This window comes from Saccoglossus kowalevskii, chromosome 22 (genome assembly GCF_978046115.1).
Source record: "Saccoglossus kowalevskii chromosome 22, keSacKowa6.1, whole genome shotgun sequence".
Taxonomy (NCBI): Eukaryota; Metazoa; Hemichordata; class Enteropneusta; family Harrimaniidae; genus Saccoglossus; species Saccoglossus kowalevskii.
In genome coordinates this window covers 8,216,820-8,338,715 of record NC_140662.1, presented here as the reverse complement: position 1 = coordinate 8,338,715, position 121,896 = coordinate 8,216,820, and the positions used below count along the sequence as shown (strand labels likewise).

The 121,896-nt window shown below is 35.9% G+C and overlaps 6 protein-coding genes and 2 pseudogenes across 8 annotated transcripts; 1 reads left to right on the top strand and 7 right to left on the bottom strand.

Annotated features, from left to right (window-relative positions):
- Positions 1–273: 273 nt before the first annotated feature.
- Positions 274–5,510, top strand: LOC100371996 (uncharacterized). Its single transcript, XM_002741493.4, has 4 exons — positions 274–762; positions 1,008–1,189; positions 3,418–3,499; positions 3,794–5,510. The coding sequence occupies exons 1-4, from the start codon at positions 327–329 to the stop codon at positions 4,015–4,017; spliced, it is 924 nt and encodes a 307-aa protein (XP_002741539.2). The 5' UTR covers positions 274–326; the 3' UTR covers positions 4,018–5,510.
- LOC100371848 (peptidoglycan-recognition protein SC2-like) lies at positions 5,315–17,473 on the bottom strand. Of its 2 annotated transcripts, none has more exons than XM_085495509.1 (6): positions 17,289–17,473; positions 10,328–10,524; positions 9,311–9,446; positions 8,110–8,200; positions 7,434–7,545; positions 5,315–6,296 (listed from the first exon to the last, which is right to left on the bottom strand). In XM_085495509.1, exons 1-6 carry the CDS (start codon positions 17,458–17,460, stop codon positions 6,264–6,266), a joined length of 741 nt encoding a protein of 246 aa, XP_085351635.1. In that variant the 5' UTR covers positions 17,461–17,473; the 3' UTR covers positions 5,315–6,263. The 2 variants fall into 2 exon arrangements, with proteins under 2 accessions (XP_085351635.1, XP_006825027.1); XM_006824964.3 differs by lacking the exon at positions 17,289–17,473 and adding an exon at positions 16,124–16,368.
- A 14,293-nt stretch (positions 17,474–31,766) lies between these two features.
- LOC146728656 (UDP-galactose:fucoside alpha-3-galactosyltransferase-like) lies at positions 31,767–32,642 on the bottom strand. Its single transcript, XM_085495712.1, has one exon. It carries the CDS (start codon positions 32,640–32,642, stop codon positions 31,767–31,769), a length of 876 nt encoding a protein of 291 aa, XP_085351838.1.
- A 1,841-nt stretch (positions 32,643–34,483) lies between these two features.
- On the bottom strand, positions 34,484–40,442 carry LOC146728655 (uncharacterized; annotated as a pseudogene).
- A 17,008-nt stretch (positions 40,443–57,450) lies between these two features.
- On the bottom strand, positions 57,451–58,326 carry LOC146728654 (UDP-galactose:fucoside alpha-3-galactosyltransferase-like). Its single transcript, XM_085495711.1, has one exon. It carries the CDS (start codon positions 58,324–58,326, stop codon positions 57,451–57,453), a length of 876 nt encoding a protein of 291 aa, XP_085351837.1.
- Positions 58,327–60,130: 1,804 nt separating this feature from the next.
- On the bottom strand, positions 60,131–66,118 carry LOC146728653 (uncharacterized; annotated as a pseudogene).
- Positions 66,119–94,260: 28,142 nt separating this feature from the next.
- LOC100378660 (uncharacterized) lies at positions 94,261–99,271 on the bottom strand. The gene is made up of 7 exons (XM_085496053.1): positions 99,202–99,271; positions 96,127–96,234; positions 95,983–96,046; positions 95,654–95,776; positions 95,230–95,364; positions 94,772–94,918; positions 94,261–94,455 (listed from the first exon to the last, which is right to left on the bottom strand). Exons 2-7 carry the CDS (start codon positions 96,208–96,210, stop codon positions 94,448–94,450), a joined length of 561 nt encoding a protein of 186 aa, XP_085352179.1. The 5' UTR covers positions 96,211–96,234; positions 99,202–99,271; the 3' UTR covers positions 94,261–94,447.
- Positions 99,272–104,221: 4,950 nt separating this feature from the next.
- LOC146728652 (uncharacterized) lies at positions 104,222–114,956 on the bottom strand. Of its 2 annotated transcripts, none has more exons than XM_085496081.1 (2): positions 112,386–114,956; positions 104,222–107,618 (listed from the first exon to the last, which is right to left on the bottom strand). In XM_085496081.1, the coding sequence occupies exons 1-2, from the start codon at positions 112,536–112,538 to the stop codon at positions 106,554–106,556; spliced, it is 1,218 nt and encodes a 405-aa protein (XP_085352207.1). In that variant the 5' UTR covers positions 112,539–114,956; the 3' UTR covers positions 104,222–106,553. The 2 variants fall into 2 exon arrangements, with proteins under 2 accessions (XP_085352207.1, XP_085352208.1); XM_085496082.1 differs by lacking the exon at positions 112,386–114,956 and adding an exon at positions 107,727–107,859.
- Positions 114,957–121,896: the final 6,940 nt, after the last annotated feature.

The window sequence follows — 121,896 nt, the reverse complement described above, 5'->3', positions numbered from 1 at the left end:
CAACAAATGTAGTCATTTCTATCTCAGGCAACAAAAGTGTCGTAAAATAACCGCTCACAATTTATCGTAAATCCTGTCGCACTTAACATATTCTCTGATAGGAACTAGTAATAGTGAAAAGAAAACGATCATTAATAATATAAATCTTTGTATTCGAATAGAGCTTTACAAATTATCACAATTTCACAACACAACATTTTGCGACATTATATTTAGTCCCTCTAACTACAAGGTCGAAGGTCATACAAACATTCACACACGTGATAACTAGGTCGACCGATGTTGTGATCAATTTTCCGTAGTTTCACGTCTTCTTCGGGTCCACCATGTCGTTGTTACCTACTCTGCATCTTAGATATCTTCGTAAGTTGACATTTATCGCCACGCCTGCTGTTAACGGATATATCCAGCCATGCAGTGTACGTTGCCACCCATCGCCTGTTTCTGCCTTCAAGCAATTTGCCTCAACCTCAACTTCAAAATGTAAAAACATTTCGGATCCTAGTCCGCGGACACTATTCTACGCCAAGCGTCTTTTTACACATGCAATTCGAACCATACACTCGACAACACATTCTTTTTCAAATGAAAATGTTGTTAAAGACGGAGTTTCTCAAGTGCCAGAAATCAAAGACTCTCTCCACACTGAATCTGTTCAAACAGACGAGGAATTGAAGAAGTTATTGAAAAAAATGGCGTCTGATTTTGGTCACCATAGTGACGAGGAGAATAATTGGAAACTTGAATCTTTTGGCAAGCGAGGTAATTACTTGAGGTATTCTACTATTATTTAATTCTTCGGCTGGGATGGGGGCTCAAGCAAATGTACTTTAGTTGTCCTTCCCCCTTATTATTATTGGATTTTGTTTTATTCTGCTGGTAAAAGTGGCAAGTAAATTGTAAAACAGTTTGGAATTCCGCAATTCTTGAATAAGTGGAACCTTATTTAAGGTAAATTGCCAGCAATCTTATTGTAAAAACATACTCACATACTTTTTATCTGACAGATCATACAACACATTATGTTTTCAATATTGATGAATTGGTTGAGATTTTGAGAGAAGAAAATACGCAAGATATTTGTGTTATCGAAGTGCCAAAACACAAACAGTATGTTGACTACTTTGTCATCGTTAGCTGTCGATCGGTGCGTCATCTACAGGCAACTACTCAGTATATTAACCAGATGGTGAGTTGGAATACTGTATTTGCTCTATTAGTAGTGCACCTGCTTTAGTGAGGTTCACTCGATTTCAAACAAAGACCGACAATTCATAGACAATAGAAAAAAGTTGCCTTAATAATAAATACAAGCCGGTAGGCTGGTTGGCGATCCGCTCCGCTCAAAAACAAGCAACATGTTTTTTGGCTGTTTCCATGGTGACATAACGTGAAGCTGACGTTGGTTTATAACTAATACGAAGTTCGCAAACACCATTCAGTCTTTAGAAGTCACTTAGTTTAGTACTAGGACCACAGTTACTCTCTCCTAGTAGAGTGACTGTGCTAGGATGTATTCTGCTGTTACATTTATTATTTCCAACCGTTTTGCGATAGCATTTTTTAGAATGAAAAGTTTCCCGGAAATGCTGGAAAGCGAAATAATGAAATAACGAAATGGTAAATATTTACCTAAATTGCACTGTTTCCATGGTGACATAACGTGAAGCTGACGTCGGTTTATAACTAATACGAAGTTCGCAAACACCATTCAGTCTTTAGAAGTCACTTAGTTTAGTACTAGGACCACAGTTACTCTCTCCTAGTAGAGTGACTGTGCTAGGACGTATTCTGCTGTTACATTTATTATTTCCAACCGTTTTGCGATAGCATTTTTTAGAATGAAAAGTTTCCCGGAAATGCTGGAAAGCGAAATAATGAAATAACGAAATGGTAAATATTTACCTAAATTGCAGTGTGTTGACCTTCATAACAATATACTTCATAATGCAAAACACTAGTCACAGTGAGTAATTTAAATATACGACTCCTAATCGAAAAATATGACCACAGTCCAGAATTTCAGACGGATATTAAGCAACCTAAGAGCATATCAGAAGCATTTACTCTAAAATATAAAAAAAGAACTGCAGTCAAAAGTCAAGAATGCCAGCAAATAAAGGACTCTGTCCCACAATCCTTTGTGCGCGTTATTACGGACACGCGCAAAAAACTGTACCACGCTTGTCAAATCTGGGTCAAATATACAGTACGCTACTATCTTGCCACAGATTGTTTAGTAGTGGAGTGTTCGGTGACCATTGAATTAGCCCGTGATTCATATTTTATGTGTATTAATTTATTCATCAATTTTCGTGACTGACAGTACTGCCCAAATTTTAGTCAAAAAACGCAACTGGTGAAACAGAAGAGCATCGCCAGGCGATGGACGCAGGGCTCTTTGGCAACGACCGCATAGAGGTCAAAATACGCGTTCTATTTTTACGCGTTAAATTTGGCTCTTCCCTTTCGCCCCCTCCGGAATGTTCTACTTTTGCAGCCTAATAGCAGGTTTTTCGAAAAACGTCTAAAAAACACAAGAATTAGTAGAAATGTTCCTGTTTTGGGCGGATTATTGATAGAGAATAATGTATTTATTACAAAAATGCTGAAAAACCGTGAGTTGTTGCCTTAGTTATTTTTTTATTGGCGAAAAACTGCGAACTCGGCAAATTTGGTTGCACAACTTCCCTTTATCATATACACCCAGCGACACCGATGCCAGCTGACTGTGTACAAAACTGGTAGGAGGTAATACATTTGGGGCGAAAGTATTCAAAAATCAGTTTTTGGATGTTGCAATGGCAGTGGTGGGCCAGGATTTTTTTCCAATTAGTGACGGCACGACCTACCTGTGAAGTATGAACAAAACCAGCCGAGCCGTTGCTGGTGAAAAGTTACCCCAACTTTGGGGTCAAATTTCTCGGTAATGAAAACAGATATCAAAAATTCAAATGGTAACTTTGTGCCCACACTCAAGCTGAGTAGAATGAGCTATGTTTGAAGTATTTTATCCCAAATTTGTAGGAGGAGATACATTTGGCGCGAAGCTATCCAAAAATCAGTTTTTTGGCTGTTGCTATGGCAACAGTGGGCCAAAAAAATTTTCCAGATTTTTCCTTATAACTAGGGTTAAGGTGTGACCTACCTGCCAAGTTTGAACAAAATCGGCCAAGCCAAAAAAATCACAGAAGAAATAATACGTGAACACTGGAACACTGGAAATGTACACACACAGACACACACACACACAAAACGACAAAAGTGATTATAAGGGCAATCCTAGCAGAGCGGATCGCCAATACCTTTTTTGGAGAAACCATTTCTGTTTGACAGATTGTTATTCAGCCTGCTTTGGAAATGCATATTTATGAATCTGTGCTGCTTGGATTAATTTTAAATGTCTTGTTTTTAAAGTATAAACAGAAAAAAAGACCTGAAGATCCATTCGTGAAAGTGGAGGGAAAACATACAGAAGATTGGATGTGTATTGATTTAGGTAATGCTTGTCCAGCTGATTTGTTTAGTTGGTATGCCCTTTAGTTAAGTTGAATTGATTCAAAATGGCCACCCGGCAACCAGGTTGGTTTTATTTTCATGAGTCCTCAACCGTTTGTTGGATACGTCAGGACCATTTTGTTCAAAGTTTGTACGAAGACAAGACATAATGACATAGATACGCACATTCATTTTTGGGTTTTTTTGTTTTGTTCAACTGTTTTGCTGACAAATAACCATTTTTTTTTACAAAATTTCATTGATGGTTGATTTGGATTGATGGTTTTATTCACAGGTAATATTGTTTTACATCTATTTCTCACACCAACAAGAGAACTGTATGAATTAGAAAAACTCTGGACGTTAGGTGCAAAATATGATGACCAACTTCGATATATGATGGAGCAGGCAAAGCAGTCCTTTGTATTAGAGGATGAGGAGATCTCAGAAGATAATAGCGATGATAAGACACAGAGTGAAGAAAAGCACAATCAAGATACAAAACCTAGGCTTTCATAATTGATGTTGAAATGGATCCAAAGAGTGTTGATGTGGAATCTCCATGTTTTGTATACCGTTTTACAGATAAGAGACCATGCAAATCTTGCTTACAACACATCCTAAAATGCACAAGGTCTAAGCCGATGCGTTCTAGGTTTCGTCTTCACGCCTCTCAGATGTAAATGCGAAAATAACATGCATTCATTTTGTCTTGAAATTGTACTATCATAAAATAACTAGAAATTAATTAGTGTTTGTTTGGGGAATGGTGTACATACACTGTACATCCATTTTTGGTGCAGGAATGTGTTTGAAACGCATGTTAATTTGATGCCTCAGCGTGATGCTGTGTACGTTTTTATGACGCAAATGCCTATTTTTAAGTTTTGATTTTATAATTGTTTAGGCCTGGATACATATTTTTGTTTTAACCCAATATCTGACTGATGTTTGCTTTCAGAGCTTTCTAGAATAACAGCAATACTTTCAAATAATATACCTTCACTTTTGCCATTCTAACATGAACTTCAATTACAACTGTAACTGTATTCATTAATAATGATAATGAAGTTGTCTGACTTTGAGCGTGAAAGTCATGTGATCGATGACAAATGTGCTTTGAATACATATATACTGTTGCTGCAAGAGGGAGCACTGCAATTCAGCGGCACCACCAAGCGGGGGAGATAGGGTTCTCCCTACCAGGATGTGGAGTTTTTGATAATTCTAACTTAAAATGGAGCATTCTGTTTTCCTTAGGGCCAAAATTACTATCAGACAGGTCATAGTTGAAGACTGTGGCCATATGTGATCCCCAGTCAATCAGAATTTTATGATTGTCAGAAGATCTGCTCCCGAAGGTAAGGGGGTGTATGACCATGGAATGAGGGCGCTGCGCCCCTGGTCCCCTGCTGTTAAGTCAATACGAGTCACACCAATATACCAGTACTATTTGGAATATTTTCAATTGCTGTACATGTTTCATATTAAGTTGCTATTGTTCATAACCAAACATACATACAATGCATACAATGAAGAAATATTGACACGCTGAACTATACCTCTATTGAATTTAACTATATTGCATGGTTCATAAAAGTTATCAAAATATTTTTACAATCTACAAGCATGTCAAAAGCATTTCCATATTATATGTTATAAGACACAATTTTGGGCGCATCTCTAGAATTGAAATAATATCCTAAGTATTAAGATTTTTGAGCTTCTGTAATGTGAGACAGTTGACAATACTGACAAGGTTTGTGTTTTGCTTACATGCACATAGAGATGTGTTTTAAACACAGAAAATATAGTGTTACTTTTGCTTTTTGTAATTTTTATTTAGTAAAATTCATAATTGAGAAAGAAAAAATGGAAGGATAGACAGTGTTGAAGTTTCATGTATAAAATTTATGTCTTGTCAGAAGGACGTGAACAAATTGCTTCTACATAAAGTTTACATGTACAAGATATTTTTTTTTTCAAAAAATTAAATATACCAATATATGTAGCATGCTTTGGAGATCTATTCACAAAAAATTTGAAAAGTGCCCAAAAAACTATCCTGTTACCTTAGTTATCAGTGTAGTGGTGACTGGAATTTTCACTAGCATTCTTCACAGACTTTATAAACCGAGAGTTTAATAGAGTCGGGCCTGGAATTAAATTTTTCACACAAATTGGGAATTTTTAGTCTTGTATGAGCAGCAGGCATGTTTTTCTCACATCACCTCAAAATACATTATTGAACTGAAAAAAACAAGCTCGATGTGTTTAGTGTTGAAAGACAGCTCAATTTAGTGGATGTATTATTTAGCATCACAAAACTCCATCATTGGCTGAAAATTAGTACCAAACATATAATTCAGATAACAAAATATTTTGAGCCTCACTGTATACAAACTACATGTATCGGTAGTATGAATATAGTTACAAACACACACACAAAAAAACATTTACATACTAACATGCAAGATATTGTACAGTGACACTGGATTGTTTTTCCTTTAAAAACATGATTGCAAAATGATGGTGTACACTTGTAATCCCTGACTAGTTCAATCTGCAGGAGAGCTATAAAAAATATAAATTCAACCAATATGAGTTCCAATCAATCTGAGACAACACAGTGTTGATCCTTTATGACAAGGTGCACAGACCAGCAGAAAAAAATATACACCACTAGAGGGCGCTACCAATGCAATAAACATCTATGCACACATTTCTTGAATATAAAATGTTCACCGTTTTCACCAAATTTGTTATCATTTGGTTGGAGGAAAGTGTTGTCCCGGCACCTATTGACAAATCATACAATATACTAACAGTTAAATATCATTGTATTCATAGGTGAAGGTAGTACATTTGATATACTAGTAGTTTTCGCTCTATAAATCTACCTATAGAGGGCACTATACAATAGGATGGCTTTATGTAGGTTGTAACCCTTTGAATGCCAGACAACTTGTCACCTTTCAAGAATTTAACCTATACAATTTTGTTAATATTTTCTCAAGACTTGTAGACCATTTTGTCTAAATTTAACTAAGAAAATGTATAAAAAGGCATACAAATGTGCAAAATGTTAGCAGGAATAATGCCATGGTTCATGATAGGTATCACAAAAACAAATTCTCTGTCAAATTATTCTTTTTCAAAAATTAGGCAGTTACTAGAATTATTTTTGAGAGTCGACTGAAATATTTGATTGTGCACAAATTTGTTGGGCTTAATCAATTTGTCAACAGAGGGTGTTGTGCATTGAAAAAATAAGTGAAAAAACAATTCTGCCTGCACTTTTTTGGGGTTGTGTTTATGTTGACCAAAAAGATATTTGTTTCAAATGATTTTATGGTTGTAATTTGCAGTTTCCCAAATCATCAATTCTAACAGAATATATATTGCATGGATGTGAGACTGACGCTCAAGGGTGATTTTCTCCTACTCAATATTTTTTGCCTGCCTTTGCATTCTTCTATAGATTTGAATTATAATTTAACCCATCATCATCATTGTTAATGGTGGAGTTCCATGATAACGATAACAGCACTGACTCAAATAACAGTAGCTATCGATAATGACAATGTAAAGCAAAAAGTAGAAATGTTGACTGGTAAATTAGAATGAAAATGTAAATGGTTTAAATAAATTATATGATGCAAATTTTGAAATAAATGTGATAAGAAACAACCAGTTTTTGAAGTAATTTGAGTTGAGATTAAAATATAACAATATTTGATTCATAACTGTAGCCAATGAAAACGATCGCTGTATGACCCATAATTAACAAATAAATTTAAAAAAAAAAGTTACCACAAACTAAGAAAAAAGCATCACTAGCTATCTAGAAAACCTTTTACAATGTCCATCATTAGTGTATCCATGGTAACACCATAGATGCACCACAGATGCACAAGGTAACACTGAAAACTCACCCAATGTGGCCAGGTCTTTACACGGTCAAAGAATGTATCACCGGGGCATGTTGTACCTTCACGACGTACTTGTCGATGACCGTATAGTATATAGTCGTCTATCACTTTGTTACTAGAACGTAAAATTATAGAAAGCAGTTTATCATGTGAACAAGCGTACACCTACCTAAAATATCAAATCAATTGAGCTGTAGTTTTCACAAAGTTGAAAATAACATTTTTTACCAAAAATGACAAAAATATTTTCCATAATTGGAGAATTGAAGATATCATCACAAAATTACAAAAATCTGACAGAGGTCCACCCAAGGTACCTTATGCCAAGCATAAAAGCAATTGAGCTGTTGAAAATAGGATTTTTTACCAAAAATGACAAAAATATTCATCGAAATTAGAGAATTGAAGATATCATCACAAAATGAATAAATCTGAGATAGATCGACCCAAGGTACCTTATACTGGTACATGCCAAACATAAAAGCAATTGAGCTGGTAGTTTTCAAGAAGTTGAAAATAGGATTTTCATAATTGCCAAATAACACTGGTTTTGATGATAGCACAAAATAGGTTTTCTTTTCTTGTGGGGATGGCGGTGACTGTATCTTGCTTAGTGTCATCATGATTCCCTTTCCTTTGGGCCAATATAGTCAGCATGGTGGATTTAAATGCCTCTTACTTTTCAACACAGTACTTGATAAGTGACTGCACTGTTTTCATTGCGGCATCCGATGGTAAAGTGTCAGTAAAATCACCCATAACACAGATACCTAATATGAAAATATAAAAATCACTAAGGTAGTTTGCTACCATTAAAAAAAAAATATTTGGAAATCCTCGAAATCCAGCAAGTTGGGTTGGGTCACTGTAAGGTTAAAATTTCTGACCTCGGGAAATTGATCAACATTGCAACAGTTTACCATTGGTTCCTATGGCAGAAACATTCAATCATATCTCAAAATTGTGTTCAGGGACATATGCTGAAAAATGATATGTAGTGTTACGAGGGCTAAATATGACTGTCACAAAAAATGGGAGAATTTTGAATATTAGTTATCCATGGAATAATTGTACATGGAATCCTATGGAAAATGTTCCAAAATTATCACTTTTAGCTTATTTTGCATATGTTGTCTTGGAAACAGCCTTTTTTCCCCATAAAAACGTTAAATATGAATGACTTGGATGTGTGTGAATCATCACAAAACAATCTTTGTATGATTTACTGTGATCAATTGTTTTCAGGTTTTAACCTTTTCACCACCAGACTTTCTCGCCAAATTGTTCTGCACGTTTTTTTATAATCTTCAATATTTCTGGAAATGAATCCTAATTTTGTAGCCAACAGACAAAAGTTGGGTAAATTTTCAGTTTTGACTGGTTTTGACTGTTTTTGTCCCAATCTTCTGAAAAAAATGCAGACTATAAATGGGATTATTTTATGAATTTGTGATGAAAGAGGGAACTGGTGTTAAAAAGGTTTATGATTGTGAACTATGATTAAAACAAATGATTGGATTTCCTTTATGTTTACACAGTGGTTTTATTTTATGCTGTTAATCACAAAACCCAGATAAAAATATATGATTACCAATAAAAATACTTTTCGCACAAAACACAGGTCAAACATCCATGAAAATGGTGATTTTGGGCTATTTACCATTGGGTAAATAAAGTTTTCATATCTCCAAATTTTGTTGGATATGTAGTTATTAAGTAGATGGTTGTCAAGAAATATTAGGATAATCTGATGATTACTAATTTATTTTATGAAATGTTGTTTTAACATGGTTTCTCATAAAAATTATTCTCATGTATATTTTGTTACTTTAAGGCGTTAAAAAGCGATCAATCAACACAAATAGGCATGTACTATTTACCTATGGAGTAATTGTTATACCACGTAGCATGAGCGCCTACCGTATCCCAACCACGTCCTTCATAAACATTACCATCATCACCAACACAAAAATTATACCCTATATCATTCCATTTGCGTACATCCATGTGAAAATTCTAAAATGGAACAAGAATTAAGTACATCAGGCGTGACATACTTTCAGTGTAACTGATATGAGGGGGAGGGGCAAAATTAGATGCATGCCTATGAAGTTCATGATTTCAACATTGATAGAAATGCATTTTTATGGAATGTGTAGTGCATGGTCAAGTTGAGTTTGCACACATCATATAGAAATGGTATTATCTAAATTCAAGGACAGTGGTCATTGCAGTCATTGTGTTTGAATATATTCAATATTTATGCAAATGATGTCATGCTTCAGTGGAAAACAAGAGCCAATATAAAAATGGGAATGATGATAAAATGCATTTTATTTTAAAATGTGTCTACTATGAATATGAACTAGGAAGTTTATTTAAAAAATGTGACATTAACATGTTCAAATGTCAAACGAGACAATAATCATTAATATTAAAAATAGAGAAATTCAGCTAGTATTTAAAAAACACAATATAAAGAAAGGTGAGAAAATTTAGGATAAATTGTATTTTCTTGTCATTTATTTCGAACTTGTAGTTATGGTGCTATGTAATTCTTGTTGTTATGCTATACAATACTTCTGATGGGATAGTTGTGTAATCAAGATTATCAATTTTTGCTGAAAAGGCTTTTTGGGAGTTTTGTATGGAATTTATTTTCACTGATTTGTGATGAGTTTAATGTAAAATATAGGAAAAAAAAGTATATTCCCTGGATTTTATTTTCACGGAATCATCCCTTCAGCGGAAATGGCCAAAATAAAGTATTCTACAGTATTAATAATTGGGGCATTGTTATCTTTAAATAAATGTGTGGAATGAGATGATCCAACAGAAGCATTGAGTGAATGGAGGAAGTATTAGTTCTTCATATTTGGTGATAAACTATTCAATACCTGAATAGCCCTCATTTGTGCTTTGCATTCCTCCATGGTGTAGCAGCGATTCATTGCGGTGTGGTGAACAATAACGTACTGCACAGGCGTATCCAAGTTGGTTCTACTGACGGGATCACGTGCCCCCCATTCTGAGCGATCAATGAACTTGAATGTGGGAACTTCGGTCATCTCGTCATCTATCTGCACTGGATCATCTAAGAGAAAGTAAGTTTTTAAGTTTAAAGTACAGCACCTCAGTCATCCCACAGTCTGCATTAAAACTGTATTGACTAGCTGTGACGATATTTCAATATTTGATCTTGTAGAAATGTATTTTTGAGTTTATATAAATTTAATCACTAGTCATTGTTCTTTCTTAAGTTCATCTGATTTGCATATGCAATGACAGTTTGAACCATATTATGATATTTGCTACACTTAGGGAGCTCTCTGAGTATAAATAGAGCAGTCATGTTGTTTTAAGTTCAGTACTGGACGGTTTGGGGCGTGGTCGGGCACTCCGTGGCGATTGATTGCACCTGTTTCAAGATACTTTCATATCTTTGCCTTCTACCTGTCCGAAATTCAACTGGCTTTCTGCACAATATCCAGTTAGTAGTACATGTGTATGTACAATAGATATCTGTTAATTATATATGTGCATAATCAATTAGGTCACATGACCGGCTAATGGTTTCTCCAATTCGCTTCATCCATGTACACAATACCCAGTTAGTAGTACATGTGTATGTACAATAGATATCTGTGAATTATATATGTGCATAATCAATTTGGTCACATGACCGGCTAATGGTTTCTCCAATTCGCTTCATCCATGTACACAATACCCAGTTAGTAGTACATGTGTACGTACAATAGATATCTGTGAATTAGATATGTGCATAAACAATAAGGTCACATGACTGGCTAATGATTTATCCAATTCTCTTAATCCATGTGCACAATATCTAGTTAGTAGTACATGTGTATGTACAATAGATACAGTATCTGTAAATTAGATATGTGCATAAACAATTAGGTCACATGACTGGCTAATGATTTATCCAATTCTCTTAATCCATGTGCACAATACTCAGTTAGTACATGTGTATGTACAATAGATATCTGTGAATTAGATATGTGCACAATCACTTACGTCACATGACGGCTAATAGTTTATCCAATTATCTTAATCCATGTGCACAATACTCAGTTAGTACATGTGTATGTACAATAGATATCTGTAAATTAGATATGTGCATAATCAATTAGGTCACATGACTGGCTAATGGTTTCTCAAATTCTCATCATCCATGTGTACAATACCCAGTTAGTACATGTGTATGCACAATAGATATCTGTGAATTAGATATGTGCATAAACAATTAGGTCACATGACCGGATAATAGTTTATCCAATTTTCTTCTTTCATGTACACAATAACCAGTTAGTAGTACATGTGTACGTACAATAAATACCTGTGAATTAGATATTTGCATAAACAATTAGGTCACATGACCAGCTAATAGTTTATCCAATTTTCTTCTTCCATGTGCACAGTGCCTAGTTAGTAGTACATGTGTACGTACAATAGATATATGTGAATTAGATATGTGCATAATCAATTAAGTCACATGACTGGCTAATAGTTTATCCAATTCTCTTAATCCATGTGCACAATATCTAGTTAGTAGTACATGTGTATGTACAATAGATATCTGTGAATTAGATATGTGCATAAACAATTAGGTCACATGACTGGCTAATGGTTTCCCCAATTCTCATCATCCATGTGTACAATACCCAGTTAGTACATGTGTATGTAAAATAGATATCTGTGAATTAGATATGTGCATAAACAATTAGGTCACATGACCGGATAATAGTTTGTCCAATTCTCTTCTTTCATGTACACAATACCCAGTTAGTAGTACATGTGTACGCACAATAGATATCTGTGAATTAGATATGTGCATAAACAATTATGTCACATGACCAGCTAATAGTTCATCCAATTCTCTTCTTCCATGTGCACAGTGCCTAGTTAGTAGTACATGTGTACGTACATTATATATCTGTGAATTAGATATGTACATAATCAATTAGGTCACATGACTGGATAATAGTTTATCCAATTCTCTTCTTCCATGTGCACAGTGCCTAGTTAGTAGTACATGTGTACGTACATTATATATCTGTGAATTAGATATGTACATAATCAATTAGGTCACATGACCGGATAATAGTTTATCCAATTCTCTTCTTTCATGTACACAATACCCAGTTAGTAGTACATGTGTACGTAAAATAGATATCTGTGAATTAGATATGTACATAATCAATTAGGTCACATGACTGGATAATAGTTTATCCAATTCTCTTCTTCCATGTGCACAGTGCCTTGTTAGTAGTACATGTGTACGTACAATAGATATATGTAAATTAGATATGTGCATAAACAATTAGGTCACATGACTGGCTAATGGTTTCTCCAATTCGCTTTATCCATGTACACAATACCCAGTAGTAGTACATGTGTACGTACAATAGATATCTGTGAATTAGATATGTGCATAAACAATTAGGTCACATGACCAGCTAATAGTTTATCCAATTCTCTTCTTCCATGTGCACAGTGCCTAGTTAGTAGTACATGTGTACGTACAATATATATATGTGAATTAGATATGTGCATAATCAATTAGGTCACATGACCGGATAATAGTTTATCCAATTCACTTCTTCTATGTGCACAGTGCCTAGTTAGTAGTACATGTGTACGTACAATAGATATCTGTGAATTAGATATGTGCATAAACAATTAGGTCACATGACCAGCTAATAGTTTATCCAATTCTTTTCTTCCATGTGCACAATATCTAGTTAGTTGTACATATGTATGTACAATAGATATCTGTGAATTAAATATGTGCATAATCAATTAAGTCACATGACTGGCTAATAGTTTATCCAATTCTCTTAATCCATGTGCACAATACTCAGTTAGTACATGTGTATGTACAATAGATAGCTGTAAACTAGATATGTGCATAATCAATTAGGTCACATGAGTTGCTAATAGTTTATCCAATTCTCTTAATCCATGTGCACAATACTCAGTTAGTACATGTGTATGTACAATAGATATCTGTAAATTAGATATGTGCATAAACAATTAGGTCACATGACTGGCTAATGGTTTATCTAATTCTCTTCTTCCATGTGCACAGTGCCTAGTTAGTAGTACATGTGTACGTACAATAGATATCTGTGAATTAGATATGTGCATAAACAATTAGGTCACATGACCAGCTAATAGTTTATCCAATTCTCTTCTTCCATGTGCACAATATCTAGTTAGTTGTACATATGTATGTACAATAGATATCTGTGAATTAAATATGTGCATAATCAATTAAGTCACATGACTGGCTAATAGTTTATCCAATTCTCTTAATCCATGTGCACAATACTCAGTTAGTACATGTGTATGTACAATAGATAGCTGTAAACTAGATATGTGCATAATCAATTAGGTCACATGAGTTGCTAATAGTTTATCCAATTCTCTTAATCCATGTGCACAATACTCAGTTAGTACATGTGTATGTACAATAGATATCTGTAAATTAGATATGTGCATAAACAATTAGGTCACATGACTGGCTAATGGTTTATCCAATTCTCTTCTTCCATGTGCACAGTGCCTAGTTAGTAGTACATGTGTATGTACAATAGATATCTGTGAATTAGATATGTGCATAAACAATTAGGTCACATGACTGGCTAATGGTTTCCCCAATTCTCATCATCCATGTGTACAATACCCAGTTAGTACATGTGTATGCACAATAGATATCTGTGAATTAGATATGTGCATAAACAATTAGGTCACATGACCGGATAATAGTTTATCCAATTCTCTTCTTTCATGTACACAATACCCAGTTAGTAGTACATGTGTACGTACAATAGATATCTGTGAATTAGATATGTGCATAAACAATTATGTCACATGACCAGCTAATAGTTCATCCAATTCTCTTCTTCCATGTGCACAGTGCCTAGTTAGTAGTACATGTGTACGTACATTATATATCTGTGAATTAGATATGTACATAATCAATTAGGTCACTTGACCAGCTAATAGTTTATCCAATTCTCTTCTTCCATGTGCACAGTGCCTAGTTAGTAGTACATGTGTACGTACATTATATATCTGTGAATTAGATATGTGCATAATCAATTAGGTCACATGACTGGCTAATAGTTTATCCAATTCTCTTAATCCATGTGCACAATACTCAGTTAGTACATGTGTACGTACAATAGATATCTGTGAATTAGATATGTGCATAAACAATTAGGTCACATGACCAGCTAATAGTTTATCCAATTCTCTTCTTCCATGTGCACAATGCCTTGTTAGTAGTACATGTGTACGTACAATAGATATCTGTGAATTAGATATGTGCATAATCAATTAGGTCACATGACTGGCTAATGGTTTATCCAATTCGCTTAATCCATGTACACAATACCCAGTTAGTAGTACATGTGTACGTACAATAGATATTTGTGAATTGGATATGTGCACAATCAATTACGTCACATGACTGCTAATAGTTTATCCAATTTTCTTAATCCATGTGCACAATACCCAGTTAGTACATGTGTATGTACAATAGATATCTGTGAATTAGATATGTGCATAAACAGTTAGGTCACATGACCAGCTAATAGTTTATCCAATTCTCTTCTTCCATGTGCACAGTGCCGAGTTAGTAGTACTTGTGTACGTACAATATATATCTGTGAATTAGATATGAGCAGAAACAATTAGGTCACATGACCAGCTAATAGTTTATCCAATTCTCTTCTTCCATGTGCACAATACCCAGTTAGTAGTACATGTGTACGTACAATAGATATTTGTGAATTGGATATGTGCACAATCAATTACGTCACATGACTGGCTAATAGTTTATCCAATTTTCTTAATCCATGTGCACAATACCCAGTTAGTACATGTGTATGTACAATAGATATCTGTGAATTAGATATGTGCATAAACAGTTAGGTCACATGACCAGCTAATAGTTTATCCAATTCTCTTCTTCCATGTGCACAGTGCCGAGTTAGTAGTACTTGTGTACGTACAATATATATCTGTGAATTAGATATGAGCAGAAACAATTAGGTCACATGACCAGCTAATAGTTTATCCAATTCTCTTCTTCCATGTGCACAATACCCAGTTAGTAGTACATGTGTACGTACAATAGATATCTGGACATTATATATATATTTTTGGTTTTTTGTTTAACGTTGTATGTTGCTCGAAATTCGGTTAACTGTTAATTAAAATTCAATTCACTTAATTTGAACGTTAAACAAAACAAATCTATTAGTTAACTATTAATTAAACATGAGTTACAATTGACACAAAAAATAACTTTTAGTGTCATGTGCGATCACGCCAGAAGCGGGAGATCCCCTGAAAAGTCATTCTCGGGTTTAGTGTAGCTGTAGTTCAATACGTGTTGGTTTCGCCGTAATTCGCAGTACTTCCAAGCTAACTAACTGCAGCTACGACTCAGTATAACGACTTCACACTACTCCATACAAACGAAACAGAAAGTAAAAGTGACAAATAATTAACGTCAAATACGACTGCAAATCTCTGTGGGCTTGACACAAATTCTAGTTCAACAATGAACATGAACTTCGTCACACAGTAAGGTGACTGGTCTTTATGTGTTGTGTGTGTGTTTGTACGTACCCCGTAAGACTTGCAATATCGTCGGTTCTTACCTACACCCATTTCTCGCTCCATGTCTACATTAAAAACAATGACAACAGTTGTTACCCCTGTCATGATGACAAGTACTGATATCACACTCACAGTGACGAGTATCTGCATTCTATGGTCAAGCTTCTGCTTTTTGATTTCGATAGCTTCGTTATTAACGTCTTCCATTTTGTACCGACTTCCGGGTACTCCTAGTATCCGAGTATATATTCCGTTCGGTTCGGTCACATGTATTACATTATTATACTTTCCGTATGGCGTATCTTAGCTTATTTGAATAAAGACGCCCTAACTCGCCACAATTTGTGCTAGATCGAATGCAAAGCAGCATAACCACAAACAAGGGAGAAAATATAAATTAAAGGTGGGCGATCGATTCGTTCCAAATCAAGTTGATTCGTACCAAAAATTTATTTGTCGAGTCGTAGCAAAGTTGATCCGTCCGATATATTAGTTAGTTCGACACTAACTCGTCCAATGACCGCAACAACAACGACAAACTTTATCTCATCGTAGTCACGGAATCATCTTCCATAAGTTAGCACTCTGAAGACTGAACCCCAGCCGTGTATTGTATCACACTTTGCATTACGTTAATCCGTTAATAGTCAAATCAAGTTATTCATATTTCATAATTATAGCATAATTAACTAATGTGACGGAGTGTTGGTAAACATTGTAAACGTTGTTTATTTCTGATTATCGGAAAATAAAAAAATATTGCTTTCCGATTGTATTTTACATGTATCAAGCTTGATTGTCTCTGAACAAAGGCAATGGACCGAAAGTGTATAGTGTAAGTGTTCTTTTCTTGTTGTTGTTGACTTGTATGTTACTTTTTACGCCGTTTCAAAGGCTAATACAATTATTATTATACTTCCAAGCTAACTAACTGCAGCTACGACTCAGTCTAACGACTTCACACTACTCCATACAAATGAAACAGAAAGTAAAAGTGGCAAAAAACTGACTTCAAATACGACTGCAAATCTCTGTGGGCTTGACACAAATTCTAGTTCGGTTAAATCGGACAACAATAAACATGAACTTCGTCACAATTAAAACACAGTAAGGTGACTGGTCTTTAGGTGTGTGTTTGTGCGGCGTACATACCCTGTATTGCAAGTTTGTAAATAATTTAAGACTTTAAATATCGTTGGTTCTTACCTACATCCATTTCTCGCTCCATGTCTACATTAAAAATAATGGCAACAGTTATTACCATCGTTATGATCAAGATGACAACTACTGATATCACACTCTCAATGACGAGTTTGTGCATTCTGTGGTCACGCTTCTGCTTTTTGACTTTGATAGCTTCATTATTAACGTCTTCCATTTTTACGACTTCCGGGTACTACTAGTATCTGAGTATATATTACGTTTCGGTCACATGTATTACGGTATTATACTTTCCGTATGACGTATCTTAGTTTATTTGAATAAAGACACCTTAACTCGCCACAATTTGTGCTAGATCGAATGTAAAGCAGCGTAACCATAAACAAGGTAGACAATATAAATTAAAGGGGCGATCGATTCGTCCCAAATCACATTCGTCCTACAGGTTGATTCGTCCCACAAATTTATTTGTCGATTCGTAGCAAAGTTGATCCGTCCGATATATTAGTTAGTTCGACACTAACTCGTCCAATGTCCGCAACAAGAACGACAAACTTTATCTAATCGTAGTCACGGACTCATCTTGCATAAGTCAGCACCCTGAAGACTGAACCCCAGTCGTTTATTGTATCACACTTTGCATTACGTTAATCCGTTAATAATCAAATCAAGTTATTCATATTTCATAATTAATTAATGTGTCGAAGTGTTGATAAACATTGTAAAAGTTGTTTATTTCTGAATATCGGGAAATAAACAAATATTGTTGTAAAGGCTTTCCGATTGTATTTTATATGTATCAAGCTTGATTGTCTCTGAACAAAGGCAATGTATCGAAAGTGTATTGGGACAAGTGTGAATTGGGACGAATCATAGAGGGTCTATGGACGAATCGAGTTGGGGATGACGAGGTTGCGTGAGTTGCCCCTCCACGGTGCTCCAAACCCATGTCTGATGCCGTTCGGCCAGCGAGGACCTACTCACGCCTACATGTCAGGCAAACTTAGGGAACGAATGTGAATTGGAACGAATTGACCGTGAATCAAATTAAAGCCCAACGATCGATGTTCAAACGTGGGTTCTAGTGACGTATACAACACGTGTTAAACATATTGTTTGTTCATACAACATTCGAACAGACACTGCGTTGTGGCTGTCGACCATTTCACAGGCACCCACGTGTTGGACAGGTTGGTCTACAAACTGCCCACGCGAGATGAATATGCGAGAAGTGAGAACAAATATTGAACAAAAATGGAATATGCAACGTCCACAACGCGTGTACGACATCGCGGCGCTTACGTCATCAACAGAATTTACGTTTTGTACGAGGTAAACTTTACAATGTCTAAATACCTTAAGTTTAGTAAAATGTCAGCGGAGAATATTTGCGCAGTCAACCCGGGATGAGAGATAAAGAGAATATTTTTAGAAATAGTAATTTGTAAGTGTTATTAAACGTTCTATTAATTGTGAGATTGAACATGATTTTCCAGACAAAGTCGCTTTTTTGAAAAATTGGATTACGTTGCTATAAATATAGAAAGACACTCAGGGCCACTATTTTTTAAAAGTTGGTGACCCTGGTGTCTACCACATTATTTGTGGGGATTTATAACACTGACCTTAATATGATTTCGGAAAAAGCATGAACTGAGGCTGTTTCATGTTGTAACCACCTCATGCCGCAAAAGAGGCTACATGTTTTACGACAATGCAGGGGTTTTGTCATAACCACAGCTATACGAAAGATTAGTTAGCGCCGACCTTATGTAAATATACGAATTCAAATCAACATGGAGTATGTGTCGCTATGGCAACGACATTTCAACTCTTCACGAATTGACTATGAATGATATCATTTATCGTGTAACCTGGTTTCTTTGGGATCCTGGCAGGAATTGTAATGGGATGTACTTGGTTATGTTTCACTCGCTTGGCAGTACTTTCGGAGACTACTTTCACCCATGACGCAATATGTCATGTATATTCCTCGGACTTACGGCGCTGTAGGCGTTCACAGAGTTAAGTTAACCTCATGCCCCGTATCAAAAATAGATTTATATAGATAACGATGCTAACTTTAGCAGATTTAAATATGAAAATCTTTAAAAAAAATCGACAACTCGGCTTCGAATATCCTGACAAGTTTGCGTGAGTTACGCCCTTTGCGGTGCTCCAAACCCAACAGTGAGGTTCGGCAGGCGAAGGCGCCAGTCACGCCGACATGACATTAATCAACCACATGAAAGAAACGCACATATTGTTTCGCTCAAACTTTGACAAAATTGACACCTACTGTAATCTAGAGAAATCACTTGAAAAATATTAAGATTAGATCACGCAGATGCACACATAATAAATCTTCGGGTGAACGACCGCTGAACAGACACGTTTGCTCCAACTTTGACCCAAGTTATGTACGCCCTCAAACGGCACTCAGCGGAAAACATTGCCTTGATTGGTCCATTCGTTTATTTAAATCTGGATATTCCGTTGTACGATGTGTGATAAGGGTAAATATTATGTGACCTTACACCTTGATACAATTGTAATTGTCATGTGAACGCCCTCTTCAAACAGTGGTGCACCCTACTTTACACAGAGCAGCACCCATGGGAAATGGTATTATTTACAAAAAAGTAATTAATATTTGTTGGGAGTAAAAATATTTTGTCATTTAATTCGGTTTCTTTGTGTTAGTCACCAATATCATATATGACCTGATCATTTAAATATAATGACCACGCACACACGTACACGTCTTACCATCGTTGTGACGACATGCGCCGGATTAACTTTTAATATAGTGACGTTATATTTTGAGTAAAACGCGAATGTATATATGGTTGCGATTTGATTGGAATTGAATTAAACTCAATTACTTTGCAATTCAATATAGAATAGCATTTTAGTTCAAGTTTAATTAAATAAAAACGCAACAAAGTAGGAATAACATCATACATCCTGCGACTTGACATAGCAATGTTTGCGAAGCTTGGTGTTAGTATAGTGGGCATGGTACAGTTATATTAATATAAAGTGTACCATACCCTTTACTAAACCTAAACTACGCGAAATTGACTTAAATTTCATTTAATATAATTTATGTAAAATAGTGAGGGTCGTTACTTGGTAGGTTTGATGTTAAATCCCGGTGGTTGTCGCGCAGCGCGTGTTTGAATTTCATGAAAATAAACAATGTATTTTACTCGACGCGTTGTATACGTCGCTATGAGTCCCATATCGAACAGAACGCGGTAAATTGATGTCGTCACAACGTTGATTAGACAAACGCACACACACTCAATTTAATCTCGAAAAACTCCAACATCCCAATTAAAACTCTGAAATGATTTGTGAGTCATAGACTCTAAATACCTAATTAGAAAAAACAAAACCATCAGTGCTTTGAAGTGAAATGCTTGAGGAAATTGTGTCTACTACCTTGTGCTGTTTAATCTGAATTGCACAATTTAGAACATTTTTAAAGGGCGGTAGTCGTCGCGATTTCCCCACAATCTAATGCGCTCTTCTAATTGAAATCATAAGTATGAATTTTGACCTGGACGCGACTTTCGATACCCCCAATCACCTGAAAATACCTAATTAAAGCTTGGTCACGTATCAGTTTGTCTTCGTCGATCTGTGCAACAGTCAAAATCGCCATCTTTGTTCATTTGAGACCCATAATCTCGCGCATGCGTGGCGCGACGACTACCGCCCTTTAAAATTAGAGGTTCGAGTCAGATGTCTATGTGGTTAGTCATTAGTTACCCACCCAAATATGGCTTAGCTAAATAAAAAGGTCTACCCATTTTTATGTAATACATAAAATACTATATTTATCGTGAAAATTAAAGCTATGTAAAGCTGAAGAAGAAATGAAAGTATCCTGCTTTTCTTGATTACAACGATTTCTTACCTTGTGACAGAATTTCATGGTGGACCAATTTTGTTTACACCAATGTTGAATTAGTCGAACAACATTTGCTGCGCAAATTTTCCTTTCAAGGTCACTAAACCACCATAGTTCATCTTTCAGCTTCTTTGGTCGTTCATCAAAAGAATTTGGCCTTCTACTTATGATCGTTTTTGAAAATGTGATCGTTTACCCTTCTTGTTCATACCAGGTATTATTTCCCTATTTAGGCAATATTGCATGAACAAATAATTACTAATTTAAATAAATGTTTTGTCAAGATTTATCAATGCTGTGGATGATATTTGTCTATAATTCCTTTTCTTCTTCTTCCTAAATGACACACTTATTTGATATGCCTTTAATCGCCTTTGTTTTCGTTCAATTATATATGCTGAAACACAGTGGCGGATCCAGAAGGGGGCCAGGGGGCCATAGTCCCCCCCCCCAAACGCATGACGATTCATATAATCTGGATTACGCATAGCTTCTCTGCGATTTACGCTCCGTAATTTCGAGCGAAGCTTGCCCCCAATGCATTTCGCTGGATCCGCCACTGCTGAAACATGTTTCTCTGAAATAACTCCTGTATGTGAATAATCGTTATCTGATGGTCAGTACACACATTTTGTGTGGTCTGGGAAGTGTATTTTTGTGCAGCCACAGTTATCTCTAGAAGATTGTTTCCATTATAAATACACGAGACGTTACATCAACAACAACTTCATAGATTCATGTTGATTATCGGCGTTTCGCTGCTACTGTAATGGTTGTTTACACTCTACCACACTGACACACCACGCACACAGTAGTGGCGATCTTACATAGAATAGTAAAACTTCGATCCCTGTAAGCGGCGCACAAGCCATGTAAAAAAAAAAAACAGAAATAAAAACTCGAATAATGACGGAACTAAAAAGTTCTGGAAATTTGCACCCACCACATGCTCGAATCACAGTCAGCTGGCGCACACGTGATAATAACATAAATACGATATTTACTATATGGGGGCCGCCATCTTGAATGACGCATAAAACTAAATAAGAGACAAGTTGTGAAACGCGTTTTTCAGATTCCTACAAATCAGGACAAAAATACCAATCTTTCACAAAAATACGGTCCGTTGGGGTTACTAGTATATTAAGCCAACCGATAACAAAATTCGGCCGAATTCGTCGTTTTTGTGTGGAAAAATTCCTTGCATACGAACACCTAATTACGCGGAGAACCTAGAACACTAAGCCGGGGTATTTGAAACTAAAAATTGGCATTCCAGCACAGCAGCCAATCAGCGACGGCCTAACGCTTAGATAACAATTTCGGTAATCTTTTAGGTGACTTGATCATATAGAAATATTAATTAGTGAGACGAATACCTGATTGGTTAACAATACATTGTTGACTAATTTTACGAATATGAATTAGTTCATGAGATTTGGCAAGAAAAGAAATGCAAAACTGTAATAATGAAGTAATTTCAATTGAATCAATAAATTTACTGAAAAGTACACAAATGAGCCTAATCGCAGGTTTTTCGAAAAACGTCAAAAACACAAGAATTAGTAGAAATGTTCCTGTTTTCGGCGGAATATTCAAGTTGATAGAGAATAATGTCTTTATTACAAAAATGCTGAAAAACCGTGAGTTTTTGCCTTAGTTTTTTATTTATTGGCGAAAAACTGTGAACTCGATAAATTTGGTTGCACAACTTCCCTTTATTATATACACCTAGCGACACCGATGCCAGCTGACTGTGTACAAAACTGGTAGGAGGTAATACATTTGGGGTGAAAGTATTCAAAAATCAGTTTTTTGGTGTTTGCAATGGCAGTAGTGGGCCAGGATTTTTTTACAGTTAGTGACGGCACACACACACAAAACGACTATTATTATTATAAGGGCAATCCTAGCGGAGCGGATCGCCAACACACACACACACATACACACACAAAACAACAAAAGTGATCATAAGGGCAATCCTAGCGGAGCGGATCGCCAATACCTAATATTTGCAAATATTTTTTCCACATTGTTTTTTATGTATAAACCATTGGACACACAATTTAAATTAGTCAATTAAATCGTAGTACAATTAAAAAAAACAGTGTTTTAAATTTATGTCATGTCATTTACGAAGATTTAATGCATTATTTGTAAATAAGTACAAATACACCTATTAAATATTCATTTTATATAGAGAATGAATGACGATACGCTGTCTATTATTGCGTGTTACGAATCCCCACTATCAGAATAACAGGATTTTACATATTCACACGATAATGTCCGAGCCGAGGGTGTTATCACGCGACAGTGGACAAGGCAGAGTTTGTTATTTCAATTACAATAGTCCGGACTGTCGTAGTATTGATAAACGTGGTGCGTTGAGCATTCATAAATGGACGTTGTAGGCGCTTGTATGTCAGTTGCTCAAAGAACGTCCACTTAATTTGAAACACATAATGTGATATATTATACTTAATTGGTGAGAGCCAATATTACATATGCAGAACTTCGGATCGCTAAAATTGTATGTTCAGAGATATTCGCTATAATAATACAAATGTTCACCAAATAGCGATGAACATACATTTTAGTGAGCCTCAGATTACATTGTGAATTTCGCTGTGTTGACAATTATACTTGTTGTGTACTCGTTACCGACAAACATGGGGAGTCCCAACATTCTTAAATCAAGATTACAGATATTAAATGATAGGTCTCCATCTCAAGATTAACGTTTTTATTTTAAAGTATCGATAATTTACACAGAAGGCAAGATTTATGCATAACTAGAACTTTTAAAATAATTATTTGCAAATAGTGAAATCAATGTTTGTAAAATGTCAATGACAGTTACTAGAGTCATGCTTTTCCTCTCAACGATATGTGCAATGAAGCCGAATATTCTTGTATATACATATCTATCCTTATTTCAATTTGTCATGTAATTACTGTTTATCATCATGTAGGTATTTTATAATATGTGAGAGATCACTATCAGTATTCTCTACTCTATTCTCTGATGAATTTAATTGTTTAACACATTTACCTTACTTTTTTTTATTAACAGATAATATAAAAGTACATCACAAACTATAGTGGTAGGTGGCAAAGTATTGGTATTTTTAAATATGCAATGAATGTACGGGCTTATAATAATAGATTAAGAATTACAGCTCACAATGAAGTAAATTCTTGGTATTTGCCAGCAGTTTGTGCTTGCCTTTTTTTACTAGAATCTTATTTTTCAATTCTCGTAAGAAGCCATTAAAACCAATATGAAAAGAACGGTTTCTGAAATATTTTTGCTTGTATATGTAAAATACAGTAATTCATATTGAAATTATCTCTATTAAGTGGTATTAATTCAAACATTACATCTTTACAAGATAATGGTAAATAATCAGATATAACTACTTCATACCAGCGTGTTATATCAATGCAAAAACAGTTTAATATATTACACTGGAATAGGAAGTGACATAATGTGTCGACCTTGTCACAATCATTACATAAATCAGTATCTATTATACCCTATTTATGTAACCTAGTGTTACATGGAAAGATTCTATGGAGTATTTTATATTGAAAAGCCTGAAGTTTAGTTTCACTGGTAATATTGAATGACATATTAAAATATTGTACCCACTGATCATTTTGAATGTCCTCAAAGATTGCTGACCATTTCTTAACTGCAATTATACCTGGCACTTCAAGATTATTCATAAATGGATTGTAATATTGTTTGCAAGATAGTACATTACAAGTTATTGTATTGCAGGTACGTGACCTCTGACCTTCATGCAATATTTTCTTCCATCGAGATGGGATGGCCGCCTTTATTGTTAAATAATTTAAAAATTTGAATGATCTTATATTGAATTTATTTAATAACATATCTATATTTCAAAAACATTTTTCATTAAAGATGTCTTTTACGTTAAGAATGCGTGCTCTAAACTAATTTCTACAAAATAAAGTATTTTTTCCACTTGTAACATGGATATTATACCACAGTGATTGGTTCAGAATGTCATGCTTTGTCATTGGATCTTCAGCAGGTAACTTTGAGTAACATTCAATTTTTTTTTATAAAATTGGGGGTATTGTGGTTGGAATGGCAGATGAATGAAACTTTCCAAGAAAAAACTCACATATAGAATATACATTAAAATAACTTTCTGGAATTAATCTCCAACTGGCTACAGTTGGATTAATAAATTGTTAATCCAGTTACATTTCAAGAAATTCATATAACACCAAGTATGCAGCATGTTTAGACACCACACTCTATCTTTCTCGTGATCACATTTCTTTTTATTTTACCATTTTTTCCAGACCAAATAATTTTAAATTAGTGTCTGCATTTGGTTAATGACCCAATCTGGTGTATAAAGAACCGAACTAATGTAAGAGATCTGAAAAATGGCGAGAGATTTGATAATGGTTATTTTACCAAATAAAGATAGATCCCGTTGCTGCCAGATATTTAAGATACTTTTCAGACTGGTGACTGCGTTCATTTTAAGTGAAATGTTTTTTTTCCAGGAAGCAATACTGTCCTAACTGTCCTGTTTTGTCATAGTTAATTTTTAGACCAGCAGCAAAGTAAAAACATGTGAGCGCCTTCACTGTGTTTTGAATTGAAATAGCATCGCGTATATAGAGTGTGGTGTCGTCTGGTAGCTGTGAAATCTTCACAGCTGTATCAAAATTGTTTAAGCCCGCAATTGAAGTATTGCCTCTAATATAAATTGCTAGACGCTCCACTGAAATAATAAACAGCAGAGCAGAGATGGGACATCCTTGTCTAATACCCCTCTCTAGTTTAAAAAAGGGGTCGAAAACTCACTATTACTGACACAGCTCTCTATATTACTATAGAGTACCTTGACCCAGTGGCAGAAAATTGATCCAAAATTGAACGCACTCATAGCACGTAACAGGAAGCACCAGCGAATAGAGTCGAAGGCCTTTAAGAAATCAATGAATATGAGAGCACCTGTGGCATTACTCAAATAACTTTCATGTAATACATCAAGACATCACATTTACCTTACTTATTAATTATTGTGTTAGTGAATTTACACTGCTTTGTTAGAAACTATCACTGACTAGGTTTAATTGTTTATGTAAATACGGCAGTTTTTGGTTCATTTTTTCACCTTAGTATTAATAGAATTACCAATTTCGAAAATACTCACCTGAACTGTTGATGATGGTTCATGAGCTGGTATGGCTTATTCAAGTGTTTAATTCATTTAACACAAAATCGATCTTACATCTCCAAAATTAGTCTTAGTACCCCTAGAAATTGTTCACACCAATCCCTATTTGATTTTCAGGAAAATATACCAAATGCTTCTGCTTGTTTTGTTTAGCTATGTATTCTTTGTATGGTCAATCATTCCATTATTACATTTTGCGATATTCGTTTCATGACATTGCTTGTGAGTTGATGAGAAGCAAGTCAACAATTTATTATTTATCCCTACACAAAAAAGTCCAAATTGATAATAATTGACATGCCAAAATGACATAGAATACTGTGAGAACGACATTCAGTTCTGGTCACCAACCGAGTGTCCCATCGTATGCAGCTTGATCAGTAGTAATTGGCGGTTGTTAAAACAGTCCCGTGTTAAATTGCGGGTGGAAATTAAGCACAAAATCACCGTCATACTTCAGCTGTCCCGTCTGGTTTTTTTTCGCCTCTCTACCGAAGATACATTCTATTACCTCACTGATCAGATAATCTTGAGCGCTCATTAAAAAACGATCACGTATTTAGATGTTGTCTGCTGTACTCCCTGCATTGACCACAATCACTGTCCCATTACAATGAAATAAAAGAGTTGGGCGTTGTATTGATCGACCAACAACAACGCCGAATGAGCAACTTATGATACAATAATAATCAACCATCTCGTGTTTACCTCGTTCAGCGTGACTGCACTCTAAGTTAGTCTGTCAAGCAGTTGCCTACAAGGCTAGAATCTTACCTTATTCATGAACGAATCATCAAATATCCTAGAGCACAGTGATACTAATAAATTATATCGAGAGGAACGCTCGAATAAACATCATGTGTGTCATTGTAAACGTATTCATTGGACACCATTATTAAAGACCAAACAAGCTTATAAAGCAATGTACGTGTTTGAATAATGCCCTTAGTAAAATAGGAATGAATAAACCCAAACAATTGTAGTAAATAATTATTCTCCTCCCTTTTGTTCGTTTGGACAATGGAGTGTTTGAGTACACTACAGTTATACTGCAGTGTTAAAAAAATGTATTACGTGCAATTCCATGTATGTCTAGGTATGTCAGTCAAGGTTAAAATGTATACTAATTGTGTCAGTTTTTCGAACGGTCGTACAAGCAGATAATATCCGAATGAAATTGAAGTTGAAAAATGTTTGACAGCACTAAACGTCCAGCACCAAAGAACATACGTACTGATTACTGCTGTAGGTACTGTGTATTGCTGCATTGACAAACAAAGGTGGTGTACCATCGCACCATGTTCTCTCTATAACGATGCCATAAGTAACCAGTGAAAATTAAAAAAAAAAGATCACTTACTTATTTTGTTCGCACCAGCGTTTCATATATATGTGAAGTAAATAATTGTGTCATTGATAATTTGCAAAATAGTTCCGAGCCGCAAATAAGCATTTCTGTGCTAACCATATTATTCTCTCATTTGTATACTCTTCAATTCATTTATGTTTTTACACATTTTATTTATTTAATGTTCCCAACACAGATTATAAAATTGTAGACTACAAAATGAAAAATCCGCTATGGCAGAAAGATTGTGATTATAGAATAATAGAACAGCAAAATTAAAAAGAAATTAAAACAGACACATTTTAATACAAACAACACGAGATATCAGGTAAAACATAATTCTTGGTGTTTCCTCCCAAACATGTAGTTGAAATATTAAAAAGTCAGAATATAGTTGTAAAGGAATTTCGAAACGATCTATTGCTATGTCATGTGACTTTAAAATTAAAGATAGGACGAGAATACCATTTACAGATTTAAAAATACTAAATTAAAATAAATACGTCGATGGGAAAGTTAATGAAGAGTGTAATTCAGTACAGTGTAAGCATCATATTTACGCTAATTAAGATCTTTCACGCAATTTGTCTGGACCGATTCAAATCTTTCCCAAATTAATTTACAGTTGTTGTTATAATTACCCGGAAAATATTGCAACAACGCCCTCAACGTGCGTGATGAAAGTCTTTTTCTATTTAATTACTCTTCTTACACAGAATGTTAGTTAACCAGTCTTACGTTTTATTGATATACACATTTTATACTATAAAGTAATAAAATACACAAATGATGACTTTTCTTATATGTTATTTGGAGCAATACACTAACTACAGATAAATGTGTACTAATTATTATATTTGTTTAATACCTAATAATTGCAAATAATTGTTTTTATGTATAAACCATTGGACATACAATTTAAATTATTCAATTCAATTGTAGTAGAATTAAAAAAAAACAGTGTTTATATTTTTGTCCTAACATTGTTGAATACATATTCGGAGATTTAATGCATTATTTGTAAATAAATACAGAAAGGTAAATAATCATTGAGGCTTTTGTTGTTTAAATTACCAGTACAAAACAAGGGAAACATGAGACATAGGCGAGGTACACATATTCACATATTCGTGTATTGAACTTAAACACTGATCAGTTAACGTCTGATAACAGGGCTGCACGTGGTGCCGATTAACCAATGAGAAAGTGTTATATTGCAAATAATTAGAAACATATAATATGGTATATTATCCTTTTTTGGTGACAGTCGATACTACATATGCGTAACTGCACATCGTTAATATTATATACATCAGTATATGAACATTCGACACGGTACTGTAATGCTCTGACTCTCATATTCATGTCACTAAATGTTCGAGTTATTCACTAACTTTAACAGTAAAACCAGTATCGAACATTTCTGCCTATTTCTTCTGACTGGGTTTTCTAGATTTTGACATTACTTTTTTTAAGAAGTCGCCCTCGACATTGCTTCAGTAGAGAATGAGCTCTTCAAATTGCTGAAACTGTACGCCAGAGATATTCGGTATAATAATACAAATGTTCACCAAATAGCGGTGGCCATACATTTTAGTGAGAGTCAGAGCACATTGTCAACTTCGTCATGTTGACAATTAAACTTGTTGTGTATTCGTTACCGACAAAACTGGGAAGTCCCCTCTAATTTCTGAAGTCGAGATTACAGATATTAAATGATACGTCCCCATCTCAAGATTAACGCTTGTATTCAATGTATTTTACATAGAAGACGAGATTTATGCAAATCTAGAATGCTCAAGTGATTACTTGCAATAATGAAATCAATGTTTCACTATGATATGTGCAATGAGGTCGAATGTTCGGGTATTTGTACATGTCTATAATTATTTCAATTTGTGATGTAAATGCTGTTGATCATCATGTAATTATTTTATAATATGTGAGAGATCACAGCAGTATTCTCTGCTTTTGATGAATTTAATTGTTTAACACATTTACTTATTTATTTACACTGCTTTGTTAGAAACTGGCGCTCAATGGGTTTAATTGATAATAATTAACATGCCAAAATGACATAGAATTTTCTGTTACTAATTCTATAACGACGACATTCAGTTCTGATCGCCAACCGAGTATCCCATCGTATGCAGCTTGGTCAGTAGTAATTGGCGGCTGTTAAAACAGCCCGTGTTAAATTGCAGGTGGAAATTAAGCACAAAATCATTGTCATACTTCAGCTGCCTCGTCTGTTTTCTTCGCCTCTCTACCAAGGATACGTACTACACGCACTGTTCAGATAATCATGAGCGCTCATTAAAAAAAACGATTGCGTAATCAGGTGTTGTCGTCTGCTGTACTCTGGTGCTCCCTGCATTGGCCACAATCACTCCCATTGTTGTGTGATAAAAGGGTTGGGCGTTGTATTGATCGAACAGCAACAACGCCGAATGAGCAACTTACGGTACAATAATAATCAACAATCTCGTGTTTACCTCGTCGAGCGTGACTGCACTCTAAATTAGTCTGCCAAGTAGTTTTAAATTGTAAACAAGTTGTGATAATTGCCTCAAAGGTTAGAATCTTACCTTGTTCATGAACGAATCATCAAATATCCTAGAAACATATATAATTAGAAACATATGGTATATTATCCTTATTTGGTGACAGCCGATACTACATATGCGTAACTGCACATCGTTAATATTATATACATCAGTATATGAACATTCAACACGGTACTGTAATGCTCTGACTCTCATATTCATGTCATCACAAATTGCTCGAGTTATTCACTAACTTTAACAGTAAAACCAGCATCGAACATTTCTGCGTATTTCTTCTGACATAGTTATTTTATAATATATGAGAGATCACATCAGTATTTCCTACTTTTGATGAATTTAATTGTTTACCACATCATTTACTTGTTTATTTTTAATTATTGTGTGAGTGAATTTACACTGCTTTGTTAGAAACTGGCACTTAATGGGTTTAATTGTTTATGTAAAGACGGTTCATTTCTGTACCACATAATCAATATAATTATCAATACTGTCCTGATCTGTTGATGATGATTAGTGAGCTTGTATTTATTCCTTTTTATTCCCAAAACGAGCACATCTTCTTCTACATCTTCGAAAAGAGTCTTAGTTTCCCCTGGAAATTTCAACACCAGTCCCTATCTGATTTTCCCGAAATGTACCAAATGCTTCTGCTTGTTTTATTCATGCATTCCTTGTATTTCATTCTATTAATTGTATCCTTGTCTTTCCATAATTACACGACATTTTGCGATATTCGTTTTAGGTAATTGGCTGTGGGTTGACGAGAAACAAGTCTACCTGCAGTGGCGAGACGTTTGCCGTGATCACGAGTTCCAATCCTCATTTGCCTGTACATGTAATTCAAATTGCACACAGTGACTGTCTCTGCTTGTTAACAGAGTTGTCCCTCGGGAACATTCTTAACTGTGTAAGGTCGTATTAAACCATGAATTATAGGTTTATTTGTATACAATCCATGGTTAGCTAATTTCCAAATTGAAACAAATTACACAGCATTTGGAGATTCGAATTCTTCAACGTTTGTGGTGTTACAGTGTAACTTGCTTCAATGTTTGTTCATATCAAAAAATGAACGTTTACACCATTTAACGTATATTTAACATGTTGTGCCCAACTTGAACAGAATACCAAATACCAATCATCCCACTACATACAAGTATGATAATGAGGGTTAGACTGATGCGCATTTGATTAGTGGCCCTAAAAAACATCAAGCATTTTTATATCAGAAAATAAGGACGTCCTTATTAATTCAGTTGCATGATATCGGTGATAACAACTTTATTGTATACAGTGGGTAGCATTTACAAGTTACCTTGCCTTGTTTAAGCTTGGTATACTTGGTAATTATCTTAAGAAATATATGATTAGAAACGTATATTGTTTGTCAGTATAGTATGTAGAACGCTTTTCGCAAAAATGGAATAACAAATTACACATTATATATACTAACAATCATAGTAATTTAGAATTTAAGCGTTGACATGCATCAGGTAAACACTGTGTTGTGTTTTTTGACAAAAACCAGTGTCCCCACTTCTGGGCTCTTCTTATTTTGTTCTCATTACCAGTAACATAGTTGTTTTGCAAAACAACTGGACTGATGTTTTTCTGCATATCTTCACTATGGTACCACTGCCCACTGACAAATCTGTCTCTGGAAAGATAAGTCAATCTGATGGGGTCCTCACGAATAGCAATGTTGGATAACATTACTTGTTCTGAACCTCGAAAATGAATGTTTTCTTGTCCTTGTTTGAACTTGCTCATACGTTTACCTAGCCTTGTGGATAGTGTATTCCAGACTCGTTGTGTTGCCCTTGTTGCATTGAGGTACAGAAAACCAGCACAGAATTCTGATTCATCGACGTAATTTGCGACATTTACGTACATATCTGAGGGAGTTGGCTTTTCACGAAAGAGATGAAGTGGGTTTTTAAACCACACAGCGTCACCTTCGGTTATTAATATGCTAATATTACTTGTCAACAACCTGTTAATCATCCTTACACGGAACAGTCCAAATTGATAATAATTGACACGCCCATATGACATAGGATCTTTTGTTCCGAATTCTATAAGCCTGACATTCAGCTCAGGTCGCCAATCAAGTAATCCATCGTATGCAGCTCGGTCAGTAGTAATAAACACCGTTTGCTCTAATACGTCATCAAAACAATCCACGTTGCAAATCCAACTTTTTGTCATATTCAAGTAAGCATGGTTCAAAAACTGCAGAGCGACAAAACCATAACGTTTCTGTATATCTGAGCTTATTCTAACTAAATCTGTTTTCATCACACTTGATCCAGCCTGTACGGATATATTCATGTTTGTGAATGTATCACTATTTGAATAATGTTCCTGGACTCGCGCGTGCATATTTGGCACCAGACTATCCAAACCAGATGCACTCTTAAAACGATTGTTAAATATCCAATCCCTGTTATAGTTTCTCATTGAGAAAATGATCAATGCTACGATGGCTGCAACACACAGACAGCGCGATATTATTTTCAGTGCGTTTTGGGACACCATATTGCAATGTATAATTAATACAGCTTCAGCCTTATAATATCCACCATATGGTGCATTTAATGAAACTATGTGAAACGTATAATAAATTCAATAATAAATGAATGAAAAAATTGTTTAAATATTATTTTCCTTAATGAACAAAATGGAGAACAAGCAAAATAAATTATTTTATATAATTACATATTTTAGTAAAACATCAAGTACCATAACCATAACCAATACATATGCAACGTTTTACGAGTGATCATTCCCTTACAAATTATATTTGAACTAATTAAATCAATCTGATTTACACCCGAAAATGGAGTAGAATTTTGTTAGTGAATATATCTAACTGTCATTGGCAACCATTTAATATATATATATATATTTTCATTTAAAATTGATACTTAATTTAATTTGATGGCTCATTATCAAAGCGACAGCTGGGGTGAGGCTGTTGTAATTTGTTTGTGTGCAAACATATTACTAACAGCAAATAATGGTATTATCAGCTTTCAACTGTTCCATATTCTAATCCAAGTAAAGAGCCGGTTGCACAGGTGGAGGGTCAATTCTACATCGTTTTTATATTCGCATTAGAACATTCTTTCCTGGCTGTACTGTTTTACCAGTAAGCCTGTGAGATGTTTCTGTACTATAGTTCTGTTGGTATTATACACTATAGTAAACTACACATTGCAGTGTCCATACGATTGTGGCTCTGTCAGCATCCGCCTTGTATGCAAATTACGTTCGTCTGACGCATTACAAAACAAACGTCGAGATTGTGGTGGAACAAGACACGACTCACATTGGTTCCATTTACTAAAGCTGGCCCAGGCTTATACTAGAGATATAGCTAATTCTCTCGCGCCCCATATAAAAAGTAAAACCTGGCTCGTCACAAGAGCCCAGCAAGAGGTTGGCTGAGAACAACCTTCCAGGACTGTGTTCTGAGTGAGACTAACTTGAATTTGCTTTCAGTGCTCATTACGAGGAAACAGAAACACGGGAATTTGAATAATAACAGCACAGCTGGGCGACCTGTCCTCAATTTAACCCCTGTCATACCTAACTTGTTCTTTGTTTAAAACAATATCATCTAAGGCAGTGTGCACTGCAGGTATCTTATTGCGCATACTAGTTTATAATGTGACGTGCAACATTAATTAAGCAACATTCTTAACTATATGGCAAGAATAGTTATACACTCAAGGGTTTGCAAAAACAACAACAATACAATTGAAAAATATGTTATTTCAAATATTTATAGATTATTTATAATTGTGGCCATCTTGAATTTGCAATGTCAACGAAACAATGTTATTTTAATGACATGATATTCAAACTGAGACAACAGGACAACAATTGTAATTGTGGATCCCCATCTTTTAAGTGAGTTTGAAAAACTGACGAAGCAATGGTTTATCAAACGAGTGCATTTAAATTTTACTAAAATTTCTGGTCTATAAATGTAAGTGATCGGGCTCTTTGACTATAGTGAATTGAAATCAAAGATGTTACTCGCTGGTTGCCTTTATTTCATTCAGGCATCTAGTATTTTTACGAATGCTTTTGACATAGCAATTAGGTGTGAAAAAAATCGCGGCATATTTATTGTGACAGATGGTAACAGGTAATATTTGATAACATTAAGGTGACACATGGTAGACATTTCCGTTGCTTTATTCAGTTTTAACAGACACATATCTTTTAAATTTATGTTGTTTTTCCGAGCAACATTTTCGGGCATTGAAGATTCCGCTGTCTCTCCATAAGTATATATAGCTTTTGATGGTAATGCGTTTCTTAAATAGATTAAAATTGTTCTTTCAAATTCTCGCAAGACGGTCATGTGCCTTATTCCTCAGAACTTGTCTCAAACTGTTATGTAGGTCACGAGACAATAAACGTACACTTGTCAGTTATACTTTTATTAGAAGAAACCCACAAATGGTGTGTTCTAATACAAGGCTCATACAATGTTGTGGAGTGTGGACTTTTAAACTGTATGATATTTCGAGATTAACTTGATTAGGTTGTGCATATATTTCAGTATGCAAATCCTAGGAGATCTATGTATTCTAAAAACTCAAAACTTGTGCACATGTGTACTGCATGTTCGCAATGCGTAATAAATGTCCAATATTTTTTATAGGATATTGCATTGATAAATGGGGGCATTGAACCCCTTTTACTTTTCGCATGTCGTACACAATTGGTGGTAGGACTCGCCTATTGCCTTTAAAAGTATCACAATTTCCCCAAATATCACATATATATTGGCTTTCTCAGCAGTGTAGTTTCAGTCAGATAATAATAACCTTGTATTTCGACACATCTGCGTATCTGCATCTTCCCCGCGATAAATTGTCTCTAAATCAAACCTAAAAACCCTAATATGAGGGGATTACACAACGCTCAGACACAGACCTCTGATATAGTTGCAATACGATGTCTCAAAACATGTTAAAGATATCAACTCGTTTTGTATTATGTCTGTGTATTACATTTCTGACGTTGGCTGGGTTCCTGTATGGATACTTCTCTTGGTGGAACATTCGTCTACCTACGATAGACTCGTTTCATCCGAGAACGTGGTTGTACCTGATGTGGACGGAGTCAATACAAGTGCCGAGAAATTACTTGAAATCACTACGGCTATACAGAAACGTTATGGCTTTATCGTTGTGCAGTTTTTGAACCATGCTTACTTGGATATGGCAAAGAGTTGGATTTGCAACGTGGATTGTTTTGATGACGTATTAGAGCAAACTGTGTTTATTACTACTGACCAAGCTGCATATGATGGATTACTTGATTGGCGGACAGAATTGAATGTGTTGCTTATAGAATTTGGACATACGGACATGTCAATTATTATCAATATGGACTATTCCGTGTAAAGACAAATGGTATGTTGTTGACAAGAAATATTAGTGTAATAATAACTGAATTGGACGCTGTGTGGTTTGAAAACCCTCTTCAATATTTTCGTAGACTGACACCTCCATCAGATATGCACGTCAATGTCGCAAATTACGGTAAAGGAGATGTTTTTTGTGCTGGTTTCTTGTTTCTCAATGCAACGATACAACGAGGGTGGAATACACTCTTCATAAGACTAAGTAAACATATTGGCACGTTTAAAGACGGACAACAGAAAATTGGTACTAATAAAGGTTCGGAACAAGTAATGTTATCGCACATCGCAATTCGTTAGGATCCAATAAGACTGAACTATCTACCCAAAGACAAATTTGTCAGTGGCAATGGTATCTAAAGGTAAAAATGCAACACAACCTCACTCCAGTTGTTATTGGCAACGAAAACAAAATCAGAAGAGCTCAAATCGGGGGCACTGTTTTTTATCACGTGATACGGTGCATTGTATCGCCAACGCCTGTCAAAATTTAACCTTGAAATAGCATTAAATATGGAGATGAAATCATTGTAATTGTGTTTGTATTGTAAATATGGTAATTTAGTTATTGTGATTGTGTTCCCATGTATGTTCGATATCTAAAAACCACTACGCATGGATGATTGTGGCATAGACAACATCACACGAGTGAATGAATACGACGAAGCAGGCGGTAATAGTGTTTATAATAATTTTAATATACAAGGCATATGAACGTCTCCAATAAATGATTCGATTTTGTCTCATATAAAGTGGCGCACACGTTTGGCTGTGCATCGCCCTACAAAGGATTTCGTTATGACAATCCATTTACTTCATAAATTGTGATGTAGTATATTTGTTCAAGATTTAGTGATATCCTCGGAAATAACTTTTTTTTGACAATGATTCAACGGACAGTCAAATGCATGTTTTCAGCAAGGATTCAAAAATATCATTTTTCACCATAACACCAAGTATCAAAGCATTCAGGCTTGTGGTGTTCAAGAAGAGGTGAAAAAAGTAAAACGTTGACACAGACGACGGACGACACATGACGACGGACAATCACTCATACGATAAGCTCCGCTCGACAAAGTTGACAGCGGAGTTAAAGATATGAAAAGCAATTGAAAAGTGGGTGGGTTGGCATATATATTTGACCTAAGTCATTGCATATTGACGCCGCAGTTAAATTTAGAGAAATGTATGTAAAAATTTTGGAAAAAGCCCCACTTATCAGACGAATATACCACTATTAAAGAGTATAATGATGAAAAAACTGCTTACAAAGTTGTGAAAAGTGATTGCAAAGTTAGCAAATTTACATGGAAATGTGACCTATGTTGTCATACAATCGAGATCCATCGTTAAAAGTTCGCAAAAGTGAATAAATATGTCGTAAATAGCCGTTCTATTGTTAAGATCTATCGAGCGTCGATAGTACTTGCATGGGAGACAATCTGAGCAATTACACACGCCACCACAGTACGCGTGGAGCGCCCTCTAGGGACCATGTAAACTCCCATTTGCGTACCGAAGGAAATGTCATTATCTCAATGCTGGAAAGGAAAGAAGTGAAAATGAATGGATAGATGGATAGGAAGATAGTGTTATTCAAGTGTGATTTTCGAGTTTTTTTAGTGTTATTCTTGAATGGTCTATGCTTCAGCAATTTAATGAAGACATTAAATAGTATACTTTGTTGCTATGACTATCTTACACAATGTGACCAATCAAGTTAACAGGTAGTACTGTGACCGCCGCAGGTCATGTAGGCTCTGATTAGGTGTATATAATGCTATATGGTTCGTTGTTTAGCCGGTACCACTACTGCGACAGCCCGGCGCGACGATATGTCTGAACACAAACATGGGCGATTTCAAACCTGATTTTTAGTTTTTTTTTTAATATTCTGACTTTTACTTGGTTGTATTTTGTATATATCAGTCAGACTCTGACAACAAGTAAGTAAACGGGCCGGGACTCTGAAGACCCCCGAGAAAGCGTCATCGTACAACATTTAATGAACGAAATTTATAACCTCATGCTTCCGAACAATCCGATATTGATAATGGATAACAAAGTATACAAGTACTGTCTACGATATACTGCAAAGTGGAAACAATATACTTATTTAACCGTTGTCGATTTTTGTACAAAATTCCAAGAACACAAAACAAACAACTGACAACAATCGATAAAAAAAAAATAAAAAAAAAACTGCCGAGTACATTACACAGTCACTGTAGTCACACCAGTAAGAAAAAGATACTGTGGAACTCATGGCAAATGTAAATACATAATAAACGTCAGTCATTATACTATTTATTTAAAAAAAATGCTATTATTGCTGTTATTAACAGAAGCGTTTATCCACCAATAACTGAAATACATCCACTATGTTATGACTAGCATCACATGGCTAGCATAACATGCGAGAACAAGTATGTCTTACACCTCTTTTAAAGTCATGTTTGATTTTCAGGAAGTTAAATAGAATTACCCCAATTGATAATATTATAGTGTAATTCCATATAATAACGCGGCCAATATATTATAATAGTTGGTGCTTCTGTTGTGAGATGCGTCACTGATTTCACGTTACACATATACCTGACTTCATTGGTACATATAATGTAACTAGGATACTCGATTACTGTACCATTTATTTGTTGTGGCCTTGTTTTGATACTTTTCTATTTTTTATTATTTAAACTCATCCATATAATGAATAGAAATATTTTCAAGTTGAAATACAATTTAATAAAAAATAATAATTATACCACAGTGTATCAAATAGGCATTCCGAAAAGCTTTCTATGTTTATACAATTTTTAATCAAACAAGTGTTTGCTTTTTTGTTTTAAAGTAATTCTCTTTTTGTTCTCGGTAAATTTTCTTTGCATCTTCATAAAGCTTCAAGTCCCATTTATTCCGTGTACGTAGTTCATTCAATTCGTACTCTGTAAGGATTTCACTGTGGGTATTAGCGTTGATATGAACAGTGTCATTTTGCTGTGCTATACCAAATATATGACTGAGCATTTCTTGAGAGGTTTTAAAGTCCTCTGTCAGGCCAATGAACGCCATATTGGTTTCCATGTTTCTCTTAGCAACAAGATAGTGTTTCTCTTCTATATCAGGTATTTCATATGCTTCAGATAAATGCACTGCTCCATGTCCGTCTTCAAATGTATCATCAATTGTGGGATTATCACCAAACTGTAAAAGTCGTACCATATTATTACTCATATCTTGTAAATGCACTCTTTTACTACGTTTTAAGAAATCTGTAAGTGAAGAAGTTCTCTGCAAGAACTTTGTACAAATTGGATGGGTACGTCCGCAATGCGTTTTCTTCAGATAATAGTAGCTTGAAACAAGCTTCGCAATTGGCTCACGAAACCATGTGACATATGCAACTGGTCTGTATTTGAACACGTAGTCATGGATACCATATGTACGTTTCGAATAGTAAACAGTTTGTGAAGAATCATTCCTAGAGTTAACACCCTCATTGTATAGTTCACTGCAATGACCAACTAAACTTTTTCTCAGAACCCCCTCCTTCGGTGTGATTTGCAATAGTATCTTCTCAACTGATGTTCCACCAGCTTTTGGCAGATGCGTAAAAATAACATTTGCTTCACGATATTGACTGTGTGCTGATTCATTATAACTCAAATAGAAATTTGGAAGAGGTTTTCTACCGGCATCAGAAGTATTGTAGATATCTCGAAGTTCTTTATTCAGCCTCTTGCACACACCCTTATCACCTGTCACTAATAATTTCATTGACGTCGAGGTGTGTCTATGTGACTGGCCTGTGGTTATTGATTCATTGGCATAGTGACTGGTAATATTGGAGACCTTAACTGTGTGATTTGATAATTGTTTATCAGTATTCTGAATGTTCATGATTGGGAAGACTGCCGTACTGTGTACTTCATATGCCGTCTGTACTTGAGTGGACTTAACTGTAACATACCAATATACCATGGATAAACATGCTATTATATTACATAGCAACATACTGTACATAATTCTGGCAGATTTCATGATGAATGTCACAGAGATACCTGTTTGTGAAACACAAACATATAATATTAATACTCGACATACTCTACGAGAAATTGTTTTAAATTGAAATGTATTAATGGTTCATGGTGAAAAACAATGTAACTATTTTGTTACAAAAGTTCAAAACCAATTTTTACTTTGCAATATAATATTCGAAACCTTTGCTGGACATTCCGTCTACTCTGATATGTGACCTCTGGGTATATAACAATGTAAGTAGATTATTACAGAAATCAGATATAGCGTTGAAGAAGCATTAATGATAATAACTTAGGTTGTGATATTTTATCATTTTGTTTTAATGTTTTAGTCTACCTAAACTTATTAAACTTACCCCTTATTAAAGCGGGGTGTCGTCACTTACGCATGCGCCAGGTGGCCATAGCGTGTCATTGTTTACAAACAAGCGTCTACCCATGAGCCTTTGCGTTCTTAGCGTGTGTTGTTATCATTGCCTGGGACTCAATTCCCGCGCGTGCGCAGGTGACCACCCTCCTGCGTTACGCTTAGCTTAGTGTTGTTTCACTTTGCTATGTTTTGCTTAGCGTTGCTTTGCTTTATATCACCTAACTTTGCCTCAATGCATCTTTTCCTGACTTTGTGTTACCCACTGGCAAGAAACTCATTTTGGAACAATATATATCAATGACTGAAACGGAAAAAAATATGATTATTCAAGGCCAGGAAAGCGCAATAACTCACCACCCCCCAGTAATATACGTTCCAATTCATAGATCTAAGTCCAGTCAGGCCTTCCAAGATCAATCAATTTTAGTCGGCAAGGTTCATCCACATTAGTTACACCCCAAGTAAATAGTGAACTGACATCAAAGCACTCAATTATAGGGATTGGTCTCGGTGAGCTAGCTTCTCTCACTACAGCAAGTATACAACTATAGTGTTATGTATTCCGTGGCTCGACCCTTATGGCAGTTTGCGTAGACAGATTGTGTTAATGTCCTTTCATAACATGCATTATGTCACATGATCTGTTGCAATGAACACACTTTACATTTTAATATGCAATGTATTGATGACTGACAACAGCTGGAAGTCACATCATATACAGTGAGAATAGTTACAATGCATTATCGAATGACATGTTTAACACACCCCGTAGTTTAACAAAGAATGGTTTCAAGTCATGCAATACATTCACCGGTACTCGACGTCTACTAATGACCTTATTGCGTTATATCTACTATTTATAAACCTTAAATCAAATAATTGTTGTCCATGAATTCAATCAAAACTCTATTGTTGAATATAATATTGGCTAAAGTGAATATAAGAATATGTGTTTTTTCAGCTGCTGACGTCATTTAATTTTTGTTGTATCAAGAATTTATTTTCAATTCACCATAGTTTTTGTAATATACGTTTTTTTTTTATTATTTTTTGCACGTTGTTTGAGTATGGAAGATTTTCTTAAATGAATAACCATATAAGTCATGTGATTATTTTGTTTGGAGTGGACGAGTTTATTTTATCATCGTAAAATTACAAGTAAACCATGCTTTGTAAATGTTCTATGACTAAGTGTTTACAATCAAACACAATGCTGAATAGTTTACGTGCTCCAAAACCATTTACCACTTATTTATTAACATTAAAAATAGAAAAGTAGTGTTTAATATTTCTATGAGAAACATACCCTGTATTTTATCCTAATGTAATTTTAATGTGAATACAATTTTAGTAAGAATTGCTATGTATTACTAATATTTGTTTATTTACGAACTTTAATCTACAGTATTGACCCAGCTAGAAACATGCTCGGGCAATCGAACAGAATGACAAACAAATGGTGCATTCTGCACGTTGTATTTTAGGGCAATATAATGTTGTTAACGACATATATACAGAGGGGTGCTTTTATTTATGCCCTATCTATTTAGGTCATCTTCAACGTAACACGTTGTTCATGGCCCCTATACAGACAAAACATGTTCTAACCCGCATCTGAACAGCCCATATTTCTATTCGCGGAGTACACATTTTTAACCATAGTAGTCGGATTGTTGGACAGGGCGTTATCCATTTCATAGAAATAGACAAACTTATATATGAAAAAAAATAAATGGAGAGTTTTAGGTCTTCCACTTCCACGAGACTATTGTAAATAGCAACTGTTTTACATTGCATTCATGAAAAAGCGCTGGTACCACGGAGGAGTCGACGAGGCTGTGTTCTGATGATACGGCGTATGGCTGTGTAGACATGTCGGTCTAGTTTGTGTGTGACTATATCGATGACATGTTGCGATGACCAGCAAAGTTCCAACTATTGACAAACATATTTTTTGCTGCAACACAGACACAACGATTTGCAATTATGCAGTAATGCATTTGAGTAACAATGATATTTTGCATCAAGACGGGCTGCTCCGTCTGTTTTCTTTGCTTCTTTTCCGAGGATACGTCGTTAGTAACCATTATACTGTACGCACGGATACGATAATCGTGAGCGCTCATTGAAAAAAACGATCACGTAATCAGGTGTTGTCGTCTGCTGAGCAGCTTAAAGGGAAACCGCTCAATCCCTTGGATTGCACCAAAGAATCATGGGACACTATTGTTTATGTTGTTTACAATGTTAATCTATCTTTTGTTATCCATTGTTATTTTAATCCAGAAAGCAAATTTGTTGTAAAATTAATCTTAACTGGAAGGTGCCCCTTTAATAAGCAGCTTATAATACAATACTACGAGGTTATTACGAGGAAACCTCAAAGTATGCACGAAGACAGTACAGCGGACGTCGTACTGTCTGCGTGCATACTTTGAGGTATACTCGTAATAAAATTATTATTATACATCTTATCCTTCCAAGGATACATCATGGGAATGCCGAAATCCAAAAAGTTTAGAACAGAATCAGCGAACTTCATTGTGTGGAGTCCGTTCAAACTCTGGCGGCAGCCATGTTTGTTATTATTATTATAGGACGCTTAATCATTCCATATTTGGAATTCGCATTTCCTTATACGGTAGGACGAAAATACCCGTAAATTACCACAAAATAACTTATGGCATTACGGTGACAGAACCTCGTTCAGCGAGACTGCACTCAAAGTCTGCCAAGTGGTTTTAATTTTTTTAACAAGGTAAAATAATTAATGTACTGGGTATTTTCATGATACCAAATTAGGAAATTCCAAATATAGAACGATTACGCCCATAAGCGTCCTCTAATAATAAAAATCAAACATGGCAGCCCCAAGCGTTTGACAGGACTCCAAACAAAGAAGTTCGCCCAATCTGTTCTTATTGTATTTCGGCATTCCCACGATGTATCCTTGGAACTAGGAACGCTGTGCGTTGGTCGATATTCTCGCTGTACTGTCTTTGTACATACTTTAGGAATCCTCGTAACAATGTCATAGTATTTGAAATAAATTTTCCACATTGTTTTTTTTATATATAAACCATTGAACATACAATTCAAATTATTCAATTTTAGAACATTGAAAAAAGTGTTTATATTTTTGTCATAATACTATTGAATACATATTCAGAGATTTAATGCATTATTACACAGGCTGCTTGAATATAAGCTTATATCGCCATTATTCTCTTCCAGCAAATAAATTATACATAGTATAGATATATTGTCAAAATACACAAAATATGTAACAAACTCAAACGCGAGTTGGCTCAATTTGCAGCAAGTTCTACTAACAATCACACGAAATCGCTGCAAAATTCTAGTGCAGCGTGTTACGTGCATTCTATTACATACCCCTCAGGCTGTGATGTGGAATATGGAATATTTTACATATTTTCTTAGCAACATGGCGGCTATTTTTGTAGCGCTATGTATATGATCATGTTGCCGTTCGCTGGTTATATTTATAGAACAGTAAAATAGATAACGAGGTATAGTTTGAAGCCTTAGATTGTGAAGCCCTAGGTTTGTCTGATACCTGTGACGCAACATATTTTGATAAGACACAGACATTTTAAAGCACCTCTAACGACTTATCAATTGCCCTGTTCACTAGCAGTGACAATAACCATAAATAATTAATATATAACAGGCACACGAACATAGATTAATTACAAGACCTACAAACTATAAGTAAACAATATTACGTATGTTGACGAGAATCAACACTTCATGTCCACTGGCTGTATTGTATCAACACTAGCCAACAAAATGTTAGAAAGTCTCGCTTATAACTTGTATTTCCATTGCTGCAAAATCCTTTTTTCTATCTATCCTAGAACCCTGAAACAACTTAGATCCATGACAATTAACCATGCACATTCCATATTGAAACAATATAAGCTGCACCCACCACAGGCAGAAATATTAAAAGGATGTTGCTGTTCCGATTGTTTGAGACCTGATAGTCAGATTAAGATGGGTTAGCCAGCCAGTGAGAATGAACATGCGTGGATGTCATAGCAATTCTAATTTGCCTGAGAAGCCGTGGCCCAACCTGTCTGGCAGTTTGCGTAGACAGTTAATGTCTTTTCATAACATGCATTGTATCACATGAGCTGTGGCAATGAATACGCAATGAAGAGGCGAAATGACGTCAGGCAAAGCGGGCGTTTGTCGTCTACTTCACAGCCTGTTTTATATCCGATATTTAGGGCATTTCGCAGCACATACACGTTTTTTTTTATCGACAGAATTCATTCATAGATCTCAAATTTCATGTACAGAGTGTCAAAAGCCAGACCTCTGCTCCACTTTTATTTTAATATGCAATGTATTGATGACTGACAACAGCTGGAAGTCACATTATATATAGTGAGAATAGTTACAATGCATTATGGAATGATATGTTTAACACACCCCGTAGTTTAACAAAGAATGGTTTCAAGTCATGTACTACATTCACCACTACTCGACGTCTACTAATGACCTTATTACGTCAAATTGAAAATAAAGCACGAAAACCCGATAGTTTCCGAAAGGTAAAACTAGATCATTTTTAATTCAAGAACGGACCTATTTACTTTGGTACGAGTCAGAATTTGCATCAGAGAGGGGTCCTGGTGCAAAATTATATCCTGTCTTTTGTTTAAGGCCTGAACAGATATGTAACCCGCAATCCACCTGCTAACATTCTCAGGTTTCTTTCAGCTAAAGTGTTTACTTACAATACATGCACTACCACTTATCAACCTGAAATAATTGTTGTCACTGAATCCAATGAAATCTAATTCGTTGAATATAATATTTGCTAAAGTGAATAAAGAAAATGTTCCAACTGCTGACGTCATTTAATTACTTTTGTATCAAGAAGCTATTTTCAATTGATCATAGTTTTCCACGAGAATATTGTAAATAGTAAGTAAGCATTCAGGCAAAATACGAGGCCACGTTCTAATGATATGGCGTCTTGCTGTGTGAACTAAAAATTAACTTAATTAACCAGTCTGATGAAGTTGTTTACGCTGCCTTTATTGATATGAACATCAAGACGCATTTTATATCATTTAACCAGAAGTAGTGAAATACACAAATGATGACGAAAATACTTTGCGGTATGCTCGTAATAACCTTATTACCAGGAATACATCCTTTCCTCCCAGGAATACATCAGGGGAATGCCAAAATACAAAACATTTAGAACAGATTGGGCAGACTTCCTTGTGTGAAGTCCGGTCAAATCCTAGGGGTCATATTTGGAATTCGTATGGACAATGCAAAGTTTGTTATTTCAATTACAATAGTCCGGACTGTCTTAGTATTGAATAAACGTGGTGTGTTGAGTATTCATAAATGGTCGTTGTTGGCGCTTGTATGTCAGTTGCGCAAAGATCGCTCACCAGCAATCACCTATAGATAATTATTAGATAAAAATAACCTCAAAATAATCATTATGGGTTTTGTTGTTTAAATAGTCCGTACAAAACTGGGGAAACGTAAAACATAACCAAGTTACACATATGCATATTCGTGCATTCAACTCAATCACTGATAAGTTAACGTCTGATAACTGGGCTGCACGTGGTGCTGATCAACCAATGAAAAGGCATTATATTGCAATTAATTTGAAACACATAAGATGGTATATTATACTTATTTGGTGACAGCCAATATTAGATATGCAGAACTTCGGTTTGCTAAAATTGTTTGCTCAGAGATATTCGCTATAATAATACAAATGTTCACCAAATAGCGATAAACATACATTTTAGTGAGCCTCAGATCATTGTGAACTTCGCTGAGTTGACAATTATACTTGTTGTGTACTTGCTGGGAAGTCCCCAAATTCTTAAATCAAGATTACAGATATTAAATGATAAGTATCCATCTCAATATTAACGTTTTTATTGTAAAGTATCGATATTTTACATAGAAGGCGAGATTTATGCATATCTAGAATATTTAAAGTAATTCTTTGCAAATAGTGAAATCAATGTTTTTTTTATTGGGCTTCACATTAAAGGTGACATAAGTATGAATTACATTATTACCTGGACTACATCATGTAATATACGGTATCAGGGAAGACCATTTTTGTAATGATTCACTTCTTTATTGTTTTGTTTAGCAATGTAACTTTCAATGTGGTATATTCTTTTCAGAAGTTGAATAAACTGTGTAAAGTTTGGCAATTTGTTTTGCATTTTAGCATAGTAAACATGTTTTCTTACCAGGAGGCAGATAAAATTGATTTGCCAGCTGAATTCTGGATCGCCGAGGATCATACACGGTTTACTAGATGGTGCTTTCAGTTTCAAAGGTCTTCCCAGTGTAAAAAGTAAATCTCTCCAGAGAGCTACGACAAAATTACAGTTACTAAAAAGATGTGCATAATCTTCTATAATTGTTTTCACAAAAAGTGCAGTTGGAAGTAGGACATTTTTGTAGTTCATATTGTGTAAACGCTGGTTTGTGTATAGTATATTGTGCAGTAGCTTGAAGTGGAATTCCCTAGACCTAGTTTCGATAGATAGTTTTATGATCATTTTATACATTTTATTCCATTCTAGTACAACGTTTAAATTCTGTTCTATAGTACTGTCGCTCCTAGGTCTTAAAAGAAATCGACTCACCAGCTCCCGCTTCAGATCCTTCTTTGTCACATTGCTTATTTCCACATCTGTATTTTGTATTTGTACATTTACTTCTACCTGGTCCACATGTGGATTGTGTTTCAGACCCTCCGGAATTGCCTGAATTATTCCTATCCATTTGAGTTTATCTATCGTTGTCATGCCTTTCTGTTCATAGTCTACCCATGGTTTTAATCTTCCATTTTTATACAAGTCTGATATGTATTTAATTCCAATTGCGTTAAATCTTTGCCGATAGAAGGATTTTTCTCCTATTTTAATATTGTGGTTATTCCAGAGAATCTGATCCACCCCATCATATGTTTTACTGTTCACTTCAACCCACACATCAAGACAGTCTGTTATATATTCTGAGAAGTTAACTGGGAGCAGTCTGGTCCTAAAGTTGCAGTTGAAGAGAATCTCTCCTTCTACTTGTTGTAATTTTTTTTGGACAAACCATTTCCAGGGGTGATTGATTTCTTCATTTAGAAGACGTTTAATCCACAGAACTCTTTGTGTTTTCCTAGTAATATACAAATCTGTCATGGATAGCCCTCAACTGCCCACCCCGCCTATCATAGTCTTCCTTGTAATTTTGTCCCTCCCTTCCCATATGAAGTTGTATACAATTGTGTGCACTTCTTTAATTTTGTTTAGAGGTACAAATGTATGGTTCATGATATATATGAAAACTGTGACAGACCTAAAGTTTTAACCACCTGAATTTTTCCCAATAGTGTCAGTTTTCTACATTTCCATAAGTTGAGTATTTTTTTCAAATTTTCAATCGGTTTGGTTATATTTTTCAGGTAAGTATTTTTTTGTTGTACGAAAAGTGTACACCAACTATTTTGATAGGCGTGGTGGGCCATTTCACCCCAAACATATTTTGTTCTCTGTCTTTCTATTTCCGCAACCAGACTGCCTTCGTTTTGTCTACATTGACTTTTAATTGTGAACCCAGCCGGATTAGCTCCAGCAAATCGAAAAGCCTCCCAACCGATTCATAGTTAGATAAGAAGCAGGTCATGTCATCTGCAAATGCTGATTCTTTAATATTTTTCCCCCTGTATGGTGACTCCAGCAATATCTTCATTATCCCGAATTGAAATAAGCAGGGTCTCAAGGACCATAATGAATAAGGCAGGTGATACTGGGTCCCCCTGTCTGACGCCTCTTCGTATTTTGAAATATCCCGTACGATATCCATTGTTCATGACACTACTTTCAATAGTATACAAGGCCTTAATCCAGACAATGAAGTATTCGCCAAAGTAACATTTTTTAGGGTACATTCCAAGTATTTCCAGTTCACCATATCAAAAGCCTTTTCAAAATCAACAGCCAGCAATATGGCTGGTGTATTTTGTTTTTCGGTATACTGGTAAATTTCCTCTATAAGGCGGATAGAGTCCTCCACATTTCGTCCCTTAACAATGGCCCCTTGAGTAGGTCCCACAATATCTGGTAGGACTTTTTCAATACGTTTAGCAAGGCACTTAGATGCGAGTTTAATATCAACGTTCATCAAATGGGCCTTCAATTTTTAATTAATCGCTGGTCTCTGCCTTGTTTTCTATTAGCGTTATTATGCTTTGTCTTTGTGACACTGAGATCTCTCCTGCACGGTTTCCTTCGTTCAAAGATTCCCTTACCAATTTACCAACTATAGGCCAGAATGCCTTGTAGAATTCGGTTGTCAGTCGACGTTTGTTTTTCGGCATTTCAAACAGAACCGCAAAGAGCTTCCCCATAGTTAATGGTCCTTCACATAAAAACTTTTTAGTAGTGCTCAATTGGGGGTACTGTACAATTTAAAAAATCATTTATGTGTTGCTCATTAGTATTAGATTCAGAGTAGAGTCTTGAATAAAAGAGTTTAATCTCTGTCAAAATATCATCTCGGTTTTCGATAGTTTCATTATCCTTTTGTAGTTTGTTAATACTCGATCTTTTTCGTTTATTTTTTTCTAAACTCCTTTCTCGTACCATCCCACACGGGAGCGGATTATCAATCCTTCTGTGATGTAATCATACATTCAAACTTAGTTTCAATTCATTCAAATTTCCATCACTTGGGCCCCTGAACAAATTTTCTCCCATTGGTTTAGTCCATTTTCTAACTTTTCAATTTTTTTCGGCAGATTTTGGCTTAATTTTTGCTATAGTCAATTGTGAATTCTCTGATTCGAAACTTTACATAATCCCACATAAACAGTCTATCCAAATTCTCTCGTGACCACTCCTTACCTTTTTTTCTAGTTGGGTGGCATATTCCTTATCATGCGTCAAGGTCGAGTTAAATTTCCAGTGTGAGGGTCCATGACGCAGTTGTTTAATTTTAAGAGTTAATTTAACAGCAGAGTGGTCAGAGGAGAGTCCAGGGATAATTTCAATTCGATCTACGTTGCTTTGTAAATCATTGGAAATCATGAGATAGTCAAGTCTGCTTTGAATGAGTGTGGGGTGGCGTCTCCGCCAAGTAAATCTTTTTTTTCGTTTTGGTGATGCAGTCTCCAAATGTCCACTAGATCAGATTGCTCCATAATATCCTGCAGTTTTTCTACTGACTGGTGCTATGGTCTCATATTTCCCCCGTCTCTGTCTATGCTTATATCCACTGGAAAATTTAAATCATCCCCCCCAGATTATGTGCTCCATGTCTGTAAATTTTTCTAATAAGAGTCCACCAATTTTGGCTAAATATTTCTTGTGCTCGGATTCTCTGTTAGGGGCATATGTGTTCACTAATAAATATGGGATATCATCAATAACTGATTTGTATAGAATAAATCTCCCCTCTGGGTCCGGAATAAACCTGCTTACTGATATATTGATATTGCTGGCAATCACCATTACTCCCCTACTTGTACCCGTACCGTGAGAGTACCAACACTGTCCCTTGAATTGTGAGGACCAAAAGGGCTCACCAGCCGTTTTACTATGCGTTTCCTGTAGGAATGTAAGATTGACCCTCTTCCTGACTAACCAGCTGGCAAGCTTTTCCCTCTTTTTGGGGTTTCGCAGCCCTCTAGTGTTGAATGTTAAGGTGGAAAAATCCATTCCTTGAGGAGTTTTATATACACAATGCCTTCCCAGGTTTTCAGCCTAATTTTTCCCATTTTTAAAATAACATGTAAAAAGAAACCACAAAGGTGGTTAACAAGAGTATGAAAATAACAAGAGTGGTGAATAACAGAGTGTAACAATACTGCATGATAGATATAAAACAGAGCAGTAACAATGTAATCAGATCACATCAATTTGAACTAACATAACTGGAATGCGAGAAGTTACAAAACACTTTTCAGCAAGATATTTGCCAAAACAAACTCAACCTGTGGGTGGACGGAAGAGTTAGTAATTGTATTAATGGAGATTGTAACAATTAACCATTTACTTATCTGAACTTCAGAAATTCGTGTAAACACAGTCCGCCAATATGATTTGACACATGGTGACCGTCTGTTGGTAAAACATTATATTAAACTGTTCGAGTTCGGAGATTTTCACTTAATGTCACTCGCGCGAATTGCTTTCATCTTGCCGTCTTCCGTTTCCATCATCAATGTGGCAGGTACTTTCCATTGGATATAACTTTTAAAGTTCTTTTCTGGATGTTCCATCTTCTTTTTCTTTCTATATTCCAGTAGTTTCTTTCTCTCTTTTAACACCTCTTTGCTGACGTCGTCATAACATACACACTTTGTCCGTGGAACAGGTTGTTCTTCAATGATGCCGGTGCTGCGTGGAGTATTTTCCTTGCTATGCTAGCATCGAGAAAGGCTACTTTGATCATTCTTGTTTTTCCCGGTTGCCTGAATGTCGGAGCGCGGTGGGCCATTTGAATGGACACGCGTTCGGGAAAGTCCCTAACTTGCATATGGCCGTTTACAAACTTTCTAATAAAATCGGCGCAATTGCCTTCTGGCTTTTCTGCTCCTTCCTCTATGTTATGGAAATTCAAGTTTTTCCGCCTACCTCGGTTTTCTAGCTCGTCACAGTGCTCTTCCGATCTCTTTATTCGTTGCTCCGCTTCATTCAATCTCATTTGCAATTCCTCATGTTCACCCCTGTCCGCCATCTTGTTTTCTGCTTGCTCTATATGGTAACTCACAGAGTCAATCAATTCTTACATGTCTTCAACTTTCTGATGTAGTTCACCGACTTTTGTTACCAGGGGTCTACTTTCACGACTTTCTCTTTGATTTTGAATAGTAGCTTGACTATTATTTCCTCTCTTTCCTCGTGATTCATATGAATAATTTCCGTTAGGTCTCCATCTTCTATCATCTGCTTGTGTTTCTTTGACTTTTCAGTTTGGCGTGTCATCATTTCTTCTACTCTTCTTTTCCCTGTTTCTGTTCCCTGCTGATTGCCTGATGGTTTGTTTTTGCTCTTGCTGCTCATTTTATGTTATTTATTGCCTGGTTCCCGCTATTTATACAGATTTTACAGAGCCGATTTTTCCCCCTCTTTACTCAGATTCGTGCATGCGCCCTCCCGTGAAATCAATGTTTGTAAAATGTCAATGACAGTAACTAGAGTCATGCTTTTCCTCTCAACGATATATGCAATGAAGCCGAATATTCCTGTTTATACATATCTATCATTACTTCAATTTGTGATGTAATTACTGTTTATCATCATGTAGTTATTTTATAATATGTGAGAGATCACTATCAGTATTCTCTACTCTATTCTCTGATGAATTTAATTGTTTAACACATTTACCTTACTTTTTTTTATTAACAGATAATATAAAAGTGCATCACAAACTATAGTTGTAGGTGGCAAAGTATTGGTATTTTTAAATATGCAATGAATGTACGGGCTTATAATAATAGATTAAGAATTACAGCTCACAGTGAAGTAAATTCTTGGTATTTGCCAGCAGTTTGTGCTTGCCTTTTTTTACTAGAGTCTTATTTTTCAATTCTCGTAAGAAGCCATTAAAACTAATATGAAAAGAACGGTTTCTGAAATATTTTTGCTTATATATGTAAAATACAGTAATTCATAGTGAAATTATCTATATTAAGTGGTATGAATCCAAACATTACATTTTTACAAGATAATGGTAAATAATCTGATATAGCTACCTCATACCAGCGTGTTAAATCACTCCAAAAACAGTTTACTATATTACACTGGAATAGGAAGTGACATAATATGTCGACCTTGTCACAATCATTACATAAATCAGTATCTATTATACTCCATTTTTGTAACCTAGTGTTACATGGAAAGATTCTATGGAGTATTTTATATTGAAAAGCCTGAAGTTTAGTTTCACTGGTAATATTGAATGACATATTAAAATATTGTACCCACTGATCATTTTGAATGTCCTCAAAGATTGCTGACCATTTCTAATATACCTGGCACTTCAAGAGTATGCATAAATGGATTGTAATATTGTTTGCAAGATAGTACATTACAAGTTATTGTATTGCAGGTACGTGACCTCTGACCTTCATACAATATTTTCTTCCATGGAGATGGGATGGCCGCCTTTATTGTTAAATAATTTAAAAATTTGAATGAACTTATATTGAATTTATTTAATAACATATCTATATTTCAAAAACATTTTTCATTAAAGATGTCTTTTACGTAAAGAATGCGTGCTCTAAACTAATTTATAAAAAATAAAGTATTTTTTGCACTTGTAACATGGATATTATACCACAGAATGTCATGCTTTGTCATTGGATCTTCAGCAGATAACTTTGAGTAACATTCAATTTTTTTATAAAATTGGGGGTATTGTGGTTGGAATGGCAGATAAATGAAATTTTCCAAGAAAAAAAATCACATATAGAACATACATTAAAATAACTTTCTGGAATTAATCTCGAACTGGCTACAGTTGGATTAATAAATTGTTAATCCAGTTACATTTCAAGGAATTCATGTAACACCAAGTATCCAGCAAGTTTAGACCACCACACTCTATCTTTCTCGTGATCACATTTCTTTTTATTTTACCATTTTTTCCAGACCAAATAATTTTTAAATTAGTGTCTGCATTTGGTTAATGACCCATTCTGGTGTATAAAGAACCGAACTAATGTACGAGATCTGGGAAATGGCGAGAGATTTGGTAATGGTTATTTTACCAAATAAAGATAGATCCCTTCGCTGCCAGATATTTAAGATACTTTTCAGACTGGTGACTGCGTCCATTTTTAGCGAAATGGCTTTTTTCCAGAAAGCGATACTGTCCTATATCGCGAAGAACGCTCGAATAAACATCATGTGTGTCATTGTAAACGTATTCATTGGACACCATTATTAAAGACCAAATAAGCTTATAGGCAATGTACGTGTTTGAATAATGCCCTTAGTAAAATAGGAATGAATAAACCCAAACAATTGAAGTAAATAATTATTCTCCTCCCTTTGGTCGTTTGGACAATGGAGTGTTTGAGTACACTACAGTTATACTGCAGTGTCAAAGAAATGCATTACGTGCAATTCCATGTATGTCTAGGTATGTCAGTCAAGGTTAAAATGTATACTAATTGTGTCCATGTTCTCTCTATAACGATGCCATAAGTAAGCAGTCAAAATTGAAAAAAAGATCACTTACTTATTTTGTTCGCACCAGCGTTTCATATATATGTGAAGTAAATAATTGTGCCATTGATAATTTGCAAAATGGTCCTGAGCCGCAAATAAGCATTTCTGTGCTAATCATATTATTCTCTCATTTGTATACTCTTCAATTCATTCATGTTTTTACACATTTTATTTATTTAATGTTCCCAACACAGATTATAACATTGTAGACTACAAAATGAAAAATCCGCTATGGCAGAAAGATTGTGATTATAGAATAATAGAACAGCAAAATTAAAAAGAAATTAAAACAGACACATTTTAAAACAAACAACACGAGATATCAGGTAAAACATAATTCTTGGTGTTTCCTCCCAAACATGTAGTTGAAATATTAAAAAATCAGAATATAGTTGTAAAGGAATTTCGAAACGATCTATTGCTATGTCATGTCATGTGACTTTAAAATTAAAGTTAGGACGAGAATACCATTTACAGATTTAAAAATACTAAATTAAAATAAATACGTCGATGGGAAAGTTAATGAAGAGTGTAATTCAGTACAGTGTAAGCATCATATTTACGCTAATTAAGATCGTTCACGCAATTTGTCTGGACCGATTCAAATCTTTCCCAAATTAATTTACAGTTGTTGTTCTAATTACCCGGAAAATATTGCAACAACGCCCTCAACGTGCGTGATGAAAGTCCTTTTCTATTTAATTACTCTTCTTACACAGAATGTTAGTTAACCAGTCTTACGTTTTATTGATATACACATTTTATACCATAAAGTAATAAAATACACAAATGATGACTTTTCTTATATGTTATTTGGAGCAATACACTAACTACAGATAAATGTGTACTAATTATTATATTTGTTTAATACCTAATAATTGCAAATAATTGTTTTTATGTATAAACCATTGGACATACAATTTAAATTATTGAATTCAATTGTAGTAGAATTAAAAAAACAGTGTTTATATTTTTGTCCTAACATTGTTGAATACCTATTCGGAGATTTAATGCATTATTTGTAAATAAATACAGAAAGTTAAATAATCATTGAGGCTTTTGTTGTTTAAATTACCCGTACAAAACAAGGGAAACAGGAGACATAGGCGAGGTACACATATTCACATATTCGTGTATTGAACTTAAACACTAATCAGTTAACGTCTGATAACAGGGCTGCACGTGGTGCCGATTAACCAATGAGAAAGTGTTATATTGCAAATAATTAGAAACATATAATATGGTATATTATCCTTATTTGGTGACAGTCGATACTACATATGCGTAACTGCACATCGTTAATATTATATACATCAGTATATGAACATTCGACACGGTACTGTAATGCTCTGACTCTCATATTCATGTCACTAAATGCTCGAGTTATTCACTAACTTTAACAGTAAAACCAGTATCGAACATTTCGCCTATTTCTTCTGACTGGGTTTTCTAGATTTTGACATTACTTTTTTTAAGAAGTCGCCCTCGACATTGCTTCAGTAGAGAATGAGCACTTCAAATTGCTGAAACTGTACGCCAGAGATATTCGGTATAATAATACAAATGTTCACCAAATAGCAGTGGCCATACATTTTAGTGAGACTCAGAGCACATTGTCAACTTCGTCATGTTGACAATTAAACTTGTTGTGTATTCGTTACCGACAAAACTGGGAAGTCCCCTCTAATTTCTTAAGTCGAGATTACAGATATTAAATGATACGTCCCCATCTCAAGATTAACGTTTGTATTCAATGTATTGATATTTTACATAGAAGACGAGATTTATGCAAATCTAGAATGTTCAAGTGAATACTTGCAATAATGAAATCAATGTTTCACTATGATATGTGCAATGAGGTCTAATGTTCGGGTATTTGTACATGTCTATAATTATTTCAATTTGTGATGTAAATGCTGTTGATCATCATGTAGTTATGTGAGAGATCACAGCAGTATTCTCTGCTTTTGATGAATTTAATTGTTTAACACATTTACTTATTTATTTACACTGCTTTGTTAGAAACTGGCGCTCAATGGGTTTAATTGATAATAATTAACATGCCAAAATGACATAGAATTTTCTGTTACTAATTCTATAACTACGACATTCAGTTCTGATCGCCAACCGAGTATCCCATCGTATGCAGCTTGGTCAGTAGTAATTGACGGCTGTTAAAACAGTCCCGTGTTAAATTGCAGGTGGAAATTAAGCACAAAATCATCGTCATACTTCAGCTGCCCCGTCTGTTTTCTTCGCCTCTCTACCAAGGATACGTACTACACGCACTGTTCAGATAATCATGAGCGCTCATTAAAAAAAAAACGATTGCGTAATCAGGTGTTGTCGTCTGCTGTACTCTGGTGCTCCCTGCATTTGCCACAATCACTCCCATTGTTGTGCGATAAAAGGGTTGGGCGTTGTATTGATCGACCAACAAAAACGCCGAATGAGCAACTTACGGTACAATAATAATCAACAATCTCGTGTTTACCTCGTCGAGCGTGACTGCACTCTAAATTAGTCTGCCAAGTAGTTTTAAATTGTAAACAAGTTGTGATAATTGCCTCAAAGGTTAGAATCTTACCTTGTTCATGAACGAATCATCAAATATCCTAGAAACATATATAATTAGAAACATATGGTATATTATCCTTATTTGGTGACAGCCGATACTACATATGCGTAACTGCACATCGTTAATATTACATACATCAGTATATGAACATTCAACACGGTACTGTAATGCTCTGACACTCATATTCATGTCATCACAAATTGCTCGAGTTATTCACTAACTTTAACAGTAAAACCAGCATCGAACATTTCTGCCTATTTCTGCTGACATAGTTATTTTATAATATATGAGAGATCACATCAGTATTTCCTACTTTTGATGAATTTAATTGTTTACCACATTTACTTGTTTATTTTTAATTATTGTGTGAGTGAATTTACACTGCTTTGTTAGAAACTGGCACTTAATGGGTTTAATTGTTTATGTAAAGACGGTTCATTTCTGTACCACATAATCAATATAATTATCAATACTGTCCTGTTCTGTTGATGATGATTAGTGAGCTTGTATTTATTCCTTTTTATTCCCAAAACGAGCACATCTTCTTCTACATCTTCGAAAATAGTCTTAGTTTCCCCTGGAAATTTCAACACCAGTCCCTATCTGATTTTCCCGAAATGTACCAAATGCTTCAGCTTGTTTTATTCATCCATTCCTTGTATTACATTCTATTAATTGTATCCTTGTCTTTCCATAATTACACGACATTTTGCGATATTCGTTTTAGGTAATTGGCTGTGGGTTGACGAGAAACAAGTCTACCTGCAGTGGCGAGACGTTTGCCGTGATCACGAGTTCCAATCCTCATTTGCCTGTACATGTAATTCAAATTGCACACAGTGACTGTCTCTGCTCGTAAACAGAGTTGTCCCTCGGGAACATTCTTAACTGTGTAAGGTCGTATTAAACCATGAATTATAGGTTTATTTGTATACAATCCATGGTTGGCTAATTTCCAAATTGAAACAAATTACACAGCATTTTGAGCTTCGAATTCTTCAACGTTTGTGGTGTTATATTGTAACTTGTTTCAATGTTTGTTCATATCAAAAAATGAACGTTTACACCATTTAACAGGTTGGCCCAACTTGAACAGAAGGCCAAATACCAATCATCCCACTACATACAAGTATGATAATGAAGGTTAGACTGATGCGCATTTGATTAGTGGCCCTAAAAAACATCAAGCATTTTTTGTATCAGAAAATAAGGACGTCCTTATTAATTCAGTTGCATGATATCGGTGATAACAACTTTATTGTATACAGTGGGTAGCATTTACAAGTTACCGTGCCTTATTTAAGCTTGGTATACTTGGTAATTATCTTAAGAAATACAATTTTAATTTTTTCGATACATGATTAGAAACGTACATTGTTTGTCAGTATATTATGTAGAACGCTTTTCGCAAAAATGGAATCACAAATTATACATTATATATACTAACAATCATAGTAATTTAGAATTTAAGCGTTGACATGCATCAGGTAAACACTGTGTTGTGTTTTTTGACAAAAACCAGTGTCCCCACTTCTGGGCTCTTCTTATTTTGTTCTCATTACCAGTAACATAGTTGTTTTGCAAAACAACTGGACTGATGTTTTGCTGCATATCTTCACTATGGTACCACTGCCCACTGACAAATCTGTCTCTGGAAAGATAAGTCAATCTGATGGGGTCCTCACGAATAGCAATGTTGGATAATATTACTTGTTCTGAACCTCGAAAATGAATGTTCTGTTGTCCTTGTTTGAACTTGCTCATACGTTTACCTAGCCTTGTGGATAGTGTATTCCAGACTCGTTGTGTTGCCCTTGTTGCATTGAGGTAAAGAAAACCAGCACAGAATTCTGATTCATCAGCGTAATTTGCGACATTTACGTGCATATCTGAGGGAGTTGGCTTTTCACGAAACAGATGAAGTGGGTTTTTAAACCACACAGCGTCACCTTCGGTTATTAATATGCTAATATTACTCGTCAACAACCTATTAATCATCCTTACACGGAACAGTCCAAATTGATAATAATTGACACGCCCATATGACATAGGATCTTCTGTTCCGAATTCTATAAGCCTGACATTCAGCTCAGGTCGCCAATCAAGTAATCCATCGTATGCAGCTTGGTCAGTAGTAATAAACACCGTTTGCTCTAATACGTCATCAAAACAATCCACGTTGCAAATCCAACTTTTTGTCATATTCAAGTAAGCATGGTTCAAAAACTGCAGAGCGACAAAACCATAATGTTTCTGTATATCTGAGCTTATTCTAACTAAATCTGTTTTCATCACACTTGATCCAGCCTGTACGGATACATTCATGTCTGTGAATGTATCACTATTTGAATAATGTTCCTGGACTCGCGCGTGCGTATTCGGCACCAGACTATCCAAACCAGATGCAGTCTTAAAACGATTGTTAAATATCCAATCCCTGTTATAGTTTCTTATTGAGAAAATGATCAATGCTACGATGACTGCAACACACAGAGAACGCGATATTATTTTCAGTGCGTTTTGGGACATCATATTGCAATGTATAATTAATACAGCTTCAGCCTTATAATATCCACCATATGGTGCATTTAATGAAACTATGTGAAACGTATAATAAATTCAATAATAAATGAATGAAAACATTGTTTAAATATTATTTTCCTTAATGACCAAAATGGAGAACAAGCAGAATAAATTATTTTAATAATTACATATTTTAGTAAAGCATCGACTACCATAACCTATACATATGCAACGTTTTACGAGTGATCATTCCCTTACAAATTATATTCGAACTAATTAAATCAACCTGATTTAGACCCGAAAATGGAGTAGAATTTTGTTAGTGAATATATCTAACTGTCATTGGCAACCATTTAATATATATATATTTTCATTTAAAATTGATACTTAATTTAATTTTATGGCTCATTATCAAAGCGACAGCTGGAGTGAGGCTGTTGTAATTTGTTTGTGTGCAAACATATTAATAACTAATAATGGTATTAGCAGCTTTCAACTGATCCATATTCTAATCCAAGTAAAGGGCCAGTTGTACAGGTGGAGGGTCAATTCTACAATGTTTTTATCTTCGCATTAGAACATTCTATCCTGGTTGTTAAAAACATATGGTTCCCAAGGCTGTACTGTTTTACCAGTAAGCCTGTGAGATGTTTCTGTACTATAGTTCTGTTGGTATTATACACTATAGTAAACTACACATTGCAGTGTCCATACGATTTTGGCAACGTCGAGATTGTGGTGGAACAAGACACGACTCACATTGGTTCCATTTACTAAAGCTGGCCCAGGCTTATACTAGAGATATAGCTAATTCTCTAGCGCCCCATATAAAAAGTAAAACCTGGCTCGTCACAAGAGCCCAGCAAGAGGTTGGCTGAGAACAACTTTCCAGGACTGTGTTCTGAGTGAGACTAACTTGAATTTGCTTTCAGTGCTCATTACGAGGAAACAGAAACACGGGAATTTGAATAATAACAGCACAGCTGGGCGACCTGTCCTCAATTTAACCCCTGTCATACCTAACTTGTTCTTTGTTTAAAACAATATCATCTAAGGCAGTGTGCACTGCAGGTATCTTATTGCGCATACTAGTTTATAATGTGACGTGCAACATTAATTAAGCAACATTCTTAACTATATGGCAAGAATAGTTATACACTCAAGGGTTTGCAATAAAAACAACAATACAATTGAAAAATATATGATATTTCAAATATTTATAGATTATTTATAATTGTGGCCATCTTGAATTTGCAATGTCAACGAAACAATGTTATTTTAATGACATGATATTCAAACTGAGACAACAGGGCAACAATTGTAATTGTGGATCCCCATCTTTTAAGTGAGTTTGAAAAAACTGACGAAGCAAATGTTTATCAAACGAGCGCATTCAAATTTTACTAAAATTTCTGGTCTATAAATGTAAGTGATCGGGCTCTTTGACTATAGTGAATTGAAATCAAAGATGTTACTCGCTGGTTGCCTTTATTTCATTCGGGCATCTAGTATTTTTACGAACGCTTCTGACATAGCAATTAGAAGGTGAGAAAAAAATCGCAGCATATTTATTGTGACAGATGGTAACAGGTAATATTTGATAACATTAAGGTGACACATGGTAGACATTTCCGTTGCTTTATTCAGTTTTAACAGACACATATCTTTTAAATTTATGTTGTTGTTTTTCCGAGCAACATTTTCGGGCATTGAAGATTCCGCTGTCACTCCATAAGTATATATAGCGTTTGATGATAATGCGTTTCTTAAATATTTTAAAATTGTTCTTTTAAATTCTCGGAAGACGATCATGTGCCTTATTCCTCAGAACTTGTCTCAAACTGTTATGTAGGTCACGCGACAATAAACATACACTTGTCAAGTTATAATACTTTTATAAGAAGAAACCCACAAATGGTGTGTTCTAATACAAGGCTCATACAATGTTGTGGAGTGTGGACTTTTAGACTGTATGATATTTCGAGATTAACTTGATTAGGTTGTGCATATATTTCAGTATGCAAATCCTAGGAGATCTATGTATTCTAAAAACTCAAAACTTGTGCACATGTGTACTGCATGTTCGCAATGCGTAATAAATGTCCAATATTTTTTATAGGATATTCCATTGATAAATGGGGGCATTGAACCCCTTTTACCTTTCGCATGTCGTGCACAATTGGTGGTAGGACTCGCCTATTGCCTTTAAAAGTATCACAATTTCCCCAAATATCACATATATAGTGTAGTTTCAGTCAGATAATAATAACCTTGTATTTCGACACATCTGCGTATCTGCATCTTCCCCGCGATAAATTGTCTCTAAATCAAACCTAAAAACCCTAATATGAGGCGATTACACAACGCTCAGACACAGACCTCTGATATAGTTGCAATACGATGTCTCAAAACATGTTAAATATATCAACTCGTTTTGTATTATGTCTGTGTATTACATTTCTGACGTTGGCTGGGTTCCTGTATGGATACTTCTTTTGGTGGAACATTCGACTACCTACGATAGACTCGATTCATCCGAGAACGTGGTTGTACCTGCTGCGGACGGAGTCAATACAAGTGCCGAGAAATTACTTGAAATCACTACGGCTATACAGAAACGTTATGGCTTTATCGTTGTGCAGTTTTTGAACCATGCTTACTTGGATATGGCAAAGAGTTGGATTTGCAACGTGGATTGTTTTGATGACGTATTAGAGCAAACTGTGTTTATTACTACTGACCAAGCTGCATATGATGGATTACTTGGTTGGCGGACAGAATTGAATGTGTTGCTTATAGAATTTGGAACAACAAATCCTATGTCATACGGACATGTCAATTATTATCAATATGGACTATTCCGTGTAAAGACAAATGGTATGTTGTTGACAAGAAATATTAGTGTATTAATAACTGAATTGGACGCTGTGTGGTTTGAAAACCCTCTTCAATATTTTCCTAGACTGACACCTCCATCAGATATGCACGTCAATGTCGCAAATTACGGTAAAGGAGATGGTTTTTGTGCTGGTTTCTTGTTTCTCAATGCAACGATACAACGAGGGTAGAATACACTCTCCATAAGACTAAGTAAACATATTGGCACGTTTAAAGACGGACAACAGAAAATTGGTACTAATAAAGGTTCGGAACAAGTAATGTTATCGCACATCGCAATTCGTTAGGATCCAATAAGACTGAACTATCTACCCAAAGACAAATTTGTCAGTGGCAATAGTATCTAAAGGTAAAAATGCAACACAACCTCACTCCAGTTGTTATTGGCATCGAAAACAAAATCAGAAGAGCTCAAAAATGGGGGCACTGGTTTTTGTCACGTGATACGGTGCATTGTATCGCCAACGCCTGTCAAAATTTAACCTTGAAATGGCATTAGATATGGGGATGAAATCATTGTAATTGTGTTTGTATTGTAAATATGGTAATTTAGTTATTGTGATTGTGTTCCCATGTATGTTCGATATCTAAAAACCACTACGCATGGATGATTGTGGCATAGACAACATCACACGAGTGAATGAATACGACGATGCAGACGGTAATAGTGTTTATAATAATTTATATATACAACGCATATGAGCGTCTCCATTAAATGATTCGATTTTGTCTCATATAAAGTGGCGCACACGTTTGGCTGTGCATCGCCCTAAAAAAGGATTTCGTTATGACAATCCGTTTACTTCATAAATTGTGATGTCGTATATTTGTTCAAGATTTAGTGATATCCTCGGAAATAACTTTTTTTTGACAATGATTCAACGGACAGTCAAATGCATGTTTTCAGCAAGGATTCAAAAATATCATTTTTCACCATAACACCAAGTATCAAAGCATTCAGGCTTGTGGTGTTCAAGAAGAGGTCAAAAAAGTAAAACGTTGACACAGACGACTGACGACACACGAAGACGGACAATCACTCATATGATAAGCTCCACTCGACAAAGTTGACAGCGGAGTTAAAGATATGAAAAGCAATTGAAAAGTGGGTGGGTTGGCATATATATTTGACCTAAGTCATTGCATATTGACGCCGCAGTTAAATTTAGAGAAATGTATGTAAAAATTTTGGAAAAAGCCCCACTTATCAGACGAATATACCACTATTAAAGAGTATAATGATGAAAAAACTGCTTACAAAGTTGTGAAAAGTGATTGCAAAGTTAGCAAATTTACATGGAAATGCGACCTATGTTGTCATACAATCGAGATCCATCGTTAAAAGTTCGCAAAAGTGAATAAATATGTCGTAAATAGCCGTTCTATTGTTAAGATCTATCGAGCGTCGATAGTACTTGCATGGGAGACAATCTGAGCAATTACACACGCCACCACAGTACGCGTGGAGCGCCCTCTAGGGACCATGTAAACTCCCATTTGCGTACCGAAGGAAATGTCATTATCTCAATGCTGGAAAGGAAAGAAGTGAAAATGAATGGATAGATGGATAGGAAGATAGTGTTATTCAAGTGTGATTCTCGAGTTTTTTTTAGTGTTATTCTTGAATTTGCATGTCAACAATAGAATGGTCTATGCTTCAGCAATTTAATGAAGACATTAAATAGTATACTTTGTTGCTATGCTATGCTATCTTACACAATGTGACCAATCAAGTTAACAGGTTATACTGTGACCGCCGCAGGTCATGTAGGCTCTGATTAGGTGTATATAATGCTATATGGTTCGTTGTTTAGCCGGTACCACTACTGCGACAGCCCGGCGCGACGATATGTCTGAACACAAACATGGGCGATTTCAAACCTGTTTTTTTTAATATTCTGACTTTTACTTGGTTGTATTTTGTATATACCAGTCAGACTCTGACAACAAGTAAGTAAACGGGCCGGGACTCTGAAGACCCCCGAGAAAGCGTCATTGTACAACATTTAATGAACGAAATTTACATTACAATCTCATGCTTCTGAACAATCCGATATTTATAATGGATAACAAAGTATACAAGTACTGTCTACGATATACTGCAAAGTGGAAACAATATACTTATTTAACCGTTGTCGATTTTTGTACAAAATTCCAAGAACACAAAACAAACAACTGTCAACAATCGACAAAAAAATAAAACAAAAACTGCCGAGTACATTACACAGTCACTGTAGTCACACCAGTAAGAAAAAGATACTGTGGAACTCATGGCAAATGTAAATACAGAATAAACGTCAGTCATTATAATATTTATTTAAAAAAATTGCTATTATTGCTGTTATTAACAGAAGCGTTTATCCACCAATAACTGAAATACATCCACTATGTTATGACTAGCATCACATGGCTAGCATAACATGTGAGAACAAGTATATGTCTTACACCTCTTTTAAAGTCATGTTTGATTTTCAGGAAGTTAAATAGAATTACCCCAATTGATAATATTATAGTGTAATTCCATATAATAACGCGGCCAATATATTATAATAGTTGGTGCTTCTGTTGTGAGATGCGTCACTGATTTCACATTACACATATACCTGACTTCATTGGTACATATAATGTAACTAGGATACTCGATTACTGTACCATTTATTTGTTGTGGCCTTGTTTTGATACTTTTATATTTTTTATTATTTAAACTCATCCATATAATGAATAGAAATATTTTCAAGTTGAAATACAATTTAATAAAAAATAATAATTATACCACAGTGTATCAAATAGGCATTCCGAAAAGCTTTCTATGTTTATACAATTTTTAATCAAACAAGTGTTTGCTTTTTTGTTTTAAAGTAATTCTCTTTTTGTTCTAGGTAAATTTTCTTTGCATCTTCATAAAGCTTCAAGTCCCATTTATTTCGTGTACGTAGTTCATTCAATTCGTATTCTGTAAGGATTTCACTGTGGGTATTAGCGTTGACATGAACAGTGTCATTTTGCTGTGCTATACCAAATATATGACTTAGCATTTCTTGAGAGGTTTTAAAGTCCTCTGTCAGGCCAATAAACGCCATATTGGTTTCTATGTTTCTCTTAGCAACAAGATAGTGTTTCTCTTCTACATCAGGTATTTCATATGCTTCAGATAAATGCACTGCTCCATGTCCGTCTTCAAATGTATCATCAATTGTGGGATTATCACCAAACTGTAAAAGTCGTACCATATTATTACTCATATCTTGTAGATGCACTCTTTCAGTACGTTTTAAGAAATCTGTGAGTGAAGAGGTTCTCTGCAAGAACTTTGTACAAATTGGATGGGTACGTCCGCAATGCGTTTTCTTCAGATAATAGTAGCTTGAAACAAGCTTCGCAATTGGCTCACGAAACCATGTGACATATGCAACTGGTCTGTATTTGAACACGTAGTCATGGATACCATATGTACGTTTCGAATAGTAAACAGTTTGTGAAGAATCATTCCTAGAGTTAACACCCTCATTGTATAGTTCACTGCAATGACCAACTAAACTTTTTCTCAGAACCCCCTCCTTCGGTGTGATTTGCAATAGTATCTTCTCAACTGATGTTCCACCAGCTTTTGGCAGATGCGTAAAAATAACATTTGCTTCACGATATTGACTGTGTGCTGATTCATTATAACTCAAATAGAAATTTGGAAGAGGTTTTCTACCGGCATCAGAAGTATTGTAGATATCTCGAAGTTCTTTATTCAGCCTCTTGCACACACCCTTATCACCTGTCACTAATAATTTCATTGACGTCGAGGTGTGTCTATGTGACTGGCCTGTGGTTATTGATTCATTGGCATAGTGACTGGTAATATTGGAGACCTTAACTGTGTGATTTGATAATTGTTTATCAGTATTGTTCTGAATGTTCATGATTGGGAAGACTGCCGTACTGTGTACTTCATATGCCGTCTGTACTTGAGTGGACTTAACTGTAACATACCAATATACCATGGATAAACAGGCTATTATATTACATAGCAACATACTGTACATAATTCTGGCAGATTTCATGGTGAATGTCACAGAGATACCTGTTTGTGAAACACAAACATATAATATTAATACTCGACATACTCTACGAGAAATTGTTTTAAATTGAAATGTATTAATGGTTCATGGTGAAAAACAATGTAACTATTTTGTTACAAAAGTTCAAAACCAATTTTTACTTTGCAATATAATATTCGAAACCTTTGCTGGACATTCCGTGTACTCTGATATGTGACCTCTGGGTATATAACAATGTAAGTAGATTATTACAGAAATCAGATATAGCGTTGAAGAAGCATTAATGATAATAACTTAGGTTGTGATATTTTATCATTTTGTTTTAATGTTTTAGTCTACCTAAACTTATTAAACTTACCCCTTATTAAAGCGGGGTGTCGTCACTTACGCATGCGCCAGGTGGCCATAGCGTGTCATTGTTTACAAACAAGCGTCTACCCATGAGCCTTTGCGTTCTTAGCGTGTGTTATCATTGCCTGGGACTCAATTCCCGCGCGTGCGCAGGTGACCACCCTCCTGCGTTACGCTTAGCTTAGTGTTGTTTTACTTTGCTATGTTTTGCTTAGCGTTCCTTTGCTTTATATCACCTAACTTTGCCTCAATGCATCTTTTCCTGACTTTGTGTTACCCACTGGCAAGAAACTCATTTTGGAACAATATATATCAATGACTGAAACGGAAAAAATATGATTATTCAAGGCCAGGAAAGCGCAATAACTCACCACCCCCCAGTAATATACGTTCCAATTCATATATCTAAGTCCAGTCAGGCCTTCCAAGATCAATCAATTTTAGTCGGCAAGGTTCATCCACATTAGTTACACCCCAAGTAAATAGTGAACTGACATCAAAGCACTCAATTATAGGGATTGGTCTCGGTGAGCTAGCTTCTCTCACTACAGCAAGTATACAACTATAGTGTTATGTATTCCGTGGCTCGACCCTTATGGCAGTTTGCGTAGACAGATTGTGTTAATGTCCTTTCATAACATGCATTATGTCACATGATCTGTTGCAATGAACACACTTTACATTTTAATATGCAATGTATTGATGACTGACAACAGCTGGAAGTCACATCATATACAGTGAGAATAGTTACAATGCATTATCGAATGACATGTTTAACACACCCCGTAGTTTAACAAAGAATGGTTTCAAGTCATGCAATACATTCACCGGTACTCGACGTCTACTAATGACCTTATTGCGTTATATCTACTATTTATAAACCTTAAATCAAATAATTGTTGTCCATGAATTCAATCAAAACTCTATTGTTGAATATAATATTGGCTAAAGTGAATATAAGAATATGTGTTTTTTCAGCTGCTGACGTCATTTAATTTTTGTTGTATCAAGAATTTATTTTCAATTCACCATAGTTTTTGTAATATACGTTTTTTTTAATTATTTTTTGCACGTTGTTTGAGTATGCAAGATTTTCTTAAATGAATAACCATATAAGTCATGTGATTATTTTGTTTGGAGTGGACGACTTTATTTTATCATCGTAAAATTACAAGTAAACCATGCTTTGTAAATGTTCTATGACTAAGTGTTTACAATCAAACACAATGCTGAATAGTTTACGTGCCCCAAAACAATTTACCACTTATTTATTAACATTAAAAATAGAAAAGTAGTTTTTAATATTTCTATGAGAAACATACCCTGTATTTTATCCTAATGTAATTTTAATGTGAATACAATTTTAGTAAGAATTGCTATGTATTACTAATATTTGTTTATTTACGAACTTTAATCTACAGTATTGACCCAGCTAAAAACATGCTCGGGCAATCGAACAGAATGACAAACAAATGGTGCATTCTGCACGTTGTATTTTAGGGCAATATAATGTTGTTAACGACATATATACAGAGGGGTGCTTTTATTTATGCCCTCTCTATTTAGGTCATCTTCAACGTAACACGTTGTTCATGGCCCCTATACAGACAAAACATGTTGTGACCCGCATCTGAACAGCCCATATTTCTATTTGCGGAGTACACATTTTTAACCATAGTAGTCGGATTGTTGGACAGGGCGTTATCCATTTCATAGAAATAGACAAACTTATATATGAAAAAAATAAATGGAGAGTTTTAGGTCTTCCACCTCCACGAGACTATTGTAAATAGCAACTGTTTTACATTGCATTCATGAAAAAGCGCTGGTACCACGGAGGAGTCGACGAGGCTGTGTTCTGATGATACGGCGTATGGCTGTGTAGACATGTCGGTCTAGTTTGTGTGTGACTATATCGATGACATGTTGCGATGACCAGCAAAGTTCCAACTATTGACAAACATATTTTTTGCTGCAACACAGACACAATAATTTGCAATTATGCAGTAATGCATTTGAGTAACAATGATATTTTGCATCAAGACGGGCTGCTCCGTCTGTTTTTTTTTGCTTCTTTTCCGAGGATACGTCGTTAGTAACCATTATACTATACGCACGGATAAGATAATCGTGAGCGCTCATTGAAAAAAAAAAACGATCACGTAATCAGGTGTTGTCGTCTGCTGAGCAGCTTAATAAGCAGCTTATAATACAATACTACGAGGTTATTACGAGGAAACCTCAAAGTATGCACGAAGACAGTACAGCGGACGTCGATGCGACGGCGTACTGTCTGAGTGCATACTTTGAGGTATACTCGTAATAAAATTATTATTATACATCTTATCCTTCCAAGGATACATCATGGGAATACCGAAATCCAAAAAGTTTAGAACAGAATCAGCGAACTTCATTGTGTGGAGTCCGTTCAAACTCTGGCGGCAGCCATGTTTGTTATTATTATTATAGGACGCTTAATCATTCCATATTTGGAATTTGCATTTCCTTATACGGTAGGACGAAAATACTCGTAAATTACCACAAAATAACTTATGGCATTAAGGTGACAGGTGTATGATAATAATCAATAATTTTATGTTAACCTCGTTCAGCGAGACTGCGCTCAAAGTCTGCCAAGTGGTTTTAATTTTTTTAACAAGGTAAAATAATTAATGTACTGGGTATTTTCATGATACCAAATTAGGAAATTCCAAATATAGAACGATTACGCCCATAAGCGTCCTCTAATAATAAAAATCAAACATGGCACCCCCAAGCGTTTGACAGGACTCCAAACAAAGAAGTTCGCTCAATCTGTTCTTATTGTATTTCGGCATTCCCACGATGTATCCTTGGAACTAGGAACGCTGTGCGTTGGTCGATATTCTCGCTGTACTGTCTTTGTACATACTTTAGGAATCCTCGTAACAATGTCATAGTATTTGAAATAAATTTTCCACATTGTTTTTTTATATATAAACCATTGAACATACAATTCAAATTATTCAATTTTAGAACATTGAAAAAAGTGTTTATATTTTTGTCATAATACTATTGAATACATATTCAGAGATTTAATGCATTATTACACAGGCTGCTTGAATATAAGCTTATATCGCCATTATTCTCTTCCAGCAAATAAATTATACATAGTATAGATATATTGTCAAAATACACAAAATATGTAACAAACTCAAACGCAAGTTGGCGCAATTTGCAGCAAGTTCTACTAACAATCACACGAAATCGCTGCAAAATTCTAGTGCAGCGTGTTACGTGCATTCTATTACATACCCCTCAGGCTGTGATGTGGAATATGTATATGATCATGTTGCCGTTCGCTGGTTATATTTATAGAACAGTAAAATAGATAACGAGGTATAGTTTGAAGCCTTAGACTGTGAAGCCCTAGGTTTGTCTGATACCTGTGACGCAACATATTTTGATAAGACACAGACATTTTAAAGCACCTCTAACGACTTGTCAATTGCCTTGTTCACTAGCAGTGACAATAACCATAAATAATTAATATATAACAGGCACACGAACATAGATTAATTACAAGACCTACAAACTATAAGTAAACAATATTACGTATGTTGACGAGAATCAACACTTCATGTCCACTGGCTGTATTGTATCAACACTAGCCAACAAAATGTTAGAAAGTCTCGCTTATAACTTGTATTTCCATTGCTGCAAAATCCTTTTTTCTATCTATCCTAGAACCCTGAAACAACTTAGATTCATGACAATTAACCATGCACATTCCATATTGAAACAATATAAGCTGCACCCACCACAGGCAGAAATATTAAAAGGATGTTGCTGTTCCGATTGTTTGAGACCTGATAGTCAGATTAAGATGGGTTAGCCAGCCAGTGAGAATGAACATGCGTGGATGTCATAGCAATTCTAATTTGCCTGAGAAGCCGTGGCCCAACCTGTCTGGCAGTTTGCGTAGACAGTTAATGTCTTTTCATAACATGCATTGTATCACATGAGCTGTGGCAGTGAATACGCAATGAAGAGGCGAAATGACGTCAGGCAAAGCGGGCGTTTGTCGTCTACTTCACAGCCTGTTTTATATCCGATATTTAGGGCATTTCGCAGCACATACACGTTTTTTTTATCGACAGAATTCATTCATAGATCTCAAATTTCATGTACAGAGTGTCAAAAGCCAGACCTCTGCTCCACTTTTATTTTAATATGCAATGTATTGATGACTGACAACAGCTGGAAGTCACATTATATATAGTGAGAATAGTTACAATGCATTATGGAATGATATGTTTAACACACCCCGTAGTTTAACAAAGAATGGTTTCAAGTCATGTACTACATTCACCACTACTCGACGTCTACTAATGACCTTATTACGTCAAATTGAAAATAAAGCACGAAAACCCGATAGTTTCCGAAAGGTAAAACTAGATCATTTTTAATTCAAGAACGGACCTATTTACTTTGGTACGAGTCAGAATTTGCATCAGAGAGGGGTCCTGGTGCAAAATTATATCCTGTCTTTTGTTTAAAGCCTGAACAGATATGTAACCCGCAATCCACCTGCTAACATTCTCAGGTTTCTTTCAGCTAAAGTGTTTACTTACAATACATGCACTACCACTTATCAACCTGAAATAATTGTTGTCACTGAATCCAATGAAATCTAATTCGTTGAATATAATATTTGCTAAAGTGAATAAAGAAAATGTTCCAACTGCTGACGTCATTTAATTACTTTTGTATCAAGAAACTATTTTCAATTGATCATAGTTTTCCACGAGAATATTGTAAATAGTAAGTAAGCATTCAGGCAAAATACGAGGCCACGTTCTAATGATATGGCGTCTTGCTGTGTGAACTAAAAATTAACTTAATTAACCAGTCTGATGAAGTTGTTTACGCTGCCTTTATTGATATGAACATCAAGACGCATTTTATATCATTTAACCAGAAGTAGTGAAATACACAAATGATGACGAAAATACTTTGCGGTATGCTCGTAATAACCTTATTACCAGGAATACATCCTTTCCTCCCAGGAATACATCAGGGGAATGCCAAAATACAAAACATTTAGAACAGATTGGGCAGACTTCCTTGTGTGAAGTCCGGTCAAATCCTAGGGGTCATATTTGGAATTCGTATGGACAATGCAAAGTTTGTTATTTCAATTACAATAGTCCGGACTGTCGTAGTATTGAATAAACGTGGTGTGTTGAGTATTCATAAATGGTCGTTGTTGGCGCTTGTATGTCAGTTGCGCAAAGATCGCTCACCAGCAATCACCTATAGATAATTATTAGATAAAAATAACCTCAAAATAATCATTATGGGTTTTGTTGTTTAAATAGTCCGTACAAAACTGGGGAAACGTAAAACATAACCAAGTTACACTTATGCATATTCGTGCATTCAACTCAATCACTGATAAGTTAACGTCTGATAACTGGGCTGCACGTGGTGCTGATCAACCAATGAAAAGGCATTATATTGCAATTAATTTGAAACACATAAGATGGTACATTATACTTATTTGGTGACAGCCAATATTAGATATGCAGAACTTCGGTTTGCTAAAATTGTTTGTCCAGAGATATTCGCTATAATAATACAAATGTTCACCAAATAGCGATGAACATACATTTTAGTGAGCCTCAGATCATTGTGAACTTCGCTGAGTTGACAATTATACTTGTTGTGTACTTGCTGGGAAGTCCCCAAATTCTTAAATCAAGATTACAGATATTAAATGATAAGTATCCATCTCAAGATTAACGTTTTTATTGTAAAGTATCGATATTTTACATAGAAGGCGAGATTTATGCATATCTAGAATATTTAAAGTAATTCTTTGCAAATAGTGAAATCAATGTTTTTTTTATTGGGCTTCACATTAAAGGTTACATAAGTATGAATTACATTATTACCTGGACTACATCATGTAATATACGGTATCAGGGAAGACCATTTTTGTAATGATTCACTTCTTTATTGTTTTGTTTAGCAATGTAACTTTCAATGTGGTATATTCTTTTCAGAAGTTGAATAAACTGTGTAAAGTTTGGCAATTTGTTTTGCATTTTAGCATAGTAAACATGTTTTCTTACCAGAAGGCAGATAAAATTGATTTGCCAGCTGAATTCTGGATCGCCGAGGATCATACACGGTTTACTAGATGGTGCTTTCAGTTTCAAAGGTCTTCCCAGTGTAAAAAGTAAATCTCTCCAGAGAGCTACGACAAAATTACAGTTACTAAAAATATGTGCATAATCTTCTATAATTGTTTTCACAAAAAGTGCAGTTGGAAGTAGGACATCTTTTTAGTTCATATTGTGTAAACGCTGGTTTGTATATAGTATATTGTGCAGTAGCTTGAAGTGGAATTCCCTAGACCTAGTTTCGATAGATAGTTTTATGATCATTTTACACATTTTATTCCATTCTAATACAACGTTTAAATTCTGGTCTATAGTTCTGTCGCTCCTAGGTCTTAAAAGAAATCGACTCACCAGCTCCCGCTTCAGATCCTTCTTTGTCACATTGCTTATTTCCACATCTGTATTTTATATTTGTACATTTACTTCTACCTGGTCCACATGTGGATTGTGTTTCAGACCCTCCGGAATTGCCTGAATCATTCCTATCCATTTGAGTTTATCTATCGTTGTCATGCCTTTCTGTTCATAGTCTACCCATGGTTTTAATCTTCCATTTTTATACAAGTCTGATATGTATTTAATTCCAATTGCGTTAAATCTTTGCTGATAGAAGGATTTTCCTCCTATTTTAATATTGTGGTTATTCCAGAGAATCTGATCCACCCCATCATATGTTTTACTGTTCACTTCAACCCCCACATCAAGACAGTCTGTTATATATTCTGAGAAGTTAACTGGGAGCAGTCTGGTCCTAAAGTTGCACTTGAAGAGAATCTCTCCTTCGACAAACCATTTCCAGGGGTGATTGATTTCTTCATTTAGAAGACGTTTAATCCACAGAACGCTTTGTGTTTTCCTAGTAATATACAAATCTGTCATGGATAGCCCTCAACTGCCCACCCCGCCTATCATAGTCTTCCTTGTAATTTTGTCCCTCCCTTCCCATATGAAGTTGTATACAATTGTGTGCACTTCTTTAATTTTGTTTAGAGGTACAAATGTATGGTTCATGATATATATGAAAACTGTGACAGACCTAAAGTTTTAACCACCTGAATTTTTCCCAATAGTGTCAGTTTTCTACATTTCCATAAGTTGAGTATTTGTTTTCAAATTTTCAATCGGTTTGGTTATATTTTTCAGGTAAGTACTTTTTTGTTGTACGAAAAGTGTACACCAACTATTTTGATAGGCGTGGTGGGCCATTTCACCCCAAACATATTTTGTTCTCTGTCTTTCTATTTCCGCAACCAGACTGCCTTCGTTTTGTCTACATTGACTTTTAATTCTGATCCCAGCCGGAATAGCTCCAGCAAATCGAAAAGCCTCCCAACCGATTCACAGTTAGATAAGAAGCAGGTCATGTCATCTGCAAATGCTGATTCTTTAATATTTCCCCCCTGTATGGTGACTCCAGCAATATCTTCATTATCCCGAATTGAAATAAGCAGGGTCTCAAGGACCATAATGAATAAGGCAGGTGATAATGGGTCCCCCTGTCTGACGCCTCTTCGTATTTTGAAATATCCCGTACTATATCCATTGTTCATGACACTACTTTCAATATTAGCATACAAGGCCTTAATCCAGGCAATGAAGTATTCGCCAAAGTTATTTTTTAGGGTACATTCCAAGTATTTCCAGTTCACCATATCAAAAGCCTTTTCAAAATCAACAGCCAGCAATATGGCTGGTGTATTTTGTTTTTTGGTATACTGGTAAATTTCCTCTATAAGGCGGATAGAGTCCTCCACATTTCGTCCCTTAACAATGGCCCCTTGAGTAGGTCCAACAATATCTGGTAGGACTTTTTCAATACGTTTAGCACTTAGATGCGAGTTTAATATCAACGTTCATCAAAGAGATGGGCCTCCAATTTTTAATTAATCGCTGGTCTCTGCCTTGTTTTCTATTAGCGTTATTATGCTTTGTCTTTGTGACACTGAAAATTCTCCTGCACGGTGTCCTTCGTTCAAAGATTCCCTTACCAATTTACCAACTATAGGCCAGAATGCCTTGTAGAATTCGGTTGTCAGTCGACGTTTGTTTTTCGGCATTTCAAACAGAACCGCAAAGAGCTCCCCCATAGTTAATGGTCCTTCACATAAAAACTTTTTAGTAGTGCTCAATTGGGGGTACTGTACAATTTAAAAAATCATTTATGTGTTGCTCATTAGTATTAGATTCAGAGTAGAGTCTTGAATAAAAGAGTTTAATCTCTGCCAAAATATCATCTCGGTTTTCGATAGTTTCATTATCCTTTTGTAGTTTGTTAATACTCGATCTTTTTCGTTTTTTTCTAAACCCAAGAAATAGTTATTGTTTTTTTCTCCTTTCTCGTACCATCCCACACGGGAGCAGATTATCAATCCTTCTGTGATCTAATCATAGATTCAAACTTAGTTTCAATTCTTTCCAATTCATTCAAATTTCCATCACTTGGGCCCCTGAACAAATTTTCTCCCATTGGTTTAGTCCATTTTCTAACTTTTCATTTTTTTCCGGCAGATTTTGGCTTAATTTTTGCTATAGTCAATTGTGAATTCTCTGATTCGAAACTTTACATAATCCCACATAAACAGTCTATCCAAATTCTCTCGTGACCACTCCTTACCTTTTTTTCTAGTTGGGTGGCATATTCCTTATCATGCGTCAAGGTCGAGTTAAATTTCCAGTGTGAGGGTCCATGACGCAGTTGTTTAATTTTAAGAGTTAATTTAACAGCAGAGTGGTCAGAGGAGAGTCCAGGGATAATTTCAATTCGATCTACGTTGCTTTGTAAATCATTGGAAATCATGAGATAGTCAAGTCTGCTTTGAATGAGTGTGGGGTGGCGTCTCCGCCAAGTAAATCTTTTTTTCGTTTTGGTGATGCAGTCTCCAAATGTCCACTAGATCAGATTGCTCCATAATATCCTGCAGTTTTTCTACTGACTGGTGCTATGGTCTCATATTTCCCCCGTCTCTGTCTATGCTTATATCCACTGGAAAATTTAAATCATCCCCCCAGATTATGTGCTCCATGTCTGTAAATTTTTCTAATAAGAGTCCACCAATTTTGGCTAAATATTTCTTGTGCTCGGATTCTCTGTTAGGGGCATATGTGTTCACTAATAAATATGGGATATCATCAATAACTGATTTGCATAGAATAAATCTCCCCTCTGGGTCCGGAATAAACCTGCTTACTGATATATTGATATTGCTGGCAATCACCATTACTCCCCTACTTGTACCCGTACCGTGAGAGTACCAACACTGTCCCTTGAATTGTGAGGACCAAAAGGGCTCACCAGCCGTTTTACTATGCGTTTCCTGTAGGAATGTAAGATTGACCCTCTTCCTGACTAACCAGCTGGCAAGCTTTTTCCTCTTTTTGGGGTTTCGCAGCCCTCTAGTGTTGAATGTTAAGGTGGAAAAATCCATTCCTTGAGGAGTTTTATATACACAATGCCTTCCCAGGTTTTCAGCCTAATTTTTCCCATTTTTAAAATAACATGTAAAAAGAAACCACAAAGGTGGTTAACAAGAGTATGAAAATAACAAGAGTGGTGAATAACAGAGTGTAACAATACTGCATGATAGATATAAAACAGAGCAGTAACAATGTAATTCAGATCACATCAATTTGAACTAACATAACTGGAATGCGAGAAGTTACAAAACACTTTTCAGCAAGATATTTGCCAAAACAAACTCAACCTGTGGGTGGACGGAAGAGTTAGTAATTGTATTAATGGAGATTGTAACAATTAACCATTTACTTATCTGAACTTCAGAAATTCGTGTAAACACAGTCCGCCAATATGATTTGACACATGGTGACCGTCTGTTGGTAAAACATTATATTAAACTGTTCGAGTTCGGAGATTTTCACTTAATGTCACTCGCGCGAATTGCTTTCATCTTGCCGTCTTCCGTTTCCATCATCAATGTGGCAGGTACTTTCCATTGGATATAACTTTTAAAGTTCTTTTCTGGATGTTCCATCTTCTTTTTCTTTCTATATTCCAGTAGTTTCTTTCTCTCTTTTAACACCTCTTTGCTGACGTCGTCGATAACATACACACTTTGTCCGTGGAACAGGTTGTTCTTCAATGATGCCGGTGCTGCGTGGAGTATTTTCCTTGCTATGCTAGCATCGAGAAAGGCTACTTTGATCATTCTTGTTTTTCCCGGTTGCCTGAATGTCGGAGCGCGGTGGGCCATTTGAATGGACACGCGTTCGGGAAAGTCCCTAACTTGCATATGGCCGTTTACAAACTTTCTAATAAAATCGGCGCAATTGCCTTCTGGCTTTTCTGCTCCTTCCTCTATGTTATGGAAATTCAAGTTTTTCCGCCTACCTCGGTTTTCTAGCTCGTCACAGTGCTCTTCCGATCTCTTTATTCGTTGCTCCGCTTCATTCAATCTCATTTGCAATTCCTCATGTTCACCCCTGTCCGCCATCTTGTTTTCTGCTTGCTCTATATGGTAACTCACAGAGTCAATCAATTCTTACATGTCTTCAACTTTCTGATGTAGTTCACCGACTTTTGTTACCAGGGGTCTACTTTCACGACTTTCTCTTTGATTTTGAATAGTAGCTTGACTATTATTTCCTCTCTTTCCTCGTGATTCATATGAATAATTTCCGTTAGGTCTCCATCTTCTATCATCTGCTTGTGTTTCTTTGACTTTTCAGTTTGGCGTGTCATCATTTCTTCTACTCTTCTTTTCCCTGTTTCTGTTCCCTGCTGATTGCCTGATGGTTTGTTTTTGCTCTTGCTGCTCATTTTATGTTATTTATTGCCTGGTTCCCGCTATTTATACAGATTTTACAGAGCCGATTTTTCCCCCTCTTTACTCAGATTCGTGCATGCGCCCTCCCGTGAAATCAATGTTTGTAAAATGTCAATGACAGTAACTAGAGTCATGCTTTTCCTCTCAACGATATATGCAATGAAGCCGAATATTCCTGTTTATACATATCTATCATTACTTCAATTTGTGATGTAATTACTGTTTATCATCATGTAGTTATTTTATAATATGTGAGAGATCACTATCAGTATTCTCTACTCTATTCTCTGATGAATTTAATTGTTTAACACATTTACCTTACTTTTTTTTATTAACAGATAATATAAAAGTGCATCACAAACTATAGTTGTAGGTGGCAAAGTATTGGTATTTTTAAATATGCAATGAATGTACGGGCTTATAATAATAGATTAAGAATTACAGCTCACAGTGAAGTAAATTCTTGGTATTTGCCAGCAGTTTGTGCTTGCCTTTTTTACTAGAGTCTTATTTTTCAATTCTCGTAAGAAGCCATTAAAACTAATATGAAAAGAACGGTTTCTGAAATATTTTTGCTTATATATGTAAAATACAGTAATTCATAGTGAAATTATCTATATTAAGTGGTATGAATCCAAACATTACATTTTTACAAGATAATGGTAAATAATCTGATATAGCTACCTCATACCAGCGTGTTAAATCACTCCAAAAACAGTTTACTATATTACACTGGAATAGGAAGTGACATAATATGTCGACCTGGTCACAATCATTACATAAATCAGTATCTATTATACCCCATTTCTGTAACCTAGTGTTACATGGAAAGATTCTATGGAGTATTTTATATTGAAAAGCCTGAAGTTTAGTTTCACTGATAATATTGAATGACATATTAAAATATTGTACCCACTGATCATTTTGAATGTCCTCAAAGATTGCTGACCATTTCTAATATAGCTGGCACTTCAAGAGTATGCATAAATGGATTGTAATATTGTTTTCAAGATAGTACATTACAAGTTATTGTATTGCAGGTACGTGACCTCTGACCTTCATACAATATTTTCTTCCATGGAGATGGGATGGCCGCCTTTATTGTTAAATAATTTAAAAATTTGAATGAACTTATATTGAATTTATTTAATAACATATCTATATTTCAAAAACATTTTTCATTAAAGATGTCTTTTACGTAAAGAATGCGTGCTCTAAACTAATTTCTAAAAAATAAAGTATTTTTTGCACTTGTAACATGGATATTATACCACAGAATGTCATGCTTTGTCATTGGATCTTCAGCAGATAACTTTGAGTAACATTCAATTTTTTTTATAAAATTGGGGGTATTGTGGTTGGAATGGCAGATAAATGAAATTTTCCAAGAAAAAAATCACATATAGAATATACATTAAAATAACTTTCTGGAATTAATCTCGAACTGGCTACAGTTGGATTAATAAATTGTTAATCCAGTTACATTTCAAGGAATTCATGTAACACCAAGTATCCAGCAAGTTTAGACCACCACACTCTATCTTTCTCGTGATCACATTTCTTTTTATTTTACCATTTTTTCCAGACCAAATAATTTTAAATTAGTGTCTGCATTTGGTTAATCACCCAATCTGGTGTATAACGAACCGAACTAATGTACGAGATCTGAAAAATGGCAAGAGATTTGATAATGGTTATTTTACCAAATAAAGATAGATCCCTTCGCTGCCAGATATTTAAGATACTTTTCAGACTGGTGACTGCGTCCATTTTTAGCGAAATGGCTTTTTTCCAGAAAGCGATACTGTCCTATATCGCGAAGAACGCTTGACTAAACACCATGTGTGTCATTGTAAACGTATTCATTGGACACCATTATTAAAGACCAAACAGCTTATAAGCAATGTACGTGTTTGAATAATGCCCTTAGTAAAATAGGAATGAATAAACCCAAACAATTGAAGTAAATAATTATTCTCCTCCCTTTGGTCGTTTGGACAATGGAGTGTTTGAGTACACTACAGTTATACTGCAGTGTCAAAGAAATGCATTACGTGCAATTCCATGTATGTCTAGCAGGTATGTCAGTCAAGGTTAAAATGTATACTAATTGTGTCAGTTTTTCGAACGGTCGTACAAGCAGATAATATCCGAATGAAATTGAAGTTGGAAAATGTTTGACAGCACTAAACGTCCAGCACCAAAGAACATACGTACTGATTACTGCTGTAGGTACTGTGTATTGCTGCATTGACAAACAAAGGTGGTGTACCATCGCACCATGTTCTCTCTATAACGATGCCATATGTAACCAGTCAAAATTGAAAAAAAGATCACTTACTTATTTTGTTCGCACCAGCGTTTCATATATATGTGAAGTAAATAATTGTGCCATTGATAATTTGCAAAATGGTCCTGAGCCGCAAATAAGCTTTTCTGTGCTAACCATATTATTCTCTCATTTGTATACTCTTCAATTCATTCATGTTTTTACACATTTTATTTATTTAATGTTCCCAACACAGATTATAACATTGTAGACTACAAAATGAAAAATCCGCTATGGCAGAAAGATTGTGATTATAGAATACTAGAACAGCAAAATTAAAAAGAAATTAAAACAGACACATTTTAATACAAACAACACGAGATATCAGGTAAAACATAATTCTTGGTGTTTCCTCCCAAACATGTAGTTGAAATATTAAAAAATCAGAATATAGTTGTAAAGGAATTTCGAAACGATCTATTGCTATGTCATGTGACTTTAAAATTAAAGTTAGGACGAGAATACCATTTACAGATTTAAAAATACTAAATTAAAATAAATACGTCGATGGGAAAGTTAATGAAGAGTGTAATTCAGTACAGTGTAAGCATCATATTTACGCTAATTAAGATCTTTCACGCAATTTGTCTGGACCGATTCAAATCTTTCCCAAATTAATTTACAGTTGTTGTTCTAATTACCCGGAAAATATTGCAACAACGCCCTCAACGTGCGTGATGAAAGTCTTTTTCTATTTAATTACTCTTCTTACACAGAATGTTAGTTAACCAGTATTACGTTTTATTGATATACACATTTTATACCATAAAGTAATAAAATACACAAATGATGACTTTTCTTATATGTTATTTGGAGCAATACACTAACTACAGATAAATGTGTACTAATTATTATATTTGTTTAATACCTAATAATTGCAAATAATTGTTTTTATGTATAAACCATTGGACATACAATTTAAATTATTCAATTCAATTGTAGTAGAATTAAAAAAAACAGTGTTTATATTTTTGTCCTAACATTGTTGAATACATATTCGGAGATTTAATGCATTATTTGTAAATAAATACAGAAAGTTAAATTATCATTGGGGCTTTTGTTGTTTAAATTACCCGTACAAAACAAGGGAAACATGAGACATAGGCGAGGTACACATATTCACATATTCGTGTATTGAACTTAAACACTGATCAGTTAACGTCTGATAACAGGGCTGCACGTGGTGCCGATTAACCAATGAGAAAGTGTTATATTGCAAATAATTAGAAACATATAATATGGTATATTATCCTTATTTGGTGACAGTCGATACTACATATGCGTAACTGCACATCGTTAATATTATATACATCAGTATATGAACATTCGACACGGTACTGTAATGCTCTGACTCTCATATTCATGTCACTAAATGCTCGAGTTATTCACTAACTTTAACAGTAAAACCAGTTTCGAACATTTCGCCTATTTCTTCTGACTGGGTTTTCTAGATTTTGACATTACTTTTTTTAAGAAGTCGCCCTCGACATTGCTTCAGTAGAGAATGAGCACTTCAAATTGCTGAAACTGTACGCCAGAGATTTTCGGTATAATAATACAAATGTTCACCAAATAGCGGTGGCCATACATTTTAGTGAGAGTCAGAGCACATTGTCAACTTCGTCATGTTGACAATTAAACTTGTTGTGTATTCGTTACCGACAAAACTGGGAAGTCACCCTCTAATTTCTTAAGTTGAGATTACAGATATTAAATGATACGTCCCCATCTCAAGATTAACGTTTGTATTCAATGTATTGGTATTTTACATAGAAGACGAGATTTATGCAAATCTAGAATGTTCAAGTGATTACTTGCAATAATGAAATCAATGTTTCACTATGATATGTGCAATGAGGTCGAATGTTCGGGTATTTGTACATGTCTATAATTATTTCAATTTGTGATGTAAATGCTGTTGATCATCATTTAGTTTTTTTATAATATGTGAGAGATCACAGCAGTATTCTCTGCTTTTGATGAATTTAATTGTTTAACACATTTACTTATTTATTTACACTGATTTGTTAGAAACTGGCGCTCAATGGGTTTAATTGATAATAATTAACATGCCAAAATGACATAGAATTTTCTGTTACTAATTCTATAACCACGACATTCAGTTCTGATCGCCAACCGAGTATCCCATCGTATGCAGCTTGGTCAGTAGTAATTGGCGGCTGTTCAAACAGTCCCGTGTTAAATTGCAGGTGGAAATTAACTTGTCACATGGCGTGAAACAAAAAGATCGCTTCTCCCTGCTGCCTGTCACAGTTAACATCTTGAGAAGTTTGTTGCCAGTTCCTGATACTTTGGGTTGGAAACCCCGTGGTCAACTACATGTGCTTCCAACAACTATGGTATTCTACATGGTGAAGTCGCAGAGTCTCCATAGGTGTGCTGCAACTTGTTTGTCAAACCGTCACCAAGACAAAATCCCTAGGAGATTGTCAAACCAACATCAAGACATTAAATCGTGTGTATGGAACTGAGTCAACTACAAAAGCTAAGTAGCCTCTGACGTTGCACTGTTATTTCTACGTTACTGTGTTCGTCGTCATGGTACAGTGACTGATGTTAACAGTCTACAAGTGACAGCATAAAACGTTATTTACTTGTATTTTCAGATTATGTACTGAGTATGTTGTTTAGGGCATTAACCATGGTTATTTGCGTTTAATTGATAATGTAATTGTTGCTTTAATTATTTGTGGTCAAACTTGATTTACATTACAAATATTATTTTAGATTATTTTATATTAAATATTTCGTTGACCCACATATATTGTGTTTCTTGAAGTGCGTTCATGTTTGTTGCGGGTGTGCGTGTTCTATCCCAAAGTTCTACCCTGGCATTACTGTGTATGATCATATACCAATATCAATATATCTTTACATTATTTACATTGTGTATTTTGGGGTAAAGAATCCAACCACAAGGTCGGTGACTGTACTTTATTTAGGCCATTGCATTTCTGTATGATGTTTGGCGATTCTACCACACCATAATACTTCACCGTATAATTTACCTTGTGACAGCCTCAATTAAATACCAGGGACAAAGATGCCCTCGACCTTGACATCTCCTTTGAGGAATTGAGCGACACAATTAAACTCCTACCGTCGGGGCGCACTCCCGATATCGATGGCTTGCCCAATGAGTTTTATAAAAAATGTTGGCATATTTTGGGGGAGGATTTTCATCGGGTTTTACGTGCGTCAATCGATGATGGTATTTTGCCCGTCTCTTGTAACAGAGTGATTATTACCCTTCTACCCAAAAAAGGTGACAATACTTGTTTAAAACAATTGGCGCCCAGTTAGTTTATTGTGCAGTGACTACAAGATCGTCACAAAAACACTTTCACTGCGTCTCCGTCCTGTTCTGGGAAATATTATACATCCTATCAAAGTTGCTGTGTACCAGGCAGGCATATCCACGACAATGTATCCTTGTTGCGGGACAGTATTGATTATGCTAATGAGTTTAACAAGTCTTTGGGTATAGTTGCACTTGACCAGGAAAAAGCTTTCGACAGAGTTCATCATACATACCTTATGAACACCCTAAAAGCATTTGGCTTTGGTGACTATTTTATTAATATCATTGGTTTAATATACAAAAATGCTCAACTATTGATCCGCATAAACGGCTCTCACTGCACCCCTCCCGCTAGCTAGGGGTATACGCCAAGGCTGTTCACTTTCTGCCCAGCTCTATGTTCTGTGTATTGAACCTTTTCTAGATAAAATAAGAAATAAAAAGTAAAGTAACTGGACTGGCTATACCTAACAGTAATAGCGAAAATACAAAACTTACTGCTTATGCAGATGATATAGAACTTTTCATAACAAATAACGAAGACTTTGGTGAATTGATAAAATGGCTTGATATCTACCAACGTGCTTCCAATTCCAAGGTTAACTTCAATAAATCTGAAGGCCTGTGGGTCGGGCGGTGGCGCAACCGCGTAGATTCAACACTTGATATCAAATGGAATAGCATAGGCCTGAAAGTACTCGGTTTTTATCTTGGTAACAACAATGATTACACAGAAAAAAACTGGACCGAGCTTGTACAAAAAACTGAAGGTAAGCTTGAGTATTGGTCCCGCTTTTCGCCCGGCATGTCATATAGAGGGCGCTCGTTAATCGTTAATAACGTTACTTCTTATTTGCTTTACCGTGTTGACGGTCTTTCCCTGCCTATTGACACTGTATTGCATTTTTTATGGAATGGTCGGCATTGGGATTCTGCGGAAACTTTGTATCTACCTTTGGAAAAGGGAGGTCAAAATGTTGTTCATCTATTCAGCAAAATTAAAGCTATGCGCATTAAATATGTTCACAAATATTTATATTCAGTATACAGACATCCTTGCTTCAAGTTCACGGATTAATATTTCAGCCAAGTAGGTAAACTCAAATACACATCACAGTTATTGTTAACCAGCATTGATATTTCATCCTTTCATGGACCTAACTTTTATTCTGATCTGTTGAAGTGTTGGGATTCTTTGGATATACGCCATAAGGTTAACACTGACAATGTTTCTGACGTTCTTTCAGAACCTATTTTTAAAAATCCTCTAGTTTTGCATCAACTTAGAAATGAACCGTATGTGCTCAAACACTTTGTTGATGCTGGTATCACCAAGGTAGGTGATTTGATCGACATACCAGGAAAAGAGTGGCTTCCGTCGCCAGTTTTGTTCAGAAAAGTCGGAATGCAGTCGGAGAGAATCTTTAATCTCAGTCTAAAAATTGTGAGCGAGTCCATCCCTGCGTCCTGGAAAGACTGCATTCAAACATACTTTAAAAATGAATCTAGTCTAGTGACCTGCCTCCAACAACTAAACACAACATTGATCTATATAACTGTTGGTGTTGTTCTGGTCTTTGGTAAATGGTGTCGAGCGCAGAGCAATATGGAAGCTGCACAAACAAAGCAATTCCATACACCATCTGGCAGACTCACTCGCAGCCACGCGATTAGATGTGAGAATATTGAAGGCGTGCCTGTCAACACATATGTGGAAGCCGTGGCTGAAATGGTCGAGGGAAACAATATTGTAGCAGCATCTCGCATGAACAGGTCTGTCATTGTTTTCTTGTCTGATATCACCTCCATTGAATTCTTGTCGGCATGTGTTCTTGACATTGGCGATCAACACATTGCTGTTGAACCGCTAGTACGTCCTTTAACAAAATTGATACTCTCCAATGTGCCTCCGTTTTTACCAAATGAAGCCATTACACACGCACTGGCACCCCATGGCCGTGCTATTAGCTCTGTTCGAGCGATCCCGCTTGGTTGTAGGAAACCAGAACTAAAACACCTAAAATCTTTTAGGCGGCAAGTGTACGTGCACTTGAAAGAGGTCGATATAAACTGTTTATTGCCAATAATCTATGAAGGAATAAAATACAACGTTTATGTTTCAACCGATGAATTAGTGCGTTTTGGTTGCCATGAAAAGGGTCACACGCGACGAAACTGTCCTGGCACGCGCCCCATTGTTATGCAAAAACCGTCAAACAATAAAAGCAATGACGATAAAATTACTGAACTGAATGAGACACGTGGCAACACGTGCGAGCAAAACGAACAACAGGTGAACAGAGCAGTGTAAATAATGCTGATTTGAACTGATAAACGATGATGGTATACCAGGTGAGAATTTAGAGGATATGATTTTAACTCAAAAAAATATCCCTAAAAAGCGCAGTAGATCAAAATCACCGGATAACAGAAATAACACTGGTAAATCTAAAAAAGTGCAAAATGAAAATGATGTAAATAATGGTTCTAAAATAATTGAAATAACTGATAAACATGTTGATATTATACCAATAGATGAAGAGAGGGTACTAACCCCTCCTTCACATACTTTACTGCCGGAAGATAAAAACATACCGGCAGTAGAGCCCCTTTCTTCATCAGAGGACATTCAAGTTGTTGCTCCCCATATTTATGCTAATGTGAATATAACTAAGGAGCCCATCATTGCCCCTGACGCCGCAGAAAATGTGTCTTCGTCGCCAGGTAAGGCTTGTTCTGAGACTGCTATGGATAGTAGTCTTCCTCTGACAACGTCTCCTTCTTTTTCACCATTGTCGACTGTTTCGCTCTCATTATCAGGTCAGTCTAGATTTGATGATTCGTCACAAGACATGTTTGCTGTCATGTTAACGCCAGTTAACAAAGTACGAGCAAATGATGAAGACACCTGTGACAATGGTGATACAACCTCTGTTGCTTCCGAGATATCAGATATGTCGGATGTCTCGGTCACCGATGATTCTGAGACAGTACTTTCAAATGAGTCGATCAAGGAATTTCTGACATCAACTATGCACTCAAAAAAGTTTATTGAAAACTGTATCGATTTTCACCCCAATCTCAAAAGTTTGGCCAATAAACTCATGAATTATCTACGAAAGCAGGCACTAAACACGTCACAAAAAGCACGCATACAAAAACTTGTCAATAAAATAAAAGCATATATTAAAGCAACTGGTCGTACTGTAGTCGGTTTGTAAAGATTTTATTATTCATAATTTTACAATGGAGTCATCAATCACATGCAGTACATTGAATGTTAATGGTTGTCGAGATTCGTTTAAGAGATATAAAACGTTTGAATTTTTGAAACGTAATCATCCTTGTGATTTTTACCTGCTCCAAGAGACACATTCACTCCCCCAAGACGAGAATACTTGGAGGCTCATTTGGCGAGGTGATAGCGTTTTTTCTCATGGCACGTCTAACAGTGCAGGAGTTGCTATTCTTTTCAAACCTAAAACGAAAGTAGACATTATTTCTAAACATGATGTGCAACCAGGTCGTCTAATACATGTTCATGCTCGGGTTAATAATAAACTTATCCATATCATTAATGTGTATGCGCCTACTAACGGTCTTGAGAGGCTTGAATCGTTTCAGATGTTAAAACGCCATCTAAACACATTAAGTGATGATCCTATTATTGGAGGTGACTTCAATTGTACTATTGCGCCCGACGTTGATCGCAATGGAGGTTCAGAACCGGATATGCGGACTTCAAACTTACTGAGCACTATCATGCGACGGTTTAAACTTGCTGACGGTTGGCGCCATTACCATGGTGATACGAAACAGTATTCCTGGGGCCGTGGTAATACAATGGTTTGCTTAGATAGATTTTATATCAATCATCTATGTCATAAAGTTAAAACCGTTGAAATTCATAATTCATCTCTTGCACTCTCTGACCATTCTTTGGTTTTTATTAATATATCACATAATAACTCTGATCGCCACAATCCACTTTGGTGCTTGAATACCAGTGTTTTAGAAGACGAAGATTATGTTGGTTTAATTTCCGATTTTTGGTTGAGTTGGCAAAAGGAACGTGATAGATTTGATAAAATCCAGATTTGGTGGGATGTTGGGAAACATATAGTTAAACTTTTGACACAACAGTATTGTTATCATAAACATAACAACTACAAACTATGCACTAATGATCTGGAATCTGAAATACGATCACTCGAGAAAAAATTAAAACACAACATACCACTTCCTAGGCAGTATACTGAGAAAAAAGAATTACTTGCGCGCTTAGTAAATCACGCAGCCAAAGGTGCCGCAACTTTCGCGCGCCATAAGTTTCTTAATGAAACCGATATTTGTAATTCTTTTTTTTTAAGTTTAGAAAAACAAAATGGGAAAAAGAAAGCCATTGTTCATTTTTCACGACACGATGGCACCATTACTGAAAACTCGAGTGAAATTCAAAGGCTTACTCGATCTTTTTACCAAAATCTGTATAGCCCGGATCCAATTGACACCAATGCACAAAATATCATTCTTGCAGAGTTACCCCAAGTCGCTGCAGAAGACCGCGAGGACCTCGATAGTGAAATTACTTTTGATGAATTGAATAAAACACTTAAGCTGCTACCACGGAGTCGCACGCCGGGGTTGGATGGCCTGCCAAACGAATTCTATCAACGTTTTGGCATGTTATAGGCAGAGATCTGCATGCGGTCATTATAACATCTATTGATGACGGCGTGTTACCACTCTCGTTCTCGCGTGCAGTCGTAACTCTTCTCCCCAAAAAGGGTGATAACACTAAGCTCAAAAATTGGCGCCCTGTCAGTCTGCTCGGCAGCGACTATAAACTATTTAATAAAACGCTTTCACTGCGTCTCCGCCCGGTTATGGGCACTATTGTTCATCCCGACCAAAGTCGTAGTATACCTAATCGGCGTATTCACGATAGCATAAACCTCCTACGGGATTCCATTGACTACGCTAATACATCTAATATCCCACTTGGCATCGTAGCTCTGGACCAAGAAAAGGCGTTCCATGGAGTACATCACTCGTACCTCTCGTGTGCTCTGTCAGCCTTTGGCTTTGGTTCACGGTTTATTGCGTATATCAAACTTATGTATGGTAATGCTCAGTCACTTGTTCGTGTTAATGGTGCGCTCACGTCTCCTGTTATGTTTTCCAGCGGGATTATACAAGGCTGTTTATTGTCATCTCAACTTTATGTCTTAGCGATTGAACCCCTTCTAGACAAAATTCAAAATGACGATGATATTCTCGGCCTTCAAATACCTGAAAGTAACGGCTACCGATGCAAATTAACCGCCTACGCTGACGATGTTGAATTCCTTATGACACGTGATCAAGATTTCAATAAGCTTGCATATTGGCTTCGTGTCTATGAACAAGCATCTAATGCAAGAATAAATTACGAAAAATTCAAAGGACTTTGGGCTGGGATCGTAACGAGTCGCCACTAGGTATTAAATGGAATAATGTGGGACTAAAATTGATTGGCGTATATCTGGGTAACACGAAATACGAGGACAAAAACTGGCCAAAACTAGTACAAAAAGTTGAAGGCAAAATCACCTTCTGGTCTAAATTCGCCGCAGGAATGTCCTGTAGAGGGCGTGTTCTCGTCGTAAATCAACTTGTTTCATCACAACTTTTACACCGGCTCATCAGTCTTGCTCCTCCCTCTGAAACGATAAGTTATATCCAGTCATTATTTATTGAGTTCTTGTGGCAAGGTCGTCACTGGATAACTGCTGAGACGCTCTATCTGCCACTTGAGAACGGAGGACACAATTTGATTCACCTACAATCTCGTAATAATGCTAATCATGTTCAATATATTCAAAGATATTTGTATAGTGATTATGATCATCCCAGTTTCAAATTCACAGATTACTATTTCAGTAAAGTAGGCAATTTGATGCTCACCAAGCGTCTGCTTGCAACTAATATAACATTACCACTTGTCTTCCTACCTTCAATGAGACTGTTTTGATGAAATTTTTCCCGGCGGCCGGGATCACCAAGATACACGACCTAGTCGATAAACAGAGTAAAGCATTGTCTTCGAGTACGGAGATATACAACAAACTTAATATCTGATCGGAACACACACGACATCTCCATTTAAAATCATTACATCAAAGTATTCCTGAAAAATGGAAAGTAACAATGAACACTTACCTGAACAGTAACGAGATTAAATCACCCCAACCCTGGAATGACTGCTACCAACTTCATTATTCTAATGAAATAAACTTGCCCCTATATAAACTAGAAAAAGGGACAGTGTATAAATACATGATTACATTGCTTCATATTAAACGGCATCCGGATGAATGTGACATAGTGTGGCGGGAAATCTTGAATCTCTCGGACGAAGATAAACCGAACTTCAAAGCTTGCTATGCTTCCCCGGTTACTAAGTTAGAAGGGGACTTACAGTGGCGCATTGTACATGGAGTATACACTACTTGCAGATTTCTGGTTCATGCCAATTTTTCGCAATCGAACACGTGCCCACTTTGCGGGGACAACGACTCCTTACGTCATATATTTCTTGATTGTCCTGTTATTGTACAACTGTATCAAAACAATAATAAAAAATCTTGTTGTATCCGATGCTGACATACCTGTGTGGTGGTTTATTTAATTGCCTCCTGGTAGATCTGGTTTATTCGTATCTCGTCAAGCACGTAGCTTATTTAATTATATTGCCTGTACTGCTAAGATTTCGATTCACATTAGTAGGCGCAACAAACGCCAAGAGAACGGCGTGATCGAACCACTTGAAATCTTTAAGCAGCGCTTCATTTCAAGGTTAAAAGCCGAATTTGACTTTTTCAAAATGAGTAATAAATTACAGGTTTTTATCAATAAGTGGCCTATATGCGATGCGCTATGTACTGTGCATAATGACGAGCTTGCTGTTTGCTTAGAAGTACGCTTGTAGTCTGCTACAAGTTAATATCCCATTTGTATTCATATTCCTGGATCAGTCTGTTGTATTGGTAGTGTTTTCACTGGTAAGGTGGTCACAGTTGAGAAGACCCATAGGTGCTGGTGTACCCGGCTTCAAGTCAGCTTTGTGGGGTGACACACTTTATGTATATCACGTTGATTTTCACTTCAAGTTTTGGTCGGTTTCCCGATCACTACTACTAGTAGTAGTACTGTAATCATATATGAAGCAAAGATTATCTGACAAACATGAATGCATAATCGGATATTTTGATATCCTAAGGCTGGCCGTCTCGTTTCGCTGTTCTAATGTCACGTGACTAGTTCACACCATTAGGTGGCAATGATGGTTTTCACAGTGTTTGTTTTTTTGTTCTCTGCACACATTTTGCTGGTATGTGTCGCATACGACTTATTTACCACTTCCGTGTCACTGAGAATGTTCTAGAACTGTACTGTGTCTGGGTGGAATATTCTAGATTTTTTTTTAGAAAATGGTTGAATAGTTAATTGAACACTGTAGGAGGCAATAGAAGGTAATGGAACATTCTAGAAATTTGTAGTAAGTTCCAGACTCATTATGTATGCTGATGTAATGGTCTATTTATAGGCAGTGTGGGTATATATAGGGGAGTTGTTCAGCACTGGATCAGATCAGAGATCTCGTTGAATTGTATTGGAGTTTAAGTATCTAGTTATTGGAGTAGTGGAGTTTTGCCGCGTTATTGTACTTGATGTTTGCAGAGTATAATAATATCAGCATCCGGTTGAAACCACATCTGTTGACTCCGTGTTCGTATGTTATCATCGCCGCCAGGGATGTCTTTATGTTACTGTTGCCATTTTGGTATTTGAACAATCACACCTGTACTACACCAATTACGGTAATATTACGTTGCGTGTGACAGTATGGTGCTATAAAAACCAAGATTCCACTTAGCTACGTTGGGTGACCTGAGTACGCTCCGCCACGTCGTGTCACGGGTGACTGTCAAATCTCAAATAAAACATTGTTTTTTCACACACTGAACTACAACATTAAATCAGCAGTCTCAGTGCAAAACAGAAACATGTATATTATAGTATTGTCAACCAACCCATTTTTAAACACATAAATATTTTAGTCCACTAAACCAGTGTTCAAGCAGTTAACCATGGTAGTTAACAGATGTTGGTCTACAGACATAAATTACAACAGTTTACAATACAGAGCAAAAGCTCATACAATGAATAGTTTAGTGTAAACAAAAATTGATTAAAAACACATGGATTTGCTAGCTTCAGTGAAAAACGTATGTTGCTGCATTTTTATAAAGATGTAAAATGAAATATTGCCCTTTGTTGATAATGTTAGCCATGAATTACAAGTGACATTTGCTATCAGACGACTGGGTTCATATTACATCAAACATGTTTGCATTTCTTTAGGTTAATACTCTCAGCTTGTATTTTGCATTAATTACAATTGACAAGTTAGCAGTTTTGTTATCACACACATATAGAGTTTTGTAATGAAATGCAACACTTATAACAGGCCTATTTAAATTCTGTATTGTCGCGGAAACAATATTTCATGCGATATATCGCAAACTTAAACCTCAGAATAATTTATGGTAGTATATGAGTTGTAATAAAGAATAAAAAGACGCTGAGCCTCATGGGATTGTGGGTCCATGATTTTATTTCCCAATAAAGATTCATTTATTCGGCCTTGCCTTATCAGGAATTTTGCAGTAGTTGGCACGTAGCATGATTATTGAAGCTGAACGGTCGTGTTGGAGATATACTTACTTTATCATATTTCATTGTGGTGAGGAAAAATGACGACTTCTAGATACAGCGCCCCTATAGGCGTGAATAGATTAATGATTTGTTAACACATACACACACAAACACCCCCCCCCCCCATACACATACACGTCTTGCAGACGTTGTAACGACACACATTGGATTAACTTTTAATATGATTGAATTAACTTTTAATAAAGTTGCGATATGAATTCGATTAAAACGTTCCTGTTTAGGGTAGCGTTTTAATTGGTGTTTAATTAAACTTGATTAAAATGCAATACAATGTAGAATTGTGTGTTAATTAAGTTTAATTATATAAAAGTATAATATCCAGTGACTGAAAATAGAAATGTTTGCAAATCTAAACCTAAGCTTCGCAAACTTAAATATTAATATAAATTATGAAAATACTGAGGGTCGTCACAATGTAGGTCCTGTCATCACCAGTCCGCGTAAACTTAAATTGAAGTCGTCACAACGTTTTTACCATGCACGCACACACACACACACACACACCGAAATTCAAAGATAGTTCATAGGGATAAATAGATTAATGCACGCGTTTGTTCTCACAACCGATTTTTCATTCCGAGGCAATAAACAACTTCTAAATTACACACCATTTAATGAAAAAGCACTCACCGTTTCTCAATACTCGTATCAATCAAACACACACACAATATGTACAATAGGCACGTCACGTTAAAATGCGCACGCCATTTTAAACACGCACATCGTTTCAATATAGAATAAACACATTTGAAACACACACCATTTAAGGTAGAGATGCAGGTTCGTGGGCAATCAGAGTGAATTTTTTTTGGCTTTTTCTTACCTATACAGTCTCGGGTAAATAGTGTCAAATTTTCGAAGCATTGTCAATGTTGGAACATACTCAAAAATAAATTTTAAAATATAGGGAACCAAGGCACGCTTATGTGATTAAAAGTCCCAAAAGTTTGTTTGCGCTTTTCTTTGATTGACAAATCACTGTTGATGTAATATGCAAATGATTGCTGGCCCCAGTTACGGAGCAGCGGTGTGTGACTTCCTGTCCTGGCTCCCTGTTTACTAACTCAAGCGCAATCAGCAGACAAGAGTAATGAAACAAAACATACAGTTGTAAATGATAAGTAAACTATTTCATTCTTAAATAATTTGATTTTTCATTTATTTTCATGTAGGCGGAGGTCCCGATAGGGCGATTTAATTTCGCGCGCAAAAAAAAACACACCACAATTTCTTTTGTTTTCTTGGTGCATAGATTTCAAGCTTTTAGACATTGTGGGAGAAACTAATAAAAGGTTTCTACACATATTACTCCAACGGTATGTCAACACTGAAGTAAACATTTTTCGTTTCGCTGTAACGATCACCGTGCTGATAGAATTGCGACGCAATTGACACCCAACACTGCTGTTGCTATCATCGATAACTAACTTTTCAGTGTCAAAATACACAAACGTAAAATGTTCGGTTAATTAAAAATAAAAAAATACCCTGGAAATTATCGAAAAATCGGCAACGAGATGCTGTTTTTTAACATCACGGAAAAAGCATGCACTCTGCGATGCCATCTTGGTTACCTTAATCGGAAACCCCCTTGTCAGCTATCATGCACCAGTAGCGATGTCGCAAAGTACGTTGTATGGCCGTGATCGGCGACTTCTGGTACAAAGACACTCTATGAATGAGGTAGTTCCAGAGGCCATGGTTCGTTTAATTTCCATCGACCCGTCGCGTCTGTAGTTGAATGAAACCTGCCTCGATTTACAATAGTTCCCCTTCCAATGTGACTTCATTTCGAAATTGTTTCACCGGCGTTTGGGTGATTGAGTAGTAAAAACTGCGAATAGCCGTTGTGTAGCAAAATATTACGACCCATTTCAACCTGGTCGTCTAACTTCCCACGGTCCATTTCACTGGGAACGCGGAAACTGCGTCATACAAAGTATTTTTTAAAGGTTTGAGGGAAGGTAAATTTAGACTCAACCCATCGAATGGCGATCGCTATGTTTATATAACTGTATGAGAATCGCATCGGCTTTACGTAATCCATTGTACCCCTCCCTCAGTGGATTGATAACACGACGCCATGACAGTTTTCACGCAAGGTTGTGACTTCGCGGACGATTTTTCGTCCGTTTCCCTCGAATAGTGAATATTTTTATTCTATTTTTTGACTTGACGATTTAACATCAGCAAATTTCGGTGTATGGTGTATTTCTATGAGTTTCTTTTACACATATGAAGCGAATGATTTGTTTTATCACTTTTTTCTACAAAATGGCCATTATCTCAGTTTCATTTTTACAATTGTTTTCAATGAAATTTTCAGGGGTGATTATTCAGGTCTATCCTAAGTAAATGGCTTCGTATGGTTTCACTGTCTTCACTGGAACAGAAACAATTGAGCTGCCAAATAGCGGCTTTGTTAATTGTGAACGATTTATAAAATGTGAATGTTTCAAAGAGCACTGTTTTAACACTTTTCAATGGAAACACTAATAAATAAGCCATTATGTTCCTAGTAAACAGAAGTTTTAAATAAGTGTTTTTAAATCAAAATCAGGGTATGCATTCAAACGTTAAATAGTTTTTAGTGCACTTTCACCTAAAATGCATGATTTTAGCCCAAAATCCACACCACTTAATATGGTATCATAGTACATTATTGTAAACCATAACTCAAAAGTTTAAATAAAGCTCTTTCAAATGATATATAACTTGATGGGTAAAAAGTATATTTTACTCATGTAATTACAGTAATTAGAGACAATTAGAAATATAGTCTCCCAAGCTGCATCTCTACCTTAAACGCATATATTTTATAAAGTATGCACATCATTTTACCATGTATCTGCCAAACTATCAGTTATAGCCTGAAACCTATCGAGTTAGTGAAAACGGCGTGAATATTTAAATTAATTGGTTTATCATGTCATCAAGAACAACTACTCACGAAATAATACGCATACTTCACTTGCCATCATTTTATTGACTATAACATTCTCATTTCAGTCGCAGAAAGTCATCTGTTGTAGTTTGAGATCAATTATTACACATACAATTATAACAATACTATTTATTTGTTGGTTTTCTTTAATGATGAACTGTTATACCCTTATACTCTTATTCCAACTAAACTACTTTAACATGAAAATATAACATGAACATTTAACGGTTTTTAATTCTTTTTTTATTATGCTTTCTTTCTCCTACATTCCATTTTTCGATTCCTTTGCTGACCGTTTTGCTCATCGACCTTTCAACAAAAAACAAACAAAACAAAATATTATGCATGGTATATTATTTTTAAAATTTCAACAAGACGCTCCACAAGCGTTCAAAACAATAAAGATTAATATTAATTTATTCAAATTCAATTCATGTCTGTTGTTGTTAAACTGGACTTTTACTAAGCATTAAATATTATAACAGCCTTGACAGAACAATAGCATGTTTTTGTTATCCAAATTGTATTCACTTAATTATCGCAACAGTAAATACGACAACATGGCCATATTGTATATTTGTGATAATTACGATGAATGAGCGATAATCATATATATAAGACTTACCACTAACAGTTCTTATTCCACAGTCTGTACAATCTGTGCCATAGTCACAAACACCGATGTCATTTTCATCATCACCACCATCATCACAGTAATCATCGTGTGAGAAATCACAGGTCTCAGTACACAATTCGACTTGAAATAGGAAATCTAGGAAAGCAAAAACACTCACCCATAAACTTATGGTTGTATATTGGAGCATATTATTTAAATAGGTATACCAAGAAAACTAGTATTGTCAATGGAGAAATTATTATATTTGATTCCATATGTATTCGTTATTGCATTCTATACAGGAAAAAGTTACAGTAAATCAATTACTATTGTTGTTGTGAGATTTGTGCACGCACATTAATAATTTTTGCAACTGGCACATAAAATGATCTGTTTGTATGTGTTATACAATTGTATTTTTTTGATAATTACGATGAATGAGCAATAATCATATATTTAAGACTTACTAGTATTAGTTCTTATTCCACAGTCTGCACAATCTGTGCCGTAGTCACAATCACTGTTCTGAGATCCATCACCACCATCATCACACACACCATCATCAGTGCGATAGCAGTCGTCAGTACATATTGCCTGGCCCACTATGAAAAAAGCACACTCCCGTAAACTTAAGCGTGTATATTGGAGCATATTATTTAAATAAATATATCAAGAAACTTTTTCTGTCAGTGGAAAAATTATTATATTTGATTTCATATGTATTCGTTATTGCATTCTATACAGGAAAAGTTACAGTAGAATAATTACTATTGTTATTGTGAGATTTGTGCACTCACATTAATACGTTTTGCAACCGACAAATAGAATGATCTGTTTGTAAGTGATTGTATATTACTATGAACGAGCAATAATCATATATTCAAGACTAACCACGTCTCTCTCCACAGTCTGCACAATCTGTGCCATAGATACATAAACTGAATATAGTCGTGTCACCACCATCATCACAAAAACCATCATTATGGTACACACAGTCGTTAGTACACAATCCGGCTTGAGTTATGAAAAAAGGATACTCCGTAAACTTAAGCTTGTATATTGGAGCATATAATTTGAATAAGTATATCAAGTAAACTAGATTTGTCAATGGAAAAATTATTATATTTTACTTGCCTGTCGCTGTTCACATTATTTCTAATATCAGTAATGCATTCTAAATAACATTATAGACTGAGTTATTGAAATGTGTTTGTACTCACGTTCACGTTTTGCTTTGATTACTTCTTCGGTTTTAACCGTTTGTGCATCCTCAGGTGATTCAGCCTGAAACAATATTGATATACGTATCACAATACAAAATATAGCACAAACACACGAGTTTCTAAGAATCATTAGTCACTTACCGAGTGAATAGCACGAATAAACATCACCAACACTACGAGTAAGGAATACATTGTTTGAAGCTTTGCCATCGTGACCACTTTCATAAAGCTACGAAATCTGAACACAATCTGTCATAAATACAATAAATATAGACGAAACAAATTAGGATGTTTTAAAGTAATATATGTGGTTGAACAAAAACAATGTAAGTATGCCACATACTAATTGTCAAGGCAAATTCAACTTTCTTGGATTTGTTAACTGGTTACTATGATTTTTAAAGAAGCTTTACGTGCAAATGTGCTTGTGTTAAATCGGGTCATGTTTTCGACGGAAGAACGCATCGGGTTGCTTGAGGTTTTAACACAATAAATATAAATTTCCAGTTTGAACTTGCTTTATTGATCACGTCAAACTACGTGCTTCCTATTTCATTGTTGGCAAAGAAAAAAAGGAAAAAGAAAAAACATTTTAGAGAAGCAATAAATTTCAAGATAATCCACAACAAAAACAGCCAAGTGTCACGGAGTTTTCAGTGAATTGCATTATAGAAATCATTATTAGAAAAAAACAGCCAAGTGTCACGGAGTTTTCAGTGAATTGCATTATAGAAATCATTATTAGAAAAAAACAGCCAAGTGTCACGGAGTTTTCAGTGAATCGCATTATAGAAATTATTATTAGAAAAAAACAGCCAAGTGTCACGGAGTTTTCAGTGAATCGCATTATAGAAATCATTATTAGAAAAAAACAGCCAAGTGTCACGGAGTTTTCAGTGAATCGCATTATAGAAATCATTATTAGAAAAAAACAGCCAAGTGTCACGGAGTTTTCAGTGAATCGCATTATAGAAATCATTATTAGAAAAAAACAGCCAAGTGTCACGGAGTTTTCAGTGAATCGCATTATAGAAATCATTATTAGAAAAAAACAGCCAAGTGTCACGGAGTTTTCAGTGAATCGCATTATAGAAATCATTATTAGAAAAAAACACCAAACCACATTGTGCGCCAAATATGCTGTTCTAACTTAAATGCGATGCAATTATAGAAAGTTAACTAATTTGCAATCACAACTTTAGTCAACATTCTTGTACATTCTTTTTATCGTAACTGTCCTATCATGATATGCTTTACCTACCAATCGCCTTCTATTACTATGAAATTTACTCGCCTGTACTTGAGCTATTCAATTGACTGTCGTTAGCCTTGTACGAGTACTAGTAGCAATAAAGTGTGCTTGGTCAACCCAGCTGTTGTCTCTAGCCTGTTTATTCATACAGAACCCTAACCCACACATTGTTAGTACCGAGACCAGGATGACTACAGGATCGCAAATACAAATGCAGTCTCCCAAAAATGGTAGGGAACGCGGACAGCACATCGTGAAAAGATAACAGCAATCATCTCATCATTCGATGTCGAAAAAAAACGATGAGTTGGAGAATCTCATCATTTATAGGGAGAGGTTAGCCGAAAAAATACGACGTACTCAAGGGGCTTGATGTACATACTATAGCCAGTGATGAAGACGATGACCTAGGAGACGTGATATTGAAAGCAGATGATTATTTCGATGACATATTCACTAGAAAGTTCAAGATATAAAGATTCGTAGAGAAATGTACACTTGTCGTGGCTGACCGACACAACCAACGTGAAACCAGTCTCGCAGTTGATACTGTGAATCAAGTTCCCGCTAGTTACGACTGTTAACTTGCCGACAGTTCATCCACCTGCGTTCAACGGCGATACACGAAAATAAGTGAGTTTTAATGATTACGACGTGTACCCGAATTGGGCACACTGAAATGGAGTCGGTTAACAAAAACAAGCGAGTCCATACCAAGCGAGCAGACAGTGACTCCACATATAGGACATTACAGCATGGACAATCATATTCCGTAATGCAGAATTATATTGTACAGGTGAAACATGCACAACATGTATGAGAAAAACGTTCAATAATACCATACTTACATGCAGAGTTGGACTCGCCAACAACAGCAACTGGGGAATTGAGAGTTGGCGAAAATAAACATGTCTTTTATAAAAGTCTGTTCATATGCAGTGGGTGTGGCAATACAAAACAGTATTCAATGCGCATGTGCTAATGCCCACACACTGACAATTTTATTTAAAATCAATGAAACAAAATGAAAATAATATGACCAAATCATTGGTAAAATAGTAAGTATAATAATATGAAATTCGAGATTACCAACACATTTTTATCAAGGAATTTTAACAACTTCGTTGAGAGGACATTGTTGCAAACTATTTTCGAGCCCAATGGTACGCTCTGATTCTGGATAAAAACAGTTATCAAATCGCTAGTTAATTTCGGCCTATCATTTTTTTCTTGTATCGTAACTGTCCTATCACGATAAGCTTTACCTACCAATCGCCTTCTATTACTATGAAATTTACTCGCCTGTACTTGAGCTATTCAATTGACTGTCGTTAGCCTTGTACGAGTACTAGTAGGGAACGCGGACAGCACATCGTGAAAAGATAACAGCAATCATCTCATCATTCGATGTCGAAAAAAAACGATGAGTTGGAGAATCTCATTATTTATAGGGAGAGGTTAGCCGGAAAATACGACGCACTCAAGTGGCTTGATGCATATACTATAGCCAGTGCGGGAGACGATGACCTAGGAGACATGATATTGGAAGCAGATGTTTATTTTGATGACATATTCATTAGAAAGTTCAAGATATGCAGATTTATGGAGAAACATACATCCGTCGTGACCGACACAACCAACGTTAAACCAGTTTCGCAGTTGTTACTGTGAATCAAGTTCCCGCTAGTTACGACTGTTAACTTGCCAACAGTTCATCCACCTGCGTTCAACGGCGATACACGAAAATAAGTGAGTTTTAATGATTACGACGTGTACCCGAATTGGGCACACTGAAATGGAGTCGGTTAACAAAAACAAGCGAGTCCATACCAAGCGAGCAGACAGTGACTCCACATATAGGACATTACAGCATGGACAATCATATTCCGTAATGCAGAATTATATTGTACAGGTGAAACATGCACAACATGTATGAGAAAAACGTTCAATAATACCATACTTACATGCAGAGGTGGACTCGCCAACAACAGCAACTGGGGAATTGAGAGTTGGCGAAAATAAACATGTCTTTTATAGAAGTCTGTTCATATGCAGTGGGTGTGGCAATACAAAACAGTATTCAATGCGCATGTGCTAATGCCCACACACTGACAATTTTATTTAAAATCAATGAAACAAAATGAAAATAATATGACCAAATCATTGATAAAATAGTAAGTATAATAATATGAAATTCGAGATTACCAACACATTTTTATCAAGGAATTTTAACAACTTCGTTGAGAGGACATTGTTGCAAACTATTTTCGAGCCCAATGGTACGCTCTGATTCTGGATAAAAACAGTTATCAAATCGCTAGTTAATTTCGGCCTATCATTTTTTTCTTGTATCGTAACTGTCCTATCACGATAAGCTTTACCTACCAATCGCCTTCTATTACTATGAAATTTACTCGCCTGTACTTTAGCTATTCAATTGACTGTCGTTAGCCTTGTACGAGTACTAGTAGGGAACGCGGACAGCACATCGTGAAAAGATAACAGCAATCATCTCATCATTCGATGTCGAAAAAAAACGATGAGTTGGAGAATCTCATTATTTATAGGGAGAGGTTAGCCGAAAAAATACGACGCACTCAAGTGGCTTGATGCATATACTATAGCCAGTGCGGGAGACGATGACCTAGGAGGCATGATATTGGAAGCAGATGTTTATTTTGATGAAATATTCATTAGAAAGTTCAAGATATGCAGATTTATGGAGAAACATACATCCGTCGTGACCGACACAACCAACGTTAAACCAGTTTCGCAGTTGATACTGTGAATCAAGTTCCTGCTGTTACGACTGTTGACTTGCCGACAGTACATCCACCTGCGTTCAACGGCGATACACGAAAATGGGTGAGTTTTAATGACGTTTTTAGTTCGGCCGTCAACAAAGATACACGGCTTGGAAATGTACAAAAATTTCAGTACCTCTGCGCTCACTTTACTGGTGAAGCCGCGCGCACGATTGATGGTTTGCCTTTAACGCACATCAATCATAAACATGTTCTCGACCTGCTGGGGAAACGATATTGTCAACCTCACAAAATAACTAATGCACATATGAAGATATTTTGGGATCTGGCAAAACCGAACACAACAGCCTCAGAAGATTTTACGACGATTGGGAAACAAATATACGTGGTCCCGAATTACTGGGGAAAACAGAAGCGTCTTATGGGATTTATTGGTACCCATCATATTAGAGAAACTGCCAGGCAAATGTCACGAGAATATGGAGATAAAAAGCGGGATTTTGCCGAACTACTACGAGCACTTCTCAGAGAAATAGAAGCTCTACAAGCCGGTTTTTCAATCGAAGAACTCGATTGTGAAATGCGATCAGAAACTGCCTGATCGACTCCGGCAAAGAAACCGAAATTATGCACGTACTGTACAATGATTGTATACTGGTAACTGAATATAACAAGCGACAAGACATAGTCAAACAGGCCAGACTTTGTTCTAATTGCCTTGAAAACCACCATGTTTCTGATTGTAAATCGAGAATTACTTGTCTTCGATGTGGGCGGAAACACCAAACCTTGCTATGTACAACGGACCCGAAACCCCTGGCAATGACTTGACGTGCATACCATAGTACGCGATTTAATACAACCTCATCGACTCAAACACACGTCAACTTTACGAGAACTGAATATACTCCACGCGATTATCAGAATGAGCCAGTTCTGCAAAAAACCTCAGTTGCAAAGTTTTCATGAACTCGGATTCAATAAACGCGACTATATTGTTTGACGAAGGCACTACACGTTCGTTCATCACGCGACATCTGGCCGGCAAACTCAATATTAAACCCGATACCGGCCCACAAATACTTGCATTCGATGTAGCAACGTTCACACTTCAAACCAACACAATTGGATTCGCTTAAAATGTGCTACTGTAATGGTTTGTTTTCACAAAAATATTTTATTTGGTCGTTTTAGATTTTTTTTTTAAATTTCTTGCATTGATATCAGAAATGAGGAAATTAAGAACAATACTACCCTACTGTAGCACATTTTAAGCGAATCCAATTATCCCGAAATAGACGGATCTCGAACTATCACCGCTCCCATCGTTCTCAAGATCTCCACTCCAATTTCTAATCTGAGCAACCGCCCGATTTTTAATTTGCCACACTTAAAACTTGCACATTCGCTGTCAAACGTGAACTCGTTCGAACTGTCTGTGTTAATAAGGATTGACTACTATTGCAACTTTATTGAAGACCGTGTAATTCGTGGTAGCAGTCCTACTGCTGTGTGTTCGAACTTCCGGCCCTACAGGTATGGGAATTATGTCTGACATTAATACCACCATGTTACACGTCGCCACCAGCACATGTGAAGAAGAAAGTCAACTTCAAAACATTAAATTCCTTACCCAACTTATGTAGTTATATCTCTTGTACATACTACGCTTGTAGCACGTACACTCACTTACATTTTATTATTTAATTAGACTTAACGTTCGATTTCATGAATGATATTATGAATTAGCAAATTCACAGTTCATGATTTTGATAGGTAAGCGAGTATTCATATTAGAGAAGATGACATCACAGTAGTTTTTGAGCTTTGATAGTGGACATTACAGTAGATAATATATCTTTGTATGGTGTAAATTGGTACCTAATACAAGCAAAACAGGACATTCAATTTCTCTTTAATACACACAATTATATAATTCATGGACGATTTGTTATTTGTCTGTAAGCAGAAAACTGAGAAAATGTTGGTGTTCAAAAGATAACAGTGAAAATAAAGTGCACACAAGTGCAACTGCTTCTACTTGGACTAGCTTAAATTGTAAAATTATATGAGTATGACCACATAGTCGTTTTTTGTTCGCATTCAGATCGGGCGTTAATTACATTTATATATACCAATTACATGATTACATCATGCAATTTAACTACCACAATACATATCTAAATAAACGCTGCCATACCGCTTCACTGTGTGCTAGGCCTAGTATCGGAATCAGATATTAATCAAAAGCACAATCCAGTAAATAACACAATGACCTGAAACTATTCGATTCCCGTATCACTAATGTGTGTGTGTTTTTGTTCTTATAATTACTTTGAGAGGCATTGAAGCCAGGAGCTTCAACTTGATATTTTTTGTGTATATCTCTAGCAGTGAAAGAACACCCTGTTCAGTGCGCGTTTCCTGGGTGCCCTATCTTTGGCAATAAGCAGACCGTACACTGTGACACAGTAATATTTACATGCTTAACTTAAAACAATTAAACAAATGACACAACATTACTAATATTACTTCTAATATATCACCTTTTCCAATTGCATTTTTTTTTATTTAAATTTCATCACTGAATTGTTTTAATATCCCCTAAACAGACTGTAGTGCTCTTCATAAAACCAGGGAATAAAAACTGTTTACTGCTATTTTAAACATGTGTACGACCAGCATAAACAATGGTATCAGTGCGTTTAGAAGGTGGTGGATTTTATGATAAGTTGTGGTAAATATTTTTCATGACGTGTGTAGAGACAGAATAGTTAATGGTTGGCAAAATATTATGGAACGGAATCATTAATTTAACTATATGAAATCAGTTATTGTCACATTTCGAAAAATAAAACAGTTTTCGTTTTAGCCAATAGAAAATTATATTCACGTAGTCCAATTAAGGCCAGACTTTTATTATCCCTTGTTTCGCGAACCCGCCGAATGAACAGGAGCCGAAAATGAAATAAATAAAAAATATAATTTCTCGCGCCCGCCGACTTGTAAGCGTAAAAAATGTATCACTAATGTGTGTGACTGGTTACAAAAAATGTTGTCTGTGCAATAAGCGATTCATCTACTCGGCCTGCCATAGATAATTTTACATATTCCACTATAAAGCTATATTTTATATCAGGGAATTTGTCTATAATTAATTGATGGAAGTTGTAGGAGAATCCAGGGTATACAACGCCACATGATATATGCATTTAAATGTGCCCAAATGACAAATATTTATCTTTGCCATTCTGGCCGGATATTTCATCAATATCCCGCAAAATATATTTTCACACAGCTGTATTTTTCTAATCTTCACACAATACACTGTAAACTGGCGCTCAGAAGCTGGAGCGATTTTCTGATCGGTTTTGGTAAATTCTTTTTGTTTACCGGTCTGCATAGAGCATAGTATATGTTTCGTGGTGTCATGAAAACCTGTGAAATTAATGGTTGAAAAATAATTAAAGAATAGAATCATTAATTTAACTATTTCAGGTCATGTGTTTTCACATATAATAATTTCTATATATAATACTTATGACGAAGATTTTAGCAAATTGAAATTTACGTTCTATAGAAATTAATTTCATTTTATACAAATACAAAAATAAATCAGCCAGGGCTTCGTTGATTTGTACTGATCAATTGAGATGATCTTACATGGATTTTAATGATTAAAATTAAACATAATTTGTCTGAGGAATACACGGTGCCCGAAAAGAGTGTCGTGTCGTAATGTGAAGCTTGACCATTAGGTACAGTTTATGAGAGTAGCTTTAATCCAACCTCACAGTATATATTCACTTTGTCGTTTATTCAGTGTGTCAGCATCTTGTATTCTCTGTTTTTGTCACATTACCTCAAACCCTGCAAAGGGGAGTGTGCAAGAAGTCATGGGAAGAAACGGTGTGCATTGCCATGTAATAACTGTCATAAAATCATAAAGGTAATTTACAGGTCATACCTGTTTTTGACCTGCAATACCTAATAACATCATCCTGCATCCCAGGCCAATAGAACTGAGTTGCTTATCTATATGTATCTTCTTAGCACCAAGACGACCTGCCATAAATGACTCATGAGCAAGTGATAGTACTTGATCACGGCAACACAATGGTACTGTGATAGGTATATTTGATGGTTAAAACCTTTCACTTAGGTAACCGGGATTCGGTCGTTTCCACGCTAGGCTGACAAAAGACACACACAAGCTTCGTTCATGTTCCCGAAACGATTCTCTGCCAAGTCCCTCGTTTTCACTCGAGACAGCATTAAATCACTCTTTATTTCTTGTCACTCCTTAACCAATTACAATCAGTATAAGAGACTCCAAGGCCTTTCCTTCCAACAAACAACCAATCACATGAAAGTTTTACACATCATAATCAATTAATTACTCGTCAAGCTGTCTAGAGAAAACATTTCTATACATTGTCAACGCTAACTAATATTGATGGGGTAATAATCTCGCACTAACATTCCACCAAGATACTACCTTTTTTAAACTCGCAAACAACATTGGTTTAGAATTACAGCTACTGTCTTGTATCTTAAAAACTGCAGAGTCATAAGATGTTTTTGGTTGATTTCGACCAGCTCGCCATCTGGTCTTGTCATTAACCTTTATCAGTATATGTCATGACAACCACTGTCAAACTGACTGAAATATAAATCATGATACAACCCCCTGTTTTACATTCTGCATGTTCTCCGAACATACCGTTCCAATACCAAGGATGTCATCACATTTATATTTCACACCTCAAATACATCAACAATTGTTAAGCAAGTAAAATACACTCTAATATAACAAAATACATAGTTTCAAATGAGTAAATACAATGATTACATATGGTAATTATAAATTCAAATAAAAAGCTATAAATTTAAACACTACTGTTATGATTCTAAAATACAATAGTTATATATATTTAAATAAAAAGATTATGAAGTTAAATACATTGGTTATATTTTCGAATATCCTACTCTATCAAGGAGAGGTGCCAGCACTTCACTTGCTATCCCAATTATTCAGTATTGGGTTCCCTATCTACTGCATACTAATAATATCCCTGGGAATCTCGGTATATACTTCAGATAGACCTACCAATAATCTATAATGATTCCCTACCCCTTCCACAGCCATGCACTTACTATCTTTCCACTTTGGTATCTTAACGGCTTTGGGCAAAGGAATTACACGTTCTACACCATGAAATTTGTATTTTAAATCACCCCATTCGATATTCAACACGGACGAAATTATACCACGTTCAACTGTTAAATTCTCGATCACGGGTCGCTTTGCAAAGGCCAAATGGCTCGGAGACACGTACAGGGTCATAACATTTACCAAGACATACAGCTTGTCATTGGATATCTCTAAAATTAACTTAGTACGGGGCAATTTAGGTGCACGATACATTATAGAGCGATTACGATAACACTTGCACAATCGAATAACCGCCAATATTAATAAGAATCCTGAACACATTAAAATCAGAATTAACGTTTCATTTCGAAGTTGGATCATGGAACTCTTCAAATCTCGCAAGGGGTGGTCCGTAATTAACTCGTCTACTGGCAAATATAACGTTTTAGCCCGGGCCCTGGGAAGGGTTGCAATCAATATGCTCAAAGTTCTCACCTTACAAACTGTATATACTGACAAAATCAGTGACCCTGTGCTTATAATAGCCAGAATGGTTTCAATTATAGTAATAGTTTTGACTTCCAAAAACGGTAAGGCAGGGGTTTCATCCGTAATGTCGCTAAATAATTTGTCTACTTTTGAATAATAAATTGGTTTATTTTTTCTTAATAAATCTGCCGTTCTGTTTAAATCTACCACCAAACGTGCATCAGAACGTACAATTTCCTCGAAATTCCCTCTGTTAATGGTGATGTTAGGGAGTTGTACTCGCCACGGGTTTTCATACATCGATTCCCCCGTAATTTCTGTCAAATCATCTGGGTCATAAAAGGGTATTAAGAATGGCAAATTTACCGGATGCAGAAACGTGGGGGCCTCGTCTTCTGTGCAACTGGTTAACAATGGCGATACATAGAGATTGTCGGATTTTATAGCGCATCCACAGGGCAATTTAATTATACACATTGTACAACCTTCAATAGGCTCAGGGCTTTTATCCCCGCATGCTATTAACCATTTAGTATCATTGCTATTTACCAAAATATTCCCCTGTCCGATTTCGAGAATCTTAGGGTCGTATACTGGGTTGAGTATTAAATCTATTTTACATGTGTTACGAATTTCCTCTTTATTATCATAGAACAAGGCCTTCGTACACGACGACTTACGCATATTTATCATGGTAATCACAGAGGGACAATCTTTTACTGTCAGACCAGTACAAGACGAAATTTGGTCTGCACTCATTTCAACGTAGTAAGTTTCATCTTCATTAACCCCAAAATACTCTGCAACTGACGTTACCTTCGTGCGCCCGTTCTTTGCTGTATTATTGTCGAAATGCTGAGGTTTATCACCTAAATCATAAGGGAGGGGCATAGGCATGACTATCACTTTATACACTTCGAATATGTCGTTTTTTTATAGTAATGGGGATTCCAACCTTTATGTACACATTATTGTCTGTACGCCGAAATGTCACTCTCGCATTATGGTAATAATAATTCAAATTCGTGTATGCTATATCAAAATTAGGATATTTCTTTCGTAGTTTCTTTCGCACTGCCCTTAAAGCATCCCCTAACACTCTCGGTCCTATCAACTGCAAAGGTAACCTTTCTTGTAATAACACGTCAATCGAACTCACCCTACGTTGTGTCTCCCTTTCAAGTAACTGTAACGCTTGTAGGCGTTGAATAGCATATCGAAACATTAAATGTGTGGATCGCCGTTCATAATTTAATTCTTTTTCTAACGCCTCTTGATTTAGTTCCATTCTGTTCAAGCGCTTTCTCCATTGCGATAAATCAGATACGATCGAATAAATGGCCTCATGATTTTCCTTAATCCCATTCAGAGCATTCCCTATTCTTTTATTCGTTGTGAAAACATATGAGTTTAAATCATCTTCGTACGCAACAATTTGATCTGTCATAACCTCGGTGGAACTTTCCAATGCCGCTACATGCCGTCTCAAAATATTTACGTCGTTCGACGTGGCCGTTCCGAATAAAGATTTCGATACCTTCCCTACAAAGTCTAATAATCCCCTCTTCTGCCGTTCATTTCCCAACTTCCTTTTCTCTATCTTTGGAAATAACACTCGAATCGCTCGTTCATCTCTCGAAATATGATACATATAGAACTTATTCTGTTGTTCGACTAACTTCAAAGTTTCCCCGTATTCCTCACAAAACTTCGGAATGAGGTGAACTGTTTCATTCGAACATAATGACTCATTCACACTCATCATAGGAATATCTAAATAAGGTATTGCGAACGTATGATGCCAGTACGTTAGGCTGTTATCGATGTTTGCTACCCGTTCAAACAATACTCCATAATTGGGGCGCAGAACATAATCTCTCATCTGCACAGACGGTTTCCATCGTACGACCAGTAATACACTAATAAATATCAACGCTATTCTCATCTTGACATCAATTTCTCGGGAGACGCACTATAAATTAGTAATGAAATGAAAAGAAAGGGGTATGACACATGATAAATGAAAAATTCGTGGCCAATTCTCAATTTGCGTGGTCGAATGGTAGAATTAAGTACCCACCTAAAGCGTTTCCTATGTTCTCATCAAATTGTCCATGGCGTCACCGCCCGGCGTCTTCATGAAAGTGTGACCCCCAACACCAAACCCGTACGTAGCTATAGTGCGGACATAACACTTCCATGTAATTTAAACTTAGGCTTTATCATGGATTCTTTCCACGCTCCTTGAGAAATGGTCTCGTATGAATGAATTCGTTAAGTTTTGTCGTTAGTAATGAAATGATGTGCGTCCCAGGGCCTAAATAACACTCGTCTTGTCACACACTAATCTCTTTTTAATATACTTCTAAACCATTAATCAACTTTTCCCGCCTTCTTTTATTCGCTCTTGTCGATCCCATAAGGGGTATCGGATGGTCTTCTAAAAATAATCTCGCCTGTTCGTTTAAATTCTCATAACATTCCCAAGAATTTTGATCTTTTGGGTACCCCACCCATTTAATAAGATACTCTTTTCTGCCGTTCTTTAGCCTACCCTTAATAATCTTTTCGATACCAAAATATCCGCTATTCTTACTATTCATCTCTGTGTCTCTGGGCCCTACCGAATCATTTTCTCCTTCGGGTATATCATCTAAATTAGGAACATTTTCTCCAGGAATTTCCGTTTGAGTGGACGGGGGTTCACTTTGCATTTCCGTACCCCTCTCATCAGCATTCACGATTTCAAACTCAGGGGCTTCCTCAAATATATCTCCTTCATTTTGTTCTTCGCGTAAAGCTCCGCGTTTCAGTCTGTTTACATGAACTATATTTTTAAATATTTTCCCATCGCATACGCGTTGCAATCGAAAGTTCACGGGAGATACTTTTTCGAACGTGCGATATGGGCCGTGCCACCGATGTTCTAGTTTTTTACTCAATCCCGATGTTGCTTTAGGCGTGTACAAATAAACAATATCCCCAACTTGGAACGTACTTTCTTTCGCTCTTCTGTCAAAATAATATTTCATTTTTTCTTGATTAGCCTCAATGCATTTTAAAGCAGTCTCATGGGCAACCTTTAATTTTTCCTTCAGTAATTCCGCATAATCTCGGGGTACTTTATTCTCTTGTTCTGGTTCTAATAACACTGTGTCTATTGGCAACGTCGCCCGTCTCCCATATGTTAAGTAAAACGGTGTTTCTTGAATCGTTTCCTGTTTAGTTACTCTATACGCAAATAACGCGGCCGGTATAAATACATCCCAATCTTCCTGTCTAGAGTCGCAAAACATACTTAATATTTGAATTAATGTTTGATTAAAACGTTCCGTATTCGCGTTACATTGTGGATTATATGGCGTCGTGTTTGCTTTTCTGATTCCAAACATTTGGCAGGTCGCTTTGATTACTTCCGACAAGAAATTTTGACCCCTGTCTGACAAGAGACATCTTGGTGCTCCGTACCTGCATATAATTTCATCAAATAGAATCCTAGCTGTTGTTCGAGCATTCATGTTTTCCGTCGCGAACGCCTCGGCCCATTTCGTAAAATAATCAGTAAACACAATAATATACCGATTTCCCGCCCGAGTTTTATGCATGGGCCCAATAAAATCAACTCCGACCCTATGCCAAGGGGCTTCTATTTTTAACGGTATCAAGGGGGCCTTGGAGCGTAGTTTAGGAGATTTCCTAGTGGCGCAATCTACACACGTAGACACCCAACTATGGATTTCAGAAGCCATCTTTGGCCAATAATAACGCTGCCTGATTGAAGCATAAGTTCTTGCAAACCCAAAATGACCTGCCGTTACTTCATTGTGAAATTGTTCTAAAACGCGATTTCTTAATTTATGCGGAATGACTAACTGTTTTACGCAATCCTGTTCTTTACTAAATTTACCCTTGGGGAACCAGAGGTGATATAATTTTCCATTCTCCATAACATATTCGTCTCTAGTATATGCTAATATTCGTGCCTTGCGCGGTTCAGGCGGTAGGGTCCCGTTTATTAAATAATCTATTATTTGGCTTATCTCTGGGTCGGCTCGTTGCATTTCGCTAACATTACACCAGCCTGTTTCTGCAGGCGTTCCACCGACTACATTTTCTTCACAATATACGTCTACTGTTCCTTCATTATTAATTTCCGGTTGGACTTTATCAGTCACTAAGGATACTATTCCAATCAAATCATCGTCCTCCTCTAATTCTGTGATCGTTTGGGGCCCCTCATAGGTACGTCTAGACAATGCATCCGCGTTTTGGTGAACCTTACCGGGCCTATGTACAACTTCAAAATCATACTGTTGTAGGGCAATGACCCACCTTCCGATTCGGCCCTTAGGTCTTACTAACCCAAATATATACTTTAAACTTGAGTGATCTGTTATTACCTTGAACTTTGCGTGCCTTAAATACGGGTCGAAGTATTTAATTCCTACCACTACGGCCAAAGCCTCTAATTGTGTTATAGGATAATTACGCTCTGCCGGGGTCAACGCCCGCCCGCCATACGCAATAACTCTCTCACGTCCGTCTTGTATTTGCGATAAAATAAAACCGATGGCTTGGCCAGAGGCGTCGCAACTTAATATAAATGGCTTCTCAAAATCGGGGTATGCCAATATAGGCGGATTTGTTAGCGCTTCTTTCAGCTGTTCGAATGCCTGTTGACATTCTTCCGTCCATTCAAACGCAATATTTTTGCTAGTCATTGCATTCAAAGGCCTGGCTATTTTCGCATATTGGAACACTAACTTTTTATAATAATTACAAATACCTAAGAATCCTCTCAAACTTCTTACATCACGTGGAACGGGGAAATCCCTTATGGCTGCACATTTTTCTGGATCTGCTCTGATACCATCCTTACTTATCACGTGATCTAAATAATTAACCTCTCTACACGCAAAATTACATTTTGATAACTTCAGTTTTAAGTTAGCCTTTCTTAACCTTTGGAATATTTGATTCAGGTCCCCCAAATGTTTCTCAAAAGTATCGGAAAATACGATTATATCATCTAGATAAACTAAACAACTTTTCCAATTCAATCCCCTAAGCACAATATTCATGAGCCGTTGAAATGAATGTCCACTCCCAGCGACTCCCATCGGACATCGGTTAAATTGATAATTCCCAGCATGGGTCGTAAATGTAGTGAGTTCACGACTATCTGGGTGTAGGTCTAATTGGAAATATCCACTTTTTAGATCAAGCGTCGAAAAATATTTGGGTTTGGCTATTCCTAAAGAGTCAAAACAATCTACTATTAAGGGTAACGGGTATGGCTCTAATTTTGTGATTGCATTCAACTTCCTATAGTCGACACAGAATCGATAAGCACCCCCAGGTTTCGTAACCAAGACAACCGGAAAACTCCATTCCGAAACAGAAGGTGAAATTATATCTTCAGATAACATATCATTAATTTGTTTTTCAATCTCCGATCTTTTTTGAGGAGTGACCCTGTATGGCCGACAACTAATTGGGTCGGGGTCGCCTACTAATCTTATTCTATGTTGGATTAATTTTGTGTGACCCATGTGTCCTGCAATTTCGGCAAATATATCTCCATTCATATTTAGGAATTTCCTTAACCTTTCTTTTTGTTCAGAGTTTAAATCTGCCCTCGCCATGTCAATATTGAAAGGGTTTACTGTTTCACTAGGGTGATCATCGTACTTGAACTCATTCAAACTTAAGTGCTCCCCCTCTGAGCCGACGTTAATTATGCCAGTATCCGGGGTCAAACATTGTATCATTCCAACTTTAATGCCTCGAGGAATTTGAATTTCTGTGTCTAACGGATTCATTACTCTAATTGGCACTTTATTCTTATGTATTTCAAAAATGCCTTTTGCAGTCAATAACCCGTACTTAGATAAATTATTCACGCACTTATTTTCTGCAATTATTCCGTTTGGATAATGATATCGAGTTTTACAAGTCATAATTTGCTGTGTCTTGGGAGGAATTGTAATACTATTTTGTGTCCATATTGGCGACTTCGGTCTCAAATGAAACTTTCGGGATGAGAAATCAATAACTGCTTTATGTTCCGCTAGAAAGTCTGCTCCAATTATCACATTACTTTTTGTATAGTCGACAATGTGGAAAGGAATAGTCACTTTCTGACCCGCTATTTCTGCCCTAACATAGATTCGACCCCTGAGCGGAACTATTTGACCGTTCACAGTACGTGCTGAACTTCGAAGGGGGGGATATATTTTACGATTTCTCAAGTTTGGAAAGTTTCGTATGAAACTTCTTGAAATAACTGAAATCTCAGCTCCCGTGTCTACCAATGCCCATACATAATCATTATCTAATTTTACTTTAATTACATTATTTCTATAGATATCGGTTGATACTGAACACAAAAGAGGGCTGTCTACCATTCTTTTCTTATGGCTAGTCAGTCTATTCTCCGCCCTTACTAAAATAGACTTTTTGGGTTTAAATTACCCCCTTGTTTTTCGTTATCACAATTTTTAGCAATATGGCCTTTCGCCCCACAACTATAACAAATTATATCTTTCGAATTCCCTTTTTGTGCTTCCCTTCGACACTCCCTTGCCCTATGACCTCTTTTGCCACAATTATAACAATTTCCACTGAAATAATTTCCACGGCTGTAACAGCCGGCTGCTGAATGACCCTGCTTATTACAAACGCCACATACCGGAATTGTATTGAATTGTCTACCTTGGTAAGTTAGGTTTGAACCAACCTGACTCTCTGGTCCCTGGAACTGCTGCGGGCTGTATACGTACTGCGGTCGATGTTGTTGTAATAATTGTTCAGTTTTCTGTGCTAACCTTTCCACGCTGAATTCAATCGCTGATAGATCTGCGCCATTCTTTTTTTTCTCGCCTTCCTGCATCTGACAAGCTATCTCACTCAGTCTGGCTCTTCGTCTCGCTTCATCAATGGTTTGAGGTTGATGGACAATCACCTGACTCTTGATGTCATTCCGTAACCCGGCGCGAAAATAACGTAATTGTTCTTCGGGCGTTTTACGAAGTCGGGCACAACGCGACTTGATATTTGCCGCGTAATCTTCTACGGATTCGTCGGCCCCTTGCTTTCGCTCAGACAGTTCTTGTTCTAGTATCCAGTCTAATAGAAAATTATATCCACGTAGTCCAATTAAGGCCAGACTTTTATTGTCCCTTGTTTCTCGAACCCGCCGAATGAACAGGAGCCGAAAATGAAATAAATAAAAAATATAATTTCTCGCGCCCGCCGACTTGTAAGCGTAAAAAATGTATCACTAATGTGTGTGACTGGTTACAAAAAAAAATGTTGTCTGTGCAATAAGCGATTCATCTACTCGGCCTGCCATAGATAATTTTACATATTCCACTATAAAGCTATATTTTATATCAGGGAATTTGTCTATAATTAATTGATGGAAGTTGTAGGAGAATCCAGGGTATACAACGCCACATGATATATGCATTTAAATGTGCCCAAATGACAAATATTTATCTTTGCCAATCTGGCCGGATATTTCATCAATATCCCGCAAAATATATTTTCACACAGCTGTATTTTTCTAATCTTCACACAATACACTGTAAACTGGCGCTTAGAAGCTGGAGCGATTTTCTGATCGGTTTTGGTAAATTCTTTTTGTTTACCGGTCTGCATAGAGCATAGTATATGTTTCGTGGTGTCATAAAAACCTGTGAAATTAATGGTTGAAAAATAATTAAAGAATAGAATCATTAATTTAACTATTTCAGGTCATGTGTTTTCACACATAATAATTTCTATATATAATACTTATGACGAAGATTTTAGCAAATTGAAATTTACGTTCTATAGAAATTAATTTCATTTTATACAAATACAAAAATAAATCAGCCAGGGCTTCGTTGATTTGTACTGATCAATTGAGATGATCTTACATGGATTTTAATGATTAAAATTAGACATAATTTGTCTGAGGAATACACGGTGCCCGAAAAGAGTGTCGTGTCGTAATGTGAAGCTTGACCATTAGGTACAGTTTATGAGAGTAGCTTTAATCCAACCTCACAGTATATATTTACTTTGTCGTTTATTCAGTGTGTCAGCATCTTGTATTCTCTGTTTTTGTCACATTACCTCAAACCCTGCAAATGGGAGTGTGCAAGAAGTCATGGGAAGAAACGGTGTGCATTGCCATGTAATAACTGTCATAAAATCATAAAGGTAATTTACAGGTCATACCTGTTTTTGACCTGCAATACCTAATAACATCATCCTGCATCCCAGGCCAATAGAACTGAGTTGCTTATCTATATGTATCTTCTTAGCACCAAGACGACCTGCCATAAATGACTCATGAGCAAGTGATAGTACTTGATCACGGCAACACAATGGTACAACTAATTTGGAACACACACGTCCCCTATCTACACGAGGTGAGTGAAACTCTCCATACATCAGCCCCCTTTAGTGAATTCATTCATTGTGCTTTCTGTGCTTTTTTTCTTGTAATTACTTTGAGAGGCATTGAAGCCCGGAACTTCAACTTGATATTTTTTGTGTATGTCTCTAGCAGTGAAAGAACACCCTGTTCAGTGCGCGTTTTCTGGGTGCCCTATCTTTGGCAATAAGCAGGCCGTACACTGTGACACAGTAATATTTACATGCTTAACTTAAAACAATTAAACAAATGACACAACATTACTAATATCACTTCTAATATATCACCTTTCCCAATTGCAGTTTTTTTTATTTAAATTTCATCACTGAATTGTTTTAATATCCCCTAAACAGACTGTAGTGCTCTTCATAAAACCAGGGAATAAAAACTGTTTATTGCTATTTTAAACATGTGTACGACCAGCATAAACAATGGTATCAGTGCGTTTAGAAGGTGGTGGATTTTATGATAAGTTGTGGTAAATATTTTTGATGACGTGTGTAGAGACAGAATAGTTAATGGTTGGCAAAATATTATGGAACGGAATCATTAATTTAACTATATGAAATCAGTTATTGTCACATTTCGAAAAATAAAACAGTTTTCGTTTTAGCCAATAGAAAATCCTATCCACGTAGTCCAATTAAGGCCAGACTTTTATTATCCCTTGTTTCGCGAACCCGCCGAATGAACAGGAGCCGAAAATGAAATAAATGAAAATATAATTTTCCGCGCCCGCCGAATTGTAAGCGTAAAAAATGTATCACTAATGTGTGTGACTGGTTACAAAAAAAATGTTGTCTGTGCAATAAGCGATTCATCTACTCGGCCTGCCATAGACAATTTTACATATTCCACTATAAAGCTATATTTTATATCAGGGAATTTGTCTATAATTAATTGATGGAAGTTGTAGGGGAATCCAGGGTATACAACGCCACATGATATATGCATTTAAATGTGCCCAAATGACAAATATTTATCTTTGCCATTCTGGCCGGATATTTCATCAATATCCCGCAAAATATATTTTCACACAGCTGTATTTTTCTAATCTTCACACAATACACTGTAAACTGGCGCTTAGAAGCTGGAGCGATTTTCTGATCGGTTTTGGTAAATTCTTTTTGTTTACCTGTCTGCATAGAGCATAGTATATGTTTCGTGGTGTCATGAAAACCTGTGAAATTAATGGTTGAAAAATAATTAAAGAATAGAATCATTAATTTAACTATTTCAGGTCATGTGTTTTCACATATAATAATTTCTATATATAATACTTATGACGAAGATTTTAGCAAATTGAAATTTACGTTCTATAGAAATTAATTTCATTTTATACAAATACAAAAATAAATCAGCCAGGGCTTCGTTGATTTGTACTGATCAATTGAGATGATCTTACATGGATTTTAATGATTAAAATTAAACATAATTTGTCTGAGGAATACACGGTGCCCGAAAAGAGTGTCGTGTCGTAATGTGAAGCTTGACCATTAGGTACAGTTTATGAGAGTAGCTTTAATCCAACCTCACAGTATATATTTACTTTGTCGTTTATTCAGTGTGTCAGCATCTTGTATTCTCTGTTTTTGTCACATTACCTCAAACCCTGCAAAAGGGAGTGTGCAAGAAGTCATGGGAAGAAACGGTGTGCATTGCCATTTGATAACTGTCATAAAAGTAATTTACAGGTAATACCTGTTTTTGACCTGCAATACATAATAACATCATCCTGCATCCCAGGCCAATAGAACTGAGTTGCTTATCTATATGTATCTTAGCACCAAGACGACCTGCCATAAATGACTCATGAGCAAGTGATAGTACTTGATCACGGCAACACAATGGTACAACTAATTTGAAAACACACACGTCCCCTATCTACATGAGGTGAGTGAAACTCTCTATACATCAGCCCCTTTTAGTGAATTCATTCATTGTGCTTTCTGGGCCTTTTTTCTTGTAATTACTTTGAGAGGCATTGAAGCCAGGAGCTTCAACTTGATATTTTTTGTGTATATGTCTAGCAGTGAAAGAACATCCTGTTCAGTGTGCGTTTTCTGGGTGCCCTATCTTTGGCAATAAGCAGGCCGTACACTGTGACACAGTAATATTTACATGCTTAACTTAAAACAATTAAACAAATGACACAACATTACTAATATCACTTCTAATATATGACCTTTTCCAATTGCAGTTTTTTTTTATTTAATTTTTATCACTGAATTGTTTTAATATCCCCTAAACACACTGTAGTGCTCTTCATAAAACCAGGGAATAAAAACTGTTTACTGCTATTTTAAACATGTGTACGACCAGCATAAACAATGGTATCAGTGCGTTTAGAAGGTGGTAGATTTTATGATAAGTTGTGGTAAATATTTTTGATGACGTGTGTAGAGACAGAATAGTTAATGGTTGGCAAAATATTATGGAACGGAATCATTAATTTAACTATATGAAATCAGTTATTGTCACATTTCGAAAAATAAAACAGTTTTCGTTTTAGCCAATAAAAAATTATATCCACGTAGTCCAATTAAGGCCAGACTTTTATTGTCCCTTGTTTCTCGAACCCGCCGAATGAACAGGAGCCGAAAATGAAATAAATAAAAAATATAATTTCTCGCGCCCGCCGACTTGTAAGCGTAAAAAATGTATCACTAATGTGTGTGACTGGTTACAAAAAAAATGTTGTCTGTGCAATAAGCGATTCATCTCCTCGGCCTGCCATAGATAATTTTACATATTCCACTATAAAGCTATATTTTATATCAGGGAATTTGTCTATAATTAATTGATGGAAGTTGTAGGAGAATCCAGGGTATACAACGCCACATGATATATGCATTTAAATGTGCCCAAATGACAAATATTTATCTTTGCCATTCTGGCCGGATATTTCATCAATATCCCGCAAAATATATTTTCACACAGCTGTATTTTTCTAATCTTCACACAATACACTGTAAACTGGCGCATAGAAGCTGGAGCGATTTTCTGATCGGTTTTGGTAAATTCTTTTTGTTTACCTGTCTGCATAGAGCATAGTATATGTTTCGTGGTGTCATGAAAACCTGTGAAATTAATGGTTGAAAAATAATTAAAGAATAGAATCATTAATTTAACTATTTCAGGTCATGTGTTTTCACATATAATAATTTCTATATATAATACTTATGACGAAGATTTTAGCAAATTGAAATTTACGTTCTATAGAAATTAATTTCATTTTATACAAATACAAAAATAAATCAGCCAGGGCTTCGTCGATTTGTACTGATCAATTGAGATGATCTTACATGGATTTTAATGATTAAAATTAGACATAATTTGTCTGAGGAATACACGGTGCCCGAAAAGAGTGTCGTGTCGTAATGTGAAGCTTGACCATTAGGTACAGTTTATGAGAGTAGCTTTAATCCAACCTCACAGTATATATTTACTTTGTCGTTTATTCAGTGTGTCAGCATCTTGTATTCTCTGTTTTTGTCACATTACCTCAAACCCTGCAAATGGGAGTGTGCAAGAAGTCATGGGAAGAAACGGTGTGCATTGCCATGTAATAACTGTCATAAAATCATAAAGGTAATTTACAGGTCATACCTGTTTTTGACCTGCAATACCTAATAACATCATCCTGCATCCCAGGCCAATAGAACTGAGTTGCTTATCTATATGTATCTTCTTAGCACCAAGACGACCTGCCATAAATGACTCATGAGCAAGTGATAGTACTTGATCACGGCAACACAATGGTACAACTAATTTGAAAACACACACGTCCCCTATCTACATGAGGTGAGTGAAACTCTCTATACATCAGCCCCTTTTAGTGAATTCATCCATTGTGCTTTCTGTGCTTTTTTTCTTGTAATTACTTTGAGAGGCATTGAAGCCAGGAGCTTCAACTTGATATTTTTTGTGTATATGTCTAGCAGTGAAAAACATCCTGTTCAGTGTGCGTTTTCTGGGTGCCCTATCTTTGGCAATAAGCAGGCCGTACACTGTGACACAGTAATATTTACATGCTTAACTTAAAACAATTAAACAAATGACACAACATTACTAATATCACTTCTAATATATGACCTTTTCCAATTGCAGTTTTTTTTAATTTAATTTTTATCACTGAATTGTTTTAATATCCCCTAAACACACTGTAGTGCTCTTCATAAAACCAGGGAATAAAAACTGTTTACTGCTATTTTAAACATGTGCACGACCAGCATAAACAATGGTGTCAGTGCGTTTAGAAGGTGGGTGGATTTTTTGTTCAGTTGTGGTAAATATTTGTTATTGATGACGTGTGTAGAGACAGAATAGTTAATGGTTGGCAAATTATTATGAACGGAATCATTAATTTAACTATATGAAATCAGTTATTCTCACATTTCGAAAAATAATAAAACAGTTTTCGTTTTTGCCAATAGAAAATTATATCCACGTAGTCCAATTAAGGCCAGACTTTTATTATCCCTTGTTTCGCGAACCCTCCGAATTAACAGGAGCCGAAAATGAAATAAAAATATAATTTCTCGCGCCCGCCGACTTATAAGCGTAAAAAATAAAAATGCTAAAAAAAATATTATTTTTATCTTCATTTTTTTACCGCCCGCCGGATAACAAATCCAAGTTGCATTTTCGTAGGAGTGTCATGATCAAAGTACCAAAGTCTCGCAAAGATGAGAAACGAGGGATACATGGAATAACATTTTATTTCATTTCTTCTCTCCGATCAATGATCTCACTTACAATTCTTTGAGAATCACACAAATGTAATAGAAAACAATAATTAATGTTATTTCTTTTCCGCCCTCCTCAAAAAAATTGCCTTATAAAAACTCGCGAAACAAGGAATAAAAAAGTCTGGCCTAAGAAAGAGAATGTAGGACATTTCAGCAGAAAAAAATATTACTTGTCTATATCTCTAACTTTCGGATTATTGATGAAAAGCACATCTAATTGCTAAGGAAATTTCACCTTCATACAAATAAAAACATAAATCAGCAGCCATCAAAGGGACACATTTATATGTAACGCCAGGGCTACGTGAACTGGTACTGATCAATAGGAATAATATTATTGAAAAGCAAAGAACCATGCAGCCGCTCTTAACATGACTGTCATTAACACTTTCTGATTCTGCAAGATGTGATACATTTTTAAACGTTACCCGTGACTACACCAACCCATAAATCAAGTTTAAGTAGAAATTATTTAAATAAGGTTATATTTCGTTGATATCCTGGACCAATTTGGTGACACCCGATTCCTATAAAAATGAAAAGATTAGTCCATTTGATGGCTTTATTATATACTGTAAAATCGATTTACTCTGGAATGTGTAGTGTGACGGACATTTCCTACCTCCGCCAAGAGGATGTTGGTTGTGAAGCCCTGTCTTCACTCTGTGACACTGTGTTATCATTACTTATTCTCTAGTTACTTAAATCGGTGATATTTGAGGTTTTTAATAATCGATTGTTGATTATAATTTCGCTTATTTTCTATAGTCATTTTAACAAGATTTTTGCCGCCGGGATTATGTTGCAAATTATTTTCGAGCTTAATGATACTTTCGGATTCTGGATAAAAACATTTATCCAATCGGTGGTTAATTTCGGCCTATCATGTACATTCTTATTCTCGTAACTGTCCTATCATGATAAGCTTAATCCACCAATCGCATTCTTTTAAAATGAAACTTTCCCGCCTGTACTTAAACTATTTAATTGACTGTCGTTAGCCTTGTACGAGTAGTAGCAATAAAGTTAGCCATATCGAACACAGACTGTACTACATCATACAATTCAAAAGATGTAACCAATATATGTGGTTCCTTTAACAGTCTACTCTATTGTTTTACTCACAGACCCTAAATTTCATGTATTTCTGTAAATCTCACAAAATTGTGCTAGGCATTGAATAAATGTTTGCAGAAGCAAAAATAAAAAAAATAACATTAAATCCCTACCTAACTATCTAATCTAAATACACGACATTTTTTTATTTTGACTTATGTAGTTATATCTCTTGTACATAATACGCTTGTAGCTTGTACACTTATACTTACATGTTCTTATTTAATTAGACTTAACGTTCGATTGCATGGATTATATCATGAATTAGCTAATTCACAGTTATGTCTGTGGTTTTTTCATGATTTTGATAGGTAAGCGAATATTCATATTAGAGAAGATGACATCACAGTAGTTTTTTAGCCCTGTCTTACCCGGACGGGTGTAAGACGTTTTGCAGGATGATGTATTACTTCTTGCAATATTAGGGAGTGTGGGATTGTTGAAGCCAACTGCGCTGCAGCACCTGGGAATGCAAACATTTGTTTGAATCTACTACTCCATGGAAAAATGTCCATAATTTCATTAAAACATGCTAAATAAAATTGCCGTTTATTCAGTTTGTCAGCCTTCTGTATTCTATGTTTTTGTCATATTACCTCAAACCCAGCAAATAGAAGTGTGTATAGAATCATGGGAAGCAACGGTGTGCATTGCCATGTGACAACTGTCATAAAGCTGATTGACAGGTCATACTTGTTTTCAACTCTAGAACGACAGTTGGAATCTATCAGGTGTGTTTCAGATTTACATAATAAATGGTGCTTACAACTAGGTTGCCTACGTGACACAGCTGCTAGCAAGATCACATTCTGATTGGCTCATGTGGAAACCCAGGTGGTGTCCCTAAGTCTGGGCCTATAAATTGGACAGACTAAAGACAGTTGAGGACTATCGTTTCAACTATGTATCATGTGTGTTGCTGCTACGATCTTATCAGACAAGTGATACAGGCTCCAACCATCATTCTTTATTGACTGCTCTGCAATATCCTGCTTTAAGCGATGCCCTCCAGAATCGTCGGTCCTTGCAGTGAAAAACAAAAACGCCCAGTGTTCTGTTGGAACATTTCCAATAAGCAGAAGTGAAGTAGGATTGTGAGTCTGATATGGATTAAATTTTAAGTCTAATAAACATGGTTTTGTCAGACCAGCTCGTACTGCTTGGTAGACAGTAAATTGCTTTACACTTTCTCAGCATTAATATTGTTAGGTAGTAGATTTGGGTATAAGAGGGAAAAGCTGACTTGATTTATGAGTACAGAGCGTGAGGAGAGAGAGCGCGAGGAGAGGGATGAGAGAGTAGCCAAAAGAGAGGCTCAAAGCTTGTAAGTTGAAGATGAGGCAATGTAGAGAGAACAAGCCTGTGAAGAAAAAGAGAAAATAACACAGCATGAACTTAAAATGTCGAGAATGCGTACGGAAGCTAATGGTCATAATGGAGGCTTAAAATAGGTGGCACATTCCATTGTTGATCCTAGCGGTCCAAAGCTACACTTGTTTGATGAAACTGGAGACGACATGGAAGCAATTATTTTAATATTTGAGCGATTTGCAGCATGTATGTGTCTCCAGAGTCAATCGATTACAATGTTGTAAAGGCAGCTTTGTTAAAGCCTTATGATATAAATGTAGAAGGTTATAGAAAGAGATTACGAACTAGTAGGACAGAAGGTGCAGAGAACATTTTGCAATTAGGCTTAGATTAAGTAGTTATTTTGGCTAATGGGTAGAGCTGTCCAGAGTTGATAGGAATTTGATGGAGCTAAGGAAATAGTGATGAGAGATAAGTTGATGAGTACTTTTGGTAACGAGTTGTCTATTTTCATAGGTGACAGGTTATCCAAGACAGATAAAGAAATAACTTACTAAGCTCATAAGCTTAGAGATGCATGTAGACAGACGAGTGTTAACAATATGAAATCTAGCCAGTTTCAACTTTGTACTCGGAAAAAGTCAGTT

Coding starts and splice junctions, on each gene's coding strand:
- LOC100371996 (XM_002741493.4), top strand. CDS start 327: ATGTCGTTGTTACCTACTCTGCATCTTAGATATCTTCGTAAGTTGACA. Junction 1,190..3,417: donor CTCAGTATATTAACCAGATG/GTGAGTTGGAAT, acceptor TTGTTTTTAAAG/TATAAACAGAAAAAAAGACC. Junction 3,500..3,793: donor TTGGATGTGTATTGATTTAG/GTAATGCTTGTC, acceptor TTTTATTCACAG/GTAATATTGTTTTACATCTA.
- LOC100371848 (XM_085495509.1), bottom strand. CDS start 17,460: ATGGAAGACGTTAATAATGAAGCTATCAAAGTCAAAAAGCAGAAGCGT. Junction 8,201..9,310: donor GTATAACAATTACTCCATAG/GTAAATAGTACA, acceptor TTTTCATATTAG/GTATCTGTGTTATGGGTGAT. Junction 7,546..8,109: donor ATCAAGTACTGTGTTGAAAA/GTAAGAGGCATT, acceptor TTTACGTTCTAG/TAACAAAGTGATAGACGACT.
- LOC146728656 (XM_085495712.1), bottom strand. CDS start 32,642: ATGAATATATCCGTACAGGCTGGATCAAGTGTGATGAAAACAGATTTA.
- LOC146728654 (XM_085495711.1), bottom strand. CDS start 58,326: ATGAATGTATCCGTACAGGCTGGATCAAGTGTGATGAAAACAGATTTA.
- LOC100378660 (XM_085496053.1), bottom strand. CDS start 96,210: ATGAAAGTGGTCACGATGGCAAAGCTTCAAACAATGTATTCCTTACTC. Junction 96,047..96,126: donor TTATTCGTGCTATTCACTCG/GTAAGTGACTAA, acceptor ATATTGTTTCAG/GCTGAATCACCTGAGGATGC. Junction 95,777..95,982: donor AATCAAAGCAAAACGTGAAC/GTGAGTACAAAC, acceptor TCATAACTCAAG/CCGGATTGTGTACTAACGAC.
- LOC146728652 (XM_085496081.1), bottom strand. CDS start 112,538: ATGCAGGAAGGCGAGAAAAAAAAGAATGGCGCAGATCTATCAGCGATT. Junction 107,619..112,385: donor TCCAGGGACCAGAGAGTCAG/GTTGGTTCAAAC, acceptor ACTAATTTATAG/TGCGTCTCCCGAGAAATTGA.